This window comes from Artibeus jamaicensis, unplaced genomic scaffold, assembly GCF_021234435.1.
Source record: "Artibeus jamaicensis isolate MK-2021 breed Jamaican fruit bat unplaced genomic scaffold, CSHL_Jam_final contig_497, whole genome shotgun sequence".
NCBI classification, from domain to species: Eukaryota; Metazoa; Chordata; class Mammalia; order Chiroptera; family Phyllostomidae; genus Artibeus; species Artibeus jamaicensis.
Genome location: NW_026521863.1, coordinates 10,773,357 through 10,880,415, shown reverse-complemented (window position 1 = coordinate 10,880,415; position 107,059 = coordinate 10,773,357). Strand labels below are relative to the sequence as shown.

General features: G+C 43.4%; 2 protein-coding genes across 2 annotated transcripts in view; both read left to right on the top strand.

Moving 5' to 3' along the window:
* The first annotated feature begins 1,899 nt into the window (after nt 1–1,899).
* On the top strand, nt 1,900–78,653 carry CCDC170 (coiled-coil domain containing 170). The gene is made up of 12 exons (XM_037156844.2): nt 1,900–2,159; nt 2,490–2,647; nt 27,175–27,303; nt 28,623–28,879; nt 33,296–33,440; nt 36,510–36,695; nt 48,918–49,238; nt 56,106–56,306; nt 59,532–59,705; nt 62,439–62,681; nt 74,184–74,420; nt 76,386–78,653. Exons 1-12 carry the CDS (start codon nt 1,925–1,927, stop codon nt 76,584–76,586), a joined length of 2,487 nt encoding a protein of 828 aa, XP_037012739.2. The 5' UTR covers nt 1,900–1,924; the 3' UTR covers nt 76,587–78,653.
* An 18,929-nt stretch (nt 78,654–97,582) lies between these two features.
* The window catches only part of ESR1 (estrogen receptor 1), a 370,527-nt gene continuing 361,050 nt past the window's right edge, over nt 97,583–107,059 (top strand). The window contains exon 1 of the mRNA XM_053668791.1: nt 97,583–97,669. The gene's annotated coding sequence lies outside the window, so the exon portion shown is untranslated. The remainder of the gene's footprint in view (nt 97,670–107,059) is intronic.

The following is a 107,059-nucleotide window of genomic DNA, read 5'->3' as shown; positions in this document are numbered from 1 at the left end:
GCACCAAACTCAGGCCTCAGTGAAGCTTATCTAATACACTGTTTTCTTCGTGAGACACATCACAGCCTTGTTATGCTTAGGAACCCTAGACGGAACTTCCGCACTGTGAATGGGGTCATTTTAAACATCACCAGGGGAAAAAAAAGCACAAAAAAGCCAAAATAAAGTGGCACTAAATAGATCTAGAACCAGACACAGCAGGACCTGAAACCCGAGGCAGAGGGCTGCTTTGTTTGACTTCAGTTGGGAACATCAGCACGCCCATGGCTCAGCTTGTCACCTGTCCGTGCAGGTCTGTGAATGGCCCAGAAAGTGTCATAAGTATTGACCTGGAGGCTGCAAAGAAGTTTTAGTGCATGGGTGAATTCACAAACACGGAATTCACAACTAACGAGGACTGACTGTATTTTTAAAACTTAAAGCTATGCACTGATCAGTGTCTCAGAAAACCAGTTTTTATTTAGAAACCCAAGTTGCTCTATTTTATTTTACTAAAATAATTTCAGTTACAATGGACATTCAGTATTATATTAGTTTTAGGAACACATTTATATAACTATAGACTGACCCCCGATAAGTCTAGTACCCACCTGGCACTATATGAGTACATAATTACTATAATATTTTTCCCCACCCTTGATCCTATCCCCCTTTGGTTTTGTGCATGTGTCCTTTATAGATGTTTCTGAAAACCCAGCCCAGTTTTGTGAGAAATCTGGGCTGTAACATGCTTTGTACATGTTTACTTCCTTCCCTTGCTTAAATTAAGGTCATCGGACCCAGGGTTCCGTCCACTGCCAGCCCGTACGTTCTACCATTGCAGAGCAGGTAATCCCCACCTGGAGCCCCTCCCAGCTCGGACCCACATCCACACTCAGGATGCTCTTTCTCAGCCCTCAAAGGACACATCACTATATGCTGCCTTGAAGAGTGTTAACATCCCAGCAAGTTCAAAGGCTTCTGGGAGGGGTCAGCCCAAGCACTTTTTTGGCTCCTGCTTACCACCACAGTACCTTGCTTTCACATAGAAAAAAAAAATCTGTTTGGCGACAATTTTTTTGTATTGTGTGTTTTTCAGCTTTCCTGAGGTGTAAGTGACAAATGAAATAGTAAGATATTTAAAATGTGCATAGTGATGATTTGATATACATCGTGGAAGGAAGTGTGTTAATTAACACTCATCAACACTGATTTTTTTTTAAAGACTGCAAATTAGACTTTATAAAATTGACTTCTGAAATAATTGGATGTAGAGTTCTCTTCCAGGTGCCCTGGGGGTTCATCAGCTGCTGCAATTTCTCTGGCAGCGTCATTTCGTTGACTACTTAAGAAACATGTAATGATTCTACTGCAAGGAAAAACTGCAACCTGAAAATATGTTTGCTACAAACTATACTTCTAATAGGAGCTTTAGGAAAGTCTTAGTTTCCACTAAGGACTATTTTTTTTTTAGAGTTGCTTCAAGTGAAAGCATTGAGGCTTGGATATGTGGCAATGTTGCTACAAAATCAAAAGCCATTGTCAAGGCCAAGGAATTCTCAGACGCAGCAATAGATACACGTAGACGGTTGGATGGAATCAAGAAAAGCTGCCGTATGTCTGATTTTGAACCATACAAAGGTCTACCAAGGGCCTCACAGTGAGGTGAACATGGGTTCCGTGTTTAGCTTCTGCTACAAGTTGTGGCGGTACTCACCGCCTCTGTGTCTTGGTACTTTATGTTCTGGGGTCTGGCTCTTACTTGGCCTTTGATGAGCTGTATACCCTCAGACAATTTATTTTATTTCCCTGTGATGGGTAGCACATCTTAAAAATGTCTAATCCTAATATCCACTTCATAATCTTGTTTTATTTAATGAGGTCATAGATGGAAAGCACTTAGAACAGCTCTCAAAAGAACACGTGTGCTTCATAATTAGATGCTATGGCTGTTACAGTTGCCCGCAGTGTTGAGAAAGCTAAAGAAGCCCCATCGGGACCGGCTACGCAGCTGGGGGAGCCCACACCAGATGCAGACGCGCGCTTCGCTCAGAAATCGGGAAGAATTTCAAGCCTGGGACAGCAGAGCAGTGATCGACCGCGGGGGCCCTCGGGCCACCGCCAGGGCTGCGCGCCTGCGAAGCTGGCCCTGGAGCTGGAAGCAGAAGCGTTCCCACGCAGTGAGTGCTACACAGACGCTTGTTCGCCTTGGTGCCCCCAGGCTCGTACACCTCGCGCGCCACCACTGTTCACATTGACCCCTGGCTGTCACTTGCCCCCCAACAAAAGGAAAAAGATCTGTAGTTATTCTCGTGGTAACCAACCTCCAACCCCATTGCTCCCCAGTCGCTTTGGCAAGTGTCCGTCGCTCAACCCAGCCTCGGCCTGGCCAAACAGGGCCTCCAAAGCGAGGAGACACCCTCCCGGGGATGGGGTCGCTCCCGGTATTTCTCTGGGGTGGAAGGCGGCCGGGCCTCCCGGTCCCCAGCGGTGTTTACCGGTTGCCCCAGGAGACGCGCCGCCAGTTCCCGGAGCAGCAGCCTCGCTCTCCGCGGTCAGGTCTGCAGCGCGCTGCCCCGGGCTCCGAGCCAGGATGAGCCGCCGTGCCGCATCCGGCCGCCCCAGGCGCCTGGACCGCACCAGCGGTGCCCCGTCGCCCGCGCCCGAGGTACGGTCCCAGCTGGCCCGCTGCGCGCGGGGGTGGCGGGGCCGCCTCTCCTAACACTGGAGAGCACCGGCGTAGAGGCCCGGGGTGCGCAAACTTCTCTAGAATGCGTGTGTGTGTGTGGGGGCGGCCAGGGTCTGTGTGTTCTCGCCTTGGAAATGGACTGGAGTTGCCAGCGGCCAGTTCAGTTTGGGAAATTTGGGGCCGGTCCTGGGTTTGTGGAGTGAGTCTGAGTTCTAGGTTGTACCAATTTGCTTCTCTGACCCTTTATTTGAACAGGTTCGCAGGAGGGTGTCCGTCTCCTGTACACCCTCCCCAAACCCCTGCCTTCCAGCACTGAGCCCCTTCATAGCAAATAATTCTTTCGGTTAACTTACACTTCTTAGTTACCAAGACATGACTTAGAGCAGTTTCTTTAAAATCGAATGGCGTCGAGTTAATGCCTGTCTTAAGCAAAGTCTCAGGCCTTTTGTTGTTGCTAATCACCCCGGACACATTAAATCAATTGCCACTGGGTTCATTTACTGATTCACTCCCAGGAGGGCAGCAGGTATGTTCTCATTCTCTCTCTCTCTCTCTCTCTCTCTCTCTCCCCCCCCCTCCCTCCCTCTCTCTCTCTCTCTCCCCACATAGCCGGCGTTGCTAGAGACCTGGGGATGTGTCCCGCTGAATTTCCAACCTGAGAGGTGTCCTCAGCATAAACCACACTGACCACAGAAATCCCTGCGGCGCCTCTTAGGTTCAAAACAAGGAGCTCTTCGTGGCGGGTTCCTCACTTGCTCCCACACTTCCAATATTCAGCTACTTTGATTGTTGCCATACTTACCCCTGACCCACATTCAGATTTCCTGGTTCCCGGCATGTCCGTGGTCTGTACAAATAAAACCAATATTTCTTCTATTTTACATTTGCATTTTATCCCAATATGGTGTCCTCTCGTAAATGAAGACTATTAGCCCATGCATAAGTTAGCATGCATATATATAAAGTATATCGTATATATATATTTATATTATATATATTTGTTTGGAGAAGACATTGAGAAGAAATTACAGACATCATGGCCCTTTATTCCCAGATTGTGTGGGTCTCTGAAAGAATACGGGCATTCTCTAACCAAAATGTAATGATCAAACTCAGATGTTTAATGCTGTTGCAGTGGTATTATCTAATACACACGACCTATTAAAATTTGCCAGTTGTCCCAGTAATGCCATTTCCTGCAGACATTTTTTTTCATTTCAGGATCACACGGGTGATCCTTTAGTTACGGGTCTTCAGATCCTGTAACCCTGGAACAGTCAGTCCCTCAGCCGCGCTTTGTCTTGGTTGGGCACCGGTAGTTTTTACAGAGTCCGGGCCGTTTGTTTTGTAGCAGAGGTTTATCTGATCGTTTTTTCAAGGTTAGATTTTTGGTAAAATGCTTTAGAAGTGATGTGTCTCAGTGCTTCACACTGGGAGATACATGATGTCACTTGTGCCACCACTGATGATGCTTCTAATTGGTAGAATCGGCCAGAGTTTTCCACTGCAAGTGTAGAAAAAGAAGTTTTAGTGACAAGTAAGTGATCATTTTGAGTAATCTTGCTGATTCATATTGATATTTTTTTAGGATAAATTTTACTGCCTACATAAAGGAAAACATGCATCACACTCAAGATTTTAATCAACCTGAAAGACCTACACTTTATGGGGAATAAAAATAGATGCAGAAAGGCCAGCATTTATTACAATTTGTTTTTCAGTTGAGAGAATACTTCACCGGAGAATCTTGTAAGTCAGGGAGGCTGTGCAGGAGTTTCCCATTATGTGGACAATGAAATGCTTATTTAATTAGCTAGTGATGGAGTGGGGACTTACATATCTTTCTCTCGAAAGGTTAGTACTTTTCCTCCTGCACTGTCAAGCACTGAAAAGCAGATTAAAATACAGAGCAGGGACCGTATGCAACCATATGAAGAAGTAGGGACTGCCGGGTCTGAAGGGCGTATTCTTGGATTCAGGCAGACCTAGCGATACCACTTGTCGTAGGTGACACCTTGGGGGAAAAAACATCCTTAATGCCTCAGAACTTTAGTTTCTCCTAAAAATGGGGTCGTAACACTTACCATGGAGTGCAGTCTGGGGACTTCACTGTTCAATGTAAAGCACTCTGCAGAGTGATTAAATAAGTGCTTGTTGATGCTAGCTGGTACGTGTTATTCTTTGTAAAGTTTGGCATTTGCTTTGCCACCAACGCCACGGCCACCCACACCACTGCCATCCTTGACCCCTCCTTTGCTACCGCAGCCTCCACCTCCACAGTCAGTTGTTGAGGGTCTATGCAAGGGGTAGAGTAGGTAACAATGAATTTGATACAGTCTCTACTGTCAATGAAGAACTGACAAGAACATATATACGTAACACATGACACAGACGACAGTGTGGCGACAGCCAGAGGGAAGCAGGGTGGGGGCCAGGTGGAGGTGGGGGGCGGAAATGGGGACAGAAAGAGGCTTTGCTTCGGGCGATGGGTGCACGATGCTGTGTGCAGATGATGTTTTGTTGAGTCGTGCACTCGAAACCTGTCTCATTTTGCAAACTGATGTCAGCCCAATAAATTCAATTTAAGAGAGTTCACAATCAGGAGAAACAGACACATAAACAGATGACTGTGTCATTGGCATAACCCAGGAACTAAATTTAAAGTTGCATTTTTATCGAGTTAGGTTTGCCTTTAATCAAATCATCAGCAGAGTTTTACTGGGCTAGAAAGTGTTGCAAGCAGTCCTAAGAGCAATACTCTGTGAGCTGAAGTGTATCAGCTCAAGCACGGAGGACAGAAACATGCTTTGGGGAAACTTCTAAATAGAGCTTTCGGCAGAACAGCGTAGCTTTGCCATGAAATAAGGTATGGAAGCTGAAAAATGTTACCAAATTGTGTAGAGTTATATCATCAGCCAAAAGCCATAGCAGTCATTGGCTGAGAAGGGCGTGGACTGGGCGTGGATTGCCAGCTACGTCCATATTTTCACATGTCTAGAACGTCTGCACCGAAGTCATGGCTCCAGTGAGTACCGTTGTTGGGAATCTGAGCAAGTTCCTCTCCTCTGAGTAAAACACGGGTTTGTTAGAAGAACTGTCTGCTGCAGTTGTCATGAGAAGCAAAGGTAAACAGCAGCAGTCTATCCACAGCTACGGCTCCTCAAAGCGGAGTCTCAGCTGGTCATGTGGAATTATCCAGGAAGTAGAGTTTGTTTTCCTTTCACTTCCCTGTCATTTCAACTTTTTAAGAAATTGTGATAAAATACACATAACATAAAATTGACCATCTTACCTGTATTTAAGAGGCGGTAACCACATCTGCATTATTGTGCATCCAACACCACCCCCATCTCTAGAACTCTTCTCATCTTGCAAAACTGATCCTTTGTACCCACTAAACAGTAACTCCCCAGTCCCCCCATCCCTAGCCCCTGGCAGCCACCATTCAGAAGTCTCCCTATTCTAGTTATAAAGAAAAACATCCGAATCTCAAAAAAAAAGGCAAGTAGAGAAAAAGAACAGAAAAAACTGGAGATACAGAAAAGCAAGGTAATGATGGAAATAAATACAAATACGTCAATAATTATAATAAGTATAAATGGACTAATTGCTCAGTTAACTGACAAAAGTTGTCACGTTGAATTTGTTTAAAACCTGGGTATATGCGATTTATGAAAGACGCGTAAAAACAAAGTAATGTGTAAAAGTTGAAAGCCTAAGTGTATAAAAAGATTTTACTGGGAAATAATAACCAAAAGAAATCTGATCGATTACAGTAAGATTATATAAAATACTTTTAAGGCAAAGAAAAAGCATTACTACAGATAAAGAGAGTCACTATAATGGTACAAATTATATTTCTATTTCATACAAATTTTTATTCAGGAGGAAGTTATAATTCTAAATGTGTGTGCATGTAAAAGGTGGCCTCGAAATATGTAAAGATTGACAGAAGCAAAAATCTATAAAGAACTATAACCAATTCACAGCTAGAGTAAAACATTTTTTAAACACACTCCTGTGAGCAGCTGATGAGCAGACAAAAATTCGTCAAGGGAGACATTCAGAGAGCTAAAAATACAAATGTGGTTAAGCCATTGTGACAAATAAAAGCACACAAAATACTTAGAATATGACTGTAAAAGCTAACAGGATGACTTTTCCCTTTTGCCCAAGGGGTTAAATACCTTTAGATGAGAACTAGTCAATTGTACAAAATCCTAGAAACTGTACTCTATTGGTAGGGATTCAGTTAGACAAATAATTGGATGTTTTCCCTTTGTTTTAAATTAAAAAAAGGGCTACATACTGTCTGAAATAATGACAACCCTCTAATCATGAGAAAACATTAGACAAACCTACCTTGGATAGGATTTTCTGCAAAACAGTTGTGCAGAAGGGTCAAGGTTGTAGTGGGAGGAGACTTGGGAGACGTGACGACTAAGTGCACCGTGGGCGTCTGGATGGACTCCCGGACCAGAAGAAGGACAGTGATGGAAAACTGGTGAAGGCCGAGCGAGGTCTGTGGTTTATAGCATTGTGCCAATTTCCCGGTTTTCACAAATGTACCTCAGTTATGCAGTTTTTACCATTAGGGGAAGCTGGGTACAGGGTCAGAGGGTACACAGAAACTCTGTTCTAACTCTGCAATGTTTCTCTGTCTAAAGTGATTTAGAATAAAAAGTTAAAAAATGAATAAGCCGCGAATTTATTTACACACCAATCTTATTTAACTACAACACTTAGTTTCGTGTGGTATTTAATTATTCGTGGACCATCTGGCTGTAGCATGCAGTGTGTGAGAAAGCATTCAGAGAACAGATAGAAGAAAATAACTTTGTGCACACCAAACAGAGAGCAGGTTTTCCTTTTTTTTTTTTTTAAATAAAAATACTTCCCCTTTAATCAAGGCTTTTTAACATGAAACAGATTTCTTGAATAAAATGGAAAGTTTCCAATACACTGAAATGTAAATCACCATACATATAACACCTGGCAGGAAAAAAAACCCAAAACAGCAAGTTTGCACAATGCCTGTAACAGCCATGGTCTTATTCTCAGATGCTTCCTCCATCCCCCAAGTGCGTTCTGCTGGACACAGAGCTCCCCGAGTTTCTGGGGCTGTGCTCAGCAGAGGCTGCAGCCCAGGAGCACACCCCTGGCTGGCTTGTGGGGCTGCTGGCTCTGCTCAAGGAGCAAAGCAGTCACCAGCACATCAAACAGCGTATCGTAAACATCCTTTAAAAATCAAAGTGAGAAACAAGAAGGCAACACCATAATGTTATCAGAACGATGCTAGCAAGTGAGGCCAGCTGTGTCAACTAGAGGCTGGAAGGTGGTTCCCCAGCTTCGTTTCTGTGGCTTCTTGGGCTGTGGCCACCGGAAACAGCTCTGGTTCACGGATCATATCAAGGACCCATCCCGGACTCTGCTGAACCCCAAGATTCCTCCCTTCAGATTCAGACATCAGATGGGTTTCAGGGGCCAGCTTAGCTATGTCCTCCGTCAGGCAATGTGACATGCTGGTCCTTGAACTCCTCGTTGTCGTATTTGTCCGAGTAGTAAATTTGTACTCAATGATCTCCCCGCTTGAGGACTGTCAGCCCCACGCTGCCAACCTCCAGCAGCTCCCCAGGTTTTCCTCTGTGTGCTTTACAGAGACTGTGTGTGATGTGCTTCCGGATACTGACTGTGAGGTTAAGTCCGTCTGAAACAATAGCGAGTGCTCCTCGGTTGGTCCTTAACTTTACTGATTTAAAGACTTCACTTTTTCTGTGTTCAAGGACAACTTAAAAATGTAATTGAAAAAGGGAGTCACACTGGCTGCACCAGGAACTACTTATGCTATGTTCTTCACCCAAGGTTTCTTTTTCCTTTGTTTCACTTCCAGCTTTTTCCCTTTGAAATTGTTGCTTTGATCTAAGGCAGGCAAGTTCAAAGGCTTTGCTGAGGTTGCCCAGTAGCACTGCTCTTTCTCTCACTGATACTGGAACAACTGTTGATGCAGCTTTCTGCATCTACATGTTTCGTGTGGAGAAAATATCTTAAATATCATGTATAAAAATAAATATTTGAATGATATGTCTGAGTAACTGAAATAACTTCCTTTCCACTGACTGAATTTAGCCTGTAACTTCCCTCTTGAATCTTCCTTACCAGCCATGTAGAAATGTGTTTTTCTGCATATTCAGGTCATCATAGTCTGATCTCCATGTCTGTGCGAAGCAACATGTTAAGACCTAGCTACAATGATCTCATTTTCCTACGTCCTCTTCTACCTCAGAGTGAGTGAAATAGGTTGTAGTGGTGAATACCAAAGGAAGTCTACTTATTATTTATGGGTTCCTATATTAATTAATTACAGCTGGCATACTGTATTATGTTAGTTTCAGGTGTACAACATAGTGATTAGACATTTATATACCTTGTGACAGGAGCACTGCAATAAGTCTAGCACCCGGCTGACACCCTCCTGGTTATCACAGTATAAGTGACTATATTCCCCGAGCTGTACTTTACATCCCCGTGACTGTTTTTATAAATGGCAGTTTGCACTTTCTAACGAAAGGAAGTCTTGATGATGAAAACTTATCACCATACAGACTAAGTAGAAATGAGAACTTGGGAGGAAATCTGGACCAGAAATAGTCTACTTAGTGAATCACACATTGTATTTATTAGTCACCCATTTGGCAAGTATTTGTGGAGTCCTAGGCAGGTTGCTAGGCACCAAAGACATGGAGATTTTCTCCAACAGCTACAGAATGCGTATCTGTTCTCAAGAAGGCACTGTTTGTGAGAAGGTTCCACTGTCACAAAAGTTATAGTCTTTTGGGGGGACATAGATAATAAAGAAGTAAACCAGTCAACAAAGAAGGTAATTTTATGGTAAAAAAAGAAAGTGGTAAATACTTTGAAAAGAAAATAAAGCAGGACAATGGGAAGGAGATTGAGTGGGTAAAGTGTAGGGTCTACTTCACACAGGGTGGGTTGGGAGGTGGGTTTTGGTTGACAGGTGTCATCCAAAGAGGTGGCATCTGCACTGAGTTGTGAGTGGTGATTGGGAGGGAGCAGCCTCAGAAATGACAAGGGCAGCCACAGGCGCTTGGGTGGGAACGAAGTGAGGGGTGGGAAGAGGACAGTTTGCAGAATGTCCCTCAGTTGGGTGTGTCTGATATTTCCTCATTGTGAGTTTTGATGTCTGGCATTTATGGTAATTCTATATGAGAGATGTATTCTTCTCGGCGTATCATGCCAGGAGCCTTAAGTCAGTTTATCTCATTATGAATGTTACAAAAAACAAAGAAAAGCTGAAAACCAGATTAAACAAACCAAAGATACAGGATGAGCACATTCATGCATTCATAATCATTCTAAGGAACATTCTGGAGATAACTGGTGAGTAACATGGTATCATTGTTAAACTTCTTGAATTTGACAGTTATATGCAAAAGACTATTCTTGGTCTCAGGGGATGTGTGCTGAAGTATTAAAGGTTTAATAGCCACGATATCTGCAAATTACAAATGATTCCATAATCGTAATTATAATGTGTACATGGAGAAAGGAATAAATCATATGTGGCAAAATGTTCTCACAGTTGCTGAATATAAATGAAGCATATAGTTGTGTTTATTAGATTGTTCTTGTAACTTTTTCCTAAGATTGAAATAAAACATAAAGAAAAATCATGTGCCTACAACAAATGGAATTTCAAAGTAGCAGACACTATAACTCTTGAGCTTACAGTTAAGTAAATAAAAATGGCCGTAAATAAAAGTTAAATAAAGGAAGAAGACAATCTTGGCAGGAGTACAGATACGGCCTCTCTCAGATAAGGGTCCAGAGGGAAAGACAAATGAGCCAATGCAGTTCCATGGCTGCTCTCGTCGGCCAGGGGAAGAGCTGGGGGAGAGGAAGTTTTGCTGAGTTTGCAGGCTTGCGGTGGTGGGGAGAGGATGTTGACTTTCAAGTGCCAGCAGGTCATGCTGGTAATATTCAGTGACAGCTGGAATTCTGAATCTCTAGCTAGCAATGCAGATTTGCAAGCCATTGGATACTGGAAGGGGTTGAAATCTCAGGAGGGCAGGAAGCGGGCTGGGGAGGTATCTCGGGTCATGAGGAAAGAGGGCTGAGGACAGAACCCCAGAGAATGAATATCAAGTTCAGGATGAACTGAAGAAGTGACTGAGGAGGGAAGGCCAGACAGTGAAGAGAGAGAAGAGATGACCAGGTTGGTGGTGGCATGAGAGATGGGCAAAGGGCACTCAAGAGAGTACGTTTCGTATGTCAGATACCAAAGGGAAGTCAAGTCAGGGGAGGGGCAGGAAGTGTTCCTTGGACTTGGTGGCCAGGGCGGTCTTCTCCTGGAAGTGAAGTGTGAGCTGGGCTTTGGGAGGTGAGGAGGAGTTAGCTCGGCAAAGGCCCGGGGTGGCTGTGTTGGTGTGGTTTCCCCTCCTTGTCCGAGGAGGGGGTGCTGGGGGCTGAGTGCCCCTCCGGCCTGATGAACACATCACTCAGGGTTCACCCTTCATCCTACTCCCAGCAGCTGTGGTGCTGGCAGGACTTCTTTAGAGTCTTCCATCCCCATGGCCTCATCCTGGGAAGCCAGGGAATCAGCTGGAGTTTTTATGACCCCCCTTCCCCCACTGCCACTCATCTGAGGTCCCATCGGAGTGGGCAACACCTAAGCCCTGGTCGAGTCTCTCTTCCAGTTCTCTTTTTCCAGTACATTGGAGCCACAGTTCCCCTGAATTTGTTTAGAATTTGTCATTAGAATATTAGAGAACAGCACCCCCAAACCAATGATGATGGTTTTGGCCAGACTGGTTGTTAAATGTGTCTTTTAAAAAATGTATATTTTATTGATTATGTTATTACAGCTGTCCCATTTCCCCCTTCACTCCCCTCCACCTGGCCCCCCCCCCACATTCCCCCCCTTTAGTTCATGTCCATGTGTCATACTTGTAAGTAAATGTGTCTTTTTGATAGTAATAAGCTAAGTATTTTAAGGCCATTTCTGGTCCATGGTTTAAAAACCATGTCATCTGAGTAAAGAAGAATGCTTGTACTCCTTAAAAGCAAAATTGAAATTTTTAGGTTCATTCAAGTGTATAAAGCTAGTTTTCAAGACACAGGTGATACAATTTTGCTTCATTATCATTTTGACCTTAAGACAACTTATTCCTTCCCTAGTCTGTCTGACAGCAATATTTGCATGAAGATTTCTACAACCTTATGTATAGCCTGGTATCAACCTCAAGGTTATAGATAAGTCTTGAAAACACAGGGTATGATGGTGTTTTATGTGTCAAGTTGGTTATGCTTAAATATTTGGCCAAATACCAACGTAGGTGTCACTGAGAAGGTATTTTGTAGGCGATGCTGCGATTTAGGTGGTAGATATTCGAGTAAAGCAGATTACCCTCCATAGGGTGGGGGGGGGCCTCATTCAGTCAGTTGAAGACTTCACGAGAAAAAAGACTGAAGTTCACGAGGAAGAGGGAATTCCGTCTCCGGGTTGCCCGGGACTCAAGCTGCAACCTCAGCTGTTCTCTGGGGCTCTAGTCTGCCTGCTCACCCTGCAGATGTTAGACTTTCCAGCCCCCACAATCATGTGAGCCAGTTCCTGAAAATAAATCTGTCTCCCCCTTCCTCCCCCACCATCTCTGTGTTCTGTTTGTCTGGAGAACCCTGACTACTTCTCAGGGTAGTTTCATGTGGAGTCCTTCCTTTCCTGAGGAGTTTGTCGGAACAAATGGGTCTGTAGTTCCCACACAGGACAGTGACAGTGAGGCCCTTGGGTACTCCACACACAACCACAAAGGCTGACAAAATCAACCAGAGAAAGCTGGGAAGAGTTTGTCATCGATCCCGCCTGATTTCCTGGAGGATCAGGCCCCATCTGTGCACCAGTGCCCGCTGGAACCCGCTGTGCTTTAAGGGACCCAGGAGAATGTCTTAATTTCATATACAATCAGAGGAGAAGACATACAGAAATTTTAAGTTGAAGAAAATATTTTAATGCACAGTATTCTGATATGCACATTCACCTATATATCAAGTGCAGTCATCAAATGCAATTTGAATATCTTTATGGATGAAAGGGTGTAAGAAGGCCAAAGTACACAGGGCCCATCCATGGCATAATGTAGCCCTTTGGGGGATGATGCTGGGTGGAAACGTGTGTAGAAAGTGTGGGTAAGTAATAGAAGAGGTAATACTAAGAGGTAGGTAAAAGAGCTTTATTTTTTCAGCCTGAGACATACATCACTAAATATAAGATATATGGCCTAATGGCTCAAGTTACATATATTGTGAATTACCACAATAAGTTTACTTAACATTCATCACCTCATAGATGCAAACAAAAAAGAAGGAAGTGTTTTTTCCTTGTGAGAACTTTTATGTCTTTGAAATATAGCCATTCACTTTTTCCTCTATTTTGCGACCATACTCAACTTTTTCTGTGAGCATCTTGGTTACTAGTGTTTTGAATTGTGTGTCTGATAGGTTGGCTATCTCTTCATTGCTTAGTTGTTTTTCTGGAGTTTTGATCTGTTCTTTCATATGGGCCTCTTTCTTTGCCTCAGTGCACCTGGTAGGTTGTAAGAGGCAGAGCCTTAAATATTTGCCAGGCAGGGCAACCCAGGTTGCTGCTGTGTGATGCTGTATGTGGGGGAGGGGTCTGAGAGGGAACAGTGCCACTTGCTGGGCTCTCTGCTGGCTTTCAGTCACTTTTACCACTACCCACAGCAAATTGGACCCTTCTGGTGCTGATTCCTGAGTGGGTGGGTTTGTGTATGTTCTACGACCCTGTGGGTCTCTCCAACGATCTCTCCTGTGAGGCTGGGAGTTTCTCTTGCTGCCTCAATCCCACAGGTGTTTTTGGTCAGAGGTTTGAGGCTTTATTTTCCCCATACTGGAACCCTGGGTTCTGTGGTCTGTCTCGTTCCCCAGTTGTTCCTCCCAGTTTATCTGCATGGAAATGTGGGACCACCCCCTCCACCAGCCACCGCCTTGCCAGGAGTCCTCTTCACCCAGCTGGTGCTCTCTGCCCCTCCAACCATCCTGGATGAATGTTTCTTCTTTAACTCATTGGTTGTCAGACTTCCATACAGCAGCTCAATTTTCTGGCAGTTCAGGTTATTTTTTTGTTTTTAAATTTGTTGTCCTTTAGGTTGTATGAGGAGGTAAATTGTATGTAGGCATGTTGTGTGTAGGTAAATTGTATGTAGGTATGTTGTATGTAGGTAAATTGTATCTACCTATGCCTCCATCTTGGTGGGAAGTCTACAAGAATCTAATTTAGACTGAGGGTTTGGGAAGGCCAATGTCAGGGCTGAAAGCAGGCCACAGGGTGGCTGGGTAGAGTGAGCCAGAGTATGAGAGGTTAGAGTTGAGGTAGGAGAGATGAGGGGAGGGTGAGCAGAGGAGAGGAAGGAAGGAGAGGGGAGAGGAGAAAAGCCAAAACACAGATGTGAGACTTAATCAAATTGCTTATTTCCTTTGAAACTAAATTTTCTTTTTATGCATTGTGGATAGTAGTAACAGCTTCAGGTGGTTTCTCTCAGGGTTAAATGATGTATTTGAATTGTGCTTAATACACACTTAGTATAATAAGCATTTACTACCTGGTGGCTATACATAATAATATCTTTATTGAGTTTACATTCTGATAAGGTGTTAATATTCACCTTAAGAAAGGAAATAAGTAAAGAGAGGCTGATAGTTGTTTAAAGAGCTTCAGAGAGAAATGCCACATTTGCACTAACTTTGGAAACAAATGATTTATTGCCGTCACAACTGAAGGAAGAGGCAAGACAAAACATCTCGGTGTTTTCTGATTAGCAAGCAATCTTAAGTGACATCTCAGTGAGGCTACAGAATAAAGATACTGAAGTTATAGAGTGTGATTAATACAATTTTTCATAACGTGCATCTGGCATGTAAAACCTTGAGATCAAGATTAGCTGTTAGACAAGGGGTGTCAAAGACAGGAAGCTTCTAAAGACTGGAGGAGTTAGAGAAATAATTGCTAACTTGTTAGCCAAGATATTTTCATAACAAGATACAGAATAATGAGATAGGAAGTAACCGTTAACAGGGATGAAGGTTTATAATTTTGGTCATTTGAAGGTAAGTATTTGATAGATATTTCAAATGTTTATCCTTATCTAAGATGTAGATGAATAATTCATGACCTTGCCTCCCCAGTGTATCTTGGCCAACTGTCTCCTATGTTTTCCAGTTTCTTCTAAAGCTCATGTTTATGTTCTAGATTGATTTTGAGCCAGGGATAATTTTTAAAATATGAAGTATTATACAGTTTTCTATTTTTACAAGAGGTGAGAGCAATTCCACCTATACTTTTTCCAACAGGCCTTTGTTTAGCAATAGTAAAGTGTTATTATGATAGAGTAAATAAGTTCAGTCAGGTGTTTTTATTTTTGATATGCTAACCTTAAAGTTGTGACTAGAGGTGAAGACGCCTTTCCATTCTGTTCATTCATCTGCTCATCCCTCCATCTGTCCATCCATCCATCCCTCCATCCATTCATTTATTCAACTTACATTGGCTGAATATCTATTCAACAGACATCGACAGGGGTGTTCATCATGTATAGGAAATGTGCTTGGTGTTAGGGATACAAATATAATTGGTTCTATGTTTTGCCCTCAAACCCATGACCTTGTAGCTAAATCGTTCATTTATGAACGAACATTCAGGGTGTATTTTGTGAGCACCTATTCTGTGCCAGTACAAACAGACACAGGGCCTGTCCCCATGGAGCTTACCGAGCAGTGGCGGACCTCAGATGTAGTGGAGAAGGGAAGGGCCGTGCTTTCCAGGGCATGGGGCTCCAGGGGGTGTTCAAAGTGATTCACGAGAGGTTCAGGAGGAAGACATTTGAATTTCTATTTATATGACTCTCATCTTAATTCATATTTTTGTGTCTCATCTGACTTCATTCACATTTTTATGTGGATTTGGTAAGGTGCCTAATTATGTACAGTAGTACAGGAGTCTGCCCGCTTTAGTCTGTCCTATAGGGCAAGCTGAGGACATTTTTGTCATCTTCCTGTAATGACAGCTAGGAAGTGTTGCTGCGTGAAGTTTAAAATCTGCCTTTAATCCTATTTATTCTGGACACAAAAGAGGAAAATTAATTCTAAAAACTTAATTGTGGATCTTGTAAGTTTTCTTATAAAAAGGTTACAAATTGTTTGATTTCATTGAAAAGTGAAACCTCCAGGTTATATATTGCTATTGTGTCCCCTGCTCAACCCCGCCCATCTTCTCATTTTTCCCAAAATAGGTGTCTGTGGAGGCTTGGTGGCCTGCAGGGGTGTGGGGCCGGAGGCTGTGCCTTCCTTCTAACAGAAGACATGCTAGAAATGATGACGCAGTGTTGTTGTTACTGAGTTTTGTTTGGGCAGAGCTCAGGGCCACCTTGGAAGAGAAAGCAAGGATTTAATGCAATGCAAAGGTTACTTAGGTCATTTTCTTTCTCTGGCTTGTGTTTTATTATTTGGAGATCCTTTTTTACAGTTAACAGAAACATTGAAACTCATCAAATTGTTTTCATTTTTGAAGATTCTTACTATTTTGGCTATAATCTTATTTATATTCCATTTATTTTAATGGTGAACTTCCTGTCCTGAATGTAGTCAAAATGTAGTTGCGCAACAAACACATTCCTAGTGTTGCTGGAAACTCAGTGATTCTTTCTCCTGCTGCCTTCTGTGTGATGCTGAGGTTCAAGTCCAAGGTTTCCTGTGGCCTCTGAAGCCAGGAAGGAATTCACAAACATAGAGTTCAGTTTCTTAAGACTGAAGATTAGGGTGTGAAAATTGAGAACCTAGTAAATTGGACGCTTCAAACATGCTTTCAGTTGTCTTTTGCTTAATTAATTAGAAAACTATTTTAATATTAAAATTAGTCACTTCAGAGATAATGAATTTTGTGTGGTGGGCATCCTTCAGACCATTAAAATACTGTTTATGTTTATACTTACGCCTATAGGAAATATATTATTTTGTTTAACATTCTATTTCAAGAACAAAAATGGTATCATACTGTAAAGAGAGACTTAAAAGCAGCAGGAGAAAAGAACTTAGTTACCAAATGGTTGTCAGACGGGAGTGGGGAGGAGATTAAGAAGTACAAATAAATAGTTACAGAAGGGCCAGGAAATGGAGCGTCCGAAGAACTCATAGGCATGCATGACCCATGGACATGAACAATGGTGGGGAGATTGCCTGAGGGAGTCGGGGGTGCTGGGTGGAGGGGGGCAAAGGGGGAAAATTAGGACAACTGTAATAGCATAATGAGTAACATGGAATGAAAACAAATTTACTTTAAAAATAGTATGTTTATGAGATCTGTCCATGTTGCTCCAAAGCAGTCAGTCCTTTTACCTGCTTTCCAGACTCCCCTCTGACGGGCGGGACTATAAGGTTATGCCATATTGCACCAGCCTGTGGACACTGGAAACCATGGGCATTTGTGTGCAATTAGGAGTAGAATGCGGGTCATAGGGCGTATGCCAAAGTGCCTCCGGCAGTGACAGGGACGTAGTTCCTATCCATTCATTAAACATGCTTTAAACTTATGTTTTAAAATTATATAACACTAAAGACACAATAAAGATTAAATAAAAATTAAAAATTAAAAAAATTTACAGCACAGAAGAGCAATCATTGCTTTCAGACTCAGTACCAGTTGTTTGATACTTGGTAATAGAATTTCCTTGTTTTGCCTAAATTGCCTCATTTTTATTATCATAAAAACAGTCTCTACTTACAGTGTTGTTGTGAAGGGTGAACTGGAATAGTTCCCGGTCCAGTAAATATTAGTTGTGATATGTATATGGATTAGTTCTTGAAAACTCCCAAAAGGTATGGCATCTAAGTTTTTCAAACTGCAACCCCTTTCCACCCAGTGAAAAGAAGACTTAATTTTTTTTCAGTAGACAGAGCAATTGTATTAAGAATATTTTGGAATGTTATTTTTTTCCAGAAGAGATATTGAATCAGAGGTGTTTTTAAGCGAATAAAAGTGATACCAAAGACAAAAGAGATGGGAAAATAATGTAAAAATAATAGATCAGCTTTTCCACAATACTTGATTTTATGCAGAAATGTCTTCTTCCAAACGTGTCCCCACCACAACTGAGATACAGACGCTTGGTTTATTCCCTGGACCCACACCCGTCACACTGCTCCCTGCAGGCACTAGGGAGCCCTGACACCAAGTGCAAATGTGAGGGAAAAGGCAGGAGGGCCAGGGAGGTCCTTCAAGGTAGGGAGAAGACCTGGTGCCTGGTCGGAAATGGCCTGGAGCGAAGGTTAGGTTGGGGAAGCAGTTTTCAAGACTGGATTTTCACCGTAACTCAGGCAATGCACTTTGTTTGGTAGAAGAAGTTGGAGACGAGGGATGAAGGTCTTGGAAGGGATTGCTTCCTGGGGCGGCGCAGGAAGCCTGAAGAGGGGGGAGGGAAGGAGGAGGAAGAGGAGGAGAGGGGAGGGGAGGAGGAAGAGAGACTGTCCATAATGAAAGAGCCTCTGTCACACAATTGTGCCCAGCTGTAGGGAAAAAGGCCGGGACAAAGGGAGAGTGTGTGTAGGACCGAAAGATAGGAATGGACTTAGGAGGTTTTGTGTGTCAGAGGTAGGCAGTCATTTCTTCTCATTTTTACATCTCGGGGGTACTATGACAACTAAATACCATACTAGCAAGACTGGCCCCTAGGTCAGATAATTGGGCACATTGTGTGGTACATTATGAGCATGCTTATATCTTCTTTATGCCATTGAGCTTTGAAACCATCCTTTATTCTGAAAAGACCGTGAGCCACCCTGTGAGGCAATTTCAATCATTATCATAATAATATCAGTAACAGAATCAAATCATGTGCAGCTAGCTTTCTAAAATTAACATGAAATTGCTTCATGGGTTAGCTGAAAGGTACCTAATAATAACTTAGATTATCCTCACGCAAGGACAAATGGATGAGTTTTTTTTCTTTCCATTTTTGATTGGGTAAAATTAGTGTTTTTTTTTTTAAAGTGAGGATTGTTTAATACTTACAGAAGAGTTGAAGGATTTTCAAAAAATCTTACAAACTCCAGGACAGCTTAATTAAGAGAGTGGAGCCGCTGATACGGCTGCCCTCGCACACCTGTGGGTCTTCGGTGCCACCTGAGTTGTTTCTTTGTCTTCACGTTCTTCCTAAAGACACCACATAGCAGAGTTGGCCATGTTTGTCTCTTCCTGTTCTTGCTACTTTTCATGATTTAAAGGGATGGTGTTAATCCTTGTGATTATGAAAGTAATACATGGCCATTATAAAGAATTTAGAAAATATAGAAACATCTAATAAAGAAGAAAATAAAATCTAGGCCTATAAGTAAAAGATAACTACAGTTAACATTTTCTTTCAGGATTTTTCCTATCTTCAAATGATATTTAATTATGCAAATAACGCATACATATATACTTCTTGAAAAAAGCAAACCGTTTTCCCTTCCTCCCCACCCCAGTCCAATTCTAGGGTCAGACCCAGAGGTAAGTAGTGTTATTAAAATGGTGTGTGCCCTGACTGGTGTGGCTCAGTGGACTGAGTACCGGCCTGCAAAACAAAGTGTTGCTGGTTCGATTCCCAGTCAGGGCACATGCCTGGGTTGTGGGCTGGGTCCCCAGTAGGGGGCGCATAAGAGGCAACCACACACTGGTGTTTCTCTTCCTCTCTCCCTCCTTTCCCCTCTGTCTAAAAATAAATAAATTAAATATTTTTAAAAAAATGATGTGTGTTCTTTCATCTTTTACTTTTATCCCCTCTAAAAACATTTGTAGAAAGGGCATAGTACTTTTTTGTGTGTGTGTTTTATGAAAAAGAGTATCAGACTGTAAATCTATATTTTCTTGTCTTGGGGATATTACTATGTCCAAACATACAGGCATGTCTCATAATATAAAAATGCCTCTGTTTAGTGATTGCCTTGTCACAGGAGTTTATGTTGTTTCAACCCTTCCCCCTTTTTGCCATTGGAATTAACAATATAATGAATACCCTTATATATGTCTTTGTGCACACGAGTGAATATTCTTCAAAGGGAGTTAACTGGGGAGTAGAGTTGCTGGTCAGTCAGTATTTACATGAAAACTGTTAATAGATATAGCTGAATTGGTAGGGCGTCCAAAGGGTATTACCATTTTATAAGCCTGGCAGCTACATAGGAAAACAACTTTTTCTTTATACTTTGCTAACACCTCATCTTATAAAGCCTTTCATTTATTCCAAACGGATGTATTAGAAATGGTGTGTCTTTGTTTTAATTCTTATTCCCCTGATTAGTGAGGAGATTGAGCATCTTTTCGTGTGCTGTTGGCCGTTGCTATTTCTTTGAATGGTAATTCCATCTATCTGTCCCTCCATCCCCCATTCATTGTTATCGGGTTGTTTGTGAGTTTCTTAGGAATTGTAGGTATTTAAGAATATTCTAGGTTCTAATCTTCGTCTGATACAGTGTTCGTTTTTAAAATCTCTTGCATACTGCCAAATTCCTTTCTGGAGATTTTGTGCCATTTTCTGTTTCTGTGAACAGTGTGTTGGCATTTTTTTTCTTTCTCATGCAACTCTCTCTCATATATTGCACTTGACTATTAAGTATATTTCAAATGTTGCTAAGATTAAAGATCAGAAGTTATCATTTGTATTTAGTTGATGACCAGTGAGGTGGAATACTTTCCCCCTTGTTAGCCATTTATAGTACTTCTGATAATTGTTGCTTTTTCTATGTAATTTTTCTTTTAAGGCATTGGTTTCTTACTGCTTTGAGTAGATTCTTTGTATATTAAAATTTTGACTGTATTACTTTTGAAATATTTTTCCAGTTTGCTCTTTCACTTTAAATTCTTTTTATGCATTTTTCATGTATAGAGAGGTTTTAAAATGTTGTCATCTGATTTTTGATGTTCTTCTATTGCTTCTATGCTTAGAAAATCCTTTCATCACAAGATAAATATGAATTTCTAGTACTTTTTATGATTGCATTTTTAATATCGAGTATTTTAGGTCTATCTTAAATTTATTCTGGCTTATAATGGGTAATGCAGCCTCAACCTGTTTTCCTGGTTCCTTTAGTAATCAGCTGACTATGCATTGACTAATAGCATAGTCTTTTTTCACATACTGAGTTCTTCTCAGGACTAGACACTGGGGACTGTTCTGGGGTGACACTGATCTTCCTGTTCATTTCCTGCTGAGTATCACATTCTTTTAGTTAGATATTTTTCAAAATGGAAATGTTTTTAAAGGACATTTCAAAAAAAGACACCAAAGAGCCATTTAGTTAAAAAGGAAAATCTAGACACTTGTAGTTTAAAAATGGTAACATGCAGTTTGCCCTTCTCCTTTCTATTCCTGGAAACTAGCCACAAGCAACAGAGAAAATGAGAAACAAACTTCAGCTTTTGACATGCCTGAGAGATGGCTGACATCCCGAATTGCGAAGTAAGCGGAAGGTCTCCCGGAGCAGTGAGTGGGGGCTGAGTGCCGCCGGCAGGAGGGTCTGCAGCTGCGGAGCAGAGGGAGCTGGGAGAGCTCGTCTTCCAGAGACAGCGGCAGACTCAGAGGCGTCCAACAGAAATGACATGTTTGTGAGAGAAGACGGAGGTGTGGGGGCTTCTTCCTGCCTCCCTGGGTTCCCAAAAAGCAGGAGAGGGAGGGGGGCTAAGTAAAAAATCACACGGCAAATCGGACTTGTAGGAAGCTCTGGGTCATGAGCTCTTGGGAGGTCTGCATCGTGACAGAGCCTCTAGTTGCTTCGCTGCATGGGCCGGAATGATTTAGAGGTCAAGTAGAGTTATATACAAAGTGCTGTGTTTTGGGGAAACTCCTGCTTGGCTGGAACAGGAATGACCCCAATCTCTCACTCCTGCGTGCACACACACCTCTTCCACAACCGGTGCAGCAGAAGCTCACCTCCTACTCAGCAATCTAAAAGGAAAAGCACAGGAATTATTTGAGACTATGACAGCAGCAGCAATAACATCAACAAGAAAGGGGTGTGGCGGGGGTAAGGAATAGGAAAAATATGACAGATGAGGAGTATCAGAAACTGTTGCTATGATGCAAGAAAAACTGTGACCAAACATTTCATTATAAATAAAACAATGGAAAGAAGCTGATACTTATCTGAAGCGTGTTCAGAAAGCAGAGGTCGAGGACCTCACAAAAATAGGGCAAGGAGGGAAGAGGAGTTGAAATGTGATTTGGCAGAGCTCAGAACAGACGAAAATAGTGCAACTGCCACAGAAATAACAGGAAAATTGTCAGGTACACAGGGCGCTAGGCAGGCATTGAGCAGGAATGAGAAGGAAAAAATGACATGACAATAAAGAATTAGAAAGGAGTAGGCAGACAAGAATGAACTGGAATACATGTAAAAGAGATTAAGCTGTGTCTGTTAGAGTCTTCTGAAAACTACCGGCATAAGAGAGGAAGAAAGGTGAGCAGTAGTGTAAACATTTTGATTTCTCTCATCTAATAACTTGGAGCTACAGTTGCAAGAGAAGTACTTAGAATTATAATATAAAGACCAAAAATTAGAAATTGGAAGGGAGCGATGAAAGGGGTAGGAGGAGATAAACTATTGTAGCAAATTAGTAGATATAATCTAAATAGCAGGATGCAAAGCATCTAAAAGGTATGATTTAAAGTTATAGTTGTAGCCCTGGCTGGTGTGGCTCAGTGGGTTGAATCCTGCCCTGCAAAACAAAGGGTCCCCAGTTTGATTCCCAGTCAGAGCACATGCCTGGGTTGCGAGCCAGGTCCCCAGTTGAGGGAGTGCGAGAGGCAACCACACACTGATGTTTCTCTCCCTCTCTTTCTCCTTCTCTTCTCCTCTCTCTAAAAATAAATAAATAAAATCTAAAAAAAATAAAGTTATAATTATAAACTTGAAATGAACAAAAATACAAACCTTCCTAATTATCTGGTGAAACACACAAAATATAGGAAAGCAGACAAACACCATAGTGAAAGATTTTGAAAGAGTGATAAAAAAGCATGACATAAAACGATGCAGCAGAACTAAGAGCAAGATTGTGATACTAACAGGTATGATTGTAGTAAAGTCATCCAATAAGGGGAACAGAATTTTAGAACGGATCACAAGCAAAACCCAACTGTATTTATATATGAGACTTCTGAAACAAAGTGGTACAAAAAGGCTGAAAGTAAAAGGATGGAACAAAAGTATATGTAGTCAGATGCAAACAAAAGAAACCAGGGATCCTGATCTCAATATCCAAAAAGGTTGAACTTCGAGCAGAAAGGATTAAATGAGACAAAGGGTGGCACGTTCTGAAGCTGTGTGGTACAATTCACATAAAGTTAAGAAACTTCTGAATCTGTGCTCTGGCTGGTGTGGCTCAGTGGATTCAGTGCTGACCTGGGAACTAAGAGGTCCCTGGTTCGATTCCCAGTCGGGGCATATGCCTGGGTTGCGGGCCAGGTCCCCAGTAGGGGGTGCATAAGAGGCAACCACACACTGATGTTTTCCTCCCTCTCTTTCTTCATCCCTTTCTCTCTCTCTCTAAAAATAAATAAATAAGTAAATGAAAAAAAAATCTGCAGAATTTATATTTATAAAAAAACTTTGTTCTGAATCTGCGCCAAGTAAAATGGTACCAGCATTCATAAGGCAAGAATACAGATGCTATGTGGAGATAGAGAATTGTAGCAGTAATAGGAGATTTTAACTCACCACTCAGCTCCTGCTGGAGTAAAACAACTGGCAAGGCTAGAAGGTGCCTACTTAATGAATAAGGTAGAGCTAACTGATACATACTGAACTCCAAGCCCTGAATACAGAGGATACACCTTCCGTTTAAGTGTCCATGGGACATTCATAAAACTGAGCATTCATAGAAACCTCAATAAATTCCCTGAAGTAGAAGTTACACAGCAAGGACGATGGTGAGAATACAGGATGCCTGGTACAGTGAGGGTCCTTTCCAGTCTGAAAGGCTCCAGTTCTGCATGGATGGTGGTCAACCACACTGGTGTGTACCAGGGAATATCATCCCTGAATGCAGACAGTGTTCTCTGAGCACAGTGCAATGATGTAGAAATCCATAACAAACCCAGGAAACGAAGCCTTCACCACAACAGAGCTCTTCACTGGGGTCAGAGAAGAAGTCCAAACCAAATTAAAGACTGTCTGGAAGACAGCCAACAAGAACACTATGTAAGGATCTATGAGAAGAAAGTAAGTGCTAAGAGGAACAGCTTCGCTGTAAATAAATGCACCCTTGTATTCTTTCAGCTTTCATAAATTTCTACACAAGGAGATTTATGATATGGGATCGGCTCATGCAATAATGGAGGCTGGGAAGTGCTGAGATCTGCAGTTGGCAAGCTGGAGACTCGGGGGACCTGACAATTGAAGTCCTGCCCTGAGTCTGTGTCCTAAAGTCAGGACTGAGGCCCTGGCTTCAGCGGAGAGCACACATTCTCTCGCTCACCCTTTTTGTTCTCTCCAGACCTTTGTGGATTGGATGAAGCCCACCTCGATTGGGAAGGGCAGTCTGTTTTACTCAGTCCACCAGTTCAAACGCTAGTCTCATCCAGAACCACCCCCAGACACACCCAGTGTCCATCAGGAGAATCTGGATAACTTGTGACTCAGTCAGGCAAAAGCATAAAAGTAACCATCATAGTGAAGGGACATACAATTTATGAACAAATGGGAAAAATGATTTTAGTTGGAAGACTGAACATTTAAAAGATGTCAATTCTCCTTAAATTTATTTATAAAATTAACACAATCCCAATAACAATACCAACAGGATTTTTTTTTTTTTTGGTATTTGATAAGTGGATTCTGAAATTCTCCTGGTAAAATGCACAAGAAAGAGTAGCCTGGATATTCTGAAAGAGAAGCCCTACCACGTGGTAAAACACACCATGAACTCTGGCTGCCTTGTCCGCCTCGCCCTCATCGTCCTTCATCTGAGTTGGTCCTTCAGCTTCACCACCTCCTCTCAGACCTGTGATCACACAGGCTGTCTCCCTGACACAGGGCCTTGCTTGAACGTTTTGCTGTTTGAATGATGTGCCTGATTCCTGCCTCAGTAACTTTTGTCTTTTAAATTTCTATGTGTTCATCACTTCTTAAGAGAAAACTTTGTCTCTTTCCTGAGTGACAGAGGAACTCAAGGGTTAAAAGCTTTTAGCTTCAGTCATAGTTGATAGGCCTAAGTGATACATGCATGTGGAAAGCTGTTATTCCAGGAACTGGAATGCAGGACTAGGGAAATCAACAGGCAATTCAACCTTAGTGCCCCAGGGCTTCTGGAGCTGGTGCCCAGCCTTTGTGTTTCAAGGAGGGAATGTCTGCAAAAGAGTTGTTGATCAACAGATAAAGGAGTACTTTGAAAATAGATTGCAACAACTCTTATCCAATTAACCTTTTCCCCAAACTCCTTACCTACCCTTCCTTCTCCTTATAAAAATGTTGGTTGGAGATGAGGTGTTACAGGATTTTTGAGGCTGCATAACCCACAGTTTTTTCAGATTGTCAGCATCTAAACAAAGCGCTTGTAAAGATTCAATCTGTGTCTTTACTTATTGGTCCTGGTAGTGACACGCAGCACAAACGCCAACTTTTCTGGTTTCACTTGTGTTCATTTCACTTTGTCATTGTGCCGTCATTAATGTGGTTTTCTGTTGAATGACGTTTTTCTCATTAGATTGTATACTCGGTGCCTGACCCAGAGTAGTCTTTTGTTAAATATTTACTGATAAATAATCTCCAGTCTGTGGACATTGACCTAGCTAGAAACAGTCTTCCAAACTCGGTAATCTAGTCTCTGTTCTGATGTCAGAGATAATGACTTTGCACTGTGTAGTTTACTTCACCAATGGACGTTTGAAGATGTTCATGCTTCTGGTAGTGTTCTGCATTCAACTGTAACCTCCTGAAATGAAGGGCCATATCTGAGCTGACTTCTGTGTGTCTGAATATTATGTCCAATGGACACAATCTGTTTTCATAAGGAGGTACCTAAAAAATGATGTTAGTCATTGGAATAAATAATCATAGCTATTGAAGAACTTATTTTCTTAATGAATTTTTGTAAATCATATGCCAGACATAACTATAGATGCAAACTCTCATAAGTGACCTAGGTCCTCACACATGGCAGGTTTCAGAAAATATTGCTCCGGTGGTTAGAGTTGGAGAAGTTCCCTCTGAATGCTGAGTGAGGGCGAACAGGATGTGGTTCTGTTCTCAGATACAGTTAAACGTCTTATCCTTGCTGCCCAGGAGTACATGCCTACCATTTTCTTGGATATGTTGTGATTGGCAAACATTGGCTATTTGCTAAGTGCATGAAGGTTTTGTTTGGCGTTTTGTGGACTGAGACACTCTAGCCATGACAACGCTTGTTGAAAAGTTAAGGGCTTTAGAATGACTTTTGCCTTCGTGAGTATTTCCAAACAGTAGTCATTGGCACTGGAGTGGCCGGGCAGTCCTAAACAGGTTTTACTGGCATGTCCCTGGAGGCCACTTAGATAATTCCAGGAAACCTTCCTGGATGGGACCCCTTTCATATTCCCTCAAAAATGAGTGGCTTTCTTGTATGTCTTTCTCAAAGACCACAGGCCCTGGAAACTCCGTAGAGGTGGGTGTAAATATGTGTTCAAGCTGAAGGAAGAGGTGTTATGGTGTTAAGACAGAAACAGAACCAGAGGCTGTAGGCTGCAACCCACAGGCCAAACCCACCAAATATGCTCAGCAGATGTGTTTATTTGGGTCAAACGGTGTTTCTTTTTTAGTTGCCAAGCTGCAGAAACTGGGGATTTTTGTTTCAGAGAGTCTGGATATATCACTTGTCTTGAAAAAATTGGAATAGTTTGGCCAGGCTGGGATCCACATTTCTGTACTGGCAGCCATCGGTAGAGCAGAGGACTGTCCCCTTATTGGGGAGGGGAGGTTGGGGCAAGGACTCCTCAGGCACCATGCTGTCTCTGGTCTCAGGCATTCACTTGGGCCTTCATGACCTGGAGAGAGGCTGCGAGGTTGAGAATACATGGCCTAGTGAGTGGTTTCAAAGGAGGCGGCCTTCTAGTTCCTCGCGATGTCCCATTGTGTCTCTTCCGACTGTTCCTTGTTGACTAAAGGCTCTGGTCAGAGCTTCGATAGCATTTTGAGTGGTGGGGGAAGGGAAGAAAATCTCAAAACTGACAAAGGCCAGTTCTCAGATGCCATCCTGGGGGAGTCCATCGTCCATTCCTGGCCTGTGTCCTGCCTCCCTTATCGTTTTGAGAATGAGAATGAAATGATCTGAACAAAAACACTTCACCGGGTAATGTTTTCAACACATTCGGACTACAAAGAATGTGTCTGTATTTAATCTTGCTCTGCACAGCTGCACAGAGAAGATTGTTTTCACTCTTCTTTATATTTTGTCTTTTGGGGAACCCTATCAGGAAATTTACGATCATCTTTTGGAAGCCCCAGTCACGCGGGAGCAATTAAACCACTATCGGAATGTGGCTGAAAACGCCCGAAGTGATCTTGCAGCAACTCTGGTCAAATTTGAATGTGCTCAGTCGGAGGTAAGATTGTGTATCTTCATAACTCAGACAGGGGACCTTTTAGCTTCTTGTAAAGCAGAACACAGAAGCGGTTACAGACAGAACAGCAGAACACAGATTTAGACCTTTGCACAGTTTATACTCATTTTCTTACTGTGTGCCTTTCTCCTCCTAGTTGTAGAGAATTCCTGAAAGTTTGTGCATTTGCTATGCTGCACAGAGAGGCAATGTGGGCTGGACTTTAGATTTCAGAGAAGTTCCACAGCCTTGAGAGACCTGGGAGCATCCGAACACTTTGGGTTGAAGCTGCCTGGGCTTTGGAGGACTTTCAGCATCTCTTGGAATATGTTCCTTTACTGTGGATTGCTTACGGTTTGGGGCTCATAGGATGGAATTCTTGTGATGGTTCTGATTGGCTGGGGGAAATTCTAGGAAGATGATTGGAATCCATCTGCCCCCTGGGCTGGAGAAGAGTCTCTTCATAGAGTCTCTTCAGAGACTGACAGTCTCTTCATACCCATTCTGCTCTCAGCCTGGTGGCCTGGTGGGGTCTAGGTTTATCTGTGGGTAATTATTGGTTTCACTGGGCTTCCAGGACCTCACTGAAAGAAAGACATGTTGATAATGTGTGTGGGACACAGATAGGTAGAATAAATGTATGATGCATGCTCACAGTTCCAAAGAGGTACATGTATTCACCAGGGTTTCTTACAGTGTAGACTTGATATCTTAATAGGGCACATACATCGTTTAGCAATTTTGATGCCGCAGAATTTATAAAAGTTAAAATGTTTCCTTTGTATACATCCTATAATGACTTTCCTTTTCTCCCATATTTTCCCTAGAAATCTGAATATTATTTTTCTTTATCACCCGCAATGAAGGTTCAGAAGACATGTGGGAGTGATATAGTTATAGCCTATATTTACTTTGGAAACAGCTGTGGCCATGAAATTACAAATAGCTTGTAGGTTCTTTGTTTCATTTCAGCAGCAATAGCGCAATACAGATTTAGCAAATGGGTTGCCATTGCAAAATATTTTATTGCCTTTTGCAAAATATACCACAAATGTCTCTTGAGTGAGACTAAATTACCACAAGACATTGCTCAATTGGTTTTGGGAAAAAAAATCAGAACAAAACAGAACATGAAGTCCATTATTCAGGGCATAATTTCCCATCTGGTAATACAGATACAAATATGAAAAGAAGAAAAAGTGGATTAAGTCATGAATTAAAGAGTGAAATTTTAAATTACATTTTGGGGTTCCTTGAAGGTAATTTAAACTTATGCTGTTGAAATCCTTTTTGTCTTTTTATTTCTTTTATTTCTTTTCTAGCTTCGAGAACTCCAATCCAAAATGCTTGCTAAAGAAGTTTCCTGTCAAGAATTGAAAGCTGAAATGGAGAAGTACAAAGAGAACAATGCCAGAAAATCATCTCTTCTCACGTCTTTGAGAGACAGAGTTCAGGAGCTGGAGGAAGAATCAGCAATGCTTTCCACGTCTAAAATGAGGAAAGAAATCACAGCTCACACTGCAATCAAGGAGAACCAGGAGTTAAAGAAGAAGGTTGTAGAACTAGATGAGAAATTACAGTAAGGGTGTTTCAGTATATTTCTTAGTAGAGTCCTTGTTAAAATACCAGCAAGTGATAGCAGGGTGCACCTTTAGAAGTTCTGGATTTTGCATTGACACTTGATTTGACCCCTCCAAAAATTATTGACCTCAGATAGGTATGGAGTCTTGAAATTTTTTCCCAAGTTCATTTCTAAATGTCACCAAGAAACATGGTAACATCCCAAGCATTTTCTGTGCTATTGATTAGGGCTGTAAATGCCAATACATACAATTCGGAAGATTTCTCTAGGCAGGGGTTTAGTCAGAGGGAGAGATGGGGGAGTCACGCACAGAGGGAGGCACTGATTCAGAGTTGGGCGTAAAAATACCCGAAGCCCAGATTACCCCAAACACTCCTCACTGCGTTTCATCGCCAGTTTATGTAGAAAGCTCATGAATCTGGATTTTCCACACTTGGCTCTGGCAAAATGTGATGATAGGAAATTTTGCCGAGTATAATGCACACTTTCCTGCCCAAATTTTTGAGGGAAAAATAAGGATGTGCATTATACATAGCAAAATATGGTAGTTCTTAAAATATACTTTTAAAATTCTACATGTAATAACTTTACCAATAAAATCCTTGGTATTAATTCGGCTTATTCCATCTTAGAAAAAAATCCAACACTTCCAGTTCCTGTCCCGTTTCTCCTTCCCTTTACAGCAAAACTCCTTAAAATGTTTGTACATATTCACTCTTCCAACTTTCTCTCCTCCTCTCTTGCATCTGCTCCACTGAATCCACTCACTCAGCTGACCAGTGACCACACACTGCAAATGAAATGATTTGGTCTTTGTTTCACTTGACCTACCAGCATCAGTCAAGGCTGGTGTCTCCCCAAAACACTGTCCTTTGGCTTCTAGGACCCCGCACAAGCCTGCTCCCTTCTTTCCCTCTGTAGCTGCTTCCTCATTGTTTTTTTTTTTCTTTTTTCTTTTTTCCTCTTATCTCCTTGACTCCCAAACATTGGAGTGCCCCAGGGCTCAGTCCAAGAATCTCTTTTGTTTCTATGTCCACCCCCCTGGTGATCTCAGCTAGTCTCATGACTTAAGAATGATCTAAATGCTAGTTACTCCCACATTTCTCTGTCTAGCCTGGATCTCTTCCCAGGATTCAAGACCTACGTATTTTTAAAAATATATTTTATTGGTTATGCTAGTACAGTTGTCCCATTTTCCCTCTTTTATTACCTTCCACCCTGTTCCCTGGCTACCCCCCATCTCTCCCCCACTGTAGTTCATGTCCATGGGTCATACATATAAGCTCTTTGGCTTCTATATTTCCTATACTATTCTTAACATCCCCCTGTCTGTTGTCTACCTACCATTTATGCTTCTTATTCCCTGTACCTTTTTCTCCTTTCTCCACTCCCCCACCCCCTCCCCTGTTGATAACCCTCCACATGATCTCCATTTCTGTGATTCTGTTCCTGTCTAGTTGTTTGCTTAGTTTGTTTTTGTTTTTAGGTCCAGCTGTTAGTAGCTGTGAGTTTGTTGTCATTTTATTGTTCATAGTTTTCATCTTCTTTTTCTTAGATAAGTCCCTTTGACATTTCATATAATAAGGGCTTGGTGATGATGAACTCCTTGAACTTGACCTTATCTGGGAAGCACTGTATCTGCCCTTCCATTCTAAATGATAACTTTGCTGGATAGAGCAATCTTGGATGTAGGTCCTAGCCTTTCATGACTTGGAATATTTCTTTTCAGCCCCTTCTTGCCTGCAAGGTTTCTTTTAAGAAATCAGCTGACAGTCTAATAGGAACTCCTTTGTAGGTAACTGTCTCCTTTTCTCTTGCTGATTTTAGATTCTTTCCTTATCTTTCATCTTGGCTGATATAATGATGATGGGCCTCGGTGTGTGCTTCCTTGAAGACCCACATGGTTTACAACCTACTGGATGTCTCCCTGTGGGTTTGCAGTAGGCATCTCAAACTTCACGTGTCCAACACTGAGCTCCTGGTGTTTCCACAAAACCCTCCTACATGTTTTCTCATCTCATTTAATGATAATTTTTTCATTCTGCTAGTGGATCAACTCAGAAGTCTTGGATCACCATTGGTTGTCTCTCTCTTTCACACTCCATGTCTGATCCTTCAGGAAATTCTATCATCTACCTCTGCTTTCAAAATATCTAACTTTTGACAACATCCCATGGACACCCTCTTTACCATTAACCTGATCCAAGCAACTACCATATTTTGCCTGCATGGTTACACCAGCTTCTCAAGTGGTTTTCTGGCCTCTGCCTCTGCACCAGGGAGCCCACGTGATCCTGTTAAAACACAGAGTACATTCCTTCTGTCCTCTGCTCAGAGCCCTCCAATGACTTTTGTTCTTATTCAGGGTTAAGGCAGTGTTTTCTATGATCCTATAGGCTCATCCTGACCTCATGTTGCTTCCATTCTCTCCCTTATTCTTTCCATTCCAGCTCTCAGACTTCTTTTCTGACCCTTGAACACACTGTTATCCTGCCCCAGGATGCTTGCACTTACTAATTTCCCTTCCTTGAAAGCTCTTCCCTCCAGGTAGAGCACAGCTCTTCCTCTCGGCTGCCTTTAGGTCTTCACTCAAAAGTCACCTTCTTGGTGAGGGATTTGCGAGTGACCATATCTAAAATATTACCCCACTACCCCCAGATGGATCTTACTCTTGCTTAATTTTTTTCTCCAGCCCTTTTGTAATGTACTATACATTCTGCCCACATTAATATTTTGGTTATCGTTTATCTTTCCAACTAGACCATAAGCTCTGTGAGGGCAAGGATGCTTGTTTGTTTTGTTTACCACTGTATTTTTAGCACCTTTAGTAGATCTTGATGCATAGTAAGTGCCCAATAATTACTTATTAACTAAATAATAAAAATGATGTATGCTCATTATAAGTTTTTAAAATATAGAAAAACTCCAAAAAGAAAAAAATCAAAATCTCATGATTCCCAAAAATCTGTAGTTAATGTTTGTTGAACAGATTTTCAGACAGATGTACATAAATGGCATCAGGTATGATCAATTTTTATTGGATAATATTGTTGCTGTTTTAGAAAGTCATTCATCATATCATTTTTATGGCCATGGGATTCCATTGCCTGAAATGTTATAATTTACTTAACTAATTATCTCTGCCATTTCCTGTAGGTGTTTAGGTTAGTTTCTCTCAAAAAATTATTCATATTTTCACCTTTTCATGATTATGTCCTTAGGATAGACTCCTGGAACTCTACTGGCTGAAAGTGAAATGCAAACAGAAGTGGAATAGTTTAGAAACCTTTGGAATAGAGAAATAAGATTGGAATCTTGGGGCTAATGTATGGACTCTTCCATATAAATCAGTCAGAGCCATAACATTAAGTATCAATCTTGCTGACCTTTCATGAGTCAGCGAGACTGAATAAATATTACCTTTCACATGCTGAAAACAAGAACCTAGAGATATAGTGGTGTTGGTCTTTTATTGTTATACATTTTTCTAAGTAGAAATGTGATATGCTTTTGAGTCTATGAAATTACATGCTTTGTTAATCTCTGAACAGCAAGAAAGAATATGCAGTAAACACTCAACATGGCAAAAAGGTAAAGCAATAATCATGTTTATTATCTAGAGTACTGCAAATGATACCAAATTACTGAAATGCTTCTAATTTGCCTTTCAACTATGCCTATTTTTTGACGATCTCTTAGTTTCTAGCAATGAAAGCGTGAGAAACAGGCTGTGCTAGCTCAGCAAACTGACCAGAGATTTGAAATCAAGTACATATTTGTAGCAGAGTGTAAATGGACCGATTTTCCTCGGCTGGCCCCTTCCTCCATGCATTAAAAACTCTGGTGTGTCAGAACGAATAATGACCTTTGCTGGTAATGAAGCACCTCTCTCTTCTGCAGAGTGGGAATACCCCTTGTTTCCGATGTAATTTTTATTATGGTTATCCTTGGCCATGAACTAGAGAATGCCCTAAATAGCCCTTGTCGATCATAGAAGATATAATGAGCGTGGTCTCTGAGAACCAATGTAGCAGCGCTCTCCTGCTTCCCCAAGAGGCCCCGAAAGAGACCTCGGTGTGCGGATCCATGTGTGAACCAGAGGCCCCTCTGCCCCTTGTGCAGATCCCAGAAGGGTGGGGACAGCAGACACAATCTGTCTCCCTCGCTGTTACTAGATCTAAGATGCCATGAAGGTTTCCATACCTTTCTGCAAAGTGTAGATGCCGGAGAGTTGCTTCCACGTTTCTCCTTCTTTTACAGGATTTGCATGACAATAATGAGCTCTGTGTTTGGGGGACCGTGTTGTGTTCCCCGTGGACAGTGGTGGTTTCCCCGTGGACAGCTTAAGCTCTGGACTTTGTTCGATGACTGTGATGATGCTAAAACTTGATGTATTTGTGATTTGCCTGATAGAAAGTGTTTCAAAGAAAATGAGGAGACCAGGAATCAAGTCTCAAAGAACTGCAGAGAACATGAGGAATTTCTAGCTCAACTTCGTGACTGTTTAGGTCCAGACGAGAAGAATGAAGAGATGTCAGATACAGATTTAATTCCCAAGGTGACCGCATGCATATTAAAAGACTGTGATTTAGGGTGCTTTGGACATGAGCTGTGAAAAGAAGAGTTGTGGTGGCTGAGTCTGGGGGTGGCGAGGGAGCAGGGTGTGGCCCAAAGGTAGCACAAAGGGGACAAAGCATGTCACCTCTCCGAGCCTCAGTTCCAAGATCCTTTCTAGCATTATTCGGGATTAATTATTCTCCTGAAAGGATCAATGGTTTTTGCCTAAAATATATTTAGTTTGTCGAATACAATTAATTATTTACTTTAATGGTATGTTGTAGGAAGAATTTTTGTTTTAAGACAAAAACACACATGTATAATCAAAGTCAAAAACAGTTGTGTGTCGTTTTAGAAATACTTGTTGAGTATAAGTTTAAGATTAGCTCTGAAGCACTTTTTGATATTACATTAAAGCCCCAGCATAAAAATCCTGATTTGGCGGTAAGTTGCCATCAAGATGGAAGTTAATTGTATTGACTGTGGTGAGACAATTTGTGTGGCCTGTGGTGAGTCACAGGGGCCCCTGAGGGATTGGACCCCTCACCCTATCTTCGCCCCTTTTTGTCTAACTGTTTCATTTCCTTGCTTCCTGACAGATTCCCATGCAGCCGTTCCTTTTTTTTAAAGACGAGATTTTATTTATTGATTTATTTTTAGAGAGAGGGAAAGGGAGAGAGGAAGAAAGGGAGGGAGAGAAACATTGACGAGAGAGAGAAACATGGATCAGTTGCCTCTCACATGTGCCCCAGGTGGGGCCAGAACCCACAGCCCAGGCACGTGCCCTGACTGGGAATTGAACTGGTGACCTTTTTCTTTGTGGGACGATGTGCAACCGACTGAGCCACACTGATCGGGGTGTGCAGCCATTCTAAAGGCCACCTCTCGGTTGTTTATTAATCCGCTTCCCATGAGTCTCTGGAAACTGGAAGTGTCCCACTTCACTCATGGGTGGCTGAGGCCAAGAGTCAGCCTGGTCCCCTAGAGGGTACTCCTCCCTGTTGCTAACCAGTGACCAGGCTCCTGGCTGTAAAAGTCCACCTGGAAGTGTAGTTGAGGGAATCTTTAAAGCCAAGTGGTGGGGAAAAGACAAGAGAATCAAGAAGCTCTCTTCACAGCACCCTCTCCCACAGCAGAGACAATCTCCAGGTATTAATCATGCCTGCTCATTGTCTGTCTTTCTAATGCTTTGGCAGTGGGGCCTGGCTGACCTGGGGGAGACCGCCACTCCCAGCACTAGCCAGTTCCTAGTACATGACTCACCAGGGAGCACAGGCCAACCAGCCGCCCCAGCCACTTCTAATCACACCCCTGTGCCAGGTGCCAGACAGCTCCGGACAGCCCCTGCACTCCAGGGCCTGCCGAAATCATTCAGACCTGCCCATCCTAAGCCTGCCTCTCCTGCCGCATCCAGGTTTTCCCCTTGCCAGCCCCACCCCCTCCTGTCTGCCCCTGGATCTTCCCCATGAGGCCCGGCAGGGCATGTTGTACCCTCCCCTTGGGAACTGATCTGTTGGCCTCGCCCTACCTGAATCATAATATAACCTGTAGTTTAAAACAGACACTAGGACCCTAGAACTTTAGCATCCCAGTCACCTGAGCAGGTGCCTATTTTTTTTAATCACTACCCCCCAAAAGAAGGCTTCTGCCTTCATCAGTACTCATGAGGTCTTCCCTTGAGAAGTGGGGCAAAACCACCCCTTCAATTTCGAAGCCATTCCCTCACTGTTCTAGCCTTTGTAACCACGGGTGCTCCATGGTCCCCGGAACCATGGTGGAAAAGGAGGCATTTCTTTCTTCTTTTTTTTTTTTTTTTGAAGAATTTAATTTTTTATTTTTATTTTATTATTTTTTTTATTTAGTTACTTTTCAAGTACATTTTTTTATATTTCTATCACCCCTGTGTCTTTCATACTTGTTCTAAAAAGTTTTTTGGGTGGAAGAACTTAGCTGACAGTCATTCATTTCCCAAATATTATCTGCCTGCCCTATGCCAGACACTGTTCCGGGGGCTGGGGATACAGCTGTGAATGTGACCAGACTAAGCCTGCGCCTTCCTAGAGCTTTTCATTACTGTGGGGTCAAGATACTGAGTAAATACATAGCCGACATCATCCCACATAGAAAAAGGTGCAGCGGAGGGAACCGAGTCAGGATGGAGACTAGATGGGGAAGCAGGTGAGCGGCGTGGGATGCTGCTACCTTCGGAAGACTGGCTCAGGAGTGCCCCTCTGGGGTGGGGACTTCGGAAGGATGTTGGGAGTGAGCATGCAGATATTTGGAGATGTGCTCAAGAGAGAGCCTCGAGCTGGGAGCAGGGCCCCTGTTAGCAAATTGCTGAGGCTAAAGATCTGTCCCTTTCCTGGAGAGTCCTGTCCCACTCCCTGGGGCGGCCACCTGGAGTTCAGGTCTCCCTATGGGCACCCGTGTGGCCTTGCAAAGCTGTCTCAGGGGCTGCTTCCCCGGGGCCAAGGAGCCTGTCTAGTTTTATTTACCGCCTTTATAAACCTTACAGACCTTACTGATGCTCCCAGTTAACTCAAATGCGCAATACTGAGGGCGGAAAAGCCCTGCCCGTCCCAGTGATAACCACTGTTTGAAGAGGTGGTTCAGGACTGTTCCAGGCTTCTATCAGTCCGGAGGGTTTTCTCTTTTTAAGAGTCCTGCTTTCTTTTCTACTTCTCTCCTGTCCCCAGTGGCGCCTTGCATGCTGTGGGTGCCAGTGGGCGAGGGAGGCTGTGACCTCTGTAGAACGTCACCTGCCCTGACCATTTAGCAGCCAGGGTGCTTGTCCTGTCGGGAAGGTTTCAGCGGGACTCTGATCACTGTTACCTTGTAGCCACCTTTTGATGAATTTTAGTTTGACCACGGGGGGTCTGCCCACAACAACCGAGTTCAGGGGCTCCTTTGAAAATGCGCTCTTCTCTGTGGGGGGTGGGGAGGGCAGTGCGGCCACCGTTTCATATGCTAATGTAGTCGTTGTGGTGGGTGGGCAGGGATCAGTTGCTTAGAAGAAGTGGTTGTGGAGTTGTTAATTTGCACTGGCCAGCTGTACCTGCTTTCTCGGCAGCTCAGGGAGCTGTGCAAGGAAAATGCCCTCGGGAAAGGGCGAATTGCCGCTCTCGAAGAGACCGTGAACGTCCATGAGGTGGAGGCAAAAGCCAACCGAGAAACGATCATGAGGCTGGTTTCCGAAGTAAACAGAGAGCAGGAAAACTCCGCCTCCTGCGCTGAAGAGAAGGACAAGCTGAACCAGGTACAGTGTGTGAGGTGTGCGTGTGCATCTGTGGCCGCGTTTATGAAGCAGAAATGGAAGCCGGATGCCGGTGAGCGCACCTGCTGTGCAGCCCACGGTCTCCGAGGCTGCTCTTGGTGGGGGGCGGGGGCCGCAGGAGCCTGGGGGCCGGAATAGGCCATTGGATGCATAGTTAGCAAATCAGAGAAAAAGGAAATGCGAGACGCTTAAAAGTACAGAGTTGGTGGAGAATATGTCTTATTTTAAACTATATGGATTTAAAAATTTTTTAAATTTAGTGTTTTGAACAAGATACAAAATTCTAAATGAACACAATGCTATATGGTGAAAAATATCTCAATTCCTCCGGCCACCAAGTTGTTCTCAGAGGCGACCTCCGTTAACAATTTCTTATATACCTTTCTGAAATATTCCATATATACATATGTATACACACACACACACTAACTCTTCTCACTTACTTTTACCAAGGGTAACATACTCTGCACACTATTATTTTTCTCTTTACTTTAAAAATGGTAATATACTACGTACTGTCATAAGCCAACGTGCTAACAATAATTTTATTTCCTGTGGGTGAGAAAGTAAGAATCCTAGAAGCAGAATTGCTCGGTCAGAGAATATGGGTATTGGAACTTTGAGACATGCCACCAAGGGAAATGGACTCTTAATTCTAAACTTTTATTTTTCCAGTGAGTTGCTTGAACTTTCCAAATTAGCTAGAACCTGTTTAAGCATGAGAATTAATACCATATGTCTCCTAACACTATATAATCTTCTAATTATATTTTTAAAACTTTATGACAAAGAAACCAAATCTGGGATTGATAGCAATGATCAATTTCCAAAAGCAAAAGTGACCCAGTGCAGTCCGTTGCTGAAATTTAGAGGAGATGATAAAATACTGAAGAAGATGGCATTTTACGCTAGGTAACAAGTAATGCTGGTCAACACAGGCGCCATGAGGGGCCGCAGTCCACTGGTGTCCTCCAGGTTGAGGGGGTTCTGGACTTGTGGGATGCAGTACAAGGGGCCATCTCTGTGGCATGTGCTTTGGTGCATTCCATGTCTACAGTGACCATGGCCATGCTGGGTGTGATGGGAGGTCGGAGTGTGAAGTGATCCACAGTGATAATGATTTTCATCCTCGGCCCCTCCCAATTCCTTGCATCAAAAATCCCTTCTTACCAGTAACACATTTACTTTGTGAAAAGAACAAAGGTTTTATCATTGTTACCAAGTAACTTGAGTCATTTCCAAACCCTTGTGTTGGTTGCCTTGGGTCGCCATACCGAATATCATGGACTATGTGGTTTCAGTGATGGATGTTTATTTCTCACAGTTCTGGAGGCTGGAAGTGCAAGATCAAGGTTCCTGGTGAGAGTTGCCTTCTCACTGTGTCCTCACATGGCAGAGAGTGAGAAAGGTCTCTGGTGTCTCTCCTGCAAGGGCACGGATCCGAACACGAAGACACCCCCCTCATGATGTCATCCAAACCTAGTACCTCTCAAGGGCCCCATCTCCAAACACCACCACACTGGACATTAGGACTTTGACATGTGAATTTCAGGGGGACACCGTTGAGGCCACAGCAATTCTCAATTACTTTACTCCAACATTTTCTCATGAAAAAATTTAAATATATAGAAGGAGTGAAGGAATGCAATGAACGCCCATCCACCCAGATGTAACGGTTGTTAGCATTTTGTTGTGTTTGTTTGATCGCTCTGCACACACGTGTGTGCGTATTTGGAGAGACACTGGGAAATAGGCCACAGATATTGCATGTATTGTATACGGCTGCTTCAGCGTATGTATCCTAAGAATAAGGACATTACTCTGCGTAGTAACAATACCATTGTCACATCTTGAAATTAACAATAATACCATGATATCATCTGTGGTGCTTTTCAAGCTCACAAGGTTTTTGTCCTCTTTTTTTCCCCCCAGAGGTGTAATTTAATTCCCCTGCCTTGATGTGTGGGCTGGACTAAGAGACTCACTTCTAGTGAATAGAACATGTCATAAGTGATGAGATGTCACTTTTGAGATTGGGTAATAAAAAGACTGTGGCTTCTGTCTTTGATGCACTGTCTTTTATTTTTTTAAATATTTTATTTATTTATCTTTAGAGGGGAAGGGAAGGAGAGAGGGAGAGAAATATCAATGTATGGTTGCCTCTTGTGTGTCCCCTGCTGGGAACTGGCCTGCAACCCAGGCACGTGCCCTGACTGGGGATTGAACCGAGATACTCTGGTTCACAGGCCCACACTCAATCCACTGAGCCACACCAGCCAGGGTTGCGATGTACTGTCTTGATTTCTCTTGAGTCATTGCTTTTGCCAGAAGCAAACTGCCATGTGGTGAGGACACTCCAGCTGCCTGTTGTAAGGACCACGTGGCCCATCAGCTACCATGAGAGTGAATATGAAGGTGAATTCTCCTTCGGATGAGTCTTGAGATGACTGTAGGCCTGGTCAATAGTGTCCCTGTAACCTTAGGAGAAACCTGGAGTCAGAAACACCCAGCTGAGTGAGGGCCACATCCCTGACCCACAGGAACTGTGAGATGAAAGAAATTCACTGTGCTAAGCCCCTGAGTTTGGGGTAGTTTGTTATACAGCAATAAATAGCCAATAAAGAGTCCACATTCAGATTTCATCACTGGCTGCAAGAATGTCTTCTTCTGTTTTCTTCCCCAAACTGGGATCCAATCTAAGTTCATTCATTGCATTTGTTGGTTATTTTTAGCCTTGTACAATTTTGTTTTTATTTTTAAGTAGCATTGACTTCTTGGAGAGAAGTGGTTTGTTGTTTGACTTGTGTCTCTATACCTTATACACTTAAAGTTGCAGCTAGAAGCTGGATTGGATGCAGAGTAAACCTTTTTGGTAAGAACATTTCAATGATGAAGTTGTATACTTCTTGTTGTACCACATTGGAGACAAATAATGTTGGAATGTCCCACTGTTGCTGACACCAATTGTCCCCCTCTTTAGTGTAAGGGCACATTTTTTCTTTTGCTTTTACGTAGATATCTGTGAGGTAATAATTGCAGGTTATTTTTGTTCCCCATTGACTTTTCCTAGTGATGTTCTCATCCATCGGTTGTTGCCTGGATTAACTTACATCAGGGTTGGGTGGAAAAGTGGCGATGTTTTCATTTTACTGTTCTACTTATTAGATGGCATTCTTCTATAAAGAAAGAATTTTATTTTTTCTTTCACTTTTCAGTTCTATGGATGCATAGATTTTTTATTTATTTACTGGGTTAAAACCAATTATTCTGCTTTTCGTTTCTGGTGCTCAAAAGCCATCAAATTTTGCCAGCGGGAGCCACACCAAGATGGTCCTAGAGACCCTGCGGCCTGGCTCCTTCATTCTTTCATCGCTTCCTTGCTTTCTGACAGGGGATGTCTTAGGCTCACAGTTTTCAGGCTACAGAACTGAAATTAGCCTGTTTGCTCAGGGCTTTGGTTTCTTTTATGGCGAATGGTGCTTAGAAACAGGATGGAGGCTTCAAGTGTGCTCAGTGCTTTTGGGAAGTATTATTGGTTTCAGAAGATGGAGCTAGACAGAAATAGATTTTTAGTAATAAATTTATAGTGGTATTTTAATTTATTTTTAAAAATAATTTTATTGGGGTGACACTGGTAAAAAATAAAATTATACAGGGTTTAACTGTACAATTCTATGACGAATCATCTGTATGTTATTGTGCACCCACCACCCAAAGTCATGTCTTTTTCTGTCATTATATGTTTGGCCCCTTTACACTCCTACTCCCCTCTGGTAAGGCAGAGAAGTCAGACAGAGAAAGCCAGCAAGCATTTCACTGCTATGTGGGATATAAAACTAAAAGCAACAAATATATAAGAAAAAACCAACCAACCAAACAAAAACTCATGGTATCATTTTAAAATCCTGTCCTGAGGACACTTCATTGTTTCTAGAGAGAGAGGAAGGCAGTGGGGGGCGGAGTAGAAACTGAGGGAGTGGTGGGGAGAGAGAAAGAGAGTGGATGGAGGGGGGGAGAGAGAGGAAGAGACAGCGGGAGAGGCACCAATTAGTTGCCTTCCTGTACACACCAGGGATGTGTACAGGGATGACCAGGGATGGACCCCAAAACCTGGGTGTGTGCCCTAACTGGCAATCAAACCTCTAACCATTTGGTAAACAATATGGTGCTCCAGCTAACTGAGCCACACTGGCCAGGGCCTCCTGGTATTTTTAGTAAAAACTAATATTCTAGAGTTTTCTTAATATCTCTTTATTTTGCATCTTTGGGATCCCTGCAATATTTATTCATTTGCTTTGTCTTATACATAAATAACATTTTTAATATTTTACCTTTAGTAAACCTTCTGAGTGAAGTTTAAGGGTCTCAGACTTTTTGCATTAATACTCTCAGCAATCATTACTATGGTCAGCAGTTATCAAGCACTTATCCTTAGCATAATAATTGTGCTAAGTGCTCCAAGAGGTTATGTACTTTGCTCAAGTTCATGCGGTAATTGAGTAGCAAAGCGGATTTGAACTCTGGTCGTTAAATTATTATGCTTTCGTCAGAAATCCCCTTCACTTGTATATTCACAGCTACATTCTGCCTACAAGTCTGATGCCAAAAATTATTTGTTAGTGGAACAACAGCAGAGAGTAGCTATGCACATTTTCTCAGTGAGTGAATGATTTGAATCCATTACAAATAGTTGTTATTGAATGACCAGGCTTGAAAATTAAGAATTTAATATTTATATACAAATGCATTTCTGAAGATGAGCACTAGGAAATGAAAGTGTGTTATAATAGTGCATTATAAAATAGAACTTGTTCCTTTTCTTACGTAAGTGTCTTTACTTGTAAATGACTAATGCAATGTTGTTCAGACTTTGGAAACACATTCAGTTTGGGACGAAGTTCCTGCCAACATAATAAAAATGGTACAAGAAATGTGGGCAATAAAAAAATTGTGGTCTTTAATAAAGTGCTCATTCATAGGATTATGACTCCAAATATTTATTACTGAAAAATGCTGTCAGGTGGTTTTCCCGAAACAGCGATGGTCTCGGGAAGAGCCTTCATAATGCTCTAAAACTGTTTTGGGGTAGAAAACTTCCTTTCTCAGTGGGTACAACAAAACTGTGGAGGTAGAAGTGTCTGCAGGACTGGGTGCGGTTTCTACCAAACTCAGCTTTTCTGATTTTCTTAATGACTCTATTCAAGTTACTTTATGAAAATTCCCCAAATAAAAATCAGGTGGCTTATTATATAGAGAGACATATGTATCATTTTAGCTCTTTGGTAGTTAATATTGAAGTAGGGTTTAAAAGCTGTCAAAGTTGGCACCTCTTCTCTTGGCTATAGGGACATCACCCAACATTGCAAGAAGTAGTCACTTGACCCACACAAGCCACGTACACTGTTTCCTGTGGACGTCAGGAGTTCAGATCAGTGGGTCAGAAATTACACTGACATGTTGGGTTCCAAAGGGCTTCTTTTCTTGCTCATGGTTCACATTTGCTGTAATTCTCATGGCTAGAATTGAGGAGGCAAGAGTGGTTTGGGAGTCAGGCGGGCTCCAGAAGGACATCTCTTCTGCTTTCTTCGTCAGTCCTGCAGCAGCAGGGTGACGGAAGAGAGTCACCGAGAGCAGAGTACTTAACAGGAGAGGCTCTGGGGTTTTTTATCTGGACTCCAGCATCATGTGGCTCTGTGATGTCAGGCATATGGCCTTCCCTCTTTGAACCTCAGTTTCTGGTCTGCCAAATAGGAAAATCATTTAAGGGTCTATCTCTTCCAATTATTTTTAGGATTGAATAATATACATAAAGTCCCAGGGACATGCCCAATACCTGTGTCATGGTCAGTTTTTTATTTTACGTTTCTGCCTATTTACTTTCATTCAGGAATTAAGACGATAGGCATATGGAAGTAGCAATGATTAGACAGGATAAATTACTAAAGAAACCAAGATCTCTAAAGAAACTAAGATCTCTGTAGAGTCCTAGAGTCATAATGTTGGAAGTGCTTTGAGAATCCAGGTCATCACCTCTGTGTGAAACAAAAATCGTCTTTAAAATGCCTTTGTCTAGCAAGTGTCCAGCCTTTCCTTGAACTCCACTGGAGGCCAGGAACTCACTGCATGGCGAGGACGTCCTGTTCCCTTGGGTGGTTCTGATTGTTTCACGGTTCTCTGTGGCAGCAAGTGGGGATCAGAATCCCTATAGTTCATGTCCACGTGACGTTTCAGTCATTCTTAATGAAACGCCACAGGGGGCAACCTCCAAGTATTTGAAGACATTTATCCTGGATCTCTGTTGCTTCTTCTGGCTAAACAGCCCAGATCTTTCAGAGTTTCCTTACCTTCCAGCCCAGATTTTTTAAACCTTCTTTCTTATCATCTGTGAGGTTGAGAGAATTCTAGCCTCTGGGCAAGGAATTAAAATGAAAATAAACTACTAAAACAATATCTGCTCGTGTTATAAAAACTAAAACCGTCAACAAGATTCCAAAGTAAAATTTCAGATCCTCTCTCCTTCCACTTCTAGCCTTAGTCTTATACTCTTGTTTTAACTTCTGATAATTGCCATTGAGATTTCAATATATTTCTGCTTCTGACTCAATGATCTGTGATAGTATCTTTAGACTTTTCTGCTACGAAGTCTGAGGAGCTTAATGCCTCCTACGTTTTACTCCTCTCTTTCTATTTCCCATTTTTTTATGTTACGGTATTTACATCGTCAAGGTTTGTAATATTTACTTCTGCTCTGTAGCTATAATTAAGTCATCAAACCTTTGCTGTTAGGTTCCACCCACACATTTAAAATAGATTAAAACAGCATTTACATTAAAGCGATTGCATAAGTATTTTTACTATGGGTTTAATCTTAGCATGTGATGCGGAACCCATTCCCTTTTGATGAAGTGCCTCTAAAAAGGTCCAGCTTGGAACTGTCCATGGTCCTCCGGGCGCAGTCTGACCAGGGCAGGGCAGTGGTGACGGGAGCGAAGCCCGGGGACACGCTGCCTTCATGGGCAGCTACATTCCTTGTCGACTTGGACTGAGTTTGTCCATAATGAGAATTTCAAACTTAAGCTGACTTTTCACTATTGAGGCTGGTACCTTACTTCGAAGCGAAGTGTTATAATACAGCTTCCGCTCCGTTAGATGGTGAGCCCACGCAGAACAGGCCACTCCTCCTGCGTGACCATCTTTCAGTTCTCTAAAATGGCTGTGGGATACACATTTCGGTTCTCTTACCCTGTGCTCTTGGAACAGGGTTTTAAGACTTTCACCGTCCTCCTTTCTAAACTCAAATTGTTCTCCAGTACAGCTTTTCTCAAACTGTCTGAGGGAAGGAGCACTTTTTCTTTATTTCCAGCCTGTTGCTGACCAATAGTTTCATAAAGAAATCAAGCAGATGAATTCATAGAAAAAATTGTTTAAGAAGACACAAAAAGGCCCAAGTCTACATATTAAGAGTCAGAAGCCACAGACGTAAGATGCCATTTTGATAAACATAATCAGAATAAGCACAGGGAAAGAATCACATAGAGTGTGCACGTTCTTCTTGGAAAGGGTGTGTGCAGGGTTGATGCTGAGCATTCATCAGCTGTGCTGATAGCTGGTTGTCACTGCAACTGTGGCTGAGCCGAAAGTGAGGACTGGAATCCCTTGTGTTCCCGTCCTGCACACCCACGTTGAATGAAAGTCTCCTTGTCACAACGAGCCAGCTCCTTGCTTGTGAACCTTTGTCGTCTTGGCTGCATTGATGGCGATGCTGCTTGCAGGGGTTGGTGTGTGTTAACCAGTTTCTCTGTTTTGCTTTTAAAGCACTTACAGCGGAAGATGAGTCTCAAAGGATTGTTGACGCTGGGAGAGGTTTTTAAAAGCAATTTCAGCAGGCTCAATATATCTATCTGTAACTTGTATCCAAAATAAAGCATGTGTTTCTTCAAAATCCATCTTTAATTATTCATCTGTAGACAATTCTATCAGTGTATTGTGTAAAGGTACAGTTAGATTTAAATGATCTTTTGATGGAAATTTAAATTTTTTTGATGAAAGAAATGGTCTGGGTTTGACATACTTTTTACTTTTGGATAATAGGTGGCTAAAGAACCTTAAACTCTCACACATGATACATGTTCTTGTTTGTACAACAGATACACAGCTCATGCACGTGCCGTTTACCTATCAGTTCTGCAAAACTTGGGGGGGTCTGTACCTGCTCAGCATTGATGTCGGTGCTCTCATCCACAGAAGGTTTCCTGACAAGACCTGGAAGTAGATCTGAGCTACTTGCCTTTCACCTAAGTGATGAGTAAGCCTTATACTGTTATATAATAGTAAAGTTACTAACTGAGTTGGTACAGTAAACAAAAAAATCAGCATCGAGTTGCTATAGGAATTACTGAACTCTTGCCCTTAATTTCTGATGTTATCTTGTTGGGATGGGGAACACACAGTTGTAAGAGGCACACTGGGGTGTTACTCACATTTTGAATAGCACTGCTCTAGGAGGGCTGTAGCTCCCTTGAAATTTGTATCGCAGTGCCAAGTGCAAACTTCAGGTTTGGTTTTGTTCAAGGGAAATGGAAACCGGGAAATAGAAATAGGAGGACATCACCTCCCTTATTCCAGATTCTTTACTGCTAATGCAGGCGAAGTTCAGTGTGTGTGTGTGTGTGTGTGTTCATATCATTAGTAACGGAAGTTTAAATGGTCTGAGATTCCCTGGGTGTTGCCACTATTCTGGCACATTTTCCTCCCACTTCTTCCCACCGGCTGTAGTCCCCCTCTCCAGAGATGATGAGAGTTGGCTGTTGCCTGTGCAGACTGTGGAGGGAGTCTCTTGTTATGCAGGTACAGATGGTACCAGGCACATCGTTAGGCACCTGACTTTCTTTACTGTGTCTTGGAGAGCTTTTCCTATGGTGTATAAAAAGCTTCCTCAGTCTTTACATAATGTTCTGTGGGATGGACGTCTCCTATCTGTTCAACCAGTCACACCAATATCAATGGGTATTTATGTAGTACCTAATCCTCTGCTATATTGTAATTGAATAGCCTTGCACACACCTTATTTTCCATATTCAGGAATCTACTCGTATATTTTTAGGACTGGAATTGCAGGGCAGCAGGAAATGTGCATATTAAATTTTGTTATGAATTTTCGTGGGTTATGTACCCATTTTACCTATTCACCCCTCTGCCAGCAATGTATGATGCGCCTGTTTGGGGAAATTTCTGAGTTTATTTGTTCATCTTCACTGCAGTACGCAGAAATAGCCAACTGGTTTTTACTTCCACAAAATTCGTCTGGGGTTGGGTGAAGTGAGCTAGAGCTGGAGATTTTTCACCCTGACGATTACTCATTCTATTTTTGAGAGGCAATTTGACCTCAGGCATATCCAAATCCATATAATACAATGTTAGGAACATTATAATAGGAGTGAACTATGCTTTAAAAACACAAAACTTTGGAAGGACTCGTGGACACGGACAATAGCGTGGTGGTTGCAGGTGGAGAAGGGGGTAGAAGAGGAGATAAGGGGATAAATGTTAATAGAAAAAAAATTGGATACAAAATCAAATAACCTCCCCCACAAACCTTTCAATGGTTTCATCACTTAATGCGTTTAATTGGGAGTTAATTCAGGCATTCACTTCATTAAGAAACTAAATTGAATTCCTAAATTGTATTATTTACAGCTGTCTTTGTTAAGAGTAATTGCAAAAGGACCGTTATTTGTTTGTTGTATTAGTAGGACTGGATCTCAAGATTCATTAATTTAAAAACATCTTAGTGAAGGGATCCCAGTTCCCGCCTCTGCAGCGCCTGCCCTCGTTGGCAAACGTGATTTCCTCTGGGGACGTCAGCCGTGATTTCGCCACAAGGGAGAGACTTGCTTCTCTTCTGCGTGTCAGCGTGGTCTGACAGCAGTCTCCAGGCCCTGGCCAGCGACACCCAGGTCACGTTACTTCAGTGTATCCTTGAGGTAGCCATGCAACCAGACTCCGCGCTGGCTGCTTCCTCCTGAGAGCTCTACAGCTAATTGCATCTGCAGTCTGGGGCCATCTGTGTCCAGCAGGTCAGCCTGGTGGCCCTGCGTTCTGAAGAGCTTAATCAGAGCTCTGGAGAGCGGCTGTCCCCAAGGCCTGGTCCCTGGCTCCACAGGTCTGCATTTCCTAGGAGAAACCAAATAGTTCACCAGGCTAAGACGTGTCTGGAAGATAAATCTGGCCTGCAGCCATGTGCTACTGTAGTCTGTGATCACAGATGGATTTCCTGATCTTCACCGGACATGCGGTGGTGCTGTGGATTTGTTAGGGGGCTGTTTTGGCCGTGGTCTCTAAGGCAGTGAGACAGCAGCCTGAGGTTGGGGTGAAAATTTCCTTGTAGCTGAAATACTGTAGCGGTGTTTATTGGTCACCTGGTGTAACTGCCAGTTGGTTGGTTTACTGCCAGCTGATAGTAAGTGCATAGTACTCATGTGTCTGCAGTATTTTTGTGTGTATTCTTTAGAACCTTTTGTAAATACTTGGTAAACATATCACTTTATTGGCATGGAAACTCTCCTATTTTGCATCAGGGGTGTTCTTTCAGTACAAAAATTAATACATAGTATTCTATAAGGTTTTAGAGCTCAGGGGATTAGAATTAATTTTCCCCCTGCATCATCGAATTTAGGATGTCAATTTTCTAACCACACATTAGGATTATAGTGTCCAAGTGAAATATGGGCCTCCTTTGTCACCACCAGTGCTGACACTGGTGACTGTAATGGAGCAGCTACTGTGTCACTGCATGAAAAGAAATCTGTAAAGCGCTCAAATGTTGTATTTGGGAAAAAGGGCCCTTGACTCTTTACTTCACGGGCCAAAGTTTAATCTGTGGTTTGAGTGGGGCTTCTTTGCAAAGAGGACTTTCCAGACTTGGCAATGGAATGGGGGTTTGAAGTTGTTGCCAGGACCATCTCACAAGATAGGTTCCAGAATTAGTCCCATTATTACGGCCCCGGAAAGGGCAGCCTTCTCTAACTACCTGTGCACTCGACGGCTTTTATTTCAGCTTGATGCCTCAGACTTCCTCGATTAAAAAAAAATCACCAGAAGGAAAAAAGAAGTCAGACATTCTGGTTTTTTTTAAATAAAAATAAAAAGTAGGAGTCATTTTCTTTTTATTTAAAACAATACAAAGTAGGAAGTAGCGATTTTAAGTAATTTTTTCCCCATCTTCATGCTGTTGGTCACGTTAAATTTCTTTTAAAGTTTAGTTTTAATGCAGAAGAGATGGTTGGACTTTAACTGGCAGCCTGACACAAATGTTACTGGTTAGTTTAGATGCAGAATCCGTTACTCAAAGATAGTGTTTCTTTCTGGCTGTTTTTGACACTGACATTCTATTTTTAATGAAAAACAAAATATCTTTGTTAGTTAAGTAGCCTACAGTACTATAGCAGTGCTGCTTAATCAGCTGCTCACTCTTATTTGATGTGAACTCGTGTATTTTGGAACTTGATGTCAACAACTGTTCTTTTTTCTTCATGAATTTTAAATGTGCCCTTTTATGTCTCTTTGGAACATTCCAGATGAAGTGAATAGAAGTGGGTGCACAGCTAACCTTCCCTATGCCCTTTGTTACATTAATGAGCCTAATAACACATACTGCATTCTTTGAAATTATTATTCTCGGTGTGGTAGTTTATCTCCCTCTACTTGAATTCTCCCAGGACCACGTGGCTAGCCGTTTCTGCTCCCTTCTTCAGGTCCCATCAGTTTTCATTTGTCTTTATGAGAAAAGGGGCCACCCAGTCACTGAATATTGAATGCAAGACCTATTGAATGCAAGTTCATTCAAAATCAATTTCCCTGCACACCCAGCTTGAGAGCACATAGTACTAGGTGTGGATTGAATCTACTAAGTGTGTCAGTCAACAATTTGTTTTTAATCCAATATTAACTCTGGAAGTGCACATATAAAAGGCTCACGTATCAATTTTCTTTATTTCCTAGTCCTGATGTTATGTCTCTTCTTTTTTTTAGACACCTGAATTGACTTGACATAGCTTTTACAATTTAATGCCTTTATAAAGAGATGACAGGAAATTTAGATTGTAAAATGGAATGAGGATTTAACCCTGATTCCTTGAAAAGCAAATGTAGGTATCCCTCGTTGGCTGCTAATGTCTTTGTCTTCACTTTCTGTGATTGCTTTAGGACTTGCTCAGTGCCATAGAGGCAAAAGAAGCCCTGGAAAGGGAAGTTAAAATCTTCCGAGAGAGGCTGCTTGCTGGCCAGCGGGCCTGGGATGCCTCGAAGCAGGAGCTGAGCCTCTTGAAGACAAGCTCTCTCGAGTTGGAGAAAAGTTGGAAGGCCAGTCTGGAGGCAGCCTCAGCCTCCCAAAGCCAGTACACCTCGTTTAGGGAGAGAATTGCAGCAGCCCTCCTTAGGGGCTGCGGGGGCACCACTGGGTCCACGGAGGAGGCCATTTTGGAGAAGATTCAAGAAATGGGCAGCAAGGAAGAAAGCCAGAAAAGGGTGAGTGAGGGATGACCGCTTATATGCTTCTTAAGGATGGTAAGTTCATTGCTTTAGTATACTTAATAAATGAGTTACCTTTTGACATTACTAAAATCCTAGAGTGATTACTAACTCAAAATTCAGGGTTGTGGGGGGAGCTCTGTCCCTCAGAACTCTCCAAGCTGCCGTGGATGAGAATAAGTCATCCCGGACACAGTCTTATTGTTCTGGCGGGAAAGGGAGTGGCGATTCCCTCTGGTGGAGAACGCCCTGAGCCCTTCTCCCAAACAGCTTTTATTGGGAATGGTATGTATAGGTGTGTACAGCATGCATAGCTCATCAGTCAGTGTCAAAGGGCTATAGTCACACAAAACTGGTATGATCTATGGATAACAATGGAAGGAACACAGAGATCTGCCTCAGGTCAGGGTCTATGAGTTGTGCTGATACCAGACGGTCTTTAGGACGAGTTTCATGAGATATGGGGTTGACTCCTTATGCCTTGAACTTAAACATCCAGTTTATATCAACAGAGCCATGCAAAGCAAAGCAAGCTTCAAAGGATACGATGTATTTATCAGGCCTGACTTCCCACGGGGAACCCTGGGTGTTGGTGTTGGGTCATGTCTGCCACCTGCATTACCTGGTTTCCAGGGAGACCTAGTGGCCTCTTTCAAGGCCTGCTCTCTTGGGGCTACAGTCTCCAAAACCACACTGAGCGGTCTCCAACACAGGGGACCAATTGTAAATTTCCTTTTGCAATATAACATTTTAAATTCCCTTTTAAAAATTCTCCAAAATTCACATGTGTTCTGGGAGCAAACCTAGTGACTTCTTTGTTTAATATAAGATTTTCTTTGTGGATATGAAGTGTCCATCCTGGTAAGATGTGTGGGTCTCTGAGAGTAAGTCAGTTTTTCCTGTGACTTGGTACGCACATAGGTACTGGACTGAGGAAGGAATTATTTACCAAAATGAGGAAAACTGTATCAAGTTATTTACCTTGACTGGTAATAGATGTACTTCAACAGCTAATGGCTCTTTGCCATTTCACTTTATTCCTTCCCTCTTCTATTTTTCCCAATGTTCTCCTGAAACTTGTTTTAATTCCAGCATGTGAAACATGGCATAAAATTGTCAGCATGATGTATATGTTTATTTTCTAAAGCAAAATGGTGTAAATTGGTTAAGCTGGATGGCCTTCCCCCACTTCCCATAAAAATCAGAATGATTCAGTCTTTTTAGTGCCTTTGTCTGCCTTTCCTACCCTGTAATTTTTTCCAATAGCTGCTCTCACTATTTAAAAGCCTGAAATCAAGTATATAGCTAGCATCTTGTGTGACTCATCTTCAAGTAAAATCAGGAGAAAATGGATTTCGTGCATTGTCTCAGAAATGTTTCTGAAGAATGGGAGCTTTACAGATTGATGAACGTGTTTGTTGAAGAGGCTGCACAGCCCTGCCAGCTGCCTTGGTTAAACACACATTCACAGATTGAGTGATACCCACATGGGTGCCCAGCGGTGGGTGCAGGCTGGGCCTGGCCAATTCTCCACTTCATGTCGACTCCTACTCACTGATCATTGCTTTTCTTGTCCACCCCTCTGCTATTCATTTCTACTCTTCTGTATTTCCTTCCAATTCTCAGTAGAATTAAGGACACCACCCACACTTTTTCAATGAGCCATTTTACTCCTTTTGTGCTCACAACAAAATCTAATATATTTCTTTAAAGCTTTATTATACCTTAGAGCTGGGTTTCTCAGCTTTGGAACTGTTGACATATAGGGCTGGGTAATCATTTGTTTGAGAAGACCTGTGCATTGAAGGGTGGTCAGCAGCATCTCCGGACTGCTGCTACCCACTGGCTACCAGTAGCATTTCTTTTCTCCCCATCTGTATCAACCAGAGATGTGCCCAGACATTGCCATATGTCCCCGGGGCGTGAAATCTGCCACCCCCCTCACCCCCAGCTGAAAACCACTCTCTTAAGGAAATGTTCTACTGTCAATTTCCAGGAATTCTAAATAGTGCTTAGATGTCATTTAACCTTGAATGTGAGGACACTCGTAACAAGTACTCTTGAAATGATTTCTTGCACAGTGGACAGAAGGTCACAACATTTTCAGGTTTTAGTTTAGAATTTTGAGGCCCCAATTTTTGTCTCACTTTGAGCTGTTGCCTCACTGGCTCATCATCTGGATGACAATTGGTAATGCATGGGGGGTGGGGTGGGACATGGCCGTAGCTGATTTCTATGTCATGCCCTAGATTAAAGACAAATTAATACAAGCTCACAAACACTTACCTAGACCTCAGCTCTGTGGCCGTGCTTTATGCACACACAAGGTTTTATTTTCTCCACTGGAGTATTTCTTAGTCTGGTAGCTTTGTGGGGGCCACAGAGACCAGCCCAATGACCTGAAGGGCCTGAGGTGGTCTCCACAAACCCCCCACTCCTCCTCAGAGCTTGTCATTCCGCTCCGTTGTTAATTCTTGAATCTAGTAGGCCAAACATTTACCAAGAAGCATCAACAGACTTCCACTGATCTTTCACTGTCCACAGTTACGGTACAGTCATCCCTGGCCACAAAGGCATTGGGAAGAATGAACAGTGAGCGATTTTGTCTCTCCCAGTCTCTAAAATGCATTAATGTCCTAGATGGCCATGACAAAGTACCATGAACTGTGGGGCTTAAGCAATGGAAATTTATTGTCTCACAGTCCTGGAGACAAGTCCAAATCAAGGTGTGAGCCGGGATGGGCTCTCCTGAGGGCTGTGAAGGTGAATGTGTCCTGTGCCTCTCCATCGCTTCTGGTGGCCTCAGGCCACCCCTTGACTGTGGAGGGCGGTCTCTCTGCATCTTCGCATCATCATTCCCCTTCTGTCTGTGTGTGTCCCTGGGTCCCAACTTCCCCTTTCTATAAGGATGTGAGTCATAGTGGATGAGGGCCCACCCTAACGACCTTCTTTTAACTGGATTATCTCTGTAAAGACTGTGTTCTGCATAAGGCCACATTCTCAGGTGCGGGGAAACTTCCGCATACCTCTTTTGGGGGGACCCTATCCAACCCATAACAGTAGCTGACGTGCTTGGGGGTGGAGAGGGGAGGCTTAGCGAGTTCAGAGTGCCGGCCACTCACGCTGACAGGAAGGAAGGGGTATTGGATTGATGTTTCACCCGGTTCCTGAAAACTTATTTTGTGTATTTCTTAAGTGAAAATTATAACTTGAATAATCAGAAAAGAGTCCTTATGCTCAAAAGGCCGGGGTCCTTCAGTGACTGGGTGGCTCTTTCTTCAGCTCAGAGCTCTTGTGTTTCCATTTGCTTCAATCTTAGCGCAAAAGTGACTCTTTGGAGAAATCAGCAGCTACTTGTCCTTGGGAAGGAAATTAATTCTTTTAGGGCATTATGACTTCACTTCCAAAAAATCAAGCTGCTTGTGTGTGAAGTGTAGTTTACTTTGGTGCCTTTTTATTTAAAAAAATTGAGGTATATCTACTTTATTACATCCCTCCATCCCTCTCATGGTTCCTTATCATTTTTTAGTGTTGAAATCCCTGACACTTTTTGTCCCACAGAATATCAAGGATACGTGAACAGATGATACTAAGGAAAAGAAGAAAAAAACTAAGAAAATGCTTCTTGATCCTGTAGACTTCTTGGTGGGAAAAACACGACACCAGTTTATAGTTTGGGGGGACACATGTATTCATTCAGGCACTGGCGTTTGCTGTTTCTGAGAACACAGCCGGATTGGAACAGTCATGTATTTATTCATTTACGCATTTATATAAATTTAGCTCAGAAAAAATCTTGGCATCCTGTGCACTGAAACCTAATGAGCTTGCGAAGCTGAGTTCTGTGCTGCTGTGCAGAGGATCGGGTGGTCCTTGGCTGTCCATCCTCTCTGGGCACCAGACTCTTGGGAGGGCAGGTGGTGGGTTCTGCACGGTTCATGCATCCACATACTGGTGGTTTTAAAAGCTGTACTCTGCTGGGTCTTCAAGTCCCGTAGAATAGTTGTGGGTTCACACAGGGCGAGGATTCAGGACAGACCCTCTTACCTGTGATTCAATATGTTTGTCCCTTATTCGTCCTTCTCAGAAAGACTGCTAGTTGAAAAACAGGCTCTGTGGACTGAAAGCAGTTTGAGAAAAACTGCCTAGGGCATAGGGTACTTCCCCAAAGGTCCCTTTAACTCTGTGACAAAAGCATAGAATGGGTAGAACCAATCTACCATAGTAGTGGTACTGATGATAAAACTGTGTGCAATGTATTGAGCTTAAACTGGGTATAAATACTGTGCTATTCAAATGATCTAAATTAGCCCAGAGAGGTTAGTTATTACGTGCCTCGGTTAACGCACTGCTAAGTCATGGAGTTGGAATTTCAAACCAGAACTCTGGCACCTGAGTTCTGGTCCCACAGTCTGGTTTACGTTAGGATGTCTGCTGCTCCTTTCAGGGTCATTATCACTCTTAGTGATAACTGCTTGTGGCTGCTCCAGGTGTCATCTTCAAAACGGAGTCTGTATGGACCGATTTCTGGAAAGGACTTTGCTCTGGCCTGCGATGCGCTGACTGTGGCTAAGTGATCACTCAGCACTCCATCTCTCCAGTTGAAGTTTTCTGTGTCTCTCTTCTCTTTGGCAGGTCAACAGTGGGATAGGAGAAGTGTTGAAGGATCTTTAAGTAGAAAGACTCATTTGCTACATGAAATTAAATGTGAAACCACATGTCCTGCTGCACAGAAAGAAATGTGCTAGACCTCGTATAGTCTATTAAACAGTCCCCTAGGAGACAATATCCTGCGGATAATATTTGATGGGCAATTTTCAAAAGATTTTACTTATTTATTTTTAGAGAGAGGGGAAGGAGAAAGAGAAAAAAACATCAATGTGTGGTTGCCTCTCACATACTCACTATGGGGGGCCTGGCCTGCAATCCAGGCATGTGCCCTGACTGGGAACCAAACTAAGCAACCCTTTTTGGCTCACAGGCCCACACTCAATCCACTGAGCTGCACCAGCCAAGGCTGATAGCCATTGTTTTGTAGGTTACTTTGTATGTTGTAGGAGACAAGCAAACCATTCTCTTTCATTAAGATCAGATCTATCGTTAGTTAGTGAATACTAAGAGTGGGGAATATGAAATGATGGTTCTCAGAGCCTTGTATTCTATAATGAAATTTCAAATTTCCTTGGGAACTATAATTCCTTGGAAGAGTTACTGAGCAGCTGCCATCAAATATCTGACTGTTGAAACATAGCCCTGGATCCTTGAGAGTCATAGAAGCACAAGATCAGAGAGGTTAGAGGTCAAGAAGTCTAGCATTCCTGATTATTGCACTTCGGCCCACCCCATGACATTTGTAACTAATGGTTGGCCAACTTCTGGCCATGCAGAAACTTGGAATCTACTACCCGACATGGAAAGATGCTTAAAATGAGAGGTAAAAGCAAAAAGATAAAATGGCAAATATAATACCATCTCAACTATATTTAAACAATACAGAAAGTAAATTATTTGAAAATATTAATAGTTGTTACCTCTAGGCAGTGGGATCACAGGGATTTTTTTCCTGATTTATATATCTTTTTGTCCTTAATGAATCTTATGCAATGGACATGTATTACTTTGTAATTATGGGGACCAGGGAAACATTATTTCTTATGTGGAAGTGGAATTCTTTTTCTGACTTATACCTACTGGTCTTGAACTTAAGCTCTGAGGCTAACTCAGAACAAATCCTGGCATCCTTTCAAAATATTTGAGGACAGCTTCCATGTTTTCCTGCCTTTAAGCATGGGTGTTTTACACATAGGCACGCAGAAGTTGTTTTGTTTTAAATGGAAGCGGTAACGGTGAAGCTGTCAAGATATTTCAATTTCTGCCAGAATGGCACTGAGCATTACGTGAATATCTACTGTTCTTAGTCCTCTCCTTTCCCAAAACAAAGCACCACAACTTATTTATCACCTTAAACTTGGTGTTTTTTTATTGAATCCAGTATTTTATGGTAACTGGATTTGCTAGGACCAATTTGAGTTTCTCTAAGTGTACCTGAGGACTTTGGTGAACTTTTGTTCTTGGTTAAAGGGAAAGGTTGGGATAAAGAGGGCCGCTCCCGGGAAGGCGGGAAGCACTGGGCAGGTTAGGGGTCGGGAGAGTCTCAGGACCTTCAGTGCAGAAGCAGGGATCTTGTGTGTAGCGAGGAGGTGATGATCAGCTGTCCGCCTGCTTGTGCATTGCCATGGACCCTATGCAGAATCACCTCATCAAAAGAAGTCTGACCTTTCAGAGGCTAAAACAATAACATTGGGCCGTAACTGTGCAGCCCAGAGGCAGCACCACTGACGGGTCATGAAGGAGAAACCCACTCAGTGGGAGACTGAGGAAGCTGGAAACAATAGTATGTTTATGCACTTGGATGCACCAGTAACGTCTCAAGGTTGCTTATCAAGATTAACTCACTGTATTATCTTGAATCCACTATATGTGGTGGAAGACGAATGATACTTTTACTGGGTTTAAAAGTACTTCCCGTCTCAACTCTTTTTTTTCCAACTAAGCTTCGAAACCCTGAAATTGATGGCAGTTTTAGGGGCAAATAAACATTATCCATAAATATTTATCAACTAACCTTTTGAAGGAATTATAAAAAACTAAAAATGCCCATAAAATATTTTATTAGATAATGAATGCAGATTTATTTCAGGCAGAGCAAACACACCTGTCAATTACCTGTTTCTTATTTGATTTTTACAAAGAATCTGCAAGTCTGTGTTATAAATAATGTGTTGCTCACACTGGGCGCTAGATTTTAACACTTTGCTGCATCTTAAAACAACGTTTATTCTTGTTTTGTTTCTTTATTGCCAGATGGTTTCCCAGCTTGAAGCCCAAGTATCTGAGCTTGTTGAACAGTTGGAAGAGGAGTCTGGGTTTCACCAGAAAGCCCTGCAGAGAGCCCAGAAAGCAGAACGCGAGTTGGAGACCCTTCAGGGTCAGCTGACACACCTGGAGGGGGAGCTGGTGTCTGGAGATGTTTTGCGAGACAACTTGAATTTTGAGAAACAAAAAGTAATAACCTGAGTGCATGTCCTTGGGTGGACACATCTGTTGCACTCAAATTTTACCTGAAAATGCTCTGAATTTTGCAGTGCTTTGATAGATTGGTTCAGTTCCGAGTCACGAGTCAATTTCATGGAAGGAGTATTGTTTTGAGGTCTCTTCCTATTGTTCAGAGCTTCCTTGATTTGAATTAAATTTATGAATTCAGTAGTATCTAATAAAACTTAATAGTTATTTATCAAATACCTGCTATATATGAGGCTCTGAAGGTTCTGAGGGTAAGATATGAATACTTCACAATTCTTGATCTTAAATAGCTCAATTCAATGGAGGAGACGGACATTCAAATAATTTGCTATACTAAAGGCTATGCATGCTATAATTGATGTATTGATTAATAAAGTGCAACAGGAGCCCAGTGAAAGGAGTGATAACTTTGGTGAAAGGGGATAATTTTATAGGAAGACGACTATTGAGTTCATCTTTGAAGGTTAAGTAGCAGATACTGCAGGGCCAACAGTTTGCACAAAGGCATGAAAGCCTGCAGGTACACAAGACACTCAGAGAATGCAGAGTGGTTATACCCATGTGTCTGGAACCTGGCATTCTCGGTGGGGCTATGGCCAGAGGGAAGACTGGAATGGTTCAGATTAGGAAGACCGGTTCTTCAGGAGAATGTGAAGTGTCCTAAGTGATTTTGAACATCACAGTCCGAGGGAGAGAAGGGGTGACGCTTGTGGTCTGTGCCCTTGGAAGGTTGGCTGTGGCCCCGGGTGGCAGTTTCAGTAGGTAAGTGGGAAAGGGAAGCCAGTTTGCCTGGGGCTGTGGGGCGACTCCGTAGGGAAGGGATGGAGACTTAGAAGATGTCTAGGGACCAAAGAAGAAACAGGAGAGAGTAGAAACTGTGAGGAACAGGATCAAAGACGGGCTTACCCAGATATCACGGGAAGGTACACGTTTGTGGGTCGCAGAAGTCCCAAGGGAATGGAGCAAGAGACTAATGGGACTGGGAGTGCAGGTGCAGAATTTGGCATGGAAAATACTGTTAGGTTGAAAAATTGGTACTCTGGGAACTCATTCCTTTTCATTCTTCTGTACTTAAAAAAATCACGAGGAAGCGTCATGCCTGCATTGCAGGCTGGATTTGCAACGATACATGAAAGGTGTCTGTGGGAAGTCCCAGTGCAGCGGACGAGCCGGGCAGATGGGCACACGACCATCGGGACACTCGGTGCTCTGAGGGAGACAGGTGCACAGTGCGGCAGGAACCCGGGAGGCTGTGTGGTGAGCCGGCACTGAGTCTGAGCACACGCACACTGAAGGGTGTGGAAAACAGTTGTCCAGGCAGTGAAAAGGGCCCCTCGCCTCCCGTGGTGCACATTGCTGTTCCATCTAAGAGACCGTTCTGACCTTCACCTTCAGAGGACTCAGCTCTGATATCACTCCCTCGCAGTTTTCCCTAATCGACTCGGCTCTACACTTCATGCAAAACGTGCCCGAGTCTGCTGTAGCACTTGTCTCCTTATTGTGTCCATTTTTCATTCCTCTTCCCCAGTCAACTCCAGGCTTCTTGAAGCCAGGGGCAATGTTCTGTCTGGGCTTCTCCAGGACTCAGGGAAGAGTCAATAAATACTTATATTATAGAAGAAACATACCAAAACCAAGAATTGCTAGGTATATTGGTGTCTCTTCCCTTCATTATAATGGCTCACTAATTTTAATTGAGATTGTACCAAAATAATTCTCGGTCATGAAAGCAAGTTATATAAACTGACTCTGTCCATGGTGAATTTTCAGTAGCTGCCTATGAAATCCGCATCCTTGCAAGGATAATAGGCATGTGGAACTGAAAATAAAACCTGTGCATAGTTGAAGTTTAAATAGAGGTAATTGAGGTTTACACAAAACAATACATTCGTGTTAAACTGTGACTCAAAGGGAGCAAATACACAGTATTCATGCCAGCCACCCTACACTTTCTGAGGTGGAGTTGAGATCCTTGAAATAGCACTTCCTTTGTGGGGGCTTGGTGCGGGGCTGTCTCACTCCTCTCGTAGGGGTGGATGGGTCCCATGTGAAGGTGTGAAAGAAGCTCTTGTGCCTCCCCTCTGAAGATACTGACTCTGCTTTGTTTAAAATATAAACGAGAGCAGTTAGTTCACTTTCCTGTGCGCAGGTCACTCTCCGGGGGAGAGCCGAACAGCTCAAAGAGGGATAAAGTGCCGATAGTCCCCTGTGCTCTCCCAGCCCAGGACAATAAGTGACACTGTGATCACTGCGAAGAGATGACTTCTATGTGTATTTTTTAGCAAAGTTGGAAAATAGGCACCTGTAAATAATCTCATCCTGATGACTGAATACAGGTAGTCTGGGCTGTGAGGGGGCACTGCCTCAGTCATCAGGAAATGATACTGAAATGTGAAATCGCCCGAGTGACCCCTGTGAGAAGAAAACCTCTCAGACAGAACCCATGTCACAGAATGACGATACAGAAAGCTCGTTGGTTGATTTAGTCATCGGCAAGTACTTAGTAAACATGGCTCGGTGTCTGGCATGACCGGGGAGGCCCTAGAAATCAAGGGGCGGAAGTCCCAAGACAGTTTTATGATTGTAATCTGTTAAAGTATGAACCTGGTTATGACTCTATTTTGGAGTCTTGTTCCTTTATGACTCACGAACAACTCTTAAAGGCGTTTTCTAAGGAATTTTAATGAAAAAAACCCCAACCAAAAACAACCCCTAAAAGGCCATTTACTTTTGCTTGTATGGAGAGCTTGTGGCAACTGGTTAAGTCCTCCTTTTTCACTGTGGAGGCCGGAGTTAACTTAGGTGGGAAAAGTCGCCCTGGAAGGTCTGGGTGAATGGATGCTGGGGGCTGGGTTAGCCTAGGAGGGCCATGGTGGTGCCAGCACGCTGCAGAGCAGAGGGATGGAGAAAATAGTCCAGAGCATGACAAATCTCTCATATGGCAGAATTAAGAAGCGTGTGTATTAGATGGAACATCAAGGTCATTCACTGACCAGGAGAGCCAAGAGATGTGGGCAAGAAGCAGGAATGGAACTGGCAGGGTGGTTCAGGAATTCATTACCAAACACTGCCATTGGGGGAGGGGCAGGCTCCTTCTGGGTTTAATGAGAACTATGTGTATACTTGGGAGAAAAGGAAAGGATTCTCTAAGATCACCTGTTAACTTTTCGTGTGTGTTTTTGTTTTCATTTTTGCTCTTGGGTTTAGTATCTTAAATTTCTGGATCAGCTCTCACAGAAAATGAAATTGAACCAGATGGCTGCTGAACTCGGCTTTGACATGCGTCTGGATGTAGTTTTAGCTCGCACGGAACAGCTGGTACGCCTTGAGAGCAACGCTGTCATTGAAAACAAGACCATGGCCTACAATTTACAGAGAAAGGTAGGGGAGATGGAAACTTGCTGCTGTTGAGAGAACAAATTTCTGTGAAACTTCAATATTGAAACATAATTTAATGCCACCATATTTACCGATGTGGCTAGGACACATCATTAAAACAATATGTATATAGACTCTCTATTTCAAATCTAAAGTGACGGTAAGTGTATCACCCAAGGTTATGTTGGGCTGTGGGTAATAAAGACCCAAAGTAACAGTGACTTAAACAAGTAGAAGTGTTTTGTCTTTTCTTCTCTCACATACATTGCTGGAGGTAGGCAGCTTAGGGCTCTTGTGACAGCTCCACTCGTAAAGTTTTCAAGGAACCAGGCTCATCTGTGTTCCAGGAAGGAGGCTGGAGAAGAAAGGATGCAGCAGAGGGCTGCAAAAGAGCATCCGTGAGCTGTCTTTTAAAGGAGGTGCCCTAGAAATTGCTACACGAACTTGTATTTGTATCCCAGGGCCAGAATGTGTTCTGATGGCTAAACCTAGCTGCAAGGGAGGCTTGAAACTGTAGCCTTTACTCTGGCTAGCCATTTGCCTAACTAAAAAATGTACTGTTTCTATTACTATAGAAGAGGAGAATTGTGGACCATTTAGCAGTCTGCCTATATCAGCTCTACTGGACTAGAAAGTTAAAAGAAAAGAGCTTACTTTTCACTCAAAAGAAGAGTTAGAAACTTTTAGACTAAATAAATGAATGAATAACAAGGATAAAAATAATTATTAGTTATAGAATTATTGGCATTGGAAAGAGAAAAAGGAAAACACTGATGTATCCTTATAATAGTTCTTTGGAGAAAATTCTGTGGTAGCATTATAGTGTGCAGGCCATGTGATGAGCCGCATCTGGGCTCCACCAAGCTCTGCAACCTTGGGCAGGTTGAATACCTCTCTGTCTTGGCCTCCTCATGTCGCATTTGGGGATGATTCTTACTTCATGAGGTTGTATATTTTTAATAAACAACACTCAGGAGTCTTGGCTCATAGACGATACTCATTTGACCTCCTCTCCATTTACTCTGCCTTAGGAATATTTTATAAGAGAAAGCAGACAACCCATTACTCTCTGAGACATCCAATGGAGCTATAGTTCTTTCTGAAGCGCTCCTCAGATAACTGAATTTTTGTCAATATCTAATATCATTTCTTCTTAAGTATTGCTTAATTATTAAAATTACCAGTGTCCAGAGCTTCCCCGTGTAAATTTTCAGTAGAGTGGAATTCGACATGGAGAAGCTCTAGGAAGGAAGGTTAGCTGAAGAACTATTGAAAGGGCCGTGCTGCAAATGGGCCTGGGTGTGGGCATTACTGTCACCGTTAGGCAAGACCCTCCAGCCCACGTTTCCGTAAGTCCTTCACATCTGGGAGCACTTTACAAATGCACAGTCTGTGATTAGGGGAAATGGGGTGGTCTTCAGGTTCTATCTAATGTTCTATCACACTACTTGATTCTGGTTCCTAATGTTTGTTACAGAGGAAAGAGGTTCCTGTACTCAATATTCCATTCACTGAGTGTGGCATGGGAAGCTCATGAGGATTGTTCTTCCTCCTCTTAGAATCCACAGTCTTTTTCTAAAAACTGTTATACTGTCCTTCATCAAGTTGAACTGTCAATGATCGGCGCTGTTTTGAAACCTTGTTCTCTACTGGGCTTCTGGATGGTGCAGGCCAGGCGTGTAATAGAGACACTGAGAAACGCAAACTCTCTTCAAGTCCCTGCTGTTTCTAAGATTTTAAATGTTTAAATAAAACTTATAAAAATTTTCTTGTTATAGCTTGCTTTAAAAATATATGACCTTTAAAATAAGCTGTACTACTACTCACTGGTTTTAAGGGACTGAAAGTAGTCTAGGTTTTTTGTATGATTTGCACCCTGTTGTCTTTCAGGAAAGACCAGGGCAAGCACAGTTGTCGCCATGGGGTGTTGGAGAGGCTTTTGCCTCTCTGCTTTGCTATATTCTGCTCTAGACAAGCCACTTTAGCCGTTTTAAAAGTGACTTTCCACTTTTGTCAGATGCACATCATGTTGGAGGGAATCATGTGTTGACAGCCTGCTTCCCTGTGCATTTGCCGTGGCTCTTTTATCTGGCACTTTGCACTACAAAATTAATTCTTTGAAAGATCGACCTAAAAATGCAATCAGGCCTTGGTTATGTGTGGCTCAGATGGTTGGGCATCATCCTGCAAACTGAAGGGTTGAGGGTTCGATTCCTGGCCAGAGCACATGTCTATGTTGTGGGTTTGGTCCCAGTTGGGGTGCATATGAGAGGCAACTGATCAATGTCTCTCTCACACTGATGTTTCTCTCCCTCTCTTTCTCCCTCCCTGCCCTTCTCTCTAAAACAAGTAAGTAAGCAAGTCCTCAGGTGAGGATTAAAAAATGCAATCAGGAAAAGGAATAAAAAAAAGGATTTTTTCCCTTTTTTTGGGATGATTTAGATATTAGGCTTATATGGAACTATGGATAAAGATAAATGTTATCTGAGTAATTCACTTATTTTTACAGCTGTTCAATCTTGTTTAAAATTTATTGATTTTAGAGGAAGGGTGAGAGAAATATCAGTTTTTGTGGTTCATTTATTTATGCATTCCTTGGTTGATGCTTGCATGTGCTCTGAGCAGGGGTCAAATGCCCAACCTTGGGGTATCAGGCTGATGCTCTAACCAACTAACCTACCTGGCCGGGGCTGTTCAATTCTTGTTAAAAAGAAACCCCTGTTTGTGTGAAACCAGCTCAAGACTCAGAAGGAAAGACTGGAGAGCAACAAACTGCACGTGAACCTCCTGCGGCAGAAGATAGCCCAGCTGGAGCAGGAGAAGCGGGGGCGGACAGCCCTGGCTGCAGAGAGGGAGGAGGCCGCTGTCACCATCCAGAGGTTGCAGAAGAAGGTGGAGAGGCTGCAGAAGGAGCTGAGCGTGTGTCGAGAATCGAACATTGAGCTCAAAGCCAAACTGGCTGACACCAATGAGCTGAAGGCAAGTGCTCGGCTTCCTTTCCTTGCTGCCTTCTGCTGTCACCCTAACAGCTTATGGGACAGAGTGACAGCCTTACCATGGACACGCTAGGAAAAAAAGGATGAAAACTTCCTCTGATTTTCCTGAGTTGTGGGGAAGATGTGAAAATTACCCAGATGAGCCTATTAGGTCTACTTAAAGTCTCTTTAATATTTGAAATGAATGAGCTGTAGTGTGTGTGCAAAAGGTCACCCCAGAAGGGTGATGTTAAGTGCAGAAAATAAAAACACTTCCTGAAAGTGTGGGTGACGACAATATTTGGGTCACGTAGGGATTCACTGTGGAGGAAATTGCTTAGGAAGAATGAGACATGAAGACGCAGCTCCGGAGAAGGGTCCGGCAGGTGCCACTGTGTGATGTCCCCCGTGAGCTGAGTTACATCATGTGGTGAGGAGCGTGGACAGACTGGGTGACCTGCTTCCTGGATTTGAGGGGTTCACCTTCCAATAAACAGAAGAAGGGAATTAAAACGTAAAAGAATTTAGTTAAAATATTTAGGTGGCATTGATAGGTAATTTTGTTTGCATGCGTTGAATTTAAATGTTAATGTCTGCCAGGCACCAGCACAGAGGGCAGTGCTGCCCTGGCTCTTTGCAGACAGGTGCTCCGAAGCAGATTTTGGGAATGTTTCCTGATCTGGAAACAGGCAGGCAGGGAGAAGGAATCTGGGATTCCTGGCCAGGCCTGGAGTAGGTGCAGTGGGGACCATATTTTAGGAGATATTTCCCACTGTATAAATGAGCTCCCCCCCCCCCGACTGAAGCCATTCTAAGCTGAGGCTCATTTCCCCGGTGGGCAGACATGGCCCAGGAGAGGAGACACATTTAACTACAAGGGAAGGGGGAACAAGGGAAAGGGTTGGGAGGTATGCCATGGTTGAAGAGAATATGTTAAGTAACTATCAACACAGCCCTCAAGCCTTGAGACTCACTGTTGGGGTGATTTTGTGCTGGGCTGGGGGTGGAATCCTCGAGGTCTGCATGCCGCTGCTCCCACCCTGCCCGGAAGGGCCTGACAGAGGTGCTGAGGCAGGTGGCCTAGGTTGTACCCTGATTCGTGGGGCCTGAAGTTCCACGTGACGTGCACTCCAGGTGGACATGGTAGATAAGGAAAGACGCCTGCTGGAGGGCTCCTTGTAAAAGCAGGTGGGGGTGGGACAATGTGAGCTGCATCGAAGGTGCTGGGGCAAATCATCTGAGCTATGGTCCAATGGCAGATACAGCCAGGCCTGGAATTAGCAAAGGCCAATGCCCAGGCCTTGACCTTGATCAGTGAACCCTCACAGATTTCACCAGTCTGCTATCAGACACAGCACAGATTCAGGGTCAGCATGAGGGCTGGAATCATCCCTCCAAAGACCACGTGGATTTTCCTTCACCCAGACACTATATCAGGAAGAGGGAGGGGAGAGAGGAGTCCTTGAAAGATTGAGCAATGTGTGAATGACAACAAATTTTAGACCAGAGGAAACATGGTTAGTTACAAAATACCATCAGCTCTCACAGTTGGGATGATGGTAGCAGGAGTCGGTTTCTTCCAAAGAGAACACAGCTTGTCCTAAAGTCGTCCTGCTGGGACTTCACGCTGGTTCCTCCTGACCTGTGGGATGCGAGGCCTTTTCATCTCCAGGCTGGATACATGTCCGCCCTGCTGACTTCCTGCTAACTTCCTGGCTTAGGGGGCCGCAGGAGCCCTGCTTTGTTAGAGAATAAAGGGCCCCTAAACCCTTCCAAAGAAATAGAGACCAGTGGTAAGATAGCTAGTAGTGGGGGAAGGTTCTGGAACAAAAACAGAAAAGGAACTTCATTATGGCCCAGGTGTAATATAGATCTTTGAAACTTAATCACAAGTTTGTTTTCTATTCTACTGACTTTTTCTCCTCTCTTTATTATTTGCTTTCTTCCTGTTTCATTTTGCTGTTACTTTTCTGTCTTGCCGAGATGCACACCAGCCCATTCGTCTTCCTCCTTTTCTAATGTACAAATGTATGGTTGTGAATTCTCCTCTAAGTATTATTTTAGCTATATCAGCAATGTTTTAATACATAATAGCTTGGTTGTCACTTGATTTAAAATATTTTCTAATTTTCTTTGTGTTTTTTTCTTTGATACTTAGGTTATTTAGAAGTACATTCCTGTATTTGCAAATATTTTGCAAATAATTTGGAGATTTTGTAATTTTCTTTGTTGAGGTGATTTGAAGTTTAGGATGCTGTTGCTTTCTTTCAGGGAGGATTTTATTTCCTTCTTCCAGATTCCAGGCGGCATTTTAACCTCATAGCTCAGGACCCTCTCCCTCCACATCCAAGCCTTGAGCTGTTTGAGTACCCTCTATTGCCTGAAGTAAAGTCACACGCCAGAGTAAGAGTCTACTCCCCACCCCGACCCAGTTCCCTTCCTCTTAAGATGCAGCCTTTCAGGTACCCAGTCCAAAGTAGAAATGATTTATCAAGGGTCCCCAGAGGCAGGAGCCAGGCTCTGAGTCCCGTGCCCTATCTCTGAAAGGTTGACAAAATGCACCTGAGCCCCTCAGCTGCCCCTCCCAGATTAGCAAATGTTCCCACGGAACAAAGGACTCCAAAGACTTTGTGTACTTTTGAGTTCCTAGCCTCTCCAGATGTTGGCCCACTAGTTTTTTGGTATCTTCTTACCTCTTTGACTTTTTAAGATTTTTTTCTCTTTTCCCTCTTAAACTGTATTCTGTGGGAGAGTTAGTCTGAACTATCTGGTCTCCCTCTCCACGGCAGAAGACATTGTAAGCATCAATTTAATGGGGAAATACACAATTCCCCGGGTAGGTATGTGAAAAACTCTACTTCATAGATAACAAAGAAGTGGCAGAGGAAGAAGCTGCTGGAATGTCGGCTACCTAGGATTTCCGGGGTGGCAGTCTCTGAGTTTTTCTGAGTGTACTCTCCACTTTGCGGAACACAGGTCTGTGGAGCAAAGTTTTGTTCAGCCCACCTGGTACATATGTGAGGCGAACATTTAATCTTCTCTAAAGCCCCTCATATATCCCTTAAAATTCCTCTACTTGGGAAGGAGAGGAAGCTGTAGTTCAGCACTGCTTCCTGGGGTTAGATAAAGATGAGAATGGCTCCCATAACTGCTGTCGAATCATTATGTACCATTGCGGGAAGGAAGGAGAAATAAAGCAAACTCGGAGTTTCAAAACAGGGAAGTAATTTAGTGTTTTAGATGTCAAAGAGAAGGATGTGTTTCATAGACCAATGTGTTGATAGAATCACCCAACTACTTCAGTGACATGTCTGGTGGAAAGGTAAATAGCACCATGGACTTTCATACACTGAGCTCTGTGAGACTCTACAAAGCAAAGGGCAAGAGAATGATGTTGGGCGCTCTGGGTGGCCCTCAGAGATAATTAAGTGGGAGTGATGTGGAGGAAGCCTGGTGCATGTTGGCTTCCCAAAAGAAGGAGCTCAATGAGGCTTCCCTAATTAGACCACGAGTGGGTTTTGGACACAAGGTACTGTAATGATGGAAGAGGTGGTGTGAGCTGCCTGACTTCCTGCCCCCAGTTCCCTCCGCTAGTTGGCCGGGAACTTACCAGCACATTTGCCCTTTTTCATGTGATGATGTTATTTCTGTCCTCAGGAGAAATCAAGAAGCTTAACTTAAAAAGTAAGGATTTACTCAGCCTTACTTGTTATTTTAATGCTAACCCAGTTGAAAAATCTGGGTTACTTCCATGACCAAGTACCCGTTCTGCATTCTTGGCTCACTGCTCTGGGCTTTCTACTATATTCACCCTTTGGAATCTCAGAGACCCAGACTTGCCCTGACTCTAGGAGCCTGCCTGGCTTTTGCCGATTTCTCCCCAAGGAACTGAAACTCTGTCTCTTAATGAAGCTGGCAGGCCGCCCCCCCCCCCCAAAGGCTGCCAGACCTCTGTGACCTTGACCTGCAGATTCCAGCCAGCCCTCTGCATGTTTCCAGATATTATAAAGCTGGAATGCAATAATACAGTGACTGCATATACTGTAAAGCGTGATATAAATATGAACTGCACTGTCGCTAATTTTGTTACTGCTGATAGTGGTAGTTGTCCTGTGGGGCTGGTGGGGCCTTCAGAATTGCAGCTCAGAGCCCCAGTGGGACTGGCCCGCAGAAATGGAGTGTGGCAGACCAAAGTCATGATGGAGCAGGGACTGCCTCACCTGTGACACAAGGACCCATGTGTGGTTCCCAGTGGACTTGAGTGAGTGGAGAGCAGCTTAGAAGTGGGGCAGGGCCTGGGGAGGGGCAGGGTGCGTGCCAGGTGCAGGCTTGGCTCTGCGGCAGGGGGTCTCCCAGGCTACGTGTGTTGGAAGTAGCATAGGGCCCCTGGGTCCAGACAACCCCGTGCACCAGAACTGTTGGGTGAGAGGGGACCGCACTTCTGCATCCGAGAGCAGAAGTGGAAAACGCATCCCGTGTCTCTGGAACGTGTCCTCATTTTGTCTTGGTGACTTTCACCTCAGGTCTGCGCCATTGCTTGCCTGGATTTTCCTAATGATTTACGTATGAGTGGTCTTTTCACCTAACTTTTTCGTAAGCGAGCTGAATTCTTATAATTCAGTTTTGCTCTTTGGGAGACGCAATTACGTAACTTGTGGTTCTAGCAATAAATAGCGCCTGGTTTAAGAACCTCCCATTCCGGCGTCAGTCGTGTAGGGCAGCGTCTTCGGGTGTGGGGCACGCCCCTCTGCTGGCGCACAAATGCTTCTAGGTGGTAATGACAGGTGGTGATGGATCTAGTGCTCAGTCCTGAAGTGGAAAATGGGTCCCCTTTAGTTTTTTTCGCTTTGCTCACTATCAAGGAGAAAATTGTAATTAGAGGTTATTATGTCTTTATGCCTCGACGACACTTGCTGGTCTGCTTTTTAAACAAGAGACTAAGCCTGAAGTTCAGTGCTCAGTGCAAACAATAGCACCCAGTAATGCTGGTTTGTTTTCAGTACAGTGTTCGTTTTATTATTATCTTCCATTTGTGGCAAATTCTATTGAAATGCTATAAAATTTCCTATGAAAATAAATTCATTTGAGTTAAAAAGGTGGCTGAGAAACAAAACATTCCTATGGATGATGTGCAGATATGGCAAAACTGTCGAGGTGGAGTGGAAATAACTGAAGTATGATAGTCAGTTGGAGAATTGATAATGAGCGATAATTTAATGAGGTAAGCTGGTGGATAGAAGCTCTGATTGGCTGCTAATGACATAATGGTAATTTCTGGGAGTCAAGGAGTCACAGGAGGAGCCGGGCAGGGGACAGGGCGCATCACACAGGGTCTCAGGTGTCATGCTAAGACGCTTGGACACATCCTTGGGGTGTAGGGGAGCCGCTGGAGAATTTTAAGCAGCAGAGTGAAATTGCCAGGAGAGAGATTAACACTAAACAGATGGCACCTGCCAAAATCAGTGTTTCTCCAGAATGACGCTGAGACCGATAGCAAAATGGCCTTCCTGCGTCAGTTCCCTAGGGCTGCTGGAGTCCATGAGCACACCCTGAGGGGCCTAATACTACAGAAACTTAACTATCTGGCAATTCTGGAGGCAGGAAGACTGAATTGAGGTGTTGACAGGCTTGATTTCTCCTGAAGGGTTGCAGGGGAAATCCGTGCTCTGCCTGGCTCCTGGCCCCTCGCTGCCAGGGGCCGTCCTTGGCATGTAGCTGGGTAATTCTGAGCTCCACCTCCATCTTCTTGTGACCTTCACTCTGTGTCTCTTCTTTTCTGTCTCTGGACCGTAAGGATGATCCATCATTGGGTTTACTCCCCGGCCCAGTGCAGCGTGATCTCATAATGAGATCCTTACCTGAATTATAACTGCAAAATGGTATCCTTACTTTAATTATACCTAATTATTCAGTAGTCAATTATGCAAAAACATAATTGACTACGAATTCCACCAGTAGTCATTCCCCATTTTCTCCTCCCACATCCTCTGGAAACCACTATTCTACTTTCTGTCTCCGTGCATTTGCCTGTTCTGGACATTTCGTATGAACGGAATCATACAATATGTGGCCTTTTGCAGCTGGATGCTGCTGCTGCTTTGTATGTTTTAAGGCTCCCTCATGTTGTAAGCAGTGCTTCATTCCTGACTGAGTCAGTGTGCTCCAGAGAAACAGAACTGAGGTGTGTGTGCTTGTGCATGTGTGTGCATGCGTGTGCATGCTTGTATGAGAGAGAGAGCACCTCAGGCTGGAGACCCGGGAAGAGCCGATGTTGCAGTTCAAGTCCAAAGGCAGTCTGCTGGGAGAGTTCCTTCCCACTCAGGGTCAGTGTTTTATTCCATTCAAATCTTCAACTGATTAGATGGAGCCCATCCACACTTTGGAAGGACAATCTGCTTTCCTCAAAATCTACTAACTTAACTATTAATCCCACCCTAAAATTCCCTCACAAAAGTATCCCTAAAAATGTTTGATGAAATATATAAGCACAGTGGCCCAGTCAAACTGGCACACAAAATTAACCATCGTAGTTCCTTCTTATGGCTGAATAGATTTCATTGTATGAATGCATCACGTTTTGTTTTTCCATTTAGCATTTGATGGACATTTGGATTGTTTCCACTTTTTGGATATTATGAATAAGGCAGTTGTGAACACTCGTGTGTAAATTTCTGTGTGCATATATGTATCTGCTGGAAAACCACAGTCAAAGGCTGTGACTTCGGGGTCATTGAAGTCTCTCTCTTTAAGATCCATGAAGTAAGTTTCCCTTGAATTCTAGATCAGGAAAAAGCAGACCTTTCCAGACGAACTATTCAATTTCAAGTTGCCAAGCAAACCTCAGTATGGCAGAACTCCCTTTCTGAAAGGAATATATTCTTTCGTAGGTTTCACATCCCTTTGTTCAGTCAAAATGATTTTATTATAATATTGCTCACACATGTACAAACTTAACACTATATAGAGATTTCTTAATCTTACTATATTTTTACTATTATAATGTCCAAACCAATTTAGAAATAAAGTGAAGAATAAAAACACACTTTAAAACTTAGCAGTATTAATTTAATAATCTAGATTGTGTCAATTTGTAAAATCATCATTAATAAGAGTATACAGTACTGATTGCTTTTGATACAGGTTCTTTTGAGGTTGACACGCCTATAGGTTAAGTTGCCTAAAGGCAGAGTAATTATTGGACCGTGAACATCATTTTATTAGTGCAGAAACTTTGCACGTACACCATGATGTGGTTTGGCCTTCACATGGTGTGGACGCATTGTTAACGTATGCACTCTGCCTTTGCTCTTTTCTCCTTAACCTACAGTAACTGAAGTAGGACTGTACTCAGTGGCACGAACAGCCTTCTACACAGTGACAATGTAGGCACTGAAACTGTACAGCAGAACTTTTTAGGGTCTGGAAGACACTTAGTGCAACTCATATAATGCCAGTTGCTTTGTAGCCTACATCAGTTATGATTAATTTCAGCTGAATAGATTTAAACACTCCCCCCACCCCCCGCCCACCCCACCCATAATACAGTGACTTAGACAGGAGAGGTATTTATTCCCTTTGGACCAAAAAGCATGGAGGGAAACATTTCACCTAGTGGGATCGCTCCAGGGTCATCGGCATCCTTTCCACTTCACCATCCTGGCAGTGGCATTCGAATGCACCTGTTAGTGCTGCTGGGACTCTAACCTCATCCCAGTCACTGGGAGGAGGAAAGGAGGAAGGATGCCCTGAGCACCACTTTGTACATCTGCATCAGCTGGGACTTAGTCCCTGAACCTCACGCAGATAAAGTCAGCCTGAGAAATGTGTCCTTACTCTGGGCAGCATGAACGAAAGGAAGAGTAGGTATTTGGTGGAGAACTATCAGCTTTATGCCTGTGCCCCGTGGTCCAATCTTAGTATGGAGCTGTGGCCGCAAATCAGAAGACAGAAAACCAGACATGTATGGAAAGCCATTATTATCTTCACTGTAGTCTCTCAAAGAGACACCAGCAGGGAATCAAGAACACTCTCCAGCCACCAGCAGAGATCTCTCCCTCTTGCTGACTCTATCGATAATCTCCACACAAGATAGCTGCTCTCCGTGCTGCTTCTCCAACTCAGCCAGTGCAGCCTTTTAAAGCTTTTCCCCCTAACCTGCCATCTTGGGCTCAGCTCTGATTACACGCATCCACTGACCTTGGATGTGCACGCCAAGCAGAACCGGAAGGTGGAACACCCTGCTGTGGCTGGAGGGTGGAGGAATGCTCCGACGGCCAAGGGGAACACCTTCCTTTGATTTCTGCTCCAGTTTCCTCCTGGTTCAATCCTTGTGGCTCTCTCAGAGGGCACAGCGTCAGTTTGGTCCCTGGCGAAACTCTCCCACGTGGCTGTCCCACCTGCTGTGCATGGTGCCTGGCTCGTGCATTTGCAGTACAGCCTCTTGAAAGACTCCCAGCTGGAGAATTGAGGTCCTCTGGGGCACTCAACACAATTTTTAAATTTAATCACCTTCTGTTTAGGGCCTTTGTACTTTATAACATAAGGGAGAACAGTTCACCAGATTTTGAAATTCTTTCCCTCATGGAGGCAGACATCATGGGAACCTCCTCTATCCTTGTGGGGGTCTAGGTGACATATTAGTCTTGTTTATGACCAGATCTGTGCCACCAAACAACCCTGAGGGACACAGTCTGTCACTGAACTCCAGGCGGGATCTGGGAAGCTCCCCACGGAGCGTAAGGAGCTGGTTTAGCCCCGCCCCACTCCCAGGAATCTTGCTGGTTGGGTTTGATTCAGAAAACTCAGGTTTCCCGTCACCATCAGCAGCCACCGCTGGCTCCCAGTCTGTCCTGGTGGCTTGGCTCCCAGCTCCATTACTCACTCTTGCTCCTTGACAACAAGAATTCGGGCAGCCATCAGGATTGTGATAAAATCCCCTGTTTTTCAGAGATTCTTGGCTATAGATTCTTCTCATTAAGACTTGATTTGTGTGCTTTCCGTTCTCCAAGCTGTGTTCTGTCACCTTTGGTAGCGAGCCCTCTGTAAATGTTTTTTAGTTCCTAGCAGAAGGGCTGAATGTATCTCCTCTTTGTTAATCCACAATTTTGGATTCGACACACCAATCCCAGCAACTTCCCTGTGTGCCACATATTTTCTCTGCAGCAAGGAGTTTGCATGTGAAGGGAGGTAACTTGGTTTTAAAAATTGATGTTTATTGTATCCATAGAATGTCCCTAATATGTAAACTATTACATATTACAAGTATTTACGTTACATCCTCTCTTTATCCTGTAATTGAGACTTAGTCTCTCAGGTTCTTCTTCTCTGACGTCCCCCCCATTACCCAGCGTCCGCCCTCCAAACAGAGAGAGGCGTCCATGAGGCAAGTGGACATCCTAGGTTAGAAAGAAGGGATGGATGGAAGGGGGAAGGCAGCCAACACTCATTACATGGTTCATTTTATTTTATTACTCTCGTACATAATTTAAAAATGATTTTCAACAAACTTAAAACAAAGTTATGGGTTTGTTCATTTGTTTTTGAGAATATGCCTATCGCCTGTCCGAACTGTTAGGAGGCTCAGAACTAAATGCACAGTCTCCTGATCTTCCTTTGCTCTTTGTTTGTTCATTCCATATGCACTTATGTGTTTGTTTCAAAGTAATTTATTTTTATGCTTTTTAAAGACCTTTATAAATGCACTTGCCAATAACAGCTTTATTGAGATACACTTCACATCATAAAATTCACCCTTTGAAATGCATAATTCAGGGGCTTTTAGTGTGTCGGCAGAGTTGTGTAAACATCACTGCTGTCTGATTTCCGAATATTTTCCTCCCTGCAAAGAGAAACCCTGTACCCATTAGCAGTTGCTTCCATCCTCTCCTCCCAGCAGGCCTGGCCTTTTCAGGGTCTTTCATGTGAAGGGAATCATCCAGTAAGTGGTCTTCCAGGGCTGATTTTCCTCTGCGGTATCATGTTCTCAAGGTTCATCCATGTTGTAGTCTGAATCCGTACTTCAATCTTCTTATTGCTGAATAATACTCTGTTTTATGGGTAGGACACATTTCATGTATCTGTTTATCACTCCATAGATATTTGGGTTTTCACTGTGGTGATTTTGAATATGCTGTGAACATTTGTGTACAGGTTTTATGTGGACCTAGGTTTTCAGTTCTCTTGAATACAAGACATACACTTAGGGGTGGAATTGCTGGATTGTACGTTGGCTCTGCGTTGAACTATTTGAAACCTCACAAGCTGTTCTTCTCAGCCACTGCCCCGTTGGCCACTGGGACTAGCAGTATGTGAGGGTTCCAGTTTCTCCACGTCTTCACTGGTACTTGTTATCGTCCGTCTTTTTGACGGTGGCTGTCCCAGTGTCTAAGTGGCAGCTCATTCATATTTTTTTTTAAATGAGTTTGGTTGAAAACAGTGTTGGGTCTAATTATGTAAAATACCTCAATTTTCTATTGTGGTGAAATACTGCACATAAAATCGACCAGGTTAATCATTTTCAGTGGACAGTTCAGTGGGGTTACGTATACTTTTACCATGTTTGTGCAACCGTCACTGCTCTGCATCTCCATGTCATCTTTCCCGTCATCCTCCGCTGAAACCTTGTGCTCATCAAACAATGACGCTTCGTGCACCCAGCACCTGGTACCGTCTGTCCTGCACTGTGTCTCCATGACTTAGCCTGTCCTGGGTGGCTCCCATAGTGCAATTATACAAACTTGTCCCTTTGTGCCTGGCATAATGTCTTCAAGGTTCATCCCAATTCTAGTATGTATCAGAATTTTATCCCTTTTACTCAGATTCTTTTTTGTTAGCAGATCTAGTATAATTTGAAATACTAAGCTAAAAAAAATGTGCCTCACATCCAGGATGCTCTGGGCTTTAAGCTTTAAGATCCCAGGTCAGCTTCTTGGAGAGAGGCCCATGCCATCCTTCTGGCATGAGATGGAATACAGTGGCCGTCTCCTGCCCCCCAGCCCCATGGAAAAGTCAGAAGACATTTTTCTGAGAAACTGCTGATGTAGATTTTCCTCACAGCAACGATGAAGTCTTGCTGAGGGCATTTTAGGTGGGGCTTCCCTCTGGTAAAACAGAAACAGAGGAGACATTTTGCTGTCCTTACTGCTATAGACCCAGAATGACCTATTGGTGGGGGCAAAAAGGGTAAGTTGCTTTTGCATGGGAAGGTCAGAGAGCCTGTGTGAAAGTACCAGCAGTATTTAATAGTTAACCCCAGAATCATGCTACATACCATGGTATCTCATTGATTTTCCAAATAATGGCACTCTGATATGTTGTTTATAAATCATAACTGCCTTAAGACATGTTTGTCCAGCACATATGTTTGGCAAAGTCTGTATAATTGGAATGGATTTCATCCTTTATTCATGAAAATGTTACTAAGTGAACTCTGTCGACTTCTGACTTGTGTATAAAGTTTTCCTAAATGAATACCAAAGAAATCAGCAGCATTTTCTTGTCTCGTTAGATTGAAACTTTGGAACAGACCAAGGCCATCGAAGACCTAAATAAATCCAGAGACAAACTGGAGAAGATGAAGGCGGAAGCTGAGAAAAAGCTGTTGTCGGTCCAGTCAGAACTGCATGCGGCAGAGCGTGCAGCCAAGGAGGACAAAGAGAGGGCCAGCAACGTGATGGAGGTGGTAACCAGGGAGGTGAGGACCCTGAACAAGTCTCTGGAAGAAGCAGAGAAGAGAGAAAAGCAGGTGGGTAGAAACGCGATGATGAAATCTCCTCCCTTAGGAAAGATGGCCCAACTCAAAACCCTGATCACTGTTCACTTCATAAACAATTTACAAGAGCTTTCTATGTCTTTTCAACGTCTCTGCCTGCTGTCTAGCGTGTTTTTGGCATTAAAAGAACCATTATGATTTACTCCGCTAAGAAAAGCAATTCCTGTTTTCATGGCACAAATGGTAGGAAAGAAAGACATTCTTAGCAGAGCAACGGAGGGCCCGCGAGGAGCCAGGCTCTGCATCTGCGCGTTGCCTCCGAAGGTTGAGTCACCCCACACCTTCTCGCAGTCGGTCACCATGGCTTCAGCCACCAGCCGAGGTCAGGATAAACCTTATCTCCGGCAGAGATCGAGTGCAGAAAATAGTCCCGCATCTCCTACGGTGGCACCTGGGTTTGAGGGCTGACCGAGGCCAGATGTAAACCGTAAAACAGTGCTTGTCCGCCTGCCGGTTGCAGGAAGGAGAGTGTTATCTGGCGAGCACATCGGGAGGTCAGGCATAAAGGGGCCTGCGTGGGGCAGCCTGACCCCTGCCGCTCTTGGCTTTCATCTCACTCCTCCTGATGCTCCATGGGCTCGGGGCGGACTCCCATCCGAGGCTGTTTCTTCTCTTTGGCTGCCCCTGCTCTGGCTCATGTGTCGGGCAGCCTTGAGGAAGGCCAGACGACAAGCGAGTGTTCTCAGAGAGAAACCACTCCAAATTAAGAGCTTTGACCGTATTCGAAAGGGCGAGGAAATTTGAGGACAACATTTTCATCAGGGAGACTAGGCTGGAGAAAAGGATGACATTTCCCAAACTGGACTTGGCTAGGAGGCAGGTTGGGAAGTGCATGAGCTTGTGGAGGGAGGGAGAGTTTGGAAGGCTGTTTTGGATGTAACGGTTGTCTTCAGGCTGGATCATGCTTTTTCTGAAATGGAAGGCACCACCCTGGCTGGTGTGGCTCAGTGGACTGAGCACTGGCCTGTGAACTGAAGGGTCACTGGCTCGATTCCTAGTCAGGGCACATGCCTGGGTTGCGGGCCAGGTCCCCGGTTAGGGGCATGGGAGAGGCAACCACACATTGGTGTTTCTCTGCCTCTCTTTCTCCCTCCCTTCCCTGCTCTCTAAAAAGCAAAATAAATAAAATCTTTAAAAAAATGGAAGGCCCCTCTAGCAAGGTGTTGCCTAGCTATCCCTGGTTCATCTGCTTCTGCACCAACCAGTCTATGAGAAATGGAGGGAGCGTGAGGCGCATTTCCACTGTTGTCTCTAGTTCCTACCCCCAGCCTCCTCAGCTGTGTGTGTGCACGTGTGTGTGTGTGTGTGTGGTCCCAGAGACTCCAGTGCCATGGGTTGTGAGGTGGCGATCTGTCTGATGGGATTTGAGCATCGTTTAGAAGCCCTCCAGTTTTCATTAGCTCATTCTTGTTCACCATTTGTTCTACCTTTAGTTTGAGGGTCATTGTCCAGTTATAATGCTCATGTGTAAGCACTTACCACCCATGGGCACAGCCACAACGACCTTTGTCCAGCACTTCCTAGAGTGCAGAGCACACACGCAGCCATCATTTCATTTGATCTGCATTTCCAAACAGCCCTGGGGGCAGGTCTACGGTTATAACCATCCTGGGTAGAATGAAGTCTGAGTGATGTCAGAGTCTCGTGCGTGGTTTTTTACCGGGACCCTTGACGTGGTAGCTGATACCACATTGACTGGCTCCCCGGAAAATAGATTAGGAGCTTGCTGAAGGTCGGTGCCTGAAAGGACTTTAGAGGTAATTTAGTAGGCTAGCCTTCTTATTTTGTAAATGAGAGGACTAAGGGTAGGGGGAGTAAGTAACTTACCTGCTTCATGCCCACCTGGGTTTTCCGTGGTTTTTGTCATGGTGGCGTTTGGCTCAGCGATAGCTGAGACATTTGCTGTCTCAGTTAACGTGTTTCTGTTTGATATTCCAGCTGGTGGACTTTAGGGAGGTGGTTTCCCAGATGCTGGGCTTGAACATGACCAGCCTTGCTCTTCCTGACTATGAAATCATCAAATGTCTTGAAAGACTGATCCATTCCCACCAGCATCACTTTGTCACCTGTGCCTGCTTCAAAGATGTGACCACCAGGCAAGATAGACACCTGCAAGGCCACTTAAAACTTCTTCACTGAACACAGTATCTCTTAAAGGATATGGAGTTAAGAGATGGGACCCGACACTCGAGTTAACAAACCCTCCAAACCTTTGCAATTTGATCAGCAGGTGAATGTTGTGCACTTTGATAATAGAGCGAGACTCCATCATCGGCAACAAAGAATCTCAAAGGTAGATACATGTTCGGTACGAGACATACCCGTTACTTCATTTGCTGGCACTTTGGGACCCAGAAGAATCCCACTAGATCGCGTATCTGAAATGGGAGATGTTGGGGGGGCGCTTAACATTTATGGGCTATCTGTTGTGAGCCAGGGGCTCTACTACCCAATTTAATTCTCGTAATGACCACGTGGAGAAGCTTTAATGATTTTACTTTGCAACCTCTCTGAGGCTTGGAGAGAGGGTGCAGTTGGTCGGTGACAGACCAGGATACACACCGTGCTGACTCTGTATCAAAGGCCATGTCTTCCCTGCTACTCCACCATCCTTGGTTTCTCCTGCGTCTTGTGTTGCGGGTGAAAATTGCTCGCATAAAGGAAGGAAGATATCCGTACAGCCAAGAATCGAAGGCCAAAAGTAACTGAGATTTCTGAGTGTAACCTGTATGAATTTTTTAAAAAGCAGCACACCTAATTATTCGGATTAACACGCATGGTCTAAGGTCCTATAAGAAACGGACCCTTTTCAAATGTTGCTGCCAGATTGCGTTGGGTGGTAACTTCTAATGTCTGACCGAGGCTGATGCCAGCTCTATAGAAATGGAGCCGCTAACATGAAATCTCTAAGACGAAGACAGCCCATGCACCTCTGTTCACCAATATATCAAATGCACTCACAGCGAGGGTACTGTTTCAAAAATCAGGGTTTTATTATGACTTTCTCTCACTTTCTGCCTTCCTCGTAAAATTCTATTTCACAGGTATTTTTCAGGAAGTCCTATTTTTAACTTCCAAGGGAAAATTGTGTTCTTTTGGGCGATTCTCTTATTTCTGCTGTAGGAAATTATTTTTCAGTCCCTGAAAAAAGTATTGGTGTCTAATTAAAGGAGAGGGGATCTAGATTACAATGAAACAGAAGAAAATGAAAACTCTAGAAGAGAGGACATGAGTTTGACACTTGCAGGTTGAGCGATCGGCCACACACAGGGAGAGTGACCAAGGATGGCCACGGCGGTGGGTCACCTCTGCCTGGCTTCTCCTTCCTGAGCAAGGACAGGGTGAAGGAGCGTTTCACAACTGAGTGGACCCTCCCACCTGGCCCTGACTGGGGCAGGAACTAGGTCTGCCACTTGCAGGAGGGGCAGCCTTGGATTTTCCCTGGGGGAAGCCCTGCAGGCTCTGGAGGTTCCCTCGCCACCTCCAAATGCAGTGGCTGCTGCTGCAGACCCACACTCGGCCGGAGTGGAGGGGGTGGCTTCACCTTTGCATCCCGGGAGGGAGCGGTTGCTGAGAGGCTCTGCTCAGCCCAGGCCATTGAAAGCAGTCACGGGGGGGGGGGGGGACATATGTCGGGGGGAGGATTGTTTCTGTACATTCTCTAAACACAGGCTTTAATACCTTTTTATTTTCTCTGTAAGTTTACTTTTCACATTATTTGAAAATACATTTAGCAGCATCACTTTAAAGACATAAGCTGTTATGTTATTTTTCCATTTTGGTTTATCATTACTTATATTTCTACATTTTTACAAGAATAAAAGTGGCCCATAATTATTAGTTCTGTGCTTTCTCTTTATTATACGAAATTACATTCCATTTATCTGAATACAAGTTTATGTAATATTCCTAATATATGACTCACACATATAGGCAGTCATGTTTAACACATATAGACATATTAAAAATTATTGAATGTAATCCTCAGCAATTCCCAGTAGGAAAAGTATATGGGCTAAGGAAAAGAAATTGTGTCCATGTATATAATCCATATGCACATCAATCATTTGTCCTTTGGACACAGTGAAAATTCCTTTAATAAAGCCATTTCTGTCCTTGTTAAATCGCCCGTTGGTTGTTGGCTTCGTCTCTGCATTCGTTCCAGAGCTGGCAGGTCAGCTCCATGTTTCTGTGTCAGGTTTCATTCTTCCATAATAGCCGTGTATATTTTATGTTGTCCCATAAAATGCATTAGGATGATGTGATTGTTCTAAATAGAGCTTTGAAATATTTAACACTAACTCTTCTACCAAATACACTTGAGTGATAACTGCTGCTGAGGTTCTTACTCTGGTCATTGTCTGAGACATTTAAATAAATGCATAAAGTATGGCAGGGAAAAAAGTTGAACCTGATTTATCTAAACTTCCAATTTTACGTTATAGTTTGTCTCACGGATGAATAGAGTGATTCAAGGTCAAGGTGTGGTGGGCTGAAAACCAAAGAGTGCCTACATTGTTGATATTGCAACACCACTGAGGACTTAAAAACGAAGACTGGTTTTCCCTGGGGAAGCATTTCATGGTGACACAGTACAACCTCTGCCCAGGATGTCTCTGTCGACTTTATGCAGCATCACTGTCACTGCATTGTTGCACAGCAAGAGGGGTCTGTGTGCTTCTCTTTGCCCTATGCAGCCCCCACACTATTCTTCCTTCACCTTTGCATAAAAACAGTTGTGCTTTTGAGGCTCCGGCTAACTGATGTGTAAACTCTCTTCTGGTCCTCATTGGTGTTACCTGTTGCAGATGGTTCACAGGTGGCTTCCACCCCCATTGAGCACTGCTGTCATTTTGGGTCACTCTTATAACTCAACCAAACCCATGTAACACTCTTTCTTTAGTGTCTTGGCCTTCTCAGCTCTCATACCATTCTGTCCTTCTGTTTCAGCCACTCACCCTAGACTGTATTTTACAGAAATCCAATTTAGACTACCTTAAGCCCAAGAGAGAATTGGGGGGCGGGGCATCATTTGAAAGATTCAGGGGTAGACTAGTTTCAGCATGGCTAGATCCAGGGGTTCAGAATGATCTGGGTTCTTTGTGCTCCTGTCCATCTTTCACTATCCTGATTGGCTTGCCTTTGCATGTTGGTCTCACTGTCACCTTCTACAGACAGGTTCCTCCTTGCTGCCAGGAAAGATGGTCACAGGCAGCTACCTGATCGTTCCAACTCATGAGCCAAGAAAGAGTCTTGCTGCCTCCAACATCTGTGGAAGAAATCTCAGAGTCTGATCTCTTCTTGGTCATATACCCAACCCTGAACCCAGCCCTGTAGCTAGGGCATGAGTTCATCCGTCTGTATCCCATGCCAACCAACCCGTGTGTGTGTGTGGGGGGGGGCAGAGTGAGGCTCCAGGAAGAGCTGTTCAACCAGAACTACATGTGATGACAGATGGAAAGTTCCCCAAAGAAAGAGAAGATGGACAGACTTACAACACACATCTGTGACACAAGGTCAAATTCAGGATCATCAAATCACTTAGAACTTCTCTGCCTCTAGAATCTTAACCTCTTATCACCCCAGACCTCCCTCTTACTCCCAATTAGCCACTCCTTGAGGTTCCTTGGTCCTCATATTTTGTCCCCTCGCCAAAGCCCACTCCACCTGGAGTCCATCTGGATATTATTGTTCATTTCTTCAATCATTCCTTTCCTAACACCATAAATTCCTTGTTCCTTTGCCCTTCTTGTCCTCAGATTTGTTAATCCCAACTACCAATGTTTCTGCTTTTTCTGCCCCCACTGAACGAGACTGGAGGAAATCACAAAATCATAGCTAAGCCTCCCGCCAGATCCGTGGCCCTTGACCTCATTCGAGCCCTCCTTAGTACACGGTAGGCCTTCGCTGCTCTCTGGTGAGATCTCACTGCCATTTTCCAAAGTGACTGTCACAGATATTCTCTGCCTCGAGGCTGTTCCTGGCTCTCTTCACTTCACTGTCAGCAGATAATCTCATCTCCCATTTCACCCAGAAAATAGAAGCCATTACAGGAAATACCTTTAATATCAGACCCTCATGTAGCCTGATACGTGTCCACGCCCAACCTCACTGTTTTCCTTCTTCCTATCTCCGGTTATTTTCTCCACCTGCTTCTACCCGGCCACTTGCGTCCTCAGTGACTCCGTCCCACCAGTTGTTTTCTGCTCTCCTTTACTGAGGTGGGGTTGATGTTTTCAACCCCACCTCAGTAAAGGCTTATTTCTACTTGCATGTAAATACGTTTATCGAGACTCATAATTTTATTAGCCCGTGTCACCCCAGTAAATTCAATAAAAATCTTTTAAAAGTCTTTAAATCTCTCACCTAAAATAAATCACTCCCTCTATGCCATAGCAAATCCTGCGGAGAGCCTCATCTCTCTCTTGAAGATGAAATTTAGAGTGTTGCCTCCCATTAGTTTCACACTGGTCCCAATATGCCTCCTGTCTCCATGCACCCAGCTCTCACATTCATGTTAGCAAATCTCTGTTACTTTTAAGTGCTTATATTACTTAAAATTCAATATAGTTGATTAACCTCTTTGAACTCCCTGTGCTTCAGGACTATAGCAGGGATGACATGACTGTGTTCCTATACAGTGCTCGTAATCATCCACTGAGCCCCTCTCTATCTCTCATATATATATACATATATATACACACACATATATATTGCATAGCATAGAACACATGTGTGACAGGTGCTCAGTGAATGTTATTCTACAAGAATCTCAGACTGCATCACAGATAATATTGAATTCATAATTTCTGCCTCTACCACCATCTCCTACCTCCCCACCTGTTCCCCAAGGACCCTCTCCTTTTGTGGGTTCCCTGCCTCAGGGGCTGGTCTGGTGTCTGCTCGGATATCCACGCCAGCACGCTGGGAGGAACTGTGGCTTCTCCCCTTCCCTCCTCCGACATCTGATAAACAGCCCTGTCTCTCCCACCTCCTGCCTTCCCCTCCAGCTGTCTCTCCACATGAACACTGACCGCCGTGGTCTACGCCCATTGTCTCTTGCTCACTGAGTCTCTACTTTTGGTGTTCCACTAGAGACTGCCCCACCCTTCTCCTTTGCAGGTAGAGTGATCATTAAAAAATCAAAAGCCCCCAGACAAATAAGGTCCTGTGAGGCTCTGCCGCGTGCCCTTCCACTGTTCTCATGGCTCTCTGGATGAAGCCCAGCCTTGCTGGCAGGGCGCACCAGGTGCTCCCTGTCCCCTTAGTCCTGGGAACGCCATGCTTTTTTAAAAAAGAAATACTTTATTGCTGTTCGATTACAGTTGTCTGTATTTTCTCCCCCTCCCTCCCTTGCTTCCACCCTCTCCCTTGGTTTTGTCCATGTGTCCTTTACAGTAGTTCCTGAAAATCCTTCTTCCCACTGTCCGCTCCCTGCTCCCTGGGAACACCATGCTTTCTATAAAATGACTTGTGCAATTTCTCCAGTGCTTTCTCACCAGGGCTTTGCAACTGCTAACTCTTTGGACTGTCTATCTTTTCTCCTTTTGCTTGACTGATTTCTGCTTATTCTCAGGGAGTCAGTTCAAATGTCATTTCCACCAACTGGTTTCCCCTGATATCTGAAGACTGAGTCAGGTACCCACCTGTGGGTTTCCATGGTATCTTGTGCACAACTCCATCAGCACTGATTTTCAACAATCCATTCTGGTAATGCCTCCTTTCACGAGCAAAGAAACACTGAGACTCAGAGAAGTGAAGGTTACAGTCGCCTAAGCTGGAATTGAAATCTTACTTCAAAGTCCACATCATTCATTTTCAGCCATGCTGTCTCCTGCAGCTTTTTTCCAGGTATGTCCATGGCTTGGCCCATAGTTGATGCTCAAAGAATATTTGTTAGATGTCTGATCAAATCACCAAGTGAGATAGAGGTCGAACATCTAGCTGGGTTTGCCCTTCCTCTCTTTATGTATCAAAAATTCCCCAAATTCCAGAATTCCCTATAGAGATTCCAGTGTGAGGCATACAGATTTGAATAGGTTCTCCATGCACAATGATTTGCATGAGTAATGGTGGTCAGTTTACTAACAATGATAAAAGCTTCAAGAAGTATTATAATTCTTACCAAAATGTTTTCATGTATGTACGTTATTCATTTCTCTATACAATAGGGAAGGTGTGGTTATTTCTGGGAAATTAAGGGAGGCAGGGATGGAGAGAGAGAGAGAGAGAGAGAGAGAGAGAGAGAGAGAGAGAGAGAGAGAGAGAAATGACAGAACTGAGAATAAGCCTTAGGTTTCCTGGAGTCTTGGTCTCATTAGTTTTCCTTTTCACAAAGCTGCCCCTTCCATAGTTTTTTTTTTTGTTTTGTTTTGTTTTTTTGTTTTTGGAAAACCTTGTAGTTAATCCCTAGTTTAAAGTAGGAAAGAAGCCGGCATAAAAATGACATTATTCAAAGTGATAATGGTCAATAAATGGAAGTGGAGAGGCTGTAAATCATACCCACTGTTGATCTGGAAATAAAAGTCAGGGGGCAGAGCTTACACTCATGCTCTCTGGCTCAACTCATAAAGCTTGATTTGAGAAACATGCTCGGCTGCAGGCACTGCTAAGTGGAAAATGGGTTTCATTGTTACTATCATGCTGAAAGTCATTTACCTGCTGAGAACATACCTTCTTTCTTTTCCTATTTGTCGTGAAGACATTCTGGGCTGAATGTCTTCACAGCACTTTTAAGAAACTGCAGGCATGACAAAGACTTCTCTGGGTTCTGGACAGATGCTGTGGTTTACCCCTCCAGGCCCCTTCTTTAGGGCTGAAACACTCACTCTTCAGCCGCCCAGAGTGGTTGGCTCCTAACAACCCATAGCTGAGTCTTTTGCAAGGACTTGACCTTGGCTGAAGGGAGGTAGGTACTCATCCTGGGTCACAGACCCTTCCCAAGGGCAGCTTGCATCCTGGTCAGTGTGGGGGCATAAAGACCTGGTTTTCTTTCCCACTTCAGTGTTTTTCTAGGAAACCTGACCTAAGACAGACTCATCCATTCATTCTTCCAACTAGTTATGAAGGTACCAAACTACTTTGGTATTGCCCATCATGTGGTTTATCAGTCAGTCAAACAACAGGTATTTATTGATTATTTAGTTATATAGGACCCAGAAAAGCAAAAAGTATAAGACAAAATCTAAAATATATGTGACTAATAAGTTACTTGGTTTTCTGCTTCTTTTCAGAATTCTCTACAGAGATTCCAGTATAAATGTTGAGTATAAAAATTTCTTTTCAACTTTATCTATTTTTCCTTTTCCTGTCAGTGTCAGTAAGGTAGGGTAGAGAAGAGATGCTACTCCCAGTTAGCACGGAGGGATTTATTATAGGGTATTACGTGGCTCACAGAAAGAATCATGTGAGGGCTGAAAAAACACACTTGAGCCTGTACTTTCTAGAGCAGTTCCCAAAGGCACAGCGCAGAACTAACCTGCCAAGGAAGCTGCTGTTACTTATACAGTCAGGAAGCCAGTGCATCCTGAATCACATTGATACTTCCAAGATCTGGAAGCCACCGCCTTCAGGGTGCCCTGCTGCTAACCTCATGGCACTCCATGCTGTCTGGGCGCTCTACCTCTCAAGACCCATATAGGTCTAGTGACCATGTCCTGGGTCCTCTGCTAATGATGCCACAGAAGGCCACAAATGTCCCCCACTCACCTGCTAGTGGAAATAGAGGTGTCAGGAGAGGTGTGACCACTGCCGTCTTCCTGCTCTCACACTGGGGCATCTGAACCCAAATTACACTGTCGTCGTTTATCAAGGGATTCTGGCCAACACAGTATGTAGCTTCCTGATGGTGGAGGTATAGAGGGGCACATGAAAACAATGCTTTTCAGACTTTCGGACACATCCTACGTACAATTTATTTGACTCACATATATACGGTCGCATTCATGTCTGCTTGAAAGAAAAGATTTGGAAGACCACGTGATGCCTCCTGATGGCTTCATGTCCAGTCTGTGCCGTGCAAGTCTGTTCTACTCTGGGCCCCTCCACTCCATTAGGAAACGTTGGCCTTGACCCACCAAGTTGATTTTATGACTAATGGATGGCAACTGGCAGTTTGAAGAAGATACTGCACTCCGAGAAGGGAAAAATGGTTGTTGGGTGCCATTCCACAATATCCACTCTACGATGCTCTTCCTTCCCCGGCACCTGAATTAACAAAAAGGATTTAGGTCTGCTCCCATAAGGGACTCAGTACTATGGTGTACTGTGGAGAGGACTGTGAATTAGGAGTGCTGGTTCTAGTCCTTGTGACAACAGTGTTTCTTTTTGTAAGTGACAGTGTGCTAATGTCCCTGCTGGCACTCACCGGGGAAAAAGGGGACAAAGGGGGATTGGTACCTTGTAATTTTCGTACAGGGTGGACTGAGCTCAAAGGTCGCCTTGATGGCAAATGCCTCAGTGGATCCGCTGCTGTAGTCCTAAAATATGTTGGCTTTAGCTAAGTTCCTGGTTATGCACGTGGGTGTGAAATCTAATTCGTTCTGAGAGCATGGCTGTACGTATTGAATGCGAAGTGTGTGATTAGTTCACCTGTTCCACGTCTGGAAAGCCATTGTTGATTTCACCATGAAGGTTTGTCAAGAACGTAATCCCTTAATGCAGAGCTTTTAAGTAAGAGCTTGTATTTTTGTGTGTTTGCCAATCATTGAGGCCTTTCAATAAGGACTTTTTTCTAATGTGGTGGAGGTTTGAAGGTAATTGGTTTTAAAAAAGAAAAGCCTGTTGGGAAGGCAGAATGAATAAACATTTAACAGCTGCTTATTCTGTGCCAAATGGCGTTCCAAGCATTTTCCTCTACAATAACACAGTCCTCACAATTCCCCCAGGAGGACGGTGATTCTAGTTTTTTACAGAGGAGGGGAAAGAAAGGTTACAAATGATCAAAAGGGGCTCACCCGAGGTTGGTAAACTGACGACAGGGACAGTGGGGAATTCGCACTCAGTCCCGCAGGTTCGTGGTGCTTGCCTTTCCTACTGTAACACGAGACCTTCATTGCTTGCACTGGATATTCAAGGTGAGTATAAGTGAAAAAAATACCCCAAACAGACTCTTATTAGGAAGACTGGAATTTTCCTACTTCACATAAAGAGACATTCTAATGGGTACTTAAGTTGCCCATGGTGGCCAAGTCTCCTAAGCCACACCTAAGCCACTCTCTTCATAGGACCTTATCATCTAAAAGCAATAGGGAATTGGGAAGTTTATCCGTGGGCGTTAGTTCAGTTTCATATCTTTCATGACTCCTTTTTTGCCTGTGATAGTATTTAAAGGATCTAGAAGAATCTGTAAGTAACAAAAGAAAAGTATCCCCCTGGGCATCTCCTTTTTGTAAACTCCACAACCCGCCCTGTGCTGGGGGCCCAAGTTGTGTGTGGCTGTAGAGAAGGGCGACAGGGAGGCCTGCAAAACACGTGGAAAAGAAATCTTCAATGTCTTATGTGTCCTTGAACATCTGACTTTGAATTCAGTATTCGCTTTTGAACTTTTCCCTCTTTTAGCAAAGAGACATGGAATGAAGTAGCGTGTTCAGCTGGAAAGAGCTCACTTCTGTGCGAGCCCTCGCCCAGGCACCTGGGCTGCATCGCCCTCAGTCTGGAGGTTGAGCTGACACAGAACCCGGCAGGGTATATAATATACGGCTTTGGAGGACATGGTTCATGTGCTTTAGAGAATCACATTGCTTTTTTTCCTTTTCCCAGGCCAAGTCAAATAGCTGATTTTAAACTTTTCTTTGATTGTTTCTCAGTGAGTAAGCCAACACAGTGGGCACCGTTCTGCTATTGGTCCTTAGAAGGCCCTCCCTGAAAACGATGAAATCCCTTTGCAGAGAGCTGATTAATTTCCAAAGAAGGTCTGAAAAGCACTTAATCTTCATAACAATAGTCACCATTTAGTAGCAGACAGCGTAGCAGCTGAGCCCTTTGGAAGCTTTATCTGATTGGTCCTTCCCCAGCCTCTCCCTGGCAGGCACTGTGACCGGCCTTATTTTAGAGCTGAAGGAACAGGCTGAGGTAGTCGGGTGCCACTGTTGGGTCCCCCTGCTGGTGCTCTAACCAGTGCTGGTCCTCCTGGGCTCTCCGGCCTCCTCCACGGAGGCCCTGAAAGTGGACGACTGGGCAGCGTGTGCCCTGTGGCGGGAACAGTCCCTGGGCACTGGTATCAGCCAGTCGCTTGGATGGCTGGGCGAACCGGACTAGGAGAATGGCCGTAGCTCAGGCAGAGGTCTCTGTTGGCAGGAGCCCACTCTGACTCACGGGTTTGGGACTTAGGATGACCTACTTCACTTTCATGTTAAAGGTTAATTTTTGGAGACATGCCACTGTCACTGCAGTGCGGAGCTCTCATACCCTTTGTTTAGCAGCCTGATCGCATGGACGAAGAGCATAGACTTGGGAGCTGTACTCACTGGACCCTCATCTGGACCCGCCTCTACTGTTTGCCTCCATCTCTGGGCATCGGTTCTCTCATCTATGACATGAGAATTCACGATGTTACCTGTCTTCTAGAGTTGGTAGGAGGCGTAAGTGAAATAAGAAGTATGAGATGTTTAGGCCAATGTGTGGTACATCATAATTGTCAATGTATTCCTCTTATTATTAACATCAGGCCCTTAATATGCCCACTTGTCATGTTTTCTTATTTAATGCCTTTGTTCCTCGACGAAATCACTGCAGTCAAATACTGGTGTGGACATCCTTGGACAATTCTCCCCTACTCCACAATGACCCTGGGCTTGGCTGTGCGACTTGCTTTGGAGAATGGGATGCGAGCAGACGTGATGTAAGCAGAGGTTTGATGAGTACGTGTGCACTGGGGCTTGCCTTCTCGGAACCCAGGTGCCACGCAAGAAAGAGTAGACCCGGCTGGTGTTCTTGGGCAGAGATCTTAAGACCACATGGAGGGGGAGTCCCTACCATCCCAGGGCTCTGGCTGAACTCAACCCCAAGCCAATATTTCAGCCAAAACCAACCAGATGGGCAACTCCAGCAATAAATGGGAGGACTGCCCACAAAACTCAGAGAATCCCTAGGAACAGTGAATTAGTGTTGTTTTGAGCCACTGATTTGAGCGATGGTTTGGATGCAGCAGGAGGTGATTGAAACACCTTCTGCACTATTTGCCCAACTTGGTAAAACATAACCTTTTACCAAAGCAGTAGTAATAAACACACAGCACTGATGATACACTCCTGCTGCCAAGTAGACAGCTCTGGGGAAGGAGGGGCATTTTCAGAGTTCGAAGTAGCACATCTGCACCAGGGGCCCCTGTCCTGTTGCCAGGAGGCCCATCAGAAGGCACCTAGGGAGTCGCCAGGACTCCGGCCTGATGGGAAAGCTATCCCTGTGGCTGTCAGCCTGTAGAAATACGAAAATACCCCACAGGCACGCCAAACACCTTGCCACAATAACTGCAACTCACATTCCCATTTGCCAACGAAGCCAGTGTTTACAACAGAAAACTAAGACAATTTATATTTTCAGAAACAAATGTTTTATTTGGAAAATGTGAGTTCCAGTTGCACCCTAATGGCGTTTTTTCAAAACATGTGGTTAGTAAGAAGAGTACAGTAAGGACTCAGGTTATTAAAAGAGCTCTAGAAGTTGACTAATGGTGTTCCATGGGCTAGGAGCCTGTTTGCACTGTGGCTGCTGAATTGATGTGACTTATCCTTGCTGCCTGGGCCGACTTAAGTACGTGCAGCACACACTACTGTGTCTGAATGGCTCTGCTTCCCTCTCCTGAACTGCTTTGTACTCGATGCATTAGGTGATACGAATTGAGTGGTTTGGACATTGGAAAGCATTATAAATTCTCAGGGGAAAAAATACATTTAATTCACAACTTGGATAGAATAAATAAAAAAACCAATTCTGAATTAACAGTTCTTTTAAAAAATAGATTTATCTTTTGGAGCAGCAAGACCGCGTGAAAAGGTACAGGGGTTTCCCACATACCCTCCCTTCCCTCCCAGGTACAACCTCCCCCACTGTCAGAACCCCACACCAGAATGCTACGTTTCTTACAGCTGATGAACCTGCGTGTACACAGTCATCGAGGTCCATACTTAACATTGAGGTCACTCTTCGTGTTGTACCCTCTGTGTTGCCAAATGTGTAATGACATGTACTCATCATTATAGTGTCCTACAGAGTAGTTCCATTGCCCTACGAGTCCTCTGTGCTTTGCTCATACGTCTCCTCTCAGGCCTTGAAAACTGCTGATCTTTTCTTACTGTCTCCACAGTTTTGCCTTCATCAGAATGGCACAGTGTTGGAACCAGAGAGTATACAGTTCTTCCTGATTGGCTTCTTTCACTTAGTCCTGTCCATTTAAGATTCCACCATGTCTTTTGGTGGCTGCATAGCTCTTTTCTTTTCGGCTCTGAATAATCTTCCATTGCCTGGATGGGCCACAGTTTATCTGTCACCTGCTTGTAGGACATGTCGGTTGTGTGCATGTGTTGGCAATTGTGAGTAACGATGCTGTGAACATCCGTGTGCAGGTTTTTGTGTGGACACGTTTTCAACTCCTTTGGGTAAATACCAAGGAGCATGGTTGCTAGATCACATGGTAAGAGTATGTTTAGGTTTTTGTTTAAGAAACAGCCAAACTGTCTTCCAAAGGGTCTGTGCCATTGTATAGCCCCACCAGCAATGTCTGAGAGTCCTGGTCGTTCCACACCCTTGTCAGTGTTCAGTGTTGTTCGTGTTCTGCCTCCTGGCCATCTGAATGGGTATGTAGTGGCATCTCTTTGTTGTCTTAATTTATAATTCCCCAGTGACTTATCATGGGGAGAATCTTTCCCTATGCTCATTTGACATCTGTATGGGTTTTTTTTTGGGGGGGGGTTCTGTTCAGATCTTTTGCCCATTTTTAAAAATTAGGTTGTTTGTTTTCTTATTGTTGACTTAATGTGTTCTTTGTATGTTGGAGAGTAGTCCTTTATTAGATGTGTCTTTTGCAAATATTTTCTCCCAGGACAGGTTTTTGTAAGGTAAGCATCTTTGAAAGATTTAAATTTATTTTAGCATTGTATAAACAAAAAATAAAAAAAATAAGAACCAATAGAAATATACTAGCTTTCATGATTAAATTCTTGGTAAATTGTTGGTTCTAAAACCAATCTGATAGTTTTATGTAGAGAGAATATAATAAAAATTATTTGTTAGCTGCAAAAATGTAGTTATAAAAATTCTCAGAGAACAGTAATCTAACAAAGGCCGAGGAAGAGGGAGAATGTGGGGGGAAGAGGAACCGGTCGGTGCATTTCCGGTGCTTTGCTTCCGTTTCACTGTACGGTGGTCGTGGGTGTGTCTCCTCTGCTGGCCTGTGAGTTCCTGAGACACAACATCTTCCTGATGCCTGAGTCTTTGCTGCATCTGTGATGGGACATCGCAGACTTTCAGTAAATGTTTCTTGAATAAATAAATGTGTGAATGAATGTATCCTAACAAGTGTATTCTAAAATTTCCATGCAATCAGATTTGTCAGCAACAGCCTTCAATGCTATTTGGTGACCAGCCTGGGGCAGGAACACATGTGGAGACCCTATTACACAGTGGTTCAGAAAGAGCCGCAGCTTTGAAATCCCAGAGTCAGCTTTGAGCCCTGACACATGTTCAAGCTGTGTGATCTTGGGTAAGCCGTCTTTCTTACCCTTAGCAGTAAAAGGGGACCCAAAGGAGTGCCTGTCTCAGAGGGCTGGCTGTGAGATTTCAGTAAGAATACAGGTGCAAAGTGCCTGGCATGTGCTAGGGACTCAACAGATGTTAGTCATTACTATGTTAAGTGAACTGACAGACACAATGCACCAGCAATAACAAGACCGTGTCTGCCCGGGCCCAGGGAGGAATGCCAGTCTTCGCGGGTGGGGGCAGCAGACCCCAGGGACCCAGAGGTGCAATTTGAATAAGACTGAGGTGCTGAAGGCCGGAGTGCACCTTGCCTCGGTACTGGGTGCCCTGGGCTAGTGTTTTTTTTGTTTTTTTTTTGCCAATATTCAGCCTCTATTTTGTGGTTGGCCTTGGGCCAAGGACACTTGCACTTACGCCTCCCTGTGGCACAGACACATTCTGACTGTCGGCAGGGCAGGTGTGAGGAGGGGACAAGGTTTGGGCCCACTTCACTTCCACATGGCCAGGCTGCAGTGACTCACTAGTCCCTATAATGTGACATGAAGCCCCTGCAGGACTCTGCCACCCCAACTCCTGGCATTCAGAGTGATTCTTAACAACCAGCGATCTCTTAGTTTGCCAGCAACAAGCATAAAACCCCAAAGAAAACACTGTTGGTGACACGATTACTAAATCCTACTCCACAGTTTACTTTATGGCCAGTACGGAAGCAAGAGCTAAGGGTGACGAGGAGTTAACTGTTAGTTATTGATGTTTTTGCAGAGGAATTGATCTCCTGCATCTGGCACAATGTTAAATGGCTTCCATGAGGCAACAGCAGGAGCAGATAAATAACTATGGACAGACAAATACATTATCTCATGGTCAGTGAGTGAGGCCCACGAAGGTGAGGCTGCTGGAGTGGAGAAGAGTCGGCCTACACCGGGTAGTTCTCTGGTTCCAGGCTTGGTCTCTACAAAACGCATTGTCTGGTTACGAGTCTCAAGGACAGAAGCATTTACCAGAGTCTAAGAGTGACAGCTTGCTTCTCATAGCTCCTCATGACCCGTCAGCCCCCTTTGCAAATAAAACCTGCTTCGAATATACAGTAGGTTTTTCCATCTGATGCTTTGTCTGGGACACACTGACTGCAAATTACAAACAATAGTGGGATGTATATTTTGGTACATGTAGGTAATTATGAATGTATGTATTTTTTCATTCTATTTATCTATCTATCTATCTATCTATCCTGAATTAGTCCTTAAGTATTAGAAACTTTACTGGAAATGAACGTTCTATGGATTATTCTTTGATAACCACGCAGTGTTTTTCTGTTGAGTTAGGAGAAGCGGAGCTCCCTGATAATGTGATTTCTTTGCAGTTCGGATCGGTAAAGGAGGTTCTCCATCCTACACACATAATGCATGTCATTATGTGCCGTGTTTATGGAGCCTCCAATATTGTCCCTCGGCCCATAGAAAGAAAGGAGGAAAGGAGAACCTTTAACACTTGAGTTTATGTATATATTTGTAAAAATAATATATGAATAGATTCTCCTGGTGAGTACTAACAAAAAATCAGGTAAAGGTAAAATTTTCTTCACTACTTCTAATTCCATTCCTCCACCCAGATACAATTGCTGATAACTGATATCAGTTGATAAATATACTTCAGTGTGTGTGTGTCTGTAAGTGTTTGTCTATGTGTGTGTGCGGAGGGAGGGAGGAAAAAGGGGGAGAGAGAGATTTTGGGGTATGTTTTAAACATAAATGGTATTACACAGTGTGCATTGCTCTACATCTTGCTTTGTATCACTTAATAGAATGTCTTGGAGACCTTTCACTGCACCTGGATTGATCTCCCCTCCAGGGGTGCACTGCCTGGGATCTCATAACACAGGCATTTCCTAACTATTTAACCACACTGTGGGACAGTCTCAGTTTTTCACAATCATAAACAGTGCTGCATGACGCACCTTATTTGTGCATCATTGTACATATTTCAAGTATTTCTCTGGGACAGTTATGGAGAGGCAGGATGGCTGGGTTAACGTGTGTCCTTACCTCTCAAGTCGCTTCCTTACGTGACTGAATCAATATATTTGCAGACGAGTATGAGACTATCTATTTCCCCACCATCACCAACAGATGATTTGATCAAATCTAGCAATTCTGCTAATCTGAGTGACGAGTGGCATGTGGCTGTTTTCTCTCGCATTTCTCTGTTGCAGGAATTGTCAGGGGCAGCTGCGGGTAGTGTGGGGCCGCTGAGAGGCAGAAACCAAGACGTGTTCCGGAGTTTGATTAGGGCAGATGCTGGTGAGGGGAGCAGGGGAAAGAGCATGCGATTGGTGGGAGCTGTGGGACCCCCATTCGAGCCTAAGCCCGTGGGGGAGGGAGGGGAAGGATGCCGGCAGCTCGGGCAGACTCTCAGACTACGAAGAACACCATGGCCTGGCCCACGTGGAGCCCTTTGGTCAAAGCCTCCCATCCCAGGAGTCCTGTGCTGTCGCCTGGCGGCAGTCCTGAGCCTCGTAGCCCTGTCTTGCTTAGTCACTGGCTTGCGGCAGCCCACTGTGGCCTCAGTGTGAACAGGGCAGTGGACTCAACTGTGGCGGCCAGGACACTGTCAGTCATGGCTCCACAGCAGAAGGAGTGGTGCATTTTCCTGGCCACCAACAATGCTTATTGACCTGTTGGGTTTTCTTCCTTTAGGACAAATTTTCAGTCAAGGGTCACATCATATTTTAGTCCTCTCACAAGTACTAGGCTCTGCCTTTGTAGCAGTAAAGCAGACATAGCCTACATGCACATGACTGGGTATGACTGTGTCCCAATAAAACTTTATTAACAAAAGCAGGTGCCAGGCCAGCATATGCTGCAGTTGCCTGGCCCCTGGTCCTAGGAGTTGTCTGTTTATATGTATAGTACCTGTTACTTGAGAGTTTTGTAGAATTTATCCAGATCAAGTAAAACTATCCAGATCCAGTGCTTTTCTTAGGAGACAGAATTTGATTAACCTCCTAATTTATTCTATGGTTACTAGTATATTGAAGTTAATTTATTCTTATACCAGTATTCATAATTCATATTTTTGGAAGTTCAAGCAAATGGTGTATGGTTCACTTTTCTTGCTGCCAATTTTTAAACCCAGCCTGCCTTTAAAAAAAAATCTTTGTAATTATCACCTTTTCATTCCCCTTTTTAAAAATTGATGTTTTATTTTGGATGGCCTACAAAGAAATTTTAAAGCCTCTGCTAGAAGTAAATGTAAATCAGAATAAATATTCAGAAACTCTAGGTGGTATCAGTTCATTGGTCTAAACCTTTAGGTGCTGTGGATGAGGATGAGCGGTACCCAGTTATGAAGACATTCTGTTAACCTAAAGCTGTAGCCAAATTTGTTAATGTAGTATTTTGAAACCATTCATACATAAAGCCATTATTGAGTCAAGGCATCTCACTGCTGTCTTAATTCACATTTGTTGTTATTTGTTAAATTACTGGGGTTGTTTACAGTGGCTCAGAGCACAGATTCTGGAGCTGGAAGGCCTGTTTTTGAATCCCGGCTCCACCATTGACCAGCAAATCAACTACCTGGCCTGCCCCAGGTTCTTCTTTGCGGAATGGAGTTAATAATAGCATTTACCTTGCAATACCCTGTCAACTGAGTGAGTTAACGAATGTAAGGAACTTGAACTGGGCCCGGCCGGGATAGGTGCCGCCTATTTGTGTAAAACCAGCACATGTTCTTGCTCTGTTCCGCAGCTCCGCGCTCGTCAGGGCTTTACTCTCGCTGGTTTCGTTTCTTTGAGTCTTCCTTTGATTACTTTTGTGTAATCGTCTTTGTACTTTTTGTAGGATTTGTTTGTGAAGTTCAGCCAGGGATGGGTCACGAGCTTGTCAACGTCAGCAGTCACTGCGGCATCTGCTGTCTCAGCCTCAGCATTTCAGCAGCAGGGCCAACATTCGGGGGATGAATCACCAGGGGTTCCCGCCCTCCCAGTGACCACCCTGTTCTCTGTGGGCAGGGGTGGGGGACTGGGGGTGGAGGGGGTCGAGTGGGAGTGGGCACTGCAGCTGCACAGCTTCCAGACGCTGCGGTGCAGACAGCTCTCACAGGGCCGAGTTTCCCTGAGCACCAGACGGTGGGGCAGCAGGTGGAGGGGCTACTCTGAGGCTAACTTCGCAGGGGTGGGGGAGGGGCATCGTCCCGCCGGGAGGTGCTGCGGAGCAGGACAGGAAAAAAGCAAGTCCTTAGAGAGCTGCTAATACTATGCTTATGTCACTGTTCTTTTTTAAAAATTATCTTAATTGTTCAATTATAGTTGTCTTTCGAAGAGAAACTTTAAGTATGATTGGTCGACGATTTTAAAATGAACCATTTCTTTTCTTCTTTTTTATTTTGTTTTTTCTCACTACCATTTATCCCTCCCCCCCATACCCTTTCCACCTCTACCCACCACGGTCCCCCCCCCCCCCGAGGTCCCCGGAGGTCACCACGCTGTTGTCCATGTCCCTGAGTCCTGTCTCTTGTTTTCTTTTTTGCTCCATCCCTCCACTGAAAACTAATATCAGTTTATAAATATATGTGACTATGTAGATCTTACCTTTTTTCCTTCTTTTTTTTCGGGAGGCAGAGCTGGGAAAAGGTGCTTCGGCCCGCAGTCTTGTTTGTCTTCTACCTCATTCAACAACCTGTGCCAGTGCAAATAGAGATGTTCCTTGAGAGCAAAAGAAAAATCATCCGAATTATCTGTTAATGTGGATAATGGGAACATGTTCTCCTCTGTTTCATTCTGGCGATGTGACTTCTAACAGTAACACATCAATTTACCCAATATTTGTTGTCCGCCTTCTATCTGCCGGGCCCTGTGGCAGGTTCTGAGGGTGAGCAAGACCACGCTGGCCATTTGGGGACTCTGGGTGGAATCCAGCAGTTTGAGAAAACACTAAGAAATTTCTGTCACTCAGTGTCCCTCACTAATAACCAATATTTGCACAGATATTTACAGTTTACACAGTGCTTTTTAATATGAAAAGCATTTTTGTTTATTTTCATTACAATCTAAGATGTTGGCATTATTTTTACTTTTTAATAATTATGCCATTTTACTATGAGAAGACAGCAGGACTAGTTTTCCTCAAAGTGCCAAGATGTAAATTGTTACAGCTTAGGTAATATATTATTAAATAACACAAGAAAGATGGTATAGAAACACACCTCTAATGCCAGATTCCAGATCCTGAATCTTCCCATCATTGTTCTGTTTCGTGCCTGTGTTATGTTGGAAAGTTATTTAACATCTCTGATCCCTGGATCTAAAAATGGGGGTGGTAGATGAAAGAGAAATTTTGAATGTTTCTTAAAATCTAATGCTTTATGAGCCTATCTTAATTATACTTCCATTTGTGGATTAAACATTTTGATAAATTCATGCTAGGCACTTCATTGTATTATTGAAATTGTGATGAGGCTTAGCTACTATCCATGATGTGTTTTCTAGACTTATTTGCTCTTCCTCCCCCAAATGGGATATTGTTGATCACGAAATACAAAATATGGAGACGCAATCTTTTCGCGAGGCCTTCTCTTTGACAGAGGAGCACCGAGGAGTCAGGTTTCATGCTGGCCCGACACTGTCCACAATCACATGCCTGTGTGGATTTCGTAGCAGACACTGCCCAGCACGACGTGACACATCATAGGTGGTCCCCGTGGGGTGTCATCGCAGCTCTGTCTGTTAGGGAAGGTGATCTGAAATATTTTGTGTATGGCTGCCTTAATTTTATAACTAGACCAGGGGACAATTTTAGTGTCTGTGACTGAAATGCACATATAAAACTATTTCTTTTGTACACACAGGCAAAGAGATTGTTTAGGTGGTAACGCCCGTGGCAGTCATACCCTGACTGCTGGCGTGGGAGGGCTGTAGGCATCACTGAGAAATGTTCTAAAACCTGTTGACCAGGCACAGGAAATGATAGAGGCCTGGTCAGAACTTGGGTTCTGGGCCTTGCTCTGCCCCTAAGTCAGCACAATGCCTCAGTTTCTCCTTATGACTGCAGGAGAAAAGAACACTTGCTCGGTTTCATGTATCTGTGGTGAGTAGATATGTATCCAGGTATATTAACTCATATACACGAGTTAATGTATATAAAGTGATATGGAAATGTCATCCTTAGTTCTGTCTTTATGCAAGAGAAAGGAGCACATTTTCTCTCTTTTCATTCTTCCTTTTCTTCTTCTCTTTCCTTTCTTTCCTTTTCCCTTCTGCTCTAAACTTATTTTTCAATTACAGTTTACATTCAATATTATTTTGTATTAGTTTCAGGTGATCAGCACTGTGGTAAGAAAATCCTATACAAAGCACTGCCCCCATCATTTCCAGTGCCCACCTGGCACCACACGTAGTTGTTACAATATTATTGACTATATTCCCAATGTCTTATTCTTTGAGTTGCCTGATGCACAGTCCAAAGTTTAGTGGGCATCTGCTTTGTGCCTGACACAGTTTTGGGAGCATTACAGAAAGTGTCACTGAACACCCCAAATAGTCCACAAAATAATGATATTGCCTTTTGCTCTGAAGGCCAGAAACAGCAGCGGGAGGAAGTCAGGGCAGTTACGTGAGTTCTGCATTTCAGCAGGCAACGAAGACTGGTCTCCAGCATGGTCAGTCTGATTCCAAAGTCCATAGTCTTGCCTGTAATCAACTTATTGACTTTCTTTGCTGAAATAAAGTGTTGGAGAATTGTGAGCACAAAGCTTCTGACTTCAATAAAGAATTTTCCTGATTCCCAATTGCTGTCTAGGAAAGTTGTAGCAATCTATAGTTCCATCGGCGGCATCCAGAGTACATGTTGCCTGTGACATCAGCGCCGTAGATATTCCTTTACAGCCGGTGGCTTACAGTTTTAAAATTTTGTAATTCCTTAGTTACAAGTGGGATTAAAATTTTTTAAAATTATGTTTATCGGCCTTCAGCATTTTGCCTTTTACAAATCTGTGGCTAGTTTCTCTAGATACACGTCCTATTTTCAAAATAGATTTTTAAGAGCTCTTTATGTTTTAAGACTGCTAACCTGTTTCCATTATAGTCAGTATTTTGCAGGACCGCTTTTCTAATAGAGTTTTTTAGCTCGAAGGTCCAGAAGGCAAGGTTGTTACTTATCATCCACATTTTCACTGTTTTGTGGTGCATCCACCATGAACACCAGTGGTGAAGGGTCAGCATCAACCTTCACCATGAATAATGTATTTGCCATCTTTTGGAGAAATTACTGGTGGCTTTTGAGACAGCTGTTCTGTGCTTTCTTTAAACAAAATTATTTGAAAGTGGAAATGACTCTTGCAGGTATGCTATCAATGCCTAAACAAATGGTGTTAGCTTTGTCCAAAAAAAATATTTGGTTAATAGATTTTATTTTGGTAGATTCTAAGGTTTTGGTCAGTCAGATAAATGAACATGTAGCTTTAAGTGTTTTCAGAATCTGCTTCCAACCCATCTGATTAGGAATTATATTCTCTAGCTCTCAAAGAAGGTAAGTTCTATTTTTTTTTTACTCCATTAAATTTACGTCAGATAATTTAATATGGTAATGCTAGGAAAAGATGTAATCAGACCAAGCCTGACATTATTACTCACGGTTGATTGTGTGAAAGACATCATTATTTAGTGTGGTTAAAAACCAAACCAACCAGAATTGCTAGGACTTATCCGTAAGCAATATATCTACCTTATAATAGACATGTTTGTATGGTCATCAGTTTAGCACGTTAGGGTTTGACAGTTTCAAAGAAATCTGAATGAACATCAGTTCTGAATACTCATGTGGTAGGTGAAATAAATAATGTACTCATTCCAGAGTAAAATGTACAATTCCTGATAAACTCTGCATAAGACTTTGCTAACTTTGGTGAACACAGGATAGCTCAGGCATGATGAAATAGTCTAGTTTGTGGTCTCGAACTCTCAGCTTTGTTATCCGGTGACTTTAGTTCTCATATTCTTTATGGTTTTGTACACTTGTTAGTTGGTACAGTTCAGTGGCTAAGCTTCAAGAAGGGCAGACTATGTTTCTGACTACTCTTTTGCTACTGTTAGAATGTGGTTCTGGTCAAACTGTTTGCCCCTCAAGTCTCAGTTTCCTCATCTTCAAAACCTTATTTATGGGGTTGTTGTGAGGATTAAGTGAAAATTATGTAATTTTGAGCAAAAAACGTAGCAAGTCCTAGAAGAATATACCCAGTAGAAATTCAGTCATGAGAACTGACAACAGGCAGAAGTAAGCAGTACTTTGTTTACAGGTACATGCATCTATGAGAGAAACCATGGAGAGTCTCTAAAGAAGGGAAAGAAGCAGAATTTGGATAGTGGTGATCTGGCCGGGGAGAAGGAAGGGCACTGAAATGGGGAACACAAAACAGGGATTGTATATTTGGGAATGTTCCAGTTGTTTTGGTAGCCTGGATTTTGGGTGTCATTTTCTCTATTGTAATAAAACATATGTATATGTGATGTAGACTCTTTTGGATGTATTTCACTCACAATAAATATTTGTTAGTACCACTGAGAGGGGTATAGCACACACACGTGTGCACATTGGCAAGTCCCAATACTCTGCCTCGTGTCTGAAGAACTCCAGAGGTTTGTAGGACAGTGGTTTTACCTCTTAGCTGCCCATTACATCATTTTGAGGACCTTTAAAACATACACCTGATGCTCAGGCTTCACCCCCAGTGTTCTGGTTTGATTGATAAGGGTTTGGGCCCAAGCATCAGTATTTTAAATTTAAAAAAAATTTTATTTTTGACTTTTAGAGAGAGGAGAAGGGAGGGAGAACACAAAGGAGAGAAATAACTGATGTGAGGGAGAAACACTGATTGGCTGCGTGCCGTATGTGTTCTGACTGGAGATCAGACCTGTACCCTAGATGTGCGCCCTGACTGGGAATCAAACCCGTGACCACCAGTATTTTGTATAAAAGATGCCTAGTTGATTCTAATGTGAAGTTAAAATTGATCAATACTGATATCACTTTGTAAGAGCTAGTGCAATAGTCACTAAAAGAAGGGGAGGGGGTAAAAAATAATACTAAAGTAGTTCAATATTTGATATTATAAAAAACTTAACATAGATATCATGGGAGAAAAAACCATGGGGGAAAAATCCAATTTTGTTAGATTTTTTTACAAAGATTTCGCAGCTTAGCGTTGTTTCGGTTTGAAGTGTGTATTGGGGGGTTTAGGGTGGAAAGGAGGAAGGTAGCCCACGCCTCCAAACAGGGGTCTGGAGGAGCAGTAAGTGGAGGCTGGAGTCGAGCCGGCATCCTCCAAGTCTTCTGGTGAGGGGTTGCCTCCAGTGATGGGAGGGATAAGTGCTTATTCCGAAAGTTCTGAATATATTTACCTTGGTCCAATATCATGGCTTTCGTTTTGGTATTTAAGGACTACTGAATGGCACAAAGTGTTTTTCCAAGACAAACAAATATTTGAAACAGTATGGGCACGGCCTGTATGGTGTGGGAGCCAACCTTATTAGAAGGAGTTCTGACCCGTGGCACATGAGCAGGTCCTTCCTGGGCATCTCGCCTAAGACTCACCTATCACCCTGCCAGGTGCTCACGTTTTGCCCGTTCGGTGGAGTGAGGCCGGAAGTGGCGACCTGCCGGAGGGGCTAAGGCAGGAGGAGGGGGTACTCCAGAGACTCAGTTTAGTGGTTATTTAACATCTGGTGTGGAATTATTGTAATATTTTAACAATCATTCTGGCCTTACCAGTGTGCGCAGGGAGGTTATTAGTTCTGCCACCTGTCAAAGTACTCAGAGTCTCAGCATTTCGTTCTCCATTTCTTTGGCTGTCAGCATATAGTTTATAGGCAACAACAGAGTTTTCCTTCCAGGTCTGGGCAATGATAATCATTGTGAGTACTTACCGAGAACTGATTGTTTCATCTTCTTACCATCCTTTGGTATGAGCGCTGCTTCAAAGTGTGGTGGTGGGCCGGCAGGGTGGGCAGAGGTTGAATAAGTTGTTCCAGGCAATAGTTGGAAAATGAACGAACAGGCTGCAAACCCAGGCCTGTCTGCGTCTTGAGCCACGTCTCTCCGGACTCCCGACGCCAATTTTCCCTCCTTACTTACCCCTCACGTCTGCCTCAGCCCATCCCCGGTGATGACGTGAAGAGCAGGGAGCCCTCAGTCCCAGGGCACAAGCAGAAGAGAGAAATGAGGAGCAACTGCATCACCTTTTAGTTTCTGCTCAAAATTAGTTTTTGAAGAATAGTTTTGGAGTTTTTAGTATGTCTTTGGAAAATGAAGGGCTCGCTTATAAGAAAAATGCGAAACATTCCCATGTTTCTTTGAAAAAAATTCTCATTAAGCTTTTGTGCAGCCAGTAAATGAAGTCACTGTTTAGTCTATATGATGGGAAGCTGACTCACTGGATCTGGTTCCAGGAATGCTGTGACCCGAGGCCCACTGTCACGCTGGCTGCGTCTCTTATGCTCCCTGAGTGTTGCGATTCTTGGGTACGAACGGAGGGTGTGGCCTGGCCCTCTGGTAAGGTGGGATTTGACTGCATGCTCTTGGATACGTTTTTACACCTGTTTGAGCCTCAGGATTTTGTTTGTTTTTGTTTTCGGTGATTATTCAATTACTTATAACAGAAAGAGAGTGTTGTACACAGTGCTTGGGACACACGGTGTCAAAAATTGTGTCTCCACTATGGGGAGGAGTTGGCTTAGAAATTAATCACTTAATGAATGAATGAAGGGCTTGTAGATCTCCCCATGAGTCGGGTACTTCAAAATCCCAGTCATATCTGTGAACTCCCCACTTTCAGTGCAAGATCTGTCCTTCAGCTCTGACTGCGTGAGCTTTCTGGACCATAGCCCATGCCAGCGCTTCGCTTAGCACAGCAAGTAAAAACTTCACCGGTGTAGACACAGGTTTAGTTCCCTCAGAAGGCTTGGCGGCCCTGGTTTCATTTTCTCACCTTCATTGCTCCTAATACTTGAAGTGTTAGTGCAGTTTCCTTGGGTTGTTCATGACTGACATGAGAATGACGTGTGTTTTCCTTCTTTGGTCAGTTCCATTCATTGCCTGGTAGGGCTTTCACTGTGTGCCCAGAACTGGATGAGGTGCTAACCATGGCTCCAAAGAGTACAGGTTTATATTCAATGAGGTGGTAACCTGGCTGGCTCAAAAAGGCTTCCGCATGGAACTGTGGGGGAACGACCCAAGAACAATACATAACGGATGTTGTGATTGTATTTGGTTTATGGCCATGATCTGAAGCATGAACCTGGTTCTTCCAGGTAGCAAAGAAAAAAGCCTAGGAAAGAAGACGGAACCTAAAGGTGAAATGAATGCGCTCAGAAGAGACCATGGTGCATGGGGATTTCCCCCGAGGCCCTGCTGTTTGGCGTGGGCTCTGTCTTCTTCTTCCTCAGAACTCGTCCTCCCTATAAAGGGCCCTGGATGCATTTTAGCAGTTTCTCCACTGCCCTTTGGTGCCCTCTGATCCACACAGTTAAGTCACATTCTTGCCAAGTGACTAACGGCAACCATAATGAGAAGTAAACACAAAGGATGGAAATGGTGACCTACAAGTGATGGAATAGAGTCCCCATAAAAAACCATATTCAGCTTGTAGGACATGCTGAGAATTTTGCCACCACATGGAAGGGGACAAGGCTTATGTGGCTCACCAGGAGCAGGTCAGCCTTCTGTAAGAGCAAATAAACAGGACATCACTACCATATTTTTAAGTATGTTCATTTAGAGAACTTAAGACACACTGAAATTGACAAAATTCCTAAATGATCTGCTATTAACCCAGTAGGCTGTTGAAAAACTATTACTAAAGAAACAACTATTAAAAATGTATTAGGTTATGATAAGGATGAAACTTAAGATACTATAAGATGATAATTTTGCTTTAGGCAGAAAAATACCAGGCCCAGATTTGCCTCTGACAGGGTGACCTGCCAAAGTCCCTGCTCTCCGGCCCATCTGATAAAGGTCAGCGATTGAACGCCCAGGCAAGTTCGCGTACACAGCACCTGACAAACACAGCAGAATTGTTTTTCTCAGCCCAAACTGCACCGTTCTCTTAGAGTTTTAGAAAGCAATATGCAAAACTTCCCTATTCTGTGTGTAAAGTTTTATTTTTGCTTTTTTACACTTGGTTTAAGTGTAAAAAACAATTGGTGTTGTTGCTGAAAACTAATTACGTGAAAACTAATAAATGTGATGGGCCCGTTTTTTTGCCTTTAACGCTTTTTTAAAAAAAAAAACACATGACAAAACTCTTCATCTTCTGATTTGAGAAGGAACTAGGAAAGGAAGACTGCGAATTGTCTTTAAAATGATCTTAGAAAAAAAGGAGATAATACATAATCATTTTACTATGATGATGAGTTTGGGTTTACAAAGTGTTAAGTACTCGGTAGAAAACATGCCAGATCTAATGGCTCTAAACTTGCAGTACTGAAAATATTTTTGGTAGCATTATTATCATTATGAATAGAAAGAGCAGTGATAAAGATCAAATCAAGCTTCGAGAACACTCCACATTTCATTTGTTGGGGGAGGTTGTTTAGAATGAGCAGAATTAATGTTCTTCCTGGCTTACAGCTGTGTCCAGCGCGGTTATTTTTATGCTCTCATTTTCCTGGCTGGGAGCTCCCTCCATTAAATAAGAAAACAAGGTGGGGTGGGTCAGAGAAATAGCAGGGGATCAGGGAGTTGGACTTGAATCCAAGCATCAACCACTCCACTGATCTTTTAAAGTCGTTTGGTTCTTAGAAGTGTCTGTCAGGACATATAAATCATTGTTAATTTCATCATTAAACTGGCCTTAGAGATTTTGTTTTAAAGAGGCAATGCCTTTGGAGAATGAGCTTGGAAGTGCAGGACTCCAGAGCTGGGCGATCAGACCTGAGCAAGTTCTTGCCTGGCGGGAGCACCAGGTCGTGACGGCTGTCTGGCGTGTCCGACTCTCTCTTTTTCATGGAGGTTTGCTCCTGGCTGTGGTTTCCTCTTCCCACTCCTCTCTCAGGCCACCCTGAGCTTAGTGGCAGTAAATATTACCAGTTTGTTTTATATGTAGGGTGAACTTTGATTTTGGCAAACATTGGAGTAGTGCTTCCCTCTTCTTATGGGTGTCCTAATGAAAGGTGAGAGGGCTGGCCAGGGGGTGGCAGCCAGCCAGCTGGTCACAGGCGGGGAGGTGACTAGCCCCACTGCCATCCCTCTGGGCCAGCCCCATCCTATGCATCCTTCTTTTCAAAAATATATCTTCCCTCCCTTTTTCCATGCCCAGACTTAAGGTTTCAAGTACTTCAGAAATGAATGATTTCTAAATCACCTCAGACTACTAACAAAATGTTTTTATCACATTTTCTTCAAGCGGAATGGCATACAAGAAATGATTTTATTCTTATCCATAGTCTCTTTTAGGGATATAGAGACATTATCTCAAATTATTACTCTCAAAGAGATAGAGACGAGGATTTTGCACCATTCTAGTTCTCGAATCATTTTAGTTATTTTATTTCAATTTTCTTAAATCTCTTGGACAGTGATTTCCTTCTATATTTTCTTGTATCACTTAAAAATTACATCTTACTTTGTCGGGGTCTAAAGAATTGCATTGGAAAACTAAGAAATCATTGAAAAAATTCCATTAGCACAACTATAGTGATCAGAAGAAATTGGCTAATTTCAGTGTCTTTCTTTGGGCTCTTCATAGAAAATTGTTGAAATGTGTCCGCCATAAGTAACTGGCATTCTGAAATTGATTTAAAGCTATAGTGAGGAAGAAAAAGTACATTGAAAAAAAATTAAAGCTTAGGTTTGGAGATATTTAAAAAGAAGTCCCATGTCCAAAGGATCCCGATACAGGCCCTTTCTTTGTTCAGACATTAGAAGGGATGAAGAGAAGTAGTGAGTGAAGTGGTACAGAGGGAACATGCAGAGGGAACAGCCTTCCTTTAGCCATGCTCATCCTTTAAAGAGGATGTTTTGGTTAATAATCCCAACAGTTTCCCTGTGGAAAACTGCATGCGTCTGCTGTCCTGTGGAGGCAGTCACAGGGTCCTACTAGATGAATTTGACAAAAATACCCACCGCTCCTGGACCACTTGTCTCCCCCATCTGAGCACCGCTAATCTTGCCAGGCCTACTGCAATCTTATCCTTGATTTAGTTCTGTGATCTCTCAGTTCCCTGAAAGTGTTAGGGTGCCTGGCCTTCACACACCTATTTCTGCAGCCAGAAGCACGTCTCTGTGAAGCAGGCCTTCCTTTGCCTGGCTGATTTTTACCCCCCTCAGGTCTCCACTTGCCCAGGACACAGAGGGCTGGCAGGGAGTGTTTGTGGTATGACCGAATGCACATGCTGGAGGAAGAAGGCTCTGTTGCTGCTCTCAGTGTACCTGAACTCAGCAAAGTTTGTTTGATTCTTTGCGTAAGGGCTGTTAAGTGCTCAAGAAAATAGATGGAGGCCATCAGGTGAGCTGGGTGGGAGGGGCTAGAGGGAGAGACAGGAAAGGAGAAAGGGAGGAAGGGAAGAGAGGCGGGAAAATGGAAGAGTAGTGAGGATATCATAGGAATTTAGAGTCAGAGAGGATCATTGGAAAGTAGAAAATAGATCTAGAGTGAAAAACAGTGAGAAAGGCAAAAATGTATAGAGTTGATACTTGACTAAGATCTCAGTAGCTAGCTAGAACTTTCCTCCTTCCTTTTTGCTGACTCATTCCTTCTCATTTCCTTACAACCTCCTTTACTCCCACAGGGAAGCGCTGTGTTCCCATAGAAACCAGTACTTTATATATCAGAACACTTGCTGACACTTCACCAAAATTACTTTTTTGTTAGCTTCCCTTTCCACTCGTCAGTCACTTCATTAAGGGCCTTTTTTTGTGTTTAAATCACAGTGGCCCAGCACAGCGATGGCTGCCCATCAGAAATGATTAAATATTTGTTGACAGCCTAGTGCTTGGGCAAGTGGGTCACTTTAGGCATATTGACTGCAGGATCCTCATCTGTGCTGTGGGCAGTTGGCCAGACTGGCCAGATTGCCCCACCCCAGCATGGGTCTTCCTGCCTGATGCCAGAAATAATTTAACCCAAGAGGACAGAGATGGCATCTATAATGACCCCCATGATCTTGTCATGCAAACTTTGACTGCTTCGGAGAATGTTTATAAAGGACCTTGGATTGACCAAGGCATGACGGTAGGGCAGGACAGTGGGAAGAGAGCAAAAAGTCATTTCTATGGAAAGATGGAGCTGCCCATCCGTCATGGACATGAAGATACACGATAAATTGATGAGCCACGGCAAGATCACTACAAAGGTGTTTCAGAGACAAGCTTGATGCTTCGGAGTGATAAGGAAGAATGATCCAGGAATGAGATGGTGGTAAATTAGGTCTACATGCATATATTGTGGCATGTATGAAGTCTGTCCAGAAGGTATCCAGCCATGTAATATGAGAAATAGAGACATTTATTGAAGAAGATACAAGACATAAGAAATGTTGTACATAGGACAATGATGCCATGCATGTTGGGACCTCACACAGTCTCCCAATCACCATCAGCTGCCCCATTATATTTTCCTGAATCTCATCAATGGTCTGAAATCTTTTCCATTTCAAAGATGATGTTGGTTTTGGGAAAAGCTGGAAGTCACAGGGAGCCAAATCTGGGCTGTAGGAAGGCTGAGTCACCTGGGTGATTTGATGTTTTGCCAAAAAACTCTGCAGGAGATGTGATGTATGAATGGGCATGTTGTTGTGATGAAGCTGCCAATCACCAATTGCCCATTAACCATGGCCTTCTGAATCATCTGAACAATTTCTGTAAAGGAATGTTCAAGCTTAATCCAAAATTTGATGCAGATTCGTTATTCTATTCACACAGTTATTTTTAATGCAGTGGCCACACAGTACACATACTCAACGGTGTCTACCACCCCCACTGACTAGTACAGTGAAGTTGTCATTGTTCACACATGTGCATTCCAGTCTACTCTCCTTGGCTGCCAGGTTACCGCAATGTTGTGCAAACTAGTCTCATTATATTAACAATAGCTGGACTTTTTCCTGACAGACCTTGAATGTGCTCATTTAATCAGCAAATATTTTTATTATTAAAAATATTTTATTTATTTATTTTAAAAGAGAGGGAGAGAAACATCTCTGTGCAAGAGAAACATTTGTCAGTTCCTTCTCGAGAGCCCCAACCTGGGGACCTGGCCCACAACCCAGGTATGTGCCCTGACTGAGATTTGAACTGGTGACATTTCAGTTCACAGGCTGGTGCTCAGTCCACGCCAGCCAGGGCCGGCAAATATAAGTGAATGGATTTGGGGGAAAGTGCTAAGAGTTAAAAAGACAAGTTAGACCTCAATGATCAGGAAATCTGGTTGGGGAGGAAAGGCAGAGACAGCAAGGAAGACGTTAAGTGGAATGAGATGGGTAGTCTCCATCTCGCCAGGCCTTCTGCCTTGGTTTTCTTATTCCTTAAGGAGTTAAAAAGAAAGCAAGATTACTTCCTGCTGCATCATTAGAGAAGTGGTATTCGAGCTTGGACTTTAAGAATGGCAGAATTTGGGCGTTTGGAGATCGGAAGTGGCATATCGGGTGGAGAGAAGAGCAAGGAGCGTGGAAAAGTGCCTGGCATTGACAGGGACAGGGAGAGGTCGGTTCAGCTGCAGCAGGTGACATGAAGCTGACAAGTGGCAAATTCACTTAAAAAGGCAGCTGTGGTCAGCGTGAAAGCATCTGGACTTTGTTCTATAGGAAATGTGGAACCACCACAGCAGACATCTGAGCAGAGTGCTGGCTACATACAGCTGGGCTTCAGAGATTCATGGCAGTGGTAGGGGAGCACCTGGAAGCTGGGAAGCCTGGACCCAGCAGG

Coding starts and splice junctions, on each gene's coding strand:
- CCDC170 (XM_037156844.2), top strand. CDS start 1,925: ATGGCTGTTACAGTTGCCCGCAGTGTTGAGAAAGCTAAAGAAGCCCCA. Junction 2,160..2,489: donor AGCAGAAGCGTTCCCACGCA/GTGAGTGCTACA, acceptor CGGTTGCCCCAG/GAGACGCGCCGCCAGTTCCC. Junction 28,880..33,295: donor GAACTAGATGAGAAATTACA/GTAAGGGTGTTT, acceptor TTTGCCTGATAG/AAAGTGTTTCAAAGAAAATG.